Source organism: Nerophis lumbriciformis, linkage group LG13, assembly GCF_033978685.3.
Source record: "Nerophis lumbriciformis linkage group LG13, RoL_Nlum_v2.1, whole genome shotgun sequence".
Classification (NCBI taxonomy): Eukaryota; Metazoa; Chordata; class Actinopteri; order Syngnathiformes; family Syngnathidae; genus Nerophis; species Nerophis lumbriciformis.
Window position 1 is genome coordinate 6424094 of NC_084560.2, and position 136685 is coordinate 6560778.

The 136685-nt window shown below is 40.4% G+C and overlaps 1 protein-coding gene across 2 annotated transcripts; it reads left to right on the plus strand.

Annotated features, from left to right (window-relative positions):
- Positions 1-15229: 15229 nt before the first annotated feature.
- On the plus strand, positions 15230-103714 carry rbms1b (RNA binding motif, single stranded interacting protein 1b). Of its 2 annotated transcripts, none has more exons than XM_061971762.2 (13): positions 15230-15390; positions 39385-39545; positions 52589-52647; positions 60805-60902; positions 75635-75792; positions 79537-79616; positions 81252-81367; positions 86934-86983; positions 101190-101277; positions 102986-103036; positions 103108-103218; positions 103317-103397; positions 103470-103714. In XM_061971762.2, the coding sequence occupies exons 1-13, from the start codon at positions 15340-15342 to the stop codon at positions 103524-103526; spliced, it is 1161 nt and encodes a 386-aa protein (XP_061827746.1). In that variant the 5' UTR covers positions 15230-15339; the 3' UTR covers positions 103527-103714. The 2 variants fall into 2 exon arrangements, with proteins under 2 accessions (XP_061827746.1, XP_061827747.1); XM_061971763.2 differs by having other exon boundaries at positions 60805-60896.
- The last annotated feature ends 32971 nt before the right edge of the window (positions 103715-136685 follow it).

Sequence of the window (136685 nt, forward strand, 5' to 3'; positions counted from 1 at the left end):
AAACGGGCTTCGAGGCCATTTGTAGCTCAAGAAAAATAATCTGCGATAGAAATGTGTTTGGTGTCTGACCTCATCGCTTGAAAACATCAGCAATGCAGAAAGAAACGATCCCCAGGGACAAGTGGTGTTCAGTTCCACAATCAGGCAACAGTGCTGAGTCCAGACCTCAAGTCGGGCCACAGAATGATTCTCCTGGTCGTCAGACATGTGGCAAGCATTTGTGCAGTGAGAAGGTTATTTGTCAGCACTGGGATCATCTGAGGTGAGTGCTCCAGAGCCTTGGCTGATGCTGGATGTGCTGATCACAAGGGGGAGCTTGGCTGGATCTCAGCAGTAAATCTCATGACACTGTCAGCTTCATTCATGCTTCCTCCAAAGAAAACAAACCTTCTGCAGAAATGTGAGATCAGATGGAGGGCAACGCTGAGGACTCTGGCATGCAAGGGTGAGGGGGGGAGATGAAGAGGAATGTGAGGGGACCAGATCACGTTTCAGGAGTCCAGGGAAACGTTTAGGGAGAATCAAGCAACAACTCCTGGCCTGCCATTCCTTGCAGTGTTCCTCCAAACAAAAACAATGCCGTCAGTGCTTGCTCTGTGAGTGCTGTAGTCTTGACTCTGTAGTCTTGACTCTGTTGTCTTGACTCTGTCGTCTTGACTCTGTAGTCTTGACTCTGTCATCTTGACTCTGTCATCTTGACTCTGTCGTCGTGACTCTGTCGTCTTGATTCTGTCGTCTTGACTCTGTAGTCTTGACTTTGTCGTCTTGACTCTGTAGTCTTGACTCTGTCATCTTGACTCTGTCATCTTGACTCTGTCGTCTTGACTCTGTCGTCTTTACTCTGTCGTCGTGATTCTGTCGTCTTGACTCTGTCATCTTGACTCTGTCGTCTTGACTCTGTCGTCTTGACTCTGTCGTCGTGACTCTGTCGTCGTGACTCTGTCGTCGTGACTCTGCCGTCGTGACTCTGTAGTCTTGACTCTGTAGTCTTGACTCTGGAGTCTTGACTCTGGAGTCTTGACTCTGGAGTCTTGACTCTGTCGTCGTGACTCTGGAGTCGTGACTTTGTAATCTTAACTCTGCCGTCCTGACTCTGTCATCTTGACTCTGTCATCTTGACTCTGTCATCATGACTCTGTGGTCTTGACTCTGAAGTCGTGACTCTGGCGTCGTGACTCTGTCGTTTTGACTCTGTCGTCTTGACTCTGTAGTCTTGACTGTGCTGTCCTGACTCTCTCGTCTTCACTCTGTAGTCTTCACTTTGTAGTCTTCACTCTGTAGTCTTGACTCTGTGCTGCACTTTCAGGAATGCAGGCAAACAGGATGTCGTGAAGAGCCATGCCAGTTTCCACGTGAAGGTTAAGCTGCACACTGCAGTCTTCTAGTCAGGACTCTAGAACCTTGGGCCTCCTGCTGGTTCAGGAACAAACGTAGGGTGGGGATGGGTGTGCAAAGAAACAGTTTGCCAGACACATCCATCTCACACTCCCCTTGCAGGAGTCATCTTGTTTCGAACAACGTCAGAAGAATGGAGTCGCTGCCCCCAAAGTTTGTCTTTATTTATATTGGTCATGCTTGGTATGATGGATTTACCCGACTAAGAGCCAGTCTGATGGTTCTTGTTCTACATTTTGGTGGATGTATTTACACTTGATTCTGTCCACTTTTAGCCTTTGCTAAAATATGTAGACTTACTTTTTAGGAATGCACCCGACTCTTATTTGAAAAAACTGGATCGTATATACATCACCGTGCCTTAGGTTTTAGTACTGCTTCATGGCAACCTTGTCCAAAGGCAAACTGTCCATCTTAAATTTTTGCATCCAATCCAGCTCAGTGTTTTTAAAACAAACCTACATAAAATAGTCTTAAGACAACAACAATAATAATTTAAAATTTAAAAACATAATAAAATGTTAAAAAAACATAATGCACAGTAGATCTTTATCAGAGGTAAGCAAGTAATAAAGTGGTGAGTCTTCAGGTAAGTGCAGAGTTTAGGGCAATAACAGCTCTATTATGTTAGATCCACTATGGACTGGACTCTCACAATATTATGTTAGATCCACTATGGACTGGACTCCCACACTATTATGTTAGATCCACTATGGACTGAACTCTCAATTTAATGTTAGATCCACTATGGACTGAACTCTAACACTATTATGTTAGATCCACTATGGACTGGACTCTCACTATTATGTTAGATCCACTATGGACTGGACTCTCACACTATTATTTTAGATCCACTATGGACTGGACTCTCACTATTATGTTAGATCCACTATGGACTGGACTCTCACTATTATGTTAGATCCACTATGGACTGGACTCTAACACTATTATATTAGATCCACTATGGACTGGACTCTCACACTATTATGTTAGATCCACTATGGACTGGACTCTCACTATTATGTTAGATCCACTATGGACTGGACTCTCACTATTATGTTAGATCCACTATGGACTGGACTCTCACACTATTTTGCTAGATCCACTATGGACTGGACTCTCACTATTATGTTAGATCCACTATGTACTGGACTCTCACTATTATGTTAGATCCACTATGGACTGGACTCTCACACTATTATGTTAGATCCACTATGGACTGGACTCTCACACTATTATGTTAGATCCACTATGGACTGGACTCTCACTATTATGTTAGATCCACTATAGACTGAACTCTCACACTATTATGTTAGATCCACTATGGACTGGACTCTCACTATTATGTTAGATCCACTATGGACTGGACTCTCACACTATTATGTTAGATCTACTATGGACTGGACTCTTACTATTATGTTAGATCCACTATGGACTGGACTCTCACACTATTATGTTAGATCCACTATGGACTGGACTCTCACACTATTATGTTAGATCCACTATGAACTGGACTCTCACTATTATGTTAGATCCACTATGGACTGGACTCTCACACTATTATGTTAGATCCACTATGGACTGGACTCTCACAATATTATGCTAGATCTACTCGACGTCCATTGCACCGGTCTCACAGACACTCGTGATTTAGGGCTGTATAAGTAAACATTGATTGATTGATTAATTGATTGATCCCCCCCGAGAGTACAAGTCACAGTGGTGTCTACAGTTTGCGATGAACCTCAAAGAAACATGGTCAACACAGTCTACCATCTGAGGACAGGAACCAGGAGCAGTCATATAAAAATATCACCATAATCTAGCACGGATAAAAATGTGGCAGAGACAAGGTGCTTTTTTACACCACAAGAAAAACACGATTTAAGTTTGTTTCTTCACCGGTTGATCAATTAAGGTTTATAAGTCAGAGAGTCATCAATGAAAATACCAAGGTTTTTTTCGTTCCCTTCAAGAGTGGACACTACCGGGGGAGTTTGAGGCACAAATCAGTTTTGTCAAAGCTTAGACTTAGACTGAGACAAACTTTAATGATCCACGAGGGAAATTATTCCACACTTTCTGCAGGGAGTTAACAGCTTGTTCAACAGATGATCCAGATCAGGGGTGTCAAAGTCAAGGCCCGCGGGCCAGATCTGGCCCGCTAATTAATTATCTATGGCCCCCGGGATGATATTTGATTAGTACGAGAACCGGCCCGCAGGCCACAGCCACCTGCTGCTGTTTTGCACACACCAATACTCCGTCTTGACTCAGTAGTCTTGACTCTGTAATCTTGACTCTGTAGTCTTGACTCTGTCGTTTTGACTCTGTAATCTTGACTCCATAGTCTTGACTCTGTAGTCTTGATTCTGTAGTCTTGACTCTAGTCTTGATTATGTAGTTTTGACTCTGTAGTCATGACTCTGTAGTCTTGATTCTGTAGTCTTCATTCTGTAGTCGTGACTCTGTAGTCTTGACTCTGTAGCTTTGACTCTGTAGTCGTGACTCTGTAGTTGTGACTCTGTAGTCTTGACTCTGTAGTCTTGACTCTATAGTTGTGACTCTGTCGTCTTGAGTCTGTAGTCTTGACTCTGTAGTCTTGACTGTCGTTTTGACTCTGTAATCTTGACTCCATAGTCTTGACTCTGTAGTCTTGATTCTGTAGTCTTGACTCTAGTCTTGATTATGTAGTCTTGACTCTGTAGTCTTGACTCTGTAGTCTTCATTCTGTAGTCTTCATTCTGTAGTCGTGACTATAGTCTTGATTATGTAGTCTTGACTCTATAGTCTTGACTCTGTAGTCTTGATTCTGTAGTCTTCATTCTGTAGTCGTGACTCTGTAGTCTTGACTCTGTAGTCTTGACTCTGTAGTCTTGACTCTGTAGCCTTGACTCTGTAGTCGTGACTCTGTAGTCTTGACTCTGTAGTCTTGACTCTATAGTTGTGACTCTGCCGTCTTGACTCTGTAGTCTTGACTCTGTAGTCTTGACTCTGTCTGTCGTTTTGACTCTGTAATCTTGACTCCATAGTCTTGACTATGTAGTCTTGATTCTGTAGTCTTGACACTAGTCTTGATTATGTAGTCTTGACTCTGTAGTCTTGACTCTGTAGTCTTGATTCTGTAGTCTTGACTCTAGTCTTGATTATGTAGTCTTGACTCTATAGTCTTGACTCTGTAGTCTTGATTCTGTAGTCTTCATTCTGTAGTCGTGACTGTGTAGTCTTGACTCTGTAGTCTTGACTTTGTAGCCTTGACTCTGTCGTCGTGACTCTGTAGTCGTGACTCTGTAGTCTTGACTCTGTAGTCTTGACTCTATAGTTGTGACTCTGTCGTCTTGACTCTGTAGTCTTGACTCTGTAGTGGTGACTCTTTAGTCTTAAGTCTGTAGTCTTGACTCTGTAGTCTTGACTCTGTAGTCTCGTATTTAATACACTGGGTCCTGTTTTCTAAATCAATTGAAAACCGAGCGACCGTATGTTCTGACAGTCCAATGAGAAATGTTTTAAAATAGCGTGGTCTACTGTGTCAAAGGCTTTGGAGAGATCAATAACAGTTTCTCTAATAACTAAAGTTCCTCGGGTGAATAATATTGACTCACTACACCGGTATGTTTTAACGCTTTCATGGCGAGTTTACTGACAGATATAAGTAAGAACTTTGCACTACTTTATATTAGAAATGGCAACAGCGGAGGATGAATGTCCCATAATAAGAAGATAGAGAAAAAGAGGAAGCATATCGACTACGGTGTCGGCACGGACTACAAAGGCGGACAAGTGCAATTTTTTAGGACTTATGCAGAACCCAAATACAGATCAGCAGGTACCAGAAGGTAAGAAAATATGTCAGATAATATGTCTTACCTTATACACACACCATAATAATACTCCTATGTTGAAGCACAGTACAATCCATCAAGCGGCGTGGCTCCATAGCTTACCAAAGTCGTACTTAAAACATTTTGATGGATTTTTCAATGGAACATATGCAATTTTGGTGTTGTTTACTTGAGTCATATTGCAGTCTATGCGTATCTCTTATGTGTGGCTGCCATCTACTGGTCACACTTATCATTTCACCAAGTACCAAATAAAATTGCTTCGAGGTTGGTAAGCACATACTTGCCAACCTTGAGACCTCCGATTTCGGGAGGTGGGGGGCGGGGGCGTGGTGGGGGCTTGGTTAAGAGGGGGGGAGTATATTTACAGCTAGAATTCACTAAGTCAAATATTTCATATATATATATATATATATATATATATATATATATATATATATATATATATATATAAGAAATACTTGACTTTCAGTGAATTGTAGCTATAAATATATATTTATTTTATTATATATATATATATATATATATATATATATATATATATATATATATATATATATATATATATATATATATATATATATATGTCTTAATAAGGTTATCCAAAAAAATAGTGCTCGATACCGTAGTAGAGCGCAATATATGTATGTGTGGGAAAAAAATCACAAGACTACTTCATCTCTACAGGCCTGTTTCATGAGGGATTCCCTCAATCATCAGGAGATTTCACAAATTCCTCAGTCTGATTGACAAACACTTCCCCAAAGGCAACACCCTAAGAAAAGTATTCAACAAGAACAACATTAAATTGAGCTACAGCTGTATGAACAATATACGACAAATTATCTCAAACCACAACAAAACAATTGCAAATGAGCCGTCGGCCCCCGGACAGAGCGACCCCAAAACCAACAAAGGCTGCAACTGCCGCAAGAAACCTGATTGCCCTCTCAACGGGGGGTGCTTACAAACATCAGTTGTTTACCAATCTAAGGTAACACGCAAGGACATTAACACATCCGACACATATGTAGGATTAACCGAGGGAGAGTTTAAAACCAGATGGAACAATCACAAGGCTTCTTTCAGGAACCAAAACCTGCAGAATACCACAGAACTCAGCAAACACATTTGGGACCTCAAAGACAATAATGTTGAATATTCAATAACATGGCAAATTCTTGCATCCAGCACACCTTACAATAGTGGTAATAAAAGATGCAACCTATGCTTGAAAGAGAAACTGTTTATTATATACCGTCCAGACCTGTCATCCCTCAACAAGCGCAGCGAAATTGTATCAGCATGCCGCCACAGACGGAAACACCTCCTAGGTAACACATGAGCCAATCACCACGCACCTACGCCAGCCTGTACCCACTCACTCTGTGCCCTATATAAACCATGGTATGTGAATGCTCCCATTAAAATCTCCTGATGATTGAGGGAATCCCTCATGAAACAGGCCTGTAGAGATGAAGTAGTCTTGTGATTTTTTTTCCCACACATACATATATATATATATATATATATATATATATATATATATATATATATATATATATATATATATATATATAAAGGAGAAATACTTGAATTTCAGTGTTCATTTATTTACACACATACACACACACAACACTCATCTACTCATTGTTGAGTTAAGGGTTGAATTGTCCATCCTTGTTCTATTCTCTGTCACTATTTTTCGAACCATGCTGAACACCCTCTCTGATGATGCATTCTGCTTCGTCTCCTTGTTGAGTGTGCAGTTGTGCACTGCACTCTCTAAAAGCCCTAGATGTTCATATGCATGTACAGTAGATGGCAGTATTGTCCTGTTTAAGAGTGTCACAACATTGCTGTTTACGGCAGACGAATTGCTTTACGGTAGACGAAAACGTGACTGCTGTTGTTGTGTGTTGTTGCCGCGTTGGGAGGACGTTAATGAAACTGCCTAACAATAAACCCACATAAGAAACCAAGAACTCGCCCTCCATCATTCTACAGTTATAACGTGATTGGGCAGGCACGCTGTTTATATCGTGGGAAAGCGGACTCAGGTCCGCATGGAGCTGGAGGGGGCGTGAATTCCGGGAGATTTTCGGGAGAAAATTTGTCCCGGAAGGTTTTCGGGAGAGGCGCTGAATTTCGGGAGTCTCCCGGAAAATCCGGGAGGGTTGGCAAGCATGGGTGAGCACAACCTGATTAAGGTTAAGGTTATAAGGCGCATTGTCGAGTTTTGAGGAAAAAATATTATTTTAAGTGCGCCTTATAGTCCGGAAAATACAGTAAATGACTTCTTAGGCTGGTTCTGCCTTATTTGTCTTCCTTTGTGTGTCGAGGCTCTGGTCGCTACAGTTGAAGGTCACATGACTGTCACGAATGCGCCCTCATCCTTGCGCTCTGCTTGTCGCACCTCGGAACACGGCCACGTGCGTCTCCGCCCTGCAGCAGCCGCCAGCTGCAATCATTCACCGGCATTCTTAAGCCTGCACAAGCTGCCATGCCACGCCGGAATATAAAGTTAAAGTTAAAGTTAAAGTACCAATGATTGTCACACACACACTAGGTGTGGCGAGATTATTCTCTGCATTTGACCCATCACCCTTGATCACCCCCTGGGAGGTGAGGGGAGCAGTGGGCAGCAGCGGTGGCCGCGCCCGGGAATCATTTTGGTGATTTAACCCCCAATTCCAACCCTTGATGCTGAGTGCCAAGCAGGGAGGTAATGGGTCCCATTTTTATAGTCTTTGGTATGACTCGGCCGGGATTTGAACTCACAACCTACCGATCTCAGGGCGGACACTCTAACCACTAGGCCACTGAGTAGGTAACCTTCTGTTGGCGCACCTTCCCTGTGTGCACCCCCGAGTCAAGCTGTGCGTCTTGTGCTCCTGGATCTTCCCCGCCTCCCTCGTGCTTCCCGGTTCTCGACTCCTCGCTTGCCCCCGGACTAGACGATTCGCTCCTGCCTCTAGACCCCGCTTCCGCCCCTGGATCGTGTTCCTTCGATCTCGACAACACTTGGTATTACACACCTCAGCTAACTACACACATAGCCTCACACACATACACTCTTGAGTTTTGACACTCTCCATTTCCTTAGTGTAGTTTATTAGTTAGTATTGTTTATTATTGTTATTATATATATTGACTATATATATAATAAATTATTGGTGTCTGTTGCCGTCATCTCCCTTAGTCTAACCATAACAGTGACATACTTAGAATGTTGGTTCCTAGAGCCAACACAAGTCTGGGTAAAAAAAGAAAAAAAGCCTTCAGATTTGCATGGTCATGGAAGGAAACACAGAAAGATCTGAGGTTACCTGAACTCATCCCTTTGGGGGAATTTCAGGCCATTTTAAAGGAATAAGAAGCTGTTTCTATTAAGTTAAAGTAGCAATGATTGTCACACACACACTAGGTGTGGCAAAATTATTCTCTGCATTTGACCCATCACCCTTGATCACCCCCTGGGAGGTGAGGGGAGCAGTGAGCAGCAGCAGTGGCCACGCCCGGGAATCATTTTTTGGTGATTTAAGTGTTTTTATTGAAAAATTAGATTTGTTTACCAAATGCGTGTTTTTATGTCGTACGTAATTTGTACTTTTAACTACCGCTCCTGTTTATTTTGTTGTTGTTTTATTGATTTGTCAAACCTCTTTTTCGCTTGGCCAGGTCACTCTCACTAGAGAGATTTTTCATCTCAGTGAACTTGAATAAAGGACAAGGAACGTTTTCTCCTCATTTCCAACTAAAGACCGTTTTTAGAAAGAAATGAGTTCCCTTGTAACATTATTTGACCTGGGGAACAAAACTGTCCAAAGAATGTGCTCTGTCGACTGGAACTACAAGATCCTTCCACATGTATCCAATGCAGAATAGCAGACGGAGAAGTACTGCAAGTACACGCAATCTGTGTATCTGCTGAGTATTCATGTATACTTTATTCACATGTACTGAGTATTAGTGGATGCATGTAGTACTTTTAGTAATGATGCCTACTCTGTTTTTGTTTGGGTTACGTCATCACGTCGTGACATTGCTGGTTTTGCAAGCAGAGGAGCATGTTCGGCAGCGCACACACACAGAGTACTTACAAGCAGACACAGTGTGTAGACAGAAAAGGAAGAATAAAGTATAAAAAGTAAAGATAAAGGTGAAGTTATAACACTGAAACACCCTCAGGAAGAGCTGCTACTTCTAAATCACTAATCCTGGCCTCCATGGCGACAAATAAAGTATGTTTCTTGCAAGTACCATTATCACTGGTGGAGGAGGAATAGCTAAACATGCTTCACTACACACCGTAGGAGGATACAATAGCTCACCGGCGTCACAATGTAAACAAATGCCATGAATGGATCTACACCTGACATCCACTGTAATGATACCAAGTACAAGAGCGTATCTAGTGGATACTACTATGATTACATCGATTTTTTTCCTTTTAAAAAAAATCATATTGTGTCATGAAATAAGTCCCTGGACACATGAGAACTTTGAATATGACCAATGTATGATCCTGTAACTACTTGGTATCGGATCGATACCTAAATGTGTGGTATCATCCAAAACTAATGTAAAGTATCAAATAAGAGAAGAATAAGTGATTATTACATTTTAACAGAAGTGTAGATAGAACATGTTAAAATAGAAAATAAGCAGATATTAACAGTAAACGAACAAGTGGATTAATAATCCATTTTTTACAGTTTGTCCCTCATAATGTGTACAAAATAATAGGTGTATAAATGACACAATATGTTACTGCATACGTCAGCAGACTAATTAGGAGTCTTTGTTTGTTTACTTACTACTAAAACTATTTTATTTAAGGACTAAATTACAATAATAAGCATATGTTCAATGTACCCTAAGATTTTTTTGATAAAATAAAGCCAATATTGTGTCCTACGCTGCTCAGCAGTCCTTGAACGCACAGTAAAATCCATGTGCAGGTTCAATGCAATGTACACAATTAGTTGGTCGCAAAATAATTTGTTTATCTGAGTTTAGATTGGGGTTGTGTCCTTACTATATAATCATTAAAAACATACATAATAAAGTACATATATATTATATGATTAATATGTAATGATTAATATATTGAAAATTGTTTTTAATTCAGTGGGACAAGAGGGGAAAAAAGGAGTAGAGCTTGTCTGATCCCACCCCTGTGCCATAAGCAGCAACAAAATAAATAAATACATAATAATAATAATACAAAAATAAAATAAACATAAATATTAATAATATGATTAATATGTCACAATTAATGTATCCCGAGACTTAAATGTTTGAGCTCATCAAACTTATTCCATGATTTGGATTTAGGATTTTTTTGCCGCATGCTTTCCAAAAGTATTTAGAAGATATTAAACAGATGTATTTATTAAAAGTGTACATAAAGTGACTAAGTAGGAGTTAGTTTATATTAGAGGATCATTAATGACTTCTACTTTGCAGATCATTCAAGAAGCGTGGTCGTGTCCGGAACCAATTAACAGCGATAAATGGGCGATGATTATATTTCCTGGGGGGTTTGAAGCGTTGCCTGGCAACGGTCGTGCTGGCTGTTATGTCAAACACAGGCCTGAAAGAACACAATAATAGAACAATAGAAAATAAAATCATAAAAGAATAATAGAACAATAAGATAATGGTATAATAAAATAATACAAGAATAGAATAATAAAATAATAAAACAATATAATAATAACATTATAAAATATTACAACAATAGAATCATAGCATAATAAAATAATAAAACAATAGGATAATAAAATAATAAAACAATATAACAAAATTATAAAATATTTGAACAATAGAATCATAGCATAATAAAACAATAGCACAATAGGATAATAGAATAGAAAATAGAAAACTAAAAAAATAGAATAATAAAATAATAGAACAATATAATAACAGGATAATAAAATAATAGCATAATAAAATAAAATAATAATAGAACAACAGGATAATAAAATTACAACAAAAGAACAATAGAATAGTATACAAATAAAATACTGAAATAATTGTGTATATATATATATATATATATATATATATATATTTTTTTTTGCATATTTTAATACTTTTTTTAATAGACGAAGGATACAAAGAGTTATTTTTTCATTATAAATATACATTGCTTATTTTAATACTGTTTTAATAGAGGAAGAAGACAACAAGTTATTATTTTTATTTTAAATATATGTTGCATATTTTGTTAGTGTTTTAATAGACAGAGGAGACAAAAAGTTATTATTCTTATTTTGAAAATATATATTGCGTGTTTTAATAGTGTTTTAATAGACGGAGGAGACAAAGAGTAATTATTTTATTTTAAATATATATTGCATGTTTAAATAGATGGAGGAGGCAAAAAGTTATTATTTTTAATTTAGATATATATTTCGTATTTTAATAGTCTTTTGATGGATGGAGGAGACAAATAGTTATTATTTTCATTTAAAATATTTATTGATAATTTAATACTGTTTTAATAGACGGGGAATACAAATAGTTATTATTTATATTTTAAATATATATTGCATATTTTAATATTGTTTTAATAGACGAGCAGACAAAGAGTTATTATTTTTATTTTAAATATATATTGCATGTTTTAATACTGTTTTAATAGACATAGGAGACAAAGAGTTACTCTTTTTTTGTAAATATATATTGCATATTTTAATATTGTTTTAACAGATGGAGGAGACAAAGAGTTATTATTCTTATTTTAAATATACATTGTATGTTTTAATAGTGTTTGAATAGACGGAGGAGACAAAGAGTTACTCTTTTTTGTAAATATATATTGCATATTTTAATATTGTTTTAACAGATGGAGGAGACAATGAGTTAATATTTTCATTTTAAATATACATTGCATGTTTTAATAGTGTTTTAAGGACACACAGTTATTATTTTCATTTTAAATATATATTGCATGTTTAAATAGACGGAGGAGGCAAATAATTATTGTTTTTCATTTAAATATATATCGCGTTTTTTCTTTTTTTAATAGACGGAGGAGACAGAGAGTTATTATTTTTAATCTTAAATATATGTTGCATATTTTAATACTGTTTTAATAGCTGGAGAAGACAAAGAGTTTTTATTTTATTTTAAATATATATTGCATGTTTAAATAGACAGAGGAGGCAAAAAGTTATTATTTTTTATTGAAACATATATTTCGTATTTTAATAGTCTTTCAATACATGGAGGAGACAAAGAGTTATTATTTTTATTTTAAATATTTATTGCGAATTTTAATACTGTTTTAATAGACGAGCAGAAAAATAGTTATTATTTTTATTTTAAAGATATATTTCATGTTTTAATAGTGTTTTAATAGACGGAGGAGACGAAGAGTTATTGTTTTATTTTAAATGTATATTGCATGTTTTAATAGTGTTTTAATAGACGGAGGAGACAAAGAGTTATTCTTTTATTTGAAATATACATTGCATGTTTTATTAGTGTTTTAATAGACGGAGGAGACAGAGTTATTCTTTTATTTTAAATATATATTGCATGTTTAAATAGACGGAGGAGGCAAATAATAATTATTTTTAATTTAAATATATATCGCGTTTTTTATTTATTTTTTAATAGACGGAGGAGACAAAGAGTTATTATTTTTAATCTTAAATATATGTTGCGTATTTTAATATTGTTTTAATAGCTGGAGAAGACAAAGAGTTTTTATTTTATTTTAAATATATATTGCATGTTTAAATAGATGGAGGAGGCAAAGAGTTATTATTTTTTATTTAAATATATATTTCGTATTTTAATAATCTTTTAATACATGAAGGAGACAAAGCGCTATTATTCTTATTTTAAATATTTATTGCGAATTTTAATACTGTTTTAATAGAAGAGCAGACAAATAGGTATTATTTTTATTTTAACTATATATTGCATGTTTTAATAGTGTTTTAATAGACGGAGGAGACAAAGAGTTATTATTTTATTTTAAATATATATTGCATGTTTTAATAGTGTTTTAATAGACGGAGGAGACAAATAGTTATTCTTTTATTTTAAATATACTTTGCATGTTTTAATAGTGTTAGACGGAGGAGACAAAATGTTATTCTTTTATTTTAAATATACATTGCATGTTTTAATAGTGTTTTAATAGACGGAGGAGACAAAGAGTTATTATTTTCAATTTTAAATATATGTTGCATATTTTAATATTGTTTTAATAGCTGGAGAAGGCAAAGAGTTTTTATTTTATTTTAAATATATTTTGCATGTTTAAATAGACGGAGGATGCAAAGAGTTATTATTTTTTATTGAAATGTATATTTCGTATTTTAATAGTCTTTTAATACATGGAGGAGACAAAGCGCTATTATTCTTATTTTAAATATTTATTGCAAATTTTAATACTGTTTTAATAGAAGAGCAGACAAATAGGTTTTATTTTTATTTTAAAGATATATTGCATGTTTTAATAGTGTTTTAATAGACGGAGGAGACAAAGAGTTATTATTTTATTTTAAATATATATTGCATGTTTTAATAGTGTTTTAATAAATGGAGGAGACAAAGAGTTATTCTTTTATTTTAAATATATATTGCATGTTTAAATAGACGGAGGAGGCAAAGAATTATTATTTTTAATTTAAATATATATCGCATTTTTTTATTTTTTTTCAATAGACGGAGGAGACAAAGAGTTATTATTTTTAATCTTAAATATATGTTGCGTATTTTAATATTGTTTTAATAGCTGGAGAAGACAAAGAGTTTTTATTTTATTTTAAATATATATTGCATGTTTAAATAGATGGAGGAGGCAAAGAGTTATTATTTTTTATTTAAATATATATTTCGTATTTTAATAGTCTTTTAATACATGGAGGAGACAAAGCGCTATTATTCTTATTTTAAATATTTATTGCGAATTTTAATACTGTTTTAATAGAAGAGCAGACAAATAGGTATTATTTTTATTTTAAAGATATATTGCATGTTTTAATAGTGTTTTAATAGACGGAGGAGACAAAGAGTTATTATTTTATTTTAAATATATATTGCATGTTTTAATAGTGTTTTAATAGATGGAGGAGACAAATAGTTATTCTTTTATTTTAAATATACTTTGCATGTTTTAATAGTGTTAGACGGAGGAGACAAAAAGTTATTCTTTTATTTTAAATATACATTGCATGTTTTAATAGTGTTTTAATAGACGGAGGAGACAAAGAGTTATTATTTTATTTTAAATATATATTGCATGTTTTAATAGTGTTTTAATAGCTGGAGAAGGCAAATAGTTTTTATTTTATTTTAAATATATTTTGCATGTTTAAATAGACGGAGGATGCAAAGAGTTATTATTTTTTATTGAAATGTATATTTCGTATTTTAATAGTCTTTTAATACATGGAGGAGACAAAGCGCTATTATTCTTATTTTAAATATTTATTGCGAATTTTAATACTGTTTTAATAGAAGAGCAGACAAATAGTTATTATTTTTATTTTAAAGATATATTGCATGTTTTAATAGTGTTTTAATAGACGGAGGAGACAAAGAGTTATTGTTTTATTTTAAATATATATTGCATGTTTTAATAGTGTTTTAATAGACGGAGGAGAAAAAGAGTTATTCTTTTATTTTAAATATACATTGCATGTTTTAATAGTGTTTTAATAGACGGAGGAGACAAAGAGTTATGAGGACAAACCAGTCGATGGAATGTTAAGTATGCATCCTGGAACAGTCCAAATAAAACATATTTTTAAAATAACAAAATAGAGTTTGTAAAGACATTTAAATGCGGTGAAATGTTAATAGTACGGCCATAAAGGTGCTAATATGTCAGCGATACAGTAGAATGTGTTTATTAGAGGAGAATGTCGGGACAGGAGCACCCCTCCGCTACATGTGACAATGGTTTAGTCCAACCCTCCACTTCTCACTTCCACTCAGCACGACAACATTCCAGGCTGGCCCGCAGACCAAGTTGGATCCAGGGTGTCGGTGCCGATACCAGCTGTGTGTTTCCACTATGCTTGGAGTTCCATTCACATTTGTCTCATCGTAGCGCCAACTATTCACACCGAAGATGATTTTTTCCAACCCAGGAAACACACTACGGACTCCCTTTCGCAAGCAGGTAACTCCACTCCTCGTCAACTCTTTAAAAGTCCACCGTTCTCCTTACAAACGCCATCTTGTTTGTTTTGGTGAAAGGGTGCGTTCAGGGTAGCGTGTGGCTTTCAGAGGTCGTGCTGCGTGCACGTGTGACGTTCAGGGTCCCGTTTGAGTATTGTACCGAACATGTAAGGTTGCGTTCAGGGTCCTGTTTTAGTATTGTACTGATAATGTAAGGTTGCGTTCAAGGTCCTGTTTGAGTATTGTACTGATAATGTTAGGTTGCGTTCAGGGTCCTGTTTGAGTATTGTACTGATAATGTAAGGTTGTGTTCAGGGTCCTGTTTAAGTATTGTACTGATAATATAAGGTTGCCTTCAAGGTCCTGTTTGAGTATTGTACTGATAATGTTAGGTTGCGTTCAGGGTCCTGTTTGAGTATTGTACTGATAATGTAAGATTGCGTTCAGGGTCCTGTTTAAGTATTGTACTGATAATGTAAGGTTGTGTTCAGGGTCCTGTTTAAGTATTGTACTGATAATATAAGGTTGCATTCAGGGTCTTGATTGAGTATTGTACTGATAATGTAAGGTTGCTTTCAAGGTCCTGTTTTAGTATTGTACTAATAATGTAAGGTTGCGTTCAGGGTCCTGTTTAAGTATTGTACTGATAATGTTAGCTTGCGTTCAGGGTCCTGTTTAAGTATTGTACTGAAAATGTAAGGTTGCGTTCAGGGTCCTGTTTAAGTATTGTACTGATAATGTAAGGTTGCGTTCAGGGTCCTGTTTAAGTATTGTACTGATAATGTTAGGTTGCGTTCAGGGTCCTGTTTGAGTATAGTACTGATAATGTAAGATTGCGTTCAGTGTCCTGTTTAAGTATTGTACTGATAATGTTAGGTTGCGTTCAGGGTCCTGTTTGAGTATAGTACTGATAATGTAAGATTGCGTTCAGGGTCCTGTTTAAGTATTGTACTGAAAATGTAAGGTTACGTTCAGGGTCCTGTTTAAGTATTGTACTGATAATGTAGGGTTGCATTCAGGGTCTTGATTGAGTATTGTACTGATAATGTAAGGTTGCTTTCAGGGTCCTGTTTTAGTATTGTACTAATAATGCAAGGTTGCGTTCAGGGTCCTGTTTAAGTATTGTACTGATAATGTTAGGTTGCGTTCAGCGTCCTGTTTAAGTATTGTACTGATAATGTAAGATTGCGTTCAGGGTCCTGTTTAAGTATTGTACTGATAATGTTAGGTTGCGTTCAGGGTCCTGTTTGAGTATTGTACTGATAATGTTAGGTTGCGTTCAGGGTCCTGTTTGAGTATTGTACTGATAATGTAAGGTTGGGTTCAGGGTCCTGTTTAAGTATTGTACTGAAAATGTAAGGTTGCATTCAGGGTCCTGTTTAAGTATTGTACTGATAATGTAAGGTTACGTTCAGGGTCATGTTTAAGTATTGTACTGATATTGTAAGGTTGCATTCAGGGTCCTGTTTAAGTATTGTACTGATTATGTAAGGTTGCGTTCAGAGTCCTGTTTGAGTATAGTACTGATAATGTAAGATTGCGTTCAGGGTCCTGTTTAAGTATTGTACTGATAATGTAAGGTTGTGTTCAGGGTCCTGTTTAAGTATTGTATTGATAATATAAGGTTGCATTCAGGGTCTTGATTGAGTATTGTACTGATAATGTAAGGTTGCTTTCAAGGTCCTGTTTGAGTATTGTACTGATAATGTTAGGTTGCGTTCAGGGTCCTGTTTGAGTATTGTACTGATAATGTAAGGTTGTGTTCAGGGTCCTGTTTAAGTATTGTACTGATAATATAAGGTTGCCTTCAAGGTCCTGTTTGAGTATTGTACTGATAATGTAAGGTTGCGTTCAGGGTCCTGTTTGAGTATAGTACTGATAATGTAAGATTGCGTTCAGGGTCCTGTTTAAGTATTGTACAGAAAATGTAAGGTTATGTTCAGGGTCCTGTTTAAGTATTGTACTGATAATATAAGGTTGCCTTCAAGGTCCTGTTTGAGTATTGTACTGATAATGTAAGGTTGCGTTCAGGGTCCTGTTTGAGTATAGTACTGATAATGTAAGATTGCGTTCAGGGTCCTGTTTAAGTATTGTACTGAACATGTAAGGTTACGTTCAGGGTCCTGTTTAAGTATTGTACTGATAATGTAAGGTTGCGTTCAGGGTCCTGTTTGAGTATTGTACTGATAATGTAAGGTTGCGTTCAGGGTCCTGTTTGAGTATTGTACTGATAATGTAAGATTGCGTTCAGGGTCCAGTTTAAGTATGGTACTGATAATGTAAGGTTGTGTTCAGGGTCCTGTTTAAGTATTGTACTGATAATGTAAGGTTGCGTTCAAGGTCCTGTTTGAGTATTGTACTGATAATGTTAGGTTGCGTTCAGGGTCCTGTTTGAGTATTGTACTGATAATGTAAGGTTGCGTTCAGGTCCTGTTTAAGTATTGTACTGAATGTAAGGTTGCGTTCAGGGTCCTGTTTAAGTATTGTACTGATAAACTGATAATGCAAGGTTGCGTTCAGGGTCCTGTTTGAGTATTGTACTGATAATGTAAGGTTGCGTTCAGGGTCCTGTTTGAGTATTGTACTGATAATGTAAGATTGCGTTCAGGGTCCAGTTTAAGTATGGTACTGATAATGTAAGGTTGTGTTCAGGGTCCTGTTTAAGTATTGTACTGATAATGTTAGGTTGCGTTCAGGGTCCTGTTTAAGTATTGTACTGAAAATGTAAGGTTGCGTTCAGGGTCCTGTTTGAGTATAGTACTGATAATGTAAGATTGCGTTCAGGGTCCTGTTTAAGTATTGTACTGATAATGTAAGGTTGCGTTCAGGGTCCTGTTTTAGTATTGTACTGATAATGTAAGGTTGCGTTCAAGGTCCTGTTTGAGTATTGTACTGATAATGTTAGGTTGCGTTCAGGGTCCTGTTTGAGTATTGTACTGATAATGTAAGGTTGTGTTCAGGGTCCTGTTTAAGTATTGTACTGATAATATAAGGTTGCCTTCAAGGTCCTGTTTGAGTATTGTACTGATAATGTAAGGTTGCGTTCAGGGTCCTGTTTGAGTATAGTACTGATAATGTAAGATTGCGTTCAGGGTCCTGTTTAAGTATTGTACTGAAAATGTAAGGTTACGTTCAGGGTCCTGTTTAAGTATTGTACTGATAATGTAGGGTTGCATTCAGGGTCTTGATTGAGTATTGTACTGATAATGTAAGGTTGCTTTCAGGGTCCTGTTTTAGTATTGTACTGATAATGTAAGGTTGCGTTCAGGGTCCTGTTTAAGTATTGTACTGATAATGTAAGGTTGCATTCAGAGTCCTGTTTGAGTATTGTACTGAAAATGTAAGGTTGCGTTCAAGGTCCTGTTTAAGTATTGTACTGATAATGTTAGGTTGCGTTCAGGGTCCTGTTTGAGTATTGAACTGATAATGTAAGGTTGCGTTCAGGGTCCTGTTTGAGTATAGTACTTATAATGTAAGATTGCGTTCAGGGTCCTGTTTAAGTATTGTACTGATAATGTTAGGTTGCGTTCAGGGTCCTGTTTAAGTATTGTACTGATAATGTTAGGTTGCGTTCAGGGTCCTGTTTAAGTATTGTACTGAAAATGTAAGGTTGCGTTCAAGGTCCTGTTTAAGTATTGTACTGATAATGTAAGGTTACGTTCAGGGTCCAGTTTAAGTATTGTACTGAACATGTAAAGTTGCGTTCAGGGTCCTGTTTAAGTATTGTACTGAAAATGTAAGGTTGCGTTCAGGGTCCTGTTTAAGTATTGTACTGATAATGTAAGGTTACGTTCAGGGTCCAGTTCAAGTATTGTACTGAACATGTAAGGTTGCATTCAGGGTCCTGTTTAAGTATTGTACTGATAATGTAAGGCTACATTCAGGGTCCAGTTTAAGTATTGTACCGAACATGTAAGGTTGCGTTCAGGGTCCTGTTTTAGTATTGTACTGATAATGTAAGGTTGCGTTCAGGGTCCTGTTTGAGTATTGTACTGATAATGTAAGGTTGCGTTCAGGGTCCTGTTTTAGTATTGTACTGATAATGTAAGGTTGCGTTCAAGGTCCTGTTTGAGTATTGTACTGATAATGTTAGGTTGCGTTCAGGGTCCTGTTTGAGTATTGTACTGATAATGTAAGGTTGTGTTCAGGGTCCTGTTTAAGTATTGTACTGATAATATAAGGTTGCCTTCAAGGTCCTGTTTGAGTATTGTACTGATAATGTAAGGTTGCGTTCAGGGTCCTGTTTGAGTATAGTACTGATAATGTAAGATTGCGTTCAGGGTCCTGTTTAAGTATTGTACTGAAAATGTAAGGTTACGTTCAGGGTCCTGTTTAAGTATTGTACTGATAATGTAGGGTTGCATTCAGGGTCTTGATTGAGTATTGTACTGATAATGTAAGGTTGCTTTCAGGGTCCTGTTTTAGTATTGTACTGATAATGTAAGGTTGCGTTCAGGGTCCTGTTTAAGTATTGTACTGATAATGTAAGGTTGCATTCAGAGTCCTGTTTGAGTATTGTACTGAAAATGTAAGGTTGCGTTCAAGGTCCTGTTTAAGTATTGTACTGATAATGTTAGGTTGCGTTCAGGGTCCTGTTTGAGTATTGAACTGATAATGTAAGGTTGCGTTCAGGGTCCTGTTTGAGTATAGTACTTATAATGTAAGATTGCGTTCAGGGTCCTGTTTAAGTATTGTACTGATAATGTTAGGTTGCGTTCAGGGTCCTGTTTAAGTATTGTACTGATAATGTTAGGTTGCGTTCAGGGTCCTGTTTAAGTATTGTACTGAAAATGTAAGGTTGCGTTCAAGGTCCTGTTTAAGTATTGTACTGATAATGTAAGGTTACGTTCAGGGTCCAGTTTAAGTATTGTACTGAACATGTAAAGTTGCGTTCAGGGTCCTGTTTAAGTATTGTACTGAAAATGTAAGGTTGCGTTCAGGGTCCTGTTTAAGTATTGTACTGATAATGTAAGGTTACGTTCAGGGTCCAGTTCAAGTATTGTACTGAACATGTAAGGTTGCATTCAGGGTCCTGTTTAAGTATTGTACTGATAATGTAAGGCTACATTCAGGGTCCAGTTTAAGTATTGTACCGAACATGTAAGGTTGCGTTCAGGGTCCTGTTTTAGTATTGTACTGATAATGTAAGGTTGCGTTCAGGGTCCTGTTTGAGTATTGTACTGATAATGTTAGGTTGCGTTCAGGGTCCTGTTTGAGTATTGTACTGATAATGTAAGGTTGCGTTCAGGGTCCTGTTTAAGTATTGTACTGAAAATGTAAGGTTGCGTTCAGGGTCCTGTTTAAGTATTGTACTGATAATGTAAGATTGCGTTCAGGGTCCAGTTTAAGTATTGAACTGATAATGTAAGGTTGTGTTCAGGGTCCTGTTTAAATATTGTACTGATAATGTTAGGTTGCGTTCAGGGTCCTGTTTAAGTATTGTACTGATAATGTTAGGTTGCGTTCAGGGTCCTGTTTAAGTATTGTACTGAAAATGTAAGGTTACGTTCAGGGTCCAGTTTAAGTATTGTACTGAACATGTAAAGTTGCGTTCAGGGTCCTGTTTAAGTATTGTACTGAAAATGTAAGGTTGCGTTCAGGGTCCTGTTTAAGTATTGTACTGAACATGTAAGGTTACGTTCAGGGTCCTGTTTAAGTATTGTACTGATAATGTAAGGTTGCATTTAGGGTCCTGTTTAAGTATTGTACTACCGTAATAATGTAAGGTTGCGTTCAAGGTCCTGTTTAAGTATTGTACTGATAATGTTAGGTTGCGTTCAGGGTCCTGTTTGAGTATTGTACTGATAATGTTAGGTTGCGTTCAGGGTCCTGTTTGAGTATAGTACTTATAATGTAAGATTGCATTCAGGGTCCTGTTTAAGTATTGTACTGATAATGTAAGGTTGCGTTCAGGGTCCTGTTTGAGTATTGTACTGATAATGTAAGGTTGCGTTCAGGGTCCTGTTTGAGTATAGTACTGATAATGTAAGATTGCGTTCAGAGTTCTGTTTAAGTATTGTACTGATAATGTAAGGTTACGTTCAGGGTCCAGTTTAAGTATTGTACTGAACATGTAAGGTTGGGTTCAGGGTCCTGTTTAAGTATTGTACTGATAATGTAAGGTTACGTTCAGGGTCCAGTTTAAGTATTGTACTGAACATGTAAGGTTGCGTTCAGGGTCCTGTTTAATTATTGTACTGATAATGTAAGGTTACGTTCAGGGTCCAGTTTAAGTATTGTACTGAACATGTAAGGTTGCGTTCAGGGTCCTGTTTAAGTATTGTACTGATAATGTAAAGTTACGTTCAGGGTCCAGTTTAAGTATTGTACTGAACATGTAAGGTTGCGTTCAGGGTCCTGTTTAAGTATTGTACTGAAAATGTAAGGTTGCGTTCAGGGTCCTGTTTAAGTATTGTACTGATAATGTAAGGTTACGTTCAGAGTCCTGTTTGAGTATTGTACTGATAATGTTAGGTTGCGTTCAGGGTCCTGTTTAAGTATTGTACTGAAAATGTAAGGTTGCGTTCAGGGTCCTGTTTAAGTATTGTACTGATAATGTAAGGTTACGTTCAGGGTCCAGTTTAAGTATTGTACTGAAAATGTAAGGCTACATTCAGGGTCCAGTTTAAGTATTGTACTGAACATGTAAGGTTGCGTTCAGGGTCCTGTTTAAGTATTGTACTGAACATGTAAGGTTGCGTTCAGGGTCCAGTTTAAGTATTGTACTGATAATGTAAGGTTGCGTTCAGGGTCCTGTTTAAGTATTGTACTGATAATGTAAGGTTGCATTCAGGGTCCTGTTTAAGTATTGTACTGATAATGTTAGGTTGCGTTCAGAGTCCTGTTTAAGTATTGTACTGATAATGTAAGGTTGCATTCAGGATCCTGTTTAAGTATTGTACTGATAATGTTAGGTTGCGTTCAGAGTCCTGTTTGAGTATTGTACTGAAAATGTAAGGCTGCGTTCAGGGTCCTACTTTGTTTTTCACAATCTTACTGGGAATAATGGACATGAATACTACAGTATACAATATGTAAAAATACTATACTATACAATATGTGAAAATACTATACTATACAATATGTAAAAATACTATACTATACAATATGTGAAAATACTGCTGTATACAGTATGTGAAAATCCTACAGTATACAGTATGTGAAAATACTACATTATTCAGTATTAAAATACAATATAGCGTATGTAAAATACTACAGTATGAACATATTATAGTATGAAAATACTACAATGTACAGTATGTGAGAATACTACAGTATATATGTTGAAAGTACTACAATACACAGTATGAAAATACTACAATTTACAGTCTGTAAAATACCACAGTACGAACATATTATAGTATGAAAATACTACAATATACAGTATGTGAGAATACTACACTCTACAGTATGAAAGTACTACAATATATAGGATGTATAATACTACAGTATATAGTATGGAAATACTACAATTTACTGTCTGTAGAATACTACAGCATACAGTATGAAAGTACAACATTATACAGTATATAGAATAATACCATATATAGTATGACAATACTACAATACACTGTATGTACAAGACTAAAGTATACAGTATGAAAGTAATACAATATACAGTGTGTAGAATACTACACTATATAGTATGAAATACTACAATATACAGTATGTAGAATACTACAGTATACAGTATGAAAGTAATACAATACACAGTATGAAAATACTACAGTATACAGTATAAAAGTACTACAATATACAGTGTGTAAAATACTACATTATTTAGTATGTAAATACTACAATATACAGTCTGGAAAATACTACAGTATACAGTATGAAAGTACTACAATATACAGTATATATAATACTACATTATATAGTATGAAAATACTACAATATACAGTCTGTAAAATAATACATTATGAAAGTACTACATTATACAGTATGTATAATATTACAGTATATAGTATGAAAATACTACAATATACTGTATGTGGAATACTACAGCATACAGTATGAAAGTACAACAGTATGTAGAATACTACCGTGTATAGTATGAACATACTATAATACACTGTATGTACAATACCAAAATCTACAGTATGAAAGTACTACAATATACATTATGTAGAATACTACAGTATATAGTATGATAATACTACAATCTACTGTATGTAAAATGTATGTATATATATATATGTGTGCGTGGATGTATATTGACAGTGTATGCATGTATGCATATATATATATATATTTGTATGTATGTATGCATGTGTGTGTATATATATATATATATATGTGTGTGTGTGTGTGTGTGTGTGTGTGTGTGTGTGTGTGTGTGTGTGTGTGTGTGTGTGTGTGTGTGTGTGTGTGTGTATTGACAATATCTGCTTGTAAGCATATATGTATGTACATATCAGTGAGGTGCAGTCAGGGGAGGCAGGTGAGGCGTTGCCTCACGTGCCAACATGGAAAGAAAAAGAAATGTAAAAAGAAAGAAAAAAAATTAAATTGTTATATGTATCCAGTGATTATACTATAAAGTTATTTTCCATTTAACTTCACCAGTTTTAGATTATTTTTTATTCAAAATCGCTGAATTTTCACATTTGCCGTTCAAATACTGAGAAGAGACTTGCGGTGAGGCAGCAGCCAGTTGTGCCTCAACATGGATTGCGCAATGACTGGGCTAACTGCTGGCCTGCTGTGCAGTGAGACTGTATTGCTATATGAATTATATTATACATTTCCATAGTTTAGTTAGCTGAGGTATATAATGTACAGTGTATTTTGTCAACAACTGTATGTGTGTAACGTATTTCTTGTGCTGAGCAATCATAAAACGGCTGCGAAGACGCACTGTGTGAGGCTCGCAGTAATCCCGCCTCCTGGTGGTAGAGGGCGCTAGTGATCCCAGAGATCATTCTTGCGACTACTCGGCTGCAGAAGAAGTGACAACAAGCAGCAACAGTTAGCAGCGATCGTTTATTTGGACTTTTAACATGGAGGATTACATATCTAAAATAAAACAGTTTTCTAAACTGAACTTTCAATGGAAGCAGGAGGTAATAATTAAAGGAAGATCTCCATCGAGACAGAGAGACTTTTAAAACTGAAGAAAGATAAGGAAGACTTCTATAAACAAGTTTTCGATGCTTTTGTTCAGAAGGAGTGGCGCATGGACTTCATTTATAAGTAAAGGTAAGACCATAATAACGTTTTTTTCTTAATTAAATGTGCTTTTTTGTGTGCTACAGTTTGTATGTGTAAAGTTAAAGTTAAGTTAAAGTAGCAATGATTGTCACACACACACTAGGTGTGGTGAAATTTGTCCCATCCCCTTGATCACCTCCTGGGAGGTGAGGGGAGCAGTGAGCACCAGCGGCGCCGCGCCCGGGAATCATTTTTGGTGATTTAACCCCCAATTCCAAGCCTTGATGCTGAGTGCCAAGCAGGGAAGAATGCTGGTATGAGCTTTTAAACATAACCCGTTAACTGCTGCCAATCAAATGGTGAATAAGATACTCTTTAGGGTTCATATGTTTGTAAATCTGACTGTGATGAAGTCAGTGCCTCACCAGCCATCAACCTCACCGCACGTCACTGGTACATATATATGTATGTATGTATGTATGTATGTATGTATATTTATATTGACGTATTGATGGCATATTTGTTCATGTTGTTATCTTTCTGCATGGGCGAGGCCGCTACTTTGAGTATTGTACAGTATTGTACAGTACGACAGGCTGAGCTGGTCTGCTGCTGACTGATAAGATGTGGTGACTCTCCTCACACAGCACGCACTAAACAAGATGTGGTGAATGGAAGCAGAATTGTCCTTCACAGAGAAAGAAAGTTTCACTCTTCATTTGGAAGTCAAGTCGATGAACGCTTGTTTGTTAATCCATTCATTTGTTTTTCTTGCTATATTTGTCCTTTTAATGTTCACATGCATGAGACTCACTTTTAATTAATGTGTATATATATATATATATATATATATATTTCATATATATTATAATAGTATATGTTATTATGTATATATATATATATATATATATACATGCATACACTGTCAATATACATATATACACACACATATATACATACATTTTGCATACAGGATATTGTAGTATTTTCATACTACATACTGTAGTATTCTACGTACTGTATATTGCAGTACTTTCATACTGTATACTGTAGTATTTTACATAGTGTATTGTAGTATGTTCATATATACGGTAGTATTCTACATACCGTATAATGTTGTACTTTCATACTGTATGCTGTAGTATTCTACATACAGTACATTGTAGTATTTTCCTACTATATACTGCAGTATTATACATACTGTATATTGTAGTATTTTCATACTAAATAATGCAGTATTTTACATACTAAATAATGCAGTATTTTATGTACTGTATATTGTAGTACTTTCATACTGTATACTGTAGTATTTTACATACAGTATATTGTAGTACTTTAATACTGTGTATTGTAGTACTTCCATATTGTAATATTCTCACATACTGTATATTGTAGTATTTTCATACTATAATATGTTCATACTGTGGTATTTTACAGACTGTATACTGTAGTATTTTCATACTGTGTATGTATGTATATATATATATATATATAGATGTCTTAATAAGGTTATCCAAAAAATAGTGCTCGATACCGTAGTAGAGCGCAATATATGTATGTGTGGGAAAAAAATCACAAGACTATTTCATCTCTACAGGCCTGTTTCATGAGGGGGGTACCCTCAATCATCAGGAGATGATCTCCTGATGATTGAGGGTACCCCCCCTCATGAAACAGGCCTGTAGAGATGAAATAGTCTTGTGATTTTTTTCCCACACATACATATATATATATATATATATATATATATATATATATATATAAAACACTGTCTTAGTTTCATTTGATCGCGAGAACCCAACTTTGAACCCAATGCGACGTCAGCCTAAAATGAACGTGTTATTATTCCATCCATCCGAGGTTGGGTCGCGGGGGCAGCAGCCTAAGCAGGGAAGCCCAGACTTCCCTCTCCCCAGCCACTTCGTCCAGCTCTTCCCGGGGGATCCCGAGGCGTTCCCAAGCCGGCCGGGAGACATAGTTTTCCCAACGTGTCCAGGGTCTTCCCCGTGGCCTCCTACCGGTCGGACGTGCCCGAAACACCTTCCTAGGGAGGCGTTCGGGTGGCATCCTGACCAGATGCCCGAACCACCTCATCTGGCTCCTCTCCATGTGGAGGAGCAGCGGCTTTACTCTGAGCTCCTCCCGGATGACACAGCTTCTCACCCTATCTCTAAGGGAGAGCCCCGCCACCCGGCCGCTTGTACCTGTGATCTTGTCCTTTCGGTCATAACCCAAAGCTCATGACCATAGGTGAGGATGGGAACGTAGATCGACCGGTAAATTGAGACCTTTGCCTTCCGGCTCAGCTCCTTCTTCACCACAACGGATCGATACAGCGTCCGCATTACTGAAGACGCCGCACCGATCCGCCTATCGATCTCACGATCCACTCGTCCCTCACTCGTGAACAAGACTCTGAGGTACTTGAACTCCTCCACTTGGGGCAAGATCTCCTCCCCAACTTGGAGATGGCACTCCGCCCTTTCCCGGGCGAGAACCATGGACTCGGACTTGGAGGTGCTGATTCTCATCCCAGTCGCTTCACACTCGGCTGCGAACCGATCCAGTGAGTGCTGAAGATCCTGGCCAGATGAAGCCATCAGGACCACATCATCTGCAAAAAGCAGAGACCTAATCCTGCAGCCACTAAACCGGATCCCCTCAACGCCTTGACTGCGCCTTAAAATTCTGTCCATAAAAGTTATGAACAAAATGGGTGACAAAGGGCAGCCTTGGCGGAGTCCAACCCTCACTGGAAACGTGTCCGACTTACTGCCGGCAATGCGGACCAAGCTCTGACACTGATCATACAGGGAGCGGACCGCCACAATCAGACAGTCCGATACCCCATACTCTCTGAGCACTCCCCACAGGACTTCCCGAGGGACACGGTCGAATGCCTTCTCCAAGTCCACAAAGCACATGTAGACTGGTTGGGCAAACTCCCATGCACCAAGGTGGTAAATACTGTACAGAGTAGGCTAACCCATATGGTTCCTGTGGATGTGAACACAAGTTGTAATTACTGTAGTGACTAAATAACCTAGTGACTGAAACAGACATAGTGATGTGTAGATACTGTCAATAACTAGATGAGCCATCTGTGGCTGTGAAGTGAACACTAGTAAGGTTGTAAATACTGTAAAGAGTAGACTAACCCATGTGGTTCCTGTGGATGTGAACATAATTACTCTAGTGACTAAATAACATAGTGACTGAAACAGACAAAATAATGTGTAAATAATGTCAATAACTAGATGAGCCATCTGTGGCTGTAAAGTGAACACTAGTAAGGTTGTAAGTACTGTATAGAGTAGGCTAACCCATGTGGTTCCTGTGGATGTGAACACAAGTGGTAATTACTGTAGTGACTAAATAACATGGTGACTGAAACAGACATAGTGATGTGTAAATAATGTCAATAACTAGATGAACCATCTGTGGCTGTGAAATGAACACAAGTAAGGTTGTAAATACTGTATAGAGTAGACTAACCCATGTGGTTCCTGTGGATGTGAACACAAGTTGTAATTACTGTAGTGACTAAATAACATGGTGACTGAAACAGACACAATCATGTGTAAATAATGTCAATAACTAGATGAGCCATCTGTGGCTGTGAAGTGAACACTAGTAAGGTTGTAAATACTGTATAGAGTAGGCTAACCCATGTGGTTCCTGTGGATGTGAACTAGGGCTGCAACAACTAATCGATTAAATCGATTAAAATCGATTATAAAAATAGTTGGCGATTAATTTAGTCATCGATTCGTTGGAGCTATGCGCATGCGCAGAGGCAATTTTTTAATTTAATTTTTAATTTAATTTATTTTTATTTTTTTTATAAACCTTTATTTATAAACTGCAACATGTACAAACAGCTGAGAAACAATAATCAAAATAAGTATGGTGCCAGTATGCTGTTTTTTTCCAATAAAATACTGGAAAGGATAGAAATGTAGTTCGTCTCTTTTATCCGATTATTAATCGATTAATCGAAGTAATAATCGACAGATTAATCGATTATCAAATTAATCGTTAGTTGCAGCCCTAATGTGAACACAAGTTGTAGTATTTGCTTTCCAATTGCTGAAAAACCAGGAGCTTTGCTCTTCTGAGTTCTAATAATAAATTGAGTGATCAGACAAGAGTCAAAGTCTTTTTTGTCCTTTTTGGTTAGAAGACGGAGCGGCTCTTCTGCTTCCGGCTGAAAGCTTAGTCTAAACTGAAGTGCGCAGCAAATTTGTCCAAAAGACAATGCCGTAGCACAAACAATAACACACCTATTCAGTGTCTGCTTGTTTCTTTGTTTATTTTCTTAAAATAATTGTTTTAGTATAAAACTTACAAACATTGCTTGGAGTGATGAATGAAGAATCCTTTGTTAGAAGACGAACCGGCACTTCTACTTCCGGTTGAAAGCTCAGTCTCAACGGAAGGGCTCGTCCAAAAGATGGCGCCATAGCACAAACAATAACACACCTATTTCAGTGTAGTCTCCCTTCTGATATTTTAGGCTTCATAATGCGCCACACATTTTCAATGGGAGACAGGTCTGGACTACAGGCAGGCCAGTCTAGTAGCCGCACTCTTTTACTATGAAGCCACGTTGATGTAACACGTGGCTTGGCATCGTCTTTCTGAAATAAGCAGGGGCGTCCGTGATAGCGTTGCATATGTTGCTCCAAAAGCTGTATGTACCTTTCAGCATTAATGGTGCCTTCACAGATGTGTAAGTTACCCATGTCTTGGGCTTTAATACACCCCCATACCATCACACATGCTACCTTTTACACTTTGACCCGAGAACAATCCGGATGGTTCTTTTCCTCTTTAGTCCGGAGGACACGACGTCCACATTTTCCAAAAAAACAATTTGAAATGTGTACTCGTCAGACCACAGAACATTTTTCCACTTTGCATCAGTCCATCTTAGATGAGCTCGGGCCCAGCGAAGCCGGCAGCGTTTCTGGGTGTTGTTGATAAATGGCTTTGGCTTTGCATAGTAGTGTTTTAACTTGCACTTACAGATGTAGCGACCAACTGTAGTTACTGACAGTGGGTTTCTGAAGTGCTCTTGAGCCCATGTGGTGATATCCTTTACACACCGATGTGGCTTTTTGATGCAGGGATCGAAAGTCACGGGCATTCAATGTTGGTTTTCGGCCTTGCCATGATTTCTCCAGATTCTCTGAACCTTTTGATGATATTACGGCGCGTAGATGGTGAAATCCTCAAATTCCTTGCAATAGCTTGTTATAAAATGTTGTTCTTAAACTTGCTCAGGCATTTGTTGACAAAGTGGTGACCCTCGCTCCGTCCTTGTTTGTGAACGACCGAGCATTTCATGGAAGCTGCTTTTTATACCCAATCATGGCACCCACCTGTTCCCAATTAGCCTGCTCACCTGTGGGATGTTCCAAATAAGTGTCTGATGAGCATTCCTCTACTTTCTCAGTCTTTTTTACGCTTTTTTGGAAACACGTCGCGGGCATCACATTTCAAATGGGCTAATATTTGCAAAAAATAACAACGTTTTCCAGTTCGAACGTTAAATATCTTGTCTTTGCAGTCTATTCAATTGAATATAAGTTGAAAAGGATTTGTTGTCTTCTCTTTTTATTCACCATTTACACAACCTGACAACTTCACCGCTTTTGTACTTGTTTACAAACACTATGAAAAAAAAACCAAAAGTATAGTGGCTATTTGGGTTCAGCCCCGCCCACATGCTGATACTGGGTCACGGCCTCTGCAGTGGACGACACAGCAGCATTTTTTACGCCCACTCGAGCGCTTAAGACCCTGGTTTGAGACCGGCCAGACCATGGCAATAATCAAAAATTGTGAAAATCCCCCAGAGACACGCTGGTTCCAAGCAGAGGCTTGTCATGCGGTCCTGGTCATTAAAACCCGGTCACGATGGCAAGTCTTAAATGTTCCACTTTGTGACTCTCGTCTTACGATTCACCAGTGAAGTTTTGACAATGTTGCTTTAGCACTTGCATCCATTCATGAGTGGACCGATGGGGGGGGGGGGGGGGGGGGCATTAGACCGAGGCGGTACCCTGAAGCCACAAGTGAAGATCCTCCAGACTGGAGTTCAGCCTGGGGTTGCTCAGTCATGTCAGCGCTTCATGCTTGACATTCCTCCACTTCCCTCTCAGCTTGCGCTTCCCGTGGAGCAGGGGCTGCTGGGGGGGATAATCTCTGGCAAACCCCTGAAGGGGAACGCTCTCTTCAGACCTAAACAAGTCACTCTGGAATGTTCCTTCTCGCCTCCTCCTCCAAAAAAACAAGCGTAACACTCAAGATCAAAGATCCGCTTCCGCAATGACTTGCAGCCCTGGAAGAGAGCATGTTCGGCAGCTCATTAATGGCACCGAGGATGTTTTTTATTGATCGCCAGTAGTGACAAGGTTATGACGTTAATGTCAGAGCTTGGACAAACGGAATTGTCAGATTCAAACACCGAACTATCTATTAAACAGGACAAGAAGCAAGGAATCAAACAGAGACAGGATTCAATTTAGCTCATGAGGAGACACAATGTCACCCCACGCTCTGAGAAAAAAGTTCCACGCCTCCCCATTTATTTGGGCATTCCCTGATTGGAGCGGTGTCAGGTTTGCCCCCTCTCTGCTGGTGGATTTCAGGTCCTGATAAAACCCTTCCTGTCACTGTCCGAGATATGAGAAACCGACACCTCTACGGCGCATTCCATCGCACACAGTGGAGATTTACAAGCTTGTCCACCTTTGGCTTGATAAGATCAAAGACAGCTTTGTAAGCACCGGTGGATCGTAACCCGGGCAACCTGAGCTCGTAGAAAACAAATTGTGTGATAACATATTTCTGCTATTATAGTATAGTATGAAAAATAACCCTGGTGGTGTAGTGGTACATAGTTCTGCCAGTATAGTATAGTATGAAACATAACCCAGGTGGTGTAGTGGTACATAGTTCTGCTAGTATAGTATAGTATTAAATATAACCCTGGTGGTGTAGTGGTACATAGTTCTGCCACTATAGTATAGTATGGAACATAGCCCCGGTGGTGTAGTGGTACATAGTTCTGCCAGTATAGTATAGTATGGAACATAACCCTGGTGGTGTAGTAGTACATAGTTCTGCTAATATAGTATAGTATGAAACATAACCCTGGTGGTGTAGTAGTACATAGTTCTGCTAGTATAGTATAGTATTAAATATAACCCTGGTGGTGTAGTGGTACATAGTTCTGCTAGTATAGTATAGTATGGAACATAACCCCGGTGGTGTAGTGGTACATAGTTCTGCTAATATAGTATAGTATGAAACATAACCATGGTGGTATAGTGGTACATAGTTCTGCCAGTATAGTATAGTATGAAACATAACCCTGGTGGTGTAGTAGTACATAATTCTGCCAGTATAGTATAGTATGAAACATAACCCTGGTGGTGTAGTGGTACATAGTTCTGCCAGTATAGTATAGTATGAAACATAACCCTGGTGGTGTAGTAGTACATAATTCTGCCAGTATAGTATAGTATGAAACATAACCCTGGTGGTGTAGTGGTACATAGTTCTGCCAGTATAGTATAGTATGAAACATAACCCTGGTGGTGTAGTGATACATAGTTCTGTCAGTATAGTGTAGTATGGAACATAACCCTGGTGGTTTAGTAGTACATAGTTCTGCCAGTATAGTATAGTATGAAACATAACCCTGGTGGTGTAGTGGTACATAGTTCTGCCAGTATAGTGTAGTATGAAACATAACCCCGGTGGTGTAGTAGTACATAGTTCTGCCAGTATAGTATAGTATGAAACATAACCCTGGTGGTGTAGTAGTACATAGTTCTGCCAGTATAGTATGGAACATAACCCTGGTGGTGTAGTGGTACATAGTTATGCTAGTATAGTATAGTATGAAACATAACCCTGGTGGTGTAGTAGTACATAGTTCTGCCAGTATAGTATAGTATGGAACATAACCCAGGTGGTGTAGTGGTACATAGTTCTGCCAGTATAGTACAGTATGTAACATAACCCTGGTGGTGTAGTGGTACATAGTTCTGCTAGTATAGTATAGTATGAAACATAACCCTGGTGGTGTAGTGGTACATCGTTCTGCCAGTATAGTATGAAACATAACCCTGGTGGTGTAGTGGTACATAGTTCTGCAAGTATAGTATAGTATGAAACATAACCCTGGTGGTGTAGTGGTACATAGTTCTGCCGGTATAGTATAGTATGAAACATAACCCTGGTGGTGTAGTAGTACATAGTTCTGCCAGTATAGTATAGTATGAAACATAACCCTGGTGGTGTAGTGGTACATAGTTCTGCTAGTATAGTATAGTATGAAACATAACCCTGGTGGTGTAGTAGTACATAGTTCTGCCAGTATAGTATAGTATGAAACATAACCCTGGTGGTGTAGTGGTACATAGTTCTGCCAGTATAGTATGAAACATAACCCTGGTGGTGTAGTGGTACATAGTTCTGCCAGTATAGTATAGTATGGAACATAACCCTGGTGGTGTAGTAGTACATAGTTCTGCAAGTATAGTATAGTATGAAACATAACCCTGGTGGTGTAGTAGTACATAGTTCTGCAAGTATAGTATAGTATGAAACACAACCCTGGTGGTGTAGTAGTACATAGTTCTGCTAGTATAGTATAGTATGAAACATAACCCTGGTGGTGTAGTGGTACATAGTTTTGCTAGTATAGTATAGTATGAAACATAACCCTGGTGGTGTAGTGGTACATAGTTCTGCCAGTATAGTATGAAACATAACCCTGGTGGTGTAGTGGTACATAGTTCTGCTAGTATAGTATAGTATGAAACATAACCATGGTGGTATAGTGGTACATAGTTCTGCCAGTATAGTATAGTATGAAACATAACCCTGGTGGTGTAGTAGTACATAATTCTGCCAGTATAGTATAGTATGAAACATAACCCTGGTGGTGTAGTGGTACATAGTTCTGCCAGTATAGTATAGTATGAAACATAACCCTGGTGGTGTAGTAGTACATAATTCTGCCAGTATAGTATAGTATGAAACATAACCCTGGTGGTGTAGTGGTACATAGTTCTGCCAGTATAGTATAGTATGAAACATAACCCTGGTGGTGTAGTGATACATAGTTCTGTCAGTATAGTGTAGTATGGAACATAACCCTGGTGGTTTAGTAGTACATAGTTCTGCCAGTATAGTATAGTATGAAACATAACCCTGGTGGTGTAGTGGTACATAGTTCTGCCAGTATAGTGTAGTATGAAACATAACCCTGGTGGTGTAGTAGTACATAGTTCTGCCAGTATAGTATAGTATGAAACATAACCCTGGTGGTGTAGTAGTACATAGTTCTGCCAGTATAGTATGGAACATAACCCTGGTGGTGTAGTGGTACATAGTTCTGCTAGTATAGTATAGTATGAAACATAACCCTGGTGGTGTAGTAGTACATAGTTCTGCCAGTATAGTATAGTATGGAACATAACCCAGGTGGTGTAGTGGTACATAGTTCTGCCAGTATAGTACAGTATGTAACATAACCCTGGTGGTGTAGTGGTACATAGTTCTGCTAGTATAGTATAGTATGAAACATAACCCTGGTGGTGTAGTGGTACATCGTTCTGCCAGTATAGTATGAAACATAACCCTGGTGGTGTAGTGGTACATAGTTCTGCAAGTATAGTATAGTATGAAACATAACCCTGGTGGTGTAGTGGTACATAGTTCTGCCGGTATAGTATAGTATGAAACATAACCCTGGTGGTGTAGTAGTACATAGTTCTGCCAGTATAGTATAGTATGAAACATAACCCTGGTGGTGTAGTGGTACATAGTTCTGCTAGTATAGTATAGTATGAAACATAACCCTGGTGGTGTAGTAGTACATAGTTCTGCCAGTATAGTATAGTATGAAACATAACCCTGGTGGTGTAGTGGTACATAGTTCTGCCAGTATAGTATGAAACATAACCCTGGTGGTGTAGTGGTACATAGTTCTGCCAGTATAGTATAGTATGGAACATAACCCTGGTGGTGTAGTAGTACATAGTTCTGCAAGTATAGTATAGTATGAAACATAACCCTGGTGGTGTAGTAGTACATAGTTCTGCAAGTATAGTATAGTATGAAACACAACCCTGGTGGTGTAGTAGTACATAGTTCTGCTAGTATAGTATAGTATGAAACATAACCCTGGTGGTGTAGTGGTACATAGTTTTGCTAGTATAGTATAGTATAAAACATAACCCTGGTGGTGTAGTGGTACATAGTTCTGCCAGTATAGTATGAAACATAACCCTGGTGGTGTAGTGGTACATAGTTCTGCTAGTATAGTATAGTATGAAACATAACCCTGGTGGTGTAGTGGTACATAGTTCTGCCAGTATAGTATAGTATGAAACATAACCCTGGTGGTGTAGTGGTACATAGTTCTGCCAGTATAGTATGAAACATAACCCTGGTGGTGTAGTGGTACATAGTTCTGCCAGTATAGTATAGTATAGTAGTATAGTATGAAACATAACCCTGGTGGTGTAGTGATACATAGTTCTGCCAGTATAGTATAGTATGAAACATAACCCTGGTGGTGTAGTAGTACATAGTTCTGCAAGTATAGTATAGTATGAAACATAACCCTGGTGGTGTAGTAGTACATAGTTCTGCCAGTATAGTATAGTATAGTAGTAAAGTATGAAACATAACCCTGGTGGTGTAGTGGTACATAGTTCTGCCAGTATAGTATAGTATGAAACATAACCCTGGTGGTGTAGTAGTACATAGTTCTGCCAGTATAGTATGAAACATAACCCTGGTGGTGTAGTAGTACATAGTTCTGCCAGTATAGTATAGTATAGTATGAAACATAACCCTGGTGGTGTAGTAGTACATAGTTCTGCCAGTATAGTATAGTATGAAACATAACCCTGGTGGTGTAGTAGTACATAATGCTGCCAGTATAGTATAGTATGAAACATAACCCTGGTGGTGTAGTGGTACATAGTTCTGCCAGTATAGTATAGTATGAAACATAACCCTGGTGGTGTAGTAGTACATAGTTCTGCAAGTATAGTATAGGATGAAACATAACCCTGGTGGTGTAGTAGTACATAGTTCTGCCAGTATAGTATAGTATAGTAGTATAGTATGAAACATAACCCTGGTGGTGTAGTAGTACATAGTTCTGCAAGTATAGTATAGTATGAAACATAACCCTGGTGGTGTAGTAGTACATAGTTCTGCAAGTATAGTATAGTATGAAACATAACCCTGGTGGTGTAGTAGTACATAGTTCTGCTAGTATAGTATAGTATGAAACATAACCCTGGTGGTGTAGTGGTACATAGTTCTGCCAGTATAGTATAGTATGAAACATAACCCTGGTGGTGTAGTGGTACATAGTTCTGCCAGTATAGTATAGTATGGAACATAACCCTGGTGGTGTAGTAGTACATCGTTCTGCAAGTATAGTATAGTATGAAACATAACCCTGGTGGTGTAGTAGTACATAGTTCTGCAAGTATAGTATAGTATGAAACATAACCCTGGTGGTGTAGTAGTACATAGTTCTGCTAGTATAGTATAGTATAGTATAGTATGAAACATAACCCTGGTGGTGTAGTAGTACATAATTCTGCCAGTATAGTATAGTATGAAACATAACCCTGGTGGTGTAGTGGTACATAGTTCTGCCAGTATAGTATAGTATGAAACATAACCCTGGTGGTGTAGTGGTACATAGTTCTGCCAGTATAGTATAGTATGAAACATAACCCCGGTGGTGTAGTAGTACATAGTTCTGCCAGTATAGTATAGTATGAAACATAACCCTGGTGGTGTACCTAGTACATAGTTCTGCAAGTATAGTATAGTATGAAACACAACCCTGGTGGTGTAGTAGTACATAGTTCTGCTAGTATAGTATAGTATGAAACATAACCCTGGTGGTGTAGTAGTACATAGTTCTGCTAGTATAGTATAGTATGAAACATAACCCTGGTGGTGTAGTGGTACATAGTTCTGCCAGTATAGTATAGTATGAAACATAACCCTGGTGGTGTAGTGGTACATAGTTCTGCCAGTATAGTATAAAACATAACCCTGGTGGTGTAGTAGTACATAGTTCTGCTAGTATAGTATAGTATGAAACATAACCCTGGTGGTGTAGTAGTACATAGTTCTGCTAGTATAGTATAGTATGAAACATAACCCTGGTGGTGTAGTGGTACATAGTTCTGCCAGTATAGTATAGTATGAAACATAACCCTGGTGGTGTAGTGGTACATAGTTCTGCCAGTATAGTATAAAACATAACCCTGGTGGTGTAGTGGTACATAGTTCTGCCAGTATAGTATAGTATGGAACATAACCCTGGTGGTGTAGTAGTACATATTTCTGCAAGTATAGTATAGTATGAAACATAACCCTGGTGGTGTAGTAGTACATAGTTCTGCAAGTATAGTATAGTATGAAACATAACCCTGGTGGTGTAGTAGTACATAGTTCTGCCAGTATAGTATAGTATAGTAGTATAGTATGAAACATAACCCTGGTGGTGTAGTGATACATAGTTCTGCCAGTATAGTATAGTATGAAACATAACCCTGGTGGTGTAGTAGTACATAGTTCTGCAAGTATAGTATAGTGTGAAACATAACCCTGGTGGTGTAGTAGTACATAGTTCTGCCAGTATAGTATAGTATAGTAGTAAAGTATGAAACATAACCCTGGTGGTGTAGTGGTACATAGTTCTGCCAGTATAGTATAGTATGAAACATAACCCTGGTGGTGTAGTAGTACATAGTTCTGCCAGTATAGTATGAAACATAACCCTGGTGGTGTAGTAGTACATAGTTCTGCCAGTATAGTATAGTATAGTATGAAACATAACCCTGGTGGTGTAGTAGTACATAGTTCTGCCAGTATAGTATAGTATGAAACATAACCCTGGTGGTGTAGTAGTACATAATGCTGCCAGTATAGTATAGTATGAAACATAACCCTGGTGGTGTAGTGGTACATAGTTCTGCCAGTATAGTATAGTATGAAACATAACCCTGGTGGTGTAGTAGTACATAGTTCTGCAAGTATAGTATAGGATGAAACATAACCCTGGTGGTGTAGTAGTACATAGTTCTGCCAGTATAGTATAGTATAGTAGTATAGTATGAAACATAACCCTGGTGGTGTAGTAGTACATAGTTCTGCAAGTATAGTATAGTATGAAACATAACCCTGGTGGTGTAGTAGTACATAGTTCTGCAAGTATAGTATAGTATGAAACATAACCCTGGTGGTGTAGTAGTACATAGTTCTGCTAGTATAGTATAGTATGAAACATAACCCTGGTGGTGTAGTGGTACATAGTTCTGCCAGTATAGTATAGTATGAAACATAACCCTGGTGGTGTAGTGGTACATAGTTCTGCCAGTATAGTATAGTATGGAACATAACCCTGGTGGTGTAGTAGTACATAGTTCTGCAAGTATAGTATAGTATGAAACATAACCCTGGTGGTGTAGTAGTACATAGTTCTGCAAGTATAGTATAGTATGAAACATAACCCTGGTGGTGTAGTAGTACATAGTTCTGCTAGTATAGTATAGTATAGTATAGTATGAAACATAACCCTGGTGGTGTAGTAGTACATAATTCTGCCAGTATAGTATAGTATGAAACATAACCCTGGTGGTGTAGTGGTACATAGTTCTGCCAGTATAGTATAGTATGAAACATAACCCTGGTGGTGTAGTGGTACATAGTTCTGCCAGTATAGTATAGTATGAAACATAACCCCGGTGGTGTAGTAGTACATAGTTCTGCCAGTATAGTATAGTATGAAACATAACCCTGGTGGTGTACCTAGTACATAGTTCTGCAAGTATAGTATAGTATGAAACACAACCCTGGTGGTGTAGTAGTACATAGTTCTGCTAGTATAGTATAGTATGAAACATAACCCTGGTGGTGTAGTAGTACATAGTTCTGCTAGTATAGTATAGTATGAAACATAACCCTGGTGGTGTAGTGGTACATAGTTCTGCCAGTATAGTATAGTATGAAACATAACCCTGGTGGTGTAGTGGTACATAGTTCTGCCAGTATAGTATAAAACATAACCCTGGTGGTGTAGTAGTACATAGTTCTGCTAGTATAGTATAGTATGAAACATAACCCTGGTGGTGTAGTAGTACATAGTTCTGCTAGTATAGTATAGTATGAAACATAACCCTGGTGGTGTAGTGGTACATAGTTCTGCCAGTATAGTATAGTATGAAACATAACCCTGGTGGTGTAGTGGTACATAGTTCTGCCATCATAGTATAGTATGAAACATAACCCTGGTGGTGTAGTAGTACATAGTTCTGCCAGTATAGTATAGTATGAAACATAACCCTGGTGGTGTAGTAGTACATAATTCTGCCAGTATAGTATAGTATGAAACATAACCCTGGTGGTGTAGTGGTACATAGTTCTGCCAGTATAGTATAGTATGAAACATAACCCTGGTGGTGTAGTAGTACATAGTTCTGCAAGTATAGTATAGTATGAAACATAACCCTGGTGGTGTAGTGGTACATAGTTCTGCCAGTCTAGTAGGCAGTTAGCTTAGGTGTAATGCATGTTTAGCCTAGTCCTCCACTGATAATGATACTTGGTAATGATACTGAAAATTGTATCTTATTTCCTGTTAGGGGGAGATTATTACCAAATGAAGTGAGCGGCTCCACACTGTGTATGGAGACACATAATTATTAATGAACACCTTTTTATTTGGCTTAAAAACTTCTAAAAGTGCACATTGATTTTGTTTCCCCTCGTCTCCCCCTTGCAGTCACCTGTCACCCTGCTGTCTCCGCCCATGGCTCCGCCCAGTCCTGGTAGCAGCAGCAGCAGCAGCACCGCCGGCTGGGAGCAGCTGAGCAGGACTAACTTGTACATCCGAGGACTGTCCCCGTCCACCAGCGACCGTGACCTCGCCCATCTGTGCCAGCCGTGAGTCCCGCGCTTCCTCTCGCCATTATCTGATATCCATGTGCTATTGATCGTCTGCCTGCAGCCGTGCAGCCGCTTTGGGGCAGGCCCTGACAAATGTGATGACAAGTCCACTCTTAAAGGGGAGGACAGCAGAAAGCAGCACGCATTAAAAAAACAAAAAATAATTTATTTTTAATTTTTTTAAATACATTTAAATACATGTTTTTTTGCGTAATTAAGCCACACATGACTAGTGACTATTATGAGAGTCCAGTCCATAGTGGATCTAACATGATAGTGAGAGTCCAGTCCTTAGTGGATCTAACATAATAGTGAGAGTCCAGTCCATAGTGGATCTAACATAATAGTGAGAGTCCAGTCCATAGTGGATCTAACATAATAGTGAGAGTCCAGTCCATAGTGGATCTAACATAATAGTGAGAGTACAGTCCATAGTGGATCTAACATAATAGTGAATGTCCAGTCCATAGTGGATCTAACATAATAGTGAGAGTCCAGTCCATAGTGGATCTAACATAATAGTGTGAGAGTCCAGGCCATAGTGGATCTAACATAAGAGTGTGAGGGTTCAGTCCATAGTGGATCTAACATAATAGTAAAAGTCCAGTCCATAGTGGATCTAGCATAATAGTGAGGGTCCAGTCCATAGTGGATCTAACATAATAGTGTGAGAGTCCAGTCCATGGTGGATCTAACATAATAGTGTGAGAGTCCAGTCCATAGTGGATATAACATAATAGTAAAAGTCCAGTCCATAGTGGATCTAACATAATAGTGAGAGTCCAGTCCATAGTGGATCTAACATAATAGTGTGAGAGTCCAGTCCATAGTGGATCTAACATAATAGTGTGAGATTCCAGTCCATAGTGGATCTAACATAATAGTGTGAGGGTCCAGTCCATAGTGGATCTAACATAATAGTTTGAGAGTCCAGTCCATAGTGGATCTAACATAATAGTGAGAGTTCAGTCCATAGTGGATCTAGCATAATAGTGAGAGTCCAGTCCATAGTGGATCTAACATAATAGTGTGAGAGTCCAGTTCATAGTGGATCTAACATAATAGTGAGAGTCCAGTCCATTGTGGATCCAACATAATAGTGAGAGTCCAGTCCATAGTGGATATAACATAATAGTAAAAGTCCAGTCCATAGTGGATCTAACATAATAGTAAAAGTCCAGTCCATAGTGGATCTAACATAATAGTGAGAGTCCAGTCCATAGTGGATCTAACATAATAGTGTGAGAGTCCAGTCCATAGTGGATCTAACATAATAGGGAGAGTCCAGTCCATAGTGGATCTAACATAATAGTATGAGAGTCCAGTCCATAGTGGATCTAACATAATAGTGTGAGAGTCCAGTCCATAGTGGATCTAACATAATAGTGTGAGAGTCCAGTCCATAGTGGATCTAACATAATAGTGAGAGTCAAGGCCATAATGGATCTAACATAATAGTATAAGGGTCCAGTCCATAGTGGGTCTAACATAATAGTGAGAGTCCAGTCCATAGTGGATCTAACATAATAGTGAGAGTCCAGTCCATAGTGGATCTAACATAATAGTGAGAGTCCAGTCCATAGTGGATATAACATAATAGTGAGAGTCCAGTCCATAGTGGATCTAACATAATAGTGTGAGGGTCCAGTCCATAGTGGATCTAACATAATAGTGAGAGTCCAGGCCATAATGGATCTAACATAATAGTGAGAGTCCAGCCCATAGTGGATTTAACATAATAGTGTGAGAGTCCAGGCCATAATGGATCTAACATAATAGTGTGAGGGTCCAGTCCATAGTGGATCTAACATAATAGTGTGAGAGTCCAGTCCATAGTGGATCTAACATAATAGTGAGAGTCCAGGCCATAATGGATCTAACATAATAGTGTGAGGGTCCAGTTCATAGTGGATCAAACATAATAGTGTGAGGGTCCAGTCCATAGTGGATCTAACATAATAGTGTGAGGGTCCAGTCCATTGTGGATCTAACATAATAGTGAGAGTCCAGTCCATAGTGGATCTAACATAATAGTGAATGTCCAGTCCATAGTGGATCTAACATAATAGTGTGAGAGTCCAGTCCATAGTGGATCTAACATAAGAGTGTGAGGGTCCAGTCCATAGTGGATCTAACATAAGAGTGTGAGGGTCCAGTCCATAGTGGATCTATCATAATAGTGAGAGTCCAGTCCATAGTGGATTTAACATAATAGTGTGAGAGTCCAGGCCATAATGGATTTAACATAATAGTGTGAGGGTCCAGTCCATAGTGGATCTAACATAATAGTGTGAGGGTCCAGTCCATAGTGGATCTAACATAATAGTGAGAGTCCAGGCCATAATGGATCTAACATAATAGTGAGAGTCCAGCCCATAGTGGATTTAACATAATAGTGTGAGAGTCCAGGCCATAATGGATCTAACATAATAGTGTGAGGGTCCAGTCCATAGTGGATCTAACATAATAGTGTGAGAGTCCAGTCCATAGTGGATCTAACATAATAGTGAGAGTCCAGGCCATAATGGATCTAACATAATAGTGTGAGGGTCCAGTTCATAGTGGATCTAACATAATAGTGTGAGGGTCCAGTCCATAGTGGATCTAACATAATAGTGTGAGGGTCCAGTCCATTGTGGATCTAACATAATAGTGAGAGTCCAGTCCATAGTGGATCTAACATAATAGTGAATGTCCAGTCCATAGTGGATCTAACATAATAGTGAGAGTCCAGTCCATAGTGGATCTAACATAATAGTGTGAGGGTCCAGTCCATTGTGGATCTAACATAATAGTGAGAGTCCAGTCCATAGTGGATCTAACATAATAGTGAATGTCCAGTCCATAGTGGATCTAACATAATAGTGAGAGTCCAGTCCATAGTGGATTTAACATAATAGTGTGAGAGTCCAGGCCATAATGGATCTAACATAATAGTGTGAGGGTCCAGTCCATAGTGGATCTAACATAATAGTGAGAGTCCAGGCCATAATGGATCTAACATAAGTTCATAGTGGATCTAACATAATAGTGTGAGAGTCCAGTCCATAGTGGATCTAACATAATAGTGAGAGCCCAGTCCATAGTGGATTTAACATAATAGTGTGAGAGTCCAGGCCATAATGGATCTAACATAATAGTGTGAGGGTCCAGTCCATAGTGGATCTAACATAATAGTGAGAGTCCAGTCCATAGTGGATCTAACATAATAGTGAGAGTCCAGTCCATAGTGGATCTAACATAATAGTGAGAGTCCAGTCCATAGTGGATCTAACATAATAGTGAGAGTCCAGTCCATAGTGGATCTAACATAATAGTGTAAGAGTCCAGTCCATAGTGGATCTAACATAATAGTGTGAGAGTCCAGTCCATAGTGGATCTAACATAATAGTGAGAGTCCAGTCCATAGTGGATCTAACATAATAGTGTGAGAGTCCAGTCCATAGTGGATCTAACATAATAGTGGGAGTCCAGTCCATAGTGGATCTAACATAATAGTGTGAGAGTCCAGTCCATAGTGGGTCTAACATAATAGTGAGAGTCCAGTCCATAGTGGATCTAACATAATAGTGAGAGTTCAGTCCATAGTGGATCTAACATAATAGTGAGAGTCCAGTCCATAGTGGATCTAACATAATAGTGAATGTCCAGTCCATAGTGGATCTAACATAATAGTGAGAGTCCAGTCCATAGTGGATTTAACATAATAGTGTGAGAGTCCAGGCCATAATGGATCTAACATAATAGTGTGAGGGTCCAGTCCATAGTGGATCTAACATAATAGTGTGTGGGTCCAGTCCATAGTGGATCTAACATAATAGTGAGAGTCCAGTCCATAGTGGATCTAACATAATAGTGAGAGTCCAGTCCATAGTGGATCTAACATAATAGTGTGAGAGTCCAGTCCATAGTGGATCTAACATAATAGTGTGAGAGTCCAGTCCATAGTGGAACTAACATAATAGTGAGAGTCCAGTCCATAGTGGATCTAACATAATAGTGTGAGAGTCCAGTCCATAGTGGATCTAACATAATAGTAAAAGTCCAGTCCATAGTGGATCTAACATAATAGTGAGAGTCCAGTCCATAGTGGATCTAACATAATAGTGAGAGTCCAGTCCATAGTGGATCTAACATAATAGTGTGAGAGTCCAGGCCATAATGGATCTAACATAATAGTGTGAGGGTCCAGTTCATAGTGGATCTAACATAATAGTGTGAGGGTCCAGTCCATAGTGGATCTAACATAATAGTGTGAGGGTCCAGTCCATAGTGGATCTAACATAATAGTGTGAGAGTCCAGTCCATAGTGGATCTAACATAAGAGTGTGAAAGTCCAGTCCATAGTGGATCTAACATAATAGTGTGAGAGTCCAGTCCATAGTGGATCTAACATAAGAGTGTGAAAGTCCAGTCCATAGTGGATCTAACATAATAGTGTTAGATTCCTGTCCATAGTGGATCTAACATAATAGTGAGAGTCCAGTCCATAGTGGATCTAACATAATGGTGAATGTCCAGTCCATAGTGGATCTAACATAATAGTGAGAGTCCAGTCCATAGTGGATTTAACATAATAGTGTGAGAGTCCAGGCCATAATGGATCTAACATAATAGTGTGAGGGTCCAGTCCATAGTGGATCTAACATAATAGTGTGCGGGTCCAGTCCATAGTGGATCTAACATAATAGTGAGAGTCCAGTCCATAGTGGATCTAACATAATAGTGAGAGTCCAGTCCATAGTGGATCTAACATAATAGTGTGAGAGTCCAGTCCATAGTGGATCTAACATAATAGTGTGAGAGTCCAGTCCATAGTGGAACTAACATAATAGTGAGAGTCCAGTCCATAGTGGATCTAACATAATAGTGTGAGAGTCCAGTCCATAGTGGATCTAACATAATAGTAAAAGTCCAGTCCATAGTGGATCTAACACAATAGTGAGAGTCCAGTCCATAGTGGATCTAACATAATAGTGAGAGTCCAGTCCATAGTGGATCTAACATAATAGTGTGAGAGTCCAGGCCATAGTGGATCTAACATAAGAGTGTGAGGGTTCAGTCCATAGTGGATCTAACATAATAGTGAGAGTTCAGTCCATAGTGGATATAACATAATAGTGTGAGGGTCCAGTCCATAGTGGATCTAACATAATAGTGAGAGTCCAGTCCATTGTGGATCTAACATAATAGTGAGAGTCCAGTCCATAGTGGATCTAACATAATAGTGAATGTCCAGTCCATAGTGGATCTAACATAATAGTGAGAGTCCAGTCCATAGTGGATTTAACATAATAGTGTGAGAGTCCAGGCCATAATGGATCTAACATAACAGTGTGAGGGTCCAGTCCATAGTGGATCTAACATAATAGTGTGAGAGTCCAGTCCATAGTGGATCTAACATAATAGTGAGAGTCCAGTCCATAGTGGATCTAACATAATAGTGAGAGTCCAGTCCATAGTGGATCTAACATAATAGTGAATGTCCAGTCCATAGTGGATCTAACATAATAGTGAGAGTCCAGTCCATAGTGGATTTAACATAATAGTGTGAGAGTCCAGGCCATAATGGATCTAACATAACAGTGTGAGGGTCCAGTCCATAGTGGATCTAACATAATAGTGTGAGAGTCCAGTCCATAGTGGATCTAACATAATAGTGAGAGTCCAGGCCATAATGGATCTAACATAATAGTGTGAGGGTCCAGTTCATAGTGGATCTAACATAATAGTGTGAGAGTCCAGTCCATAGTGGATCTAATATATTAGTGAGAGTCCAGTCCATAGTGGATCTAAAATAATAGTGAGAGTCCAGTCCATAGTGGATCTAACATAATAGTTAGAGTCCAGTCCATAGTGGATCTGACATAATAGTGTGATAGTCCAGTCCATAGTGGATCTAACATAATAGTGAGAGTCCAGTCCATAGTGGATCTAACATAATAGTGTGAGGGTCCAGTCCATAGTGGATCTAACATAATAGTGTGAGGGTCCAGTCCATAGTGGATCTAACATAATAGTGAGAGTCCAGGCCATAATGGATCTAACATAATAGTGTGAGGGTCCAGTCCATAGTGGATCTAACATAATAGTGTGCGGGTCCAGTCCATAGTGGATCTAACATAATAGTGAGAGTCCAGTCCATAGTGGATCTAACATAATAGTGAGAGTCCAGTCCATAGTGGATCTAACATAATAGTGTGAGAGTCCAGTCCATAGTGGATCTAACATAATAGTGAGAGTCCAGTCCATAGTGGATCTAACATAATAGTGAGAGTCCAGTCCATAGTGGATCTAACATAATAGTGAGAGTCCAGTCCATAGTGGATCTAACATAATAGTGTGAGAGTCCAGTCCATAGTGGATCTAACATAATAGTATGAGAGTCCAGTCCATAGTGGATCTAACATAATAGTGAGAGTCCAGTCCATAGTGGATCTAACATAATAGTGAGAGTCCAGTCCATAGTGGATTTAACATAATAGTGTGAGAGTCCAGTCCATAGTGGATCTAACATAATAGTGAGAGTCCAGGCCATAATGGATCTAACATAATAGTGTGAGGGTCCAGTTCATAGTGGATCTAACATAATAGTGTGAGGGTCCAGTCCATAGTGGATCTAACATAATAGTGTGAGAGTCCAGTCCATAGTGGATCTAGCATAATAGTGAATGTCCAGTCCATAGTGGATCTAACATAATAGTGAGAGTCCAGTCCATAGTGGATTTAACATAATAGTGTGAGAGTCCAGGCCATAATGGATCTAACATAATAGTGTGAGGGTCCAGTCCATAGTGGATCTAACATAATAGTGTGAGAGTCCAGTCCATAGTGGATCTAACATAATAGTGAGAGTCCAGTCCATAGTGGATCTAACATAATAGTGTGAGAGTCCAGTCCATAGTGGATCTAACATAATAGTGAGAGTCCAGGCCATAATGGATCTAACATAATAGTGTGAGGGTCCAGTCCATAGTGGATCTAACATAATAGTGTGCGGGTCCAGTCCATAGTGGATCTAACATAATAGTGAGAGTCCAGTCCATAGTGGATCTAACATAATAGTGAGAGTCCAGTCCATAGTGGATCTAACATAATAGTGTGAGAGTCCAGTCCATAGTGGATCTAACATAATAGTGAGAGTCCAGTCCATAGTGGATCTAACATAATAGTGAGAGTCCAGTCCATAGTGGATCTAACATAATAGTGAGAGTCCAGTCCATAGTGGATCTAACATAATAGTGTGAGAGTCCAGTCCATAGTGGATCTAACATAATAGTATGAGAGTCCAGTCCATAGTGGATCTAACATAATAGTGAGAGTCCAGTCCATAGTGGATCTAACATAATAGTGAGAGTCCAGTCCATAGTGGATTTAACATAATAGTGTGAGAGTCCAGTCCATAGTGGATCTAACATAATAGTGAGAGTCCAGGCCATAATGGATCTAACATAATAGTGTGAGGGTCCAGTTCATAGTGGATCTAACATAATAGTGTGAGGGTCCAGTCCATAGTGGATCTAACATAATAGTGTGAGAGTCCAGTCCATAGTGGATCTAGCATAATAGTGAATGTCCAGTCCATAGTGGATCTAACATAATAGTGAGAGTCCAGTCCATAGTGGATTTAACATAATAGTGTGAGAGTCCAGGCCATAATGGATCTAACATAATAGTGTGAGGGTCCAGTCCATAGTGGATCTAACATAATAGTGTGAGAGTCCAGTCCATAGTGGATCTAACATAATAGTGAGAGTCCAGTCCATAGTGGATCTAACATAATAGTGTGAGAGTCCAGTCCATAGTGGATCTAACATAATAGTGAGAGTCCAGTCCATAGTGGATCTAACATAATAGTGTGAGAGTCCAGTCCATAGTGGATCTAACATAATAGTGTGAGGGTCCAGTCCATAGTGGATCTAACAGGGCTGAAGAGTACAGCCCAAACGTGTCTCCTCAATTGAGCCAAATTTAATTCTGTCTCTGTTTAATTCTTTGCTTCTTGTCTTGTTTAATAGATGTCATCAGTGTTTGAACCTGACAGCTCCTATTTATTTTAACTGTTTGTATTTACCTGTGTATTAAATGAATAGTACACATTGTCACCTATAACACAAAGCCGACACTAAGCTTTGTCCTTAAATGTATGTATGTTTGGCATTTTTTACAAAATCCAAATATATCAAAATGGTTCCCACGTACTTTGACTTTTTATTATGCGGCCCTTGTTGGAAAAAGTTGCGACACCTCTGTATTATTATTAACATTTTTGCATGCTTGTCCCCCTCTTATGATTTCTAAAGCAAGTACGTTATCCAACAATTTGTATGTAAAAAATGGAGAATTGTAGGGAATTGTGTAATAATAAGGCGAATACGTATTACAATTCTTCTATATTCACTGTAACATGTGGCCCTCTGAGAGCAGCCAGAACTGCAATGTGGCCCTCAATGAAAACCAGAATGACACCACTGATCATTTGGCCACCTATTGCTGACACAATGTGTTCCTGGTTAGACTCTATCCCACACGACTGCTACCGCAAGTAACTCTCCTGAGTTGTAATAATAAATTGAGTGATCAAACAAGAGTCAAAGTCCATTCATCCAGGCCAGACTTCCCTCTCCCCAGCCACTTCGTCCAGCTCCTACCGGGGGATCCCGAGGCGTTCCCAGGCCAGCAGGGAGACATAGTCTTCCCAACGTGTTTTGGGTCTTCCCCGTGGCCTCCTACCGGTCGGACGTGCCCTAAACACCTCCCTAAGGAGGCGTTCAGGTGGCATCCTGACCAGATGCCTGAACCACCTCATCTGGCTCCTCTCGATGTGGAGGAGCAGCGGCTTTACTTTGAGCTTATCGCCCTATCTCTAAGGGAGAGCCCCGCCACCCGGCGGAGGAAACTCATTTGGGCCGCTTGTACCCGTGATCTTGTCCTTTCGGTCATAACCCAAAGCTCATGACCATCGGTGAGGATGGGAACGTAGATCGACCGGTAAATTGAGAGCTTTGCCTTCCGGCTCAGCTCCTTCTTCACCACAACGGATCGATACAGTGTCGGCATGACTGAAGACGCCGCACCAATCCGCCTGTTGATCTCACAATCCACTCTTCCCTCACTCGTGAACAAGACTCCGAGGTACTTGAACTCCTCCACTTGGGGCAGGGTCTCCTCCCCAACCCGGAGATGGCACTCCACCCTTTTCCGGGCGAGAACCATGGACTCGGACTTGGAGTTGCTGACTCTCATCCCAGTCGCTTCACACTCGGCTGCGAACCGATCCAGTGAGAGCTGAAGATCCTGGCCAGGTGAAGCCATCAGGACCACATCATCTGCAAAAAGCAGAGACCTAATCCTGCAGCCACCAAACCAGATCCCCTCAACGCCTTGACTGCGCCTAGAAATTCTGTCCATAAAAGTTATGAACAGAATGGGTGACAAAGGGCAGCCTTGGCGGAGTCCAACCCTCACTGGAAACGTGTCCGACTTACTGCCGGCAATGCGGACCAAGCTCTGACACTGATCATACAGGGAGCGGACCGCCACAATCTGTCAGTCCGATACCCCATACTCTCTGAGCACTCCCCACAGGACTTCCCGAGGGACACGGTCGAATGCCTTCTCCAAGTCCACAAAGCACATGTAGTCAGTCTTTATAAGTCAATATTTATAAGCAACTATGACCTCATTTTGACATGAAACTCTAATCTGGCTGTGAGCAGGCTACTGTATGAACACAATGGTATTTATATTGATATTAAACGGAGTCACAAAGTTGTACAAATCAATCTTTTCAAACAAGATGGGCCTCTAAACAGGACTGCTGACTCCTGATTGGACAGAGCTGAGGTCCACGGCTCATTTCAATCAGATTTGACCCGCCAAATGTAAAACATGTTCATACTGACCTGGTTCCAGCTCACACGATCGTTGACGGCATGTCCGCAAGGGTCACTGGTTGGCCAACTATTGAGTGTGACACCCTCCGCTACCATTTGGCCCTATGGGGATGAACTCCTCACCCGCGTTTGGAGTCGCGAGGACCACGGCTTGTTTTTTGACTTTGGCCCTTGGAGGCTCAAGGTTTTGGGCAGGCCTGGTTTATGGTGTTCATGGAAGGGTAGGGGGGCAAACAAAGCATCGGGTGTGCCATGGGTGTGACAATGACAACTACCAAACCCAAAAGCAGTGAAGTTGTCACATTGTGTAATTCGTAAATCAAAACAGAATACAATGATTTGCAAATCCATTTCAACTTAAACTCAAAAACAAGATATTTAAGTCTTGGGCACTAATACACCCCCATACCTTCACAGATGCTGGCTTCTACACTTTCACCCTAGAACAGTCCGGGTGGTTCTTTTCCTCTTTGTTCCGGAAGACACGACGTCCACAGTTTCCAAAAACAATTTGAAATGTGGACTCGTCAGAACACTTTTCCACTTTGCATCAGTCCATCTCAGATGAGCTCGGGCCCGGCAAAAGCGTTTCTGGGTGTTGTTGATAAATGACTTTCGCTTTGCATAGTAGTGAAGTGAATTACATTTATATAGCGCTTTTCTCTAGTGACTCAAAGCGCTTTTACATAGTGAAACCCAATGTCTAAGTTACATTTAAACCAGCGTGGGTGGCACTGGGTGCAGGTGGGTAAAGTGTCTTGCCCAAGGACACAACGGCAGTGACTAGGATGTTGGAAGCGGGGATCGAACCTGGAGCCCTCAGGTTGCTGGCACGGCCGCTCTACCAACCGAGCCACACCGCCCCAGTAGAGTAGTAGTAGAGTTCTAACTTGCACTTACAGACGGAGTGACCACCTGTAGTTACTGATAGTGGTTTTCTGAAGTGTTCCTGAGCCCATGTGGTGATATCCTTTACACACTGATGTCGCTTTTTGATGCAGTACAACCTAATGGATCCAAAGTCACGGGCATTCAATGTTGGTTTTCGGCATAACTGCTTACGTGCAGTGATTTATCCGTTTTTTTTTAATGTTTTGATGATATTACAGAGCATAGATGGTGAGTCCCTAAATTCTTTGCAATAGTGCGTTAACAGCAACATTGGATTGTGCCATTGATGTGACAATGACAACTACATATTGGATGTAGAACTGTATTCCTGGGACTAGATTCAGATGTCTGTGACTCCAAAGAGGTTAAGAACCACTGGTCTTGGTTGGAGGTGCTGGTATGCACAGATCTATTGTGGCAACAGTCCAATCTTCTACGGACTGTGACCAGGAATGTAAGCAGAGCAGAGTGTCGGATCACAGACTGGAGCTGGCCCTTGGCTCGGGGCCAACAATGGCCTCACTACTGACCGGCCCTCGGTCCAGGGTGTAGCCTGCCTCTTTCCAGCTGGACTGGCCTCTAGTTTCCCCGCCACCATGAACAAGACGCGTGCTTAGGTTACAGTTTGACGAGAACATATGGCCAACAAGTCCAATGGAGAATATTGCGAGGGTTTTCCGGATGGTAGGGATGGAAATGCCCCCCTTTACCTCAAAGAACTGCTCACCCCCAAATCCTCCACACGACACCTCCGCGGACAAAGCCCTGAACTATGGGAGTCCGAGCTTTCTGCTCCGCCGCTCCCAGTCCGTGGAACGCTCTCCCTGACCACCTGAGGGCACCACAGACCGTGAATGCTTTTAGAAAAGGCTTAAAACCCCTTTTTTTTGAAAACAAGTTTTTTTTTAGATATATGTATGCTAGTTCTAGCTATAAGGCTGTTCTAGTTTTTATTTTACTTGTTGGGGGCAGCTATTTGTGGTTCTAGCGTTGTTGTTTTTTAAATGCACTGTAGCACTTTGAGGTTGTTTGTTTAATGTAAAGTGCTGTTACAAATAAAATCTATTATTATTATTATTATTAGGGCTTTCTGCTCCGCCGCTCCCAGTCCGTACAACGCTCTCCCTGACCACCTGAGGGCACCACAGACTGTGAATGCTTTTAAAAAAAGGCTTAAAAATCCTTCTTTTTAAAAAAGTATTTTTTTTAGATCTACATATGCTAGTGCTAGCTATAAGGCTGTTCTAGTTTTTATTTTACTTGTTGGGGGCAGCTATTTGTGGTTCTAGCGTTGTTGTTTTTTAAATGCACTGTAGCACTTTGAGGTTGTTTGTTCAATGTAAAGTGCTTTTACAAATAAAATCTATTATTATTATTATTATTATTAGGGCTTTCTACTCCGCCGCTCCCAGTCCGTGGAACGCTCTCCCTGACCACCTAAGGGCACCCCAGACTGTGAATGCTTTTAAAAAAGGCTTAAAAAACATTCTCTTTAAAAAAGTCTTTTTTTAGATATATGTATGCTAGTTCTAGCCATAAGGCTGTTCTAGTTTTTATTTTACTTGTTGGGGGCAGCTATTTGTGTTTCTAGCGTTGTTGTTTTTTAAATGCACTGTAGCACTTTGAGGTTGTTTGTTTAATGTAAAGTGCTGTTACAAATCAAATCTATTATTATTATTATTATTATTATTAGAGCTTTCTGTTCCGCCGCTCCCAGTCCGTACAACGCTCTCCCTGACCACCTGAGGGCACCACAGACTGTGAATGCTTTAAAAAAGGCTTAAAAACCCTTCTTTTTTTTTTTAAGTATTTTTTTTAGATATATGTATGCTAGTTCTAGCTATAAGGCTGTTCTAGTTTTTATTTTACTTGTTGGGGGCAGCTATTTGTGGTTCTAGCGTTGTTGTTTTTTAAATGCACTGTAGCACTTTGAGGTTGTTTGTTCAATGTAAAGTGCTTTTACAAATAAAATCTATTATTATTATTATTATTAGGGCTTTCTGCTCCGCCGCTCCCAGTCCGTGGAACGCTCTCCCTGACCACCTGAGGGCACCACAGACTGTGAATGCTTTTAAAAAAGGCTTAAAAACCCTTCTTTTCTTTGTCCAATGTAAAGTGCTTTTACAAATAAAATCTATTATTATTATTATTATTAGGGCTTGTAACTCCTATGTGACATACCAGTGTGCTAATGTCATGGCTGCCTAACCTTCCCTTACCGACCCTCACCTTGTCTTTTTGCTTCTCTCTTAGGTATGGCAAAATTGTATCGACAAAGGCGATCCTGGACAAGGCGACTAACAAATGCAAAGGTGTGTGTGAGAAGTTGTCTGTCGTGAGCATGCTGTCAAAAATGTACAACATTCCACCTTCAACACATTCCTGCCATTCTGGAAATTCAAACTACCTTTTTTCCAAGTTCAAAATAATTCCAGGATTTTCCAGAATTCCTGGTTTTCCAAAGCCCTATTTCCACCCTTTTTTCTGGCGACTACTCCTTCCACATTTTTCAACCTACTTTAACTGTTCCACCGTCAAAACATTCTTCTTAGTTAGGACAAAAAACTAAGTTGTTTTTTGAACTGGAAAAATTCCCGGATTTCCCGAAATTCCGTAATACCATTATCAATTCAATATGTTACTCCTCCAACATTTTTCGACCGATTTGAAAAAATCCAACACCAACCATTTCAACTCATTCAGACCATTCACGTTTACCATTTTCAACAAAAAAAAATCCAGATTTTCCCGAAATTCCCTAATACCATTTACTACTTCAACATTTCTTGCCCGATTTGAACAATTCCAACACCAACCAATTCAGATTGTTCAGGACATGCATGCTCCTAATCATTTTCCAAAAAAATCCCGCTTCCCCCAAAATTCCCAAATTTCCAGGAAGTTCCAATTGAAATGAATGGGAAATGTTTCCAAGTTGCACAATTCCCACATTTTTCAACCTATTCAAACCATTCCAACATTAACACATTCCACTCATCCTGGACATTCAAACTAACACTTTCCCAAGTTCCAAACCAAATTCCGGGCAGCACGGTGGAAGAGGGGTTAGTGCATCTGCCTCACAATACGAAGGTCCTGAGTAGTCCTGGGTTCAATCCCGGGCTCGGGATCTTTCTGTGTGGAGTTTGCATGTTCTCCCCGTGACTGCGTGGGTTCCCTCCGGGTACTCCGGCTTCCTCCCACCTCCAAAGACATGCACCTGGGGATAGGTTGATTGGCAACACTAAATTATCCCTAGTGTGTGAATGTTGTCTGTCTATCTGTGTTGGCCCTGCGATGAGGTGGCGACTTGTCCAGGGTGTACCCGGCCTTCCGCCCGATTGTAGCTGAGATAGGGTCCAGCGACCCCAAAGGGAATAAGCGGTAGAAAATGGATTGATGGCAAACCAAATTCCGGTTTTCCTGGAAATTCAAACTCTTCAACATTCAAACCATTCCAACATTCAAACCGAGTTCAAATTCTTCTTCTTCTTCTTCTTCTTCTTCTTCTTCTTCTTCTTCTTCTTCTTCTTCTTCTTCGACTTCTTTGACTTCTTCTTGTTCGACTTCTTCGTCTTCTTCTTCTTCTTCTTCTTCTTCTTCTACTTCTTCTACTTCTACTTCTTCTTGACTTCTTCTTCTTCGACTTCTTCTTCTACTTCTACTTCTTCTTCTACTTCTTCTACTTCTACTTCTTCTTTGACTTCTTTTTCGACTTCTTCGACTTCTTCTAATTCTACTTCTTCGACTTCTTCTTCTACTTCTTCGACTTCTTCATCGACTTCTTCTTCTTAAACTTCTTCTTCTTTTTCTTCTTCTTCTACTTCTAATTCTACTTCTTCGACTTCTTCGACTTCTTCTTCGACTTCTTCTTCTTAAACTTCTTCTTCTTCTTCTTCTTCTTCTACTTCTTCTACTTCTACTTCTTCTTGACTTCTTCTTCTTCGACTTCTTCTTCTACTTCTACTTCTTCTTCTTCTCCTACTTCTTCTACTTCTACTTCTTCTTCTTCTCCTACTTCTTCTACTTCTACTTCTTCTTCGACTTCTTCTTCTAATTCTACTTCTTTGACTTCTTCTTCTACTTCTTCGACTTCTTCTTCGACTTCTTCTTCTTCAACTTCTTCTTCTTCTTCTTCTTCTACTTCTTCTACTTCTACTTCTTCTTGACTTCTTCTTTGACTTCTTCTTCTACTTCTACTTCTTCTTCTCCTACTTCTTCTACATCTACTTCTTCTTCTCCTACTTCTTCTACTTCTACTTCTTCTACTTCTTCTTCGACTTCTTCTTCTAATTCTACTTCTTCGACTTCTTCTTCTTCTTCTTTTTCTTCTACTTCTACTTCTTTGACTTTTTCTTCGACATCTTCTACTTCTTCTTCTTCGACTTCTTCTTCTTCGTCTTCTTCTTCGACTTCTTCTTCGACTTCTTCTTCGACTTCTACTTCTTCTTCTTCTTCGACTTCTTCTTCTTCTTCTACTTCTTCTTCGACTTTTTCTTCTTCTTCTTCTTTTTCTTCTACTTCTACAGTACTTCTTCGACATCTTCTTCGACTTCTTCTTCGACTTCTTCTTCTAATTTTACTTCTTCTTCTTCGACTTCTTCTTCTTCTTCTTCTTTTTCTTCTACTTCTACAGTACTTCTTCTGCTACTTCTTCGACTTCTTCTTCTTCTTCATCTTCTTCTTCGACCTCTTCTTCTTCTTCGACTTCTTCTTCTTCTACTTCTACTTTTACTTCTACTTCTACTTCTTCTTCTCCAGATTTTGCCGTGTTCTACCCTTCATATTTTTCATCCGATTCAAAGCGTTCCAACTTCAAACTGTTCAGCCTATTCGGGAATCGCGAGCTTTTCCTTGACAAATTCCAAAAATTCCCAGATTTCTCAGAATTCCAGGTTTTCCGGGACATTTTTTCCATTCAAAATGAATTGGCTATTTTTCAAACTTCCACTATTTCCACATTTTTCAACCGATTCAAACCATTCCACCTTCAACACATTCCACCATTCTGGAAAATTCAAACAACCTTTTTTTCCAAGTTCCCAAAAATTCCAGGATTTTCCAGAATTCCTGGTTTTCCTAAGCCCTATTTCCACCCTTTTTTCTGGCAACTACTCCTCCCGCATTTTTCAACCCTTCTACCGTCAAAACATTCCTTGTAATCAGGAAATTTAAAAATTCTCGGTTTTCCTGAAATTCCAGGAATTCCGTAATACCATTTCTAAATTCAACATGTTACTGCTTCAACATTTCTCGACCGATTTGAAAAATTCCAACACCAACCATTTCAACTCATTCAGACCATTCACGTTTACCATTTTCAAAAAAAAAAATCCAGATTTTCCCGAAATTCCCTAATACCATTTACTACTTCAACATTTCTTGCCCGATTTGAACAATTCCAACACCAACCAATTCAGATTGTTCAGGACATTCATGCTCCTAATCATTTTCCAAAAAAATCCCGCTTCCCCCAAAATTCCCAAATTTCCAGGAAGTTCCAATTGAAATGAATGGGAAATGTTTCCAAGTTGCACAATTCCCACATTTTTCAACCTATTCAAACCATTCCAACATTAACACATTCCACTCATCCTGGACATTCAAACTAACACTTTCCCAAGTTCCAAACCAAATTCCGGTTTTCCTGGAAATTCAAACTCTTCAACATTCAAACCTAGTTCTACTTCTTCTTCTTCTTCTTCTTCTTCTTCTTCGACTTCTTTGACTTCTTTTTGTTCGACTTCTTCTTGTTCGACTTCTTCGTCTTCTTCTTCGTCTTCTACTTCTTCTACTTCTACTTCTTCTTGACTTCTTCTTCTTCGACTTCTTCTTCTATTTCTACATCTTCTTCTTCTTCTACTTCTTCTACTTCTACTTCTTCTTCGACTTCTTTTTCTTCGACTTCTTCTAATTCTACTTCTTCTTCGACTTCTTCTTCTTCTTCTACTTCTTCTTTGACTTCTTCTTCGACTTCTTCTTCTTCAACTTCTTCTTCTTCGACTTTTTCTTTGACATCTTCTTCTACTTCTTCTACTACTACTTCTTCTTCTTCGACTTCTTTGACTTCTTCTTGTTCGACTTCTTCTTCTTCGTCTTCTTCTTCGTCTTCTACTTCTTCTACTTCTACTTCTTCTTGACTTCTTCTTCTTCGACTTCTTCTATTTCTACTTCTTCTTCTTCTTCTACTTCTTCGACTTCTTTTTTTCGACTTCTTCTAATTCTACTTCTTCTTTGACTTTTTCTTCTTCTTCTACTTCTTCTTTGACTTCTTCTTTGACTTCTTCTTCGACTTCTTCTTCTTCAACTTCTTCTTCTTCGACTTTTTCTTCGACATCTTCTACTTCTTCTACTACTTCTTCGACTTCTTCTTTTTCTTCGACTTCTTCTAATTCTACTTCTTCTTCGACTTCTTCTTCTTCTTCTACTTCTTCTTTGACTTCTTCTTCGACTTCTTCTTCTTCAACTTCTTCTTCTTCGACTTTTACTTTGACATCTTCTACTTCTTCTACTACTACTTCTTCTTCTTCTTCTTCGACTTCTTCGACTTCTTTGACTTCTTCTTGTTCGACTTCTTCTTCTTCGTCTTCTTCTTCGTCTTCTACTTCTTCTACTTCTACTTCTTCTTGACTTCTTCTTCTTCGACTTCTTCTATTTCTACTTCTTCTTCTTCTACTTCTTCTACATCTACTTCTTCTTCGACTTCTTTTTTTCGACTTCTTCTAATTCTACTTCTTCTTTGACTTTTTCTTCTTCTTCTACTTCTTCTTCGACTTCTTCTTTGACTTCTTCTTCGACTTCTTCTTCAATTTCTTCTTCTTTGACTTTTTCTTCGACATCTTCTTCTACTTCTTCTACTACTTCTTCGACTTCTTCTTTTTCTTTGACTTCTTCTAATTCTACTTCTTCTTCGACTTCTTCTTCTTCTTCTACTTCTTCTTTGACTTCTTCTTCGACTTCTTCTTCTTCAACTTCTTCTTCTTCGACTTTTTCTTTGACATCTTCTTCTACTTCTTCTACTACTTCTTCTTCTTCTTCTTCGACTTCTTTGACTTCTTCTTGTTCGACTTCTTCTTCTTCGTCTTCTACTTCTTCTATTTCTACTTCTTCTTGACTTCTTCTTCTTCGACTTCTTCTATTTCTACTTCTTCTTCTTCTTCTACTTCTTCTACATCTACTTCTTCTTCGACTTCTTTTTTTTGACTTCTTCTAATTCTACTTCTTCTTTGACTTTTTCTTCTTCTTCTACTTCTTCTTCGACTTCTTCTTTGACTTCTTCTTCGACTTCTTCTTCAACTTCTTCTTCTTTGACTTTTTCTTCGACATCTTCTTCTACTTCTTCTGCTACTTCTTCGACTTCTTCTTCTTCTTCATCTTCTTCTTCGACTTCTTCTTCTTCTTCGACTTCTTCTACTTCTACTTCTACTTCTACTTCTACTTCTACTTCTTCTTCTCCAGATTTTGCCGTGTTCTACCCTTCATATTTTTCATCCGATTCAAAGCGTTCCAACTTCAAACTGTTCAGCCTATTCGGGAATCGCAAGCTTTTCCTTGACAAATTCCAAAAATTCCCAGATTTCTCAGAATTCCAGGTTTTCCGGGACATTTTTTCCATTCAAAATGAATTGGCTATTTTTCAAACTTCCACTATTTCCACATTTTTCAACCGATTCAAACCATTCCACCTTCAACACATTCCACCATTCTGGAAAATTCAAACAACCTTTTTTTCCAAGTTCCCAAAAATTCCAGGATTTTCTAGAATTCCTGGTTTTCCTAAGCCCTATTTCCACCCTTTTTTCTGGCAACTACTCCTCCCGCATTTTTCAACCCTTCTACCGTCAAAACATTCCTTGTAATCAGGAAATTTTAAAATTCTCGGTTTTCCTGAAATTCCAGGAATTCCGTAATGCCATTTCTCAATTCAACATGTTACTGCTTCAACATTTCTCGACCGATTTGAAAAATTCCAACACCAACCATTTCAACTCATTCAGACCATTCACGTTTACCATTTTCAAAAAAAAAATCCTGATTTTCCCGAAATTCCCTAATACCATTTACTACTTCAACATTTCTTGCCCGATTTGAACAATTCCAACACCAACCAATTCAGATTGTTCAGGACATTCATGCTCCTAATCATTTTCCAAAAAAATCCCGCTTTTCCCAAAATTCCCAAATTTCCAGGAAGTTCCAATTGAAATGAATGAGAAATGTTTCCAAGTTGCACAATTCCCACATTTTTCAACCTATTCAAACCATTCCAACATTAACACATTCCACTCATCCTGGACATTCAAACTAACACTTTCCCAAGTTCCAAACCAAATTCCGGTTCTCTTCAACATTCAAACCTAGTTCTACTTCTTCTTCGACTTCTTCGACTTCTTTGACTTCTTCTTGTTCGACTTCTTCTTGTTCGACTTCTTCGTCTTCTTCTTCGTCTTCTACTTCTTCTACTTCTACTTCTTCTTGACTTCTTCTTCTTTGACTTCTTCTATTTCTACTTCTTCTTCTTTTTCTACTTCTTCTACTTCTACTTCTTCTTCGACTTCTTTTTCTTCGACTTCTTCTAATTCTACTTCTTCTTCGACTTCTTCTTCTTCTTCTACTTCTTCTTTGACTTCTTCTTCGACTTCTTCTTCTTCAACTTTTTCTTTGACATCTTCTTCTACTTTTTCTACTACTTCTTCTTCTTCTTCGACTTCTTCGACTTCTTTGACTTCTTCTTGTTCGACTTCTTCTTTTTCGGCTTCTTCGTCTTCTTCTTCGTCTTCTACTTCTTCTACTTCTACTTCTTCTTGACTTCTTCTTCTTCGACTTCTTCTATTTCTACTTCTTCTTCTTCTACTTCTTCTACATCTACTTCTTCTTCGACTTCTTTTTCTTCGATTTCTTCTAATTCTACTTCTTCTTTGACTTTTTCTTCTTCTACTTCTTCTTCGAATTCTTCTTTGACTTCTTCTTCGACTTCTTCTTCTTCAACTTCTTCTTCTTCGACTTTTTCTTCGACATCTTCTTCTACTTCTTCTACTACTTCTTCTACTTATTCTTCTTCGACTTCTTCTTCTTCTTCGTCTTCTTCTTTGACTTCTTCTTCTTCTACTTCTACTTCTACTTCTACTTCTTCTTCTCCAGATTTTGCCGTGTTCTACCTTTCATAATTTTCATCCGATTCAAAGCGTTCCAACTTCAAACTGTTTAGCCTATTCGGGAATCGCGGGCTTTCCCTTGACAAATTCCAAATAATCCCAGATTTCTCAGAATTCCAGGTTTTCCGGGACATTTTTTCCATTCAAAATGGATTGGCTATTTTTCAAACTTCCACTATTTCCACATTTTTCAACCGATTCAAACCATTCCACCTTCAACACATTCCACCATTCTGGAAAATTCAAACAACCTTGTTTTCCAAGTTCCCAAAAATTCCAGGATTTTCCAGAATTCCTGGTTTTCCTAAGCCCTATTTCCACCCTTTTTTCTGGCAACTACTCCTCCCGCATTGTTCAACCCTTCTACCGTCAAAACATTCCTCGTAATCAGGACAAAAAAATAAAATTGTTTTTCGAAATTTTAAAATTCCCGGTTTTCCCGAAATTCCAGGAATTCCGTAATACCATTTCTCAATTCAACATGTTACTGCTTCAACATTTCTCGATCGATTTGAAAAATTCCAACACCAACCATTTCAACTCATTCAAACCATTCAAGGTTTTTTTTAAAATCCATTTTCAAAAAAAAATCCAGCTTTTCCCGAAATTCCCACATTTTTGGGAAATTCCCATTTAAATCAGTGGGACATTCTTCAAAGGACCACAACTCCCCCATTTTTCATCTGATTCAAACTGTTCCAACTTTAAAATATTCAGCCTGTTTGGGAATTGTGTGCTCGACTTGAACGATTCAAAAAAAATTCCAGGATTTTAGTTCAACTTCGGCATCGGAGCATTCACACGCAATTGCCTCATCTAGCTACCATGTCTTGTCGCAGGGTCGGAACCATTGAGTTCACTTTGTCTTTGACAAACAGACTACAATCATATTTCAAGATGTTAAATGATTCCAGAGATGATGTACTTAAAAAGGTTGATCTCATCCTGCCTGACTGACTGCCCATACTGGTATAAACGAAACAACTGTTTTTCTTCCTTTGCCACATCTGAAATGTAATGCTAAATGGCTTTTCAGCTTATACATCACTGACTTAGTCACCTTTATTTAGTTAAAGGTGCTAAAAATAGCCTCCGTAGGAGCCCAGGGACTATGGCTTCACCCCTATTGGTACACCACACAACAAAGAGCTGACCTCAGCAAGTAACATCACTCTGGTATCTGCATCCTCAGCCTTTTTGTTTTTTTGTTGCCAACATTCTGCCACGCACATGCATATGTACAGTATCTACACGTACATTGTCGGTACACACTGATGGTCTAGCCTTGTTCTACTGTCCTCCTTGTCTCCTCAGGGTATGGCTTTGTGGACTTTGATAGTCCGGCTGCAGCCCAGAAAGCTGTGACTGCCCTCAAGAGCAGCGGGGTTCAGGCTCAGATGGCCAAGGTGAGAGTTGAGTATCATGTTTGTACTTCATGTACGCGTCTCTCCAAGGACTTTGTACACGAGGAAGTTAAAATGAATACAAATGTTTCCCCTCTGTCTCGCTGCACATGTTATATATATATATATATATATATATATATATATATATATGTATGTGTGGGAAAAAAAATCACAAGACTATTTCATCTCTACAGGCCTGTTTCATGAGGGGGGGTACCCTCAATCTCCTGACGATTGAGGGTACCCCCCCTCATGAAACAGGCCTGTAGAGATGAAATAGTCTTGTGATTTTTTTTCCCACACATACATATATTACGCTCTACTACGGTATCGAGCACTATTTTTTGGATAACCTTATTAAGACATATATATATATATATATATATTATGGCTGCAGCTAACGATTATTTTTCTATCGATTAATCTATAGATTATTTTTTTCGATTAATCGGTTAATCTATAGATTATTTTTTCGATTAATCTATGGATTATTTTTCCTTTTACCGATTATTTTTTTTATTTAAAATGAAGATGAAAAAAATAAATGTAGGCCAGTTTTTTCAAAAGGCATGGCTTTTATTTACAAAAAAAAAAAAAAAAATATATATATATATATATATTATGGCTTCAGCTAACGATTATTTTTCTATCGATTAATCTATAGATTATTTTTTTCGATTAATCGGTTAATCTATAGATTATTTTTTCGATTAATCTATAGATTATTTTTCCTTTTACCGATTTTTTTTAAATTTAAAATGAAGATGAAAAAAATAAATGTAGGCCAGTTTTTTCAAAAGGCATGGCTTTTATTTACAAATATATATATATATATATATATATATATATATATATATATATATATATATATATATATATATATATATATATATATATATATATATATATATTATGGCTTCAGCTAACGATTATTTTTCTATCGATTAATCTATAGATTATTTTTTCGATTAATCGGTTAATCTATAGATTATTTTTTCGATTAATCTATAGATTATTTTTCCTTTTACCGATTTTTTTTATTTTATTTAAAATGAAGATGAAAAAATAAATGTAGGCTAGTTTTTTCAAAAGGCATGGCTTTTATTTACAAAAAAAAAGAAGTATGGCCACTCAGTCGACATTGACAACAACATGACAAAATATTCTGTAACAATGTAAACATTTAAAACTTTTAACATTTAACAAAATTAAAAGTAGCTTATTTGCTTTTTAATGTGCAAATATAAAAGTAAACATCCAGTGCAAATCTTAATATTCTGCAATGGTATAAGCATTTCAAAAGTAAAAGTATTGCTTATTTTGCTTTAAAATGTGCAAAAATAAAGATAAACATCCAATACAAAAAAGTGCGTATTTCCGTGGTATAGTATTCGCATGCCTCGAATTAAACTCGTTTCGCAAAATATTATTTTTATTAGCGCATGTCTAGAATTTCCGCCGGGTCAAACTCGTTTCGCAAAATAATTAGCATATGCCTAGAACTCGTCATGTCACGAGTCATCATTTTCAAAATGGAGGAGGCTGATTTCAACTATTTTAAATTGCATAAAGGGAAGAAGATTAAGCGCTATTCAGTAGGATTTAAGGTCTAAGCTATTGAATATGCTAAAAAGAACAGTAAGCAGCTATGTTTTATTAATATACCGTAGCTGCGTGTGTCAAATATGAGTCATTAAATGACTCCCGCCTCCTGGTGGTAGAGGGCGCTAGTGATCCTTCTTGCGACTACCGGTGCTGCAGAAGAAGACAACAAGCAACAAGAGTGAGCAGCGATCGTTTGCTTGCACTTTTAACATGGAGGATTACATATCTAAAATAAAACAGTTTTCTAAACTGGACTTTCAATCAAAGCAGGAGGTAATAATTAAAGAGACGGAGAGACTTTTAAAACTGAAGAAAGATAAGGAAGACTTCTATAAACAAGTTATCGATGCTTTTGTTCAGAAGCAGCTGCACATGGACTTCATTTATAAGTAAAGGTAAGACCATAATAAAGTTTTTTTTAATTAAATGTGCTTTTCATGATGGTATCCTTACATCGCTCAAATTTATAAGCGCAGGCCTAAATTTACCCCACGCCTTTTGGTAAGCGCAGGAGTGAGAAGAGGTTTTAAATTAATTAGCTCCCCGGAGGCGATTCAAGGAAATAAGGTATGCGACGCGTCGACACACAAAAACGGCGTCGACGTATTTACCTAATCGATGACGTCGACTACGTCGACGCGTTGTTTCAGCCTTAATATATATATATATATATATATATATATATATATATATATATATATATATATATATATATATATATATACAAACCCCGTTTCCATATGAGTTGGGAAATTGTGTTAGATGTAAATATAAACGGAATACAATCCTTTTCAACTCATATTCAGTTGAATATGCTACAAAGACAACATATTTGATGTTCAAACTGATAAACTTTATTTTTTTTTGCAAATAATAATTAACTTAGAATTTCATGGCTGCAACACGTGACAAAGTAGTCGGGAAAGGGCATGTTCACCACTGTGTTACATGGCCTTTCCTTTTAACAACACTCAGTAAACGTTTAGGAACTGAATAGACACATTTTTGAAGCTTCTCAGGTGGAATTCTTTCCCATTCTTGCTTGATGTACAGCTTAAGTTGTTCAACAGTCCGGGGGTCTCCGTTGTGCTATTTTAGGCTTCATAATGCACCACACATTTTCAATGGGAGACAGGTCTGGACTACAGGCAGGCCAGTTTAGTACCCGCACTCTTTTACTATGAAGCCACGTTGATATAACACGTGGCTTGGCATTGTCTTGCTGAAATAAGCAGGGGTGTCCATGGTAACGTTGCTTGGATGGCAACATATGTTGCTCCAAAACCTGTATGTACCTTTCAGCATTAATGGTGCCTTCACAGATGTGTAAGTTACCCATGTCTTGGGCACTAATACACCCCCATACCATCACACATGCTGGCTTTTACACTTTGCGCCTATAACAATCCGGATGGTTCTTTTCCTCTTTGGTCCGGATGACACGACGTCCACATTTTCCAAAAACAATTTGAAATGTGGACTCGTCAGACCACCGAACACTTTTCTACTTTGTATCAGTTCATCTTAGATGAGCTCAGGCCCAGCGAAGCCGACGGCGTTTCTGGGTGTTGTTGATAAACAGTTTTCGCCTTGCATAGGAGAGTTTTAACTTGCACTTACAGATGTAGCGACCAACTGTAGTTACTGACAGTGGGTTTCTGAAGTGTTCCTGAGCCCATGTGGTGATATCCTTTACACACTGATGTCGCTTGTTGATGCAGTACAGCCTGAGGGATGGAAGGTCACGGGCTTAGCTGCTTACGTGCAGTGATTTTTCCAGATTCTCTGAACCCTTTGATGATATTACAGAGCGTAGATGGTGAAATCCCTGAATTCCTTGCAATAGCTGGTTGAGAAAGGTTTTTCTTAAACTGTTCAACAATTTGCTCAGGCATTTGTTGACAAAGTGGTGACCCTCGCCCCATCCTTGTTTGTGAATGACTGAGCATTTCATGGAATCTATTTTTATACCCAAACATGGCACCCACCTGTTCCCAATTAGCCTGTTCACCTGTGGGATGTTCCAAATAAGTCTTTGATGAGCATTCCTCAACTTTATCAGTATTTATTGCCACCTTTCCCAACTTCTTTGTCACGTGTTGCTGGCATCAAATTCTAAAGTTAATGATTATTTGCAAAAAAAACAAAAAGTTTATGAGTTTGAACATCAAATATGTTGTCTTTGTAGCATATTCAACTGATTATGGGTTGAAAATGATTTGCAAATCATTGTATTCCGTTTATATTTACATCTAACACAATTTCCCAACTCATATGGAAACGGGGTTTGTATATATATATATATATATATATATATATATATATATATATATACATTGATCTAAACATACTTCACTACACACCGTAGGAGGATACAATTGCTCACCGCTAACAAAAGCTAGCGCGCCTGAATGTAAACAAATGCCATGGGTGGATCCACACCTGACATCCACTATAATGATATCAAGTGCAAGAGCGTATCTAGTCGATACGACTATGATTACATCAATATTTTTTAGCATCACAAAATATTTTTGTCACGTGTGGGGGGGTCGCAGCTTGCTGCAAGGTTCGTTCCCCCGGGATGCAGACGGACCACTCTGGACAGGACGTGCAGGTAGGAACATGATTTATCCTCCGAAATCGAACAAGTACCAAAAACTGAAAACAAGCCGGAGGAAAAACGTGCCGATCGCACTCGAACCTAAGGCTAACACTTAGCATAGGCTTGAAGACAAGGAATACTCACGTAACTGTAGCATTGTCATGATCCATGTCCCGGATCATGTTTTATGTTCTGTTAGTTTTGGACTTCATTAGTTCTTGTGTTTTGTGCACCCTTGTTTGTTTTAGTTACCATGGTTACTTATTGTTTCCACCTGCCTCTGATTAGTGTTCGCCCGCTCACCTGCTGCCCGAGCACTAATCAGAGGCATTATTTAAACCTGCCTTGCCCTCCAGTCAGGGCTGGAGTATTGTTTGTTGTATGCTGTGGACTCCCTGTTTCATGCAATGCTCTGTTCATGCTTGTTTTCTGGAGATACCATAGTTCATGCTGATGATTTCATGCTTAGCTCATTTTGCTCGTGCCTTGCCATGTACGTTTTGTTTATTTATGCCACAGTTAGCGACTTTTTGTTTCATGTCCATAGTTCAGGCTAAGTGTTAGCTTTTGTTTCCTGCGTTAACCTTGTGCGCCTTTTTGTTTTCACCTTTTTTTTTTAACATTAAAACCATGTTTTCTTGTACACCGCCTGTCATCTCTGCATCTTGGGGTTCGTCACCACCACTTCATGACAAGCATAAGCACACAAAGAAGCCCGGCCGACTGACCGGCAAAGGCAGGCTTAAATAATGCCTCTGATTAGTGCTCGGGAAACAGGTGAGCGTCCCGAACACCAATCAGAGGCAAGTGGAAATAATAGGTAACCATGGTAACTAAAAACAAACTCAAGGGTGCACAAAAACAGGAAAAAAACAAACGGAAAATAACAAAACATGATCCGGGCCACGGATCATGACACTTTTTTCCTTTTTTAAACATTTATATTATGTTTATAAAGTCATGAAATACGTCCCTGGACACATAGACTTAGACGAACTTTAATGAGCCACAAGGGAAATTGTGCCACACAGTAGCTCAGTTACAAAGGATGGAAAGTGTAAGGATGGAAAGGACAATGCAGGTATAAAATAGACTAAAAATGTACCGTAGTAGCAATATAAAATATAACATATATGTAATAATTACATAATATATGCATACCTGCCAACTACTCCGGTTTTCCCGTAATTAGTACGGTTTTCATCAACCTATTCCGGGTTACGGTTGCAGTGATAAAAAATACGGTTTTTCATTAATTATAAAAATATATTTTTTAAAAAGTTTTATTCACGAAATCGCGTAACAACAATGACAATCGACACTGCTTCCCGTAACTTCCTATCGAGCCATTCCGAATGCCATGCGCGAGGCTATTTATAGCACCGCTGCCAAGCACGAGGCACCGGTTGTATGGCGTCACATTAGTGCCAAAAATCCGAGCGCATAAAAACTGTTATCGCGCGCTGATTCTCCACTTCGTGCGCGCGCGCGACACCATTTTGCGCGCGCGTGGTGCCTTTTAGCACGCGCGCGGTGCCTTTCTGCGCGCTCTCTGTGTACTCCTGGCATCTCTCCTCGCGCTGTCATGTTTCTTTTTGGCACTTTGGGGGCGGGTATGCTTAGACGGCCCCTCCTTTCTGATTGGTCAGGCGAAAAACGCTGAAAAATGCTCAGAGCCAATCAGAAGTATAGCAGGGCGGGTCATCGTCAATATGTATCAAGATTTACGGAGGAAGAAGTGGATAAAAAAAATGTCGCGCGCTGATGAAGGTTATTTCATACCACATAAACACAATACAGGGTAATACAAAATGTAGCCCAAATAAATAATAAGACAACAAACACCATAATCACATCTTTCAGCCAGAACTGGTCCACCAGCAATAACATTATTTTATATTTTCACTTCTTCTTGAACATTTGTTTTCTAATTTATGGAATTTCTTTTGATTCAGCCATAAAATTAATGAAATAATCTTTGAATTTTGTTTTTAAAATGTTAAAAATAGCTTTTAATAATGTATTCTGAAACAGTTTAAAATAATCAGAGAACTGACCCTACACAACTATGTTGCACAATTAAGTCATTTTTTTTTTAAAGCAAAAGAGGTAATTTCAACAGGTACAGCATCCTATGTCATATCTACATGTAATAAGATTTGTAACAAGGCAAACCGTTTGTAAATTGGTCGAAAATCGAGCAAGTTATGGTAATTTAATTAGTACATGTACCATTGACATTAATGTAATGATTGAGGCTAGATGTCCGAAGTAAGATGGCTACAACGTTGCTACGCTGGAGAATGATTGGTCATATGAAAAATGCTCACAGCCAATCAGAAAGAAGGGGCCGTCTAAGCATACCCGCCCCCAAAGTGCCAAAAAGAAACATGACAGCGCGAGGAGAGATGCCAGGAGCAGTGTTGGGTTAGTTACTGAAAACCAGTAACTAGTTACAGTTACTAGTTACTTGATTTCAAAAGTAACTCAGTTACTAACTCAGTTACTTACACCAAAAAGTAATGTGTTACTGTGAAAAGTAACTATTTAGATACTTCTTTTTTTCTTCTTTTTTTTTTTAAAGCTCCCATTAATGCCCTTTTAGCCTTCATTTCAGTACTGTTATTGCACTGGAGATTAATACAATCTGTTGATCAACTTGACATGCATTTTTATTTTCCTTTTAACATAATTAATGAAAAACAGTGCAACATAAAAAGGCATTCCTCCTTTCTTTAAACTTGGACCAATGACCATTAATAAAAAAACAAGTTTAAGTGCAACATAAGAAGGCACATCATCTTCCTTGAAACATAGGTAGTGAAATAAAGCCTGACATCTGGAGTGATGCTGCTGTCTTCCACACTTGGAGCCATGGATTGTAGAATCCTTGTTTTCAGTGGCAGGATCATTGACACAGATGGTGAAGTTTCAGTGCTCAGTAGAGATGTAACACTTTTGAGGGGTTTAAGCCCCTGGAGGACCCCGTCTGCCACTCTCACATCATCATCAGACAGGGTGACATTTGTCTTCAGGGTGTTGTGGGTCATTGCAGAGTATATAGCTGCCTGCTGCTCCAACATATCATAAGTGGAGTTCCACCTCGTTGGGACATCATGTATGAGCAGGCAGCTTTAGCATTTCTTGCTTTGTCTTAAGCACATGAGCAGCTGTTGTGCTTGGGTGGAAGTAGGAAACCTTCCTGATCCTCCCAAAGAGGCGCTCCATCCTATTGACTGAGATTCCCTTCCTGGGATGCCAAATTCACTACATGTGCAAAGCACCTATCTGTGGTCCCAGTCCTGCCTCATTCTCTGTAATTATTTGATTTTTGGCATTATCACGTGTGACTGGGATATCTTTATCTTCCATTCCTCCACTGCTTGTGTCAGCACCTGCGCAAGGTGACTCTCGTAGAGGGGGCGTGTCTTCTCATCTCCCAGTCTGCTGTGATGAAGTGAGCGCTTATAGTTCCGCTGGACGTCCACCCGTCTGTCATGAGCGCAACAGATGATGCTCGGGATAGTTCATCCACAACTTTTTTCTTCTCCTGCTCATAAAGATCTGGCACAATCTTATTGCTGAAGTGGGTGCGCGGCGGGATGTCGTAACGTGGTTCAAGCACGTTCAGCATGTGTTTAAAACCCTCGTTTTGCACAACCGAGTCTGCACCTATAAACACACCGATTCAATGGCGCGGGGCGTTCAAGCTCCTCCGTTACTCCGCTCGCCATGACCACGCTGTGTGTTAGAGATGCGCGGATAGGCAAATATTTCATCTGCAACCGCATCAGAAAGTCGTCAACCATCCGCAATCCACCCGATCTAACATTTGATCAGAACTGCATCCGCCCGCTATCCGCCCGGTATATCTAATATAGACGATGCAAGGCATTAGTGAGGCACCTGCCAACTACTCCGGTTTTCCCGTAATTCGTACGGTTTTCATCAACCTATTCCGGGTTACGGGTGCAGTGATAAAAAATACGTTTTTTCTTTAATTTAAAAAAAAAAGGGTGAAAACTACGCGAATTGCACCTTGTGCAGACAAGATTTTTCGATCGGACACGGAGGAATTAGCGATGTAAAAGACCACTTTGGGACAAAAAAACACAAGTCTAATGCCGTTGCTAGCGATACAAGTGGAAAACTTTCAACGTTTTTCGTCGCCCAAACAGATTCTTTGGATGTGATAAATGCCGAAGTTTTATTTACGGAGGCAATAATTGAGCATGGACTTCCAATCGCACTGGCTTATCACATGGGACAGTTACATGTTTGTAATGCAACCTTTAAAAATCATTACGCGGTGATCGCGGTCCCAAAAATAAACTTTTCTTGCATGATAATGTCCAGAAAAATTCGCTTTATATTACTATAGAGTCCTTTTAACGAATGAGTTTGATGGTTTATCACAAACCTTAAATGAAAGAAGTCCTTTCTTCTCCTGCACCTGCATGCACTTTGGCCTTGCTTCCTGTGTGGTGCGCAATCCTGTCGGCTGTATTTCACAGCACGACATACTGTTAAAAGTGTTTATACTATTTATGCTTTCAAGTCCAAGTTGAAGAAATCTTGTTAAATGTTGACAGCATAACTACCAAAATACAGAAGTATGTCCTTAATATTTTTGCAGTGCTATTTCTGTTGAAAAGTTAAAATGATTACATTAGAGATGTGATGTGCCACTTTTCAAAGTGTCTGATGGCTTAAATTAATTTTCATTAATTTTTCATATTTTGAATTCTTTTGAAAGGCTTACAAAAAAACTACATTTGAATTGTAATTCCATGCTATTGACAGGACTATTAATTTTAATGAAGTTAGCTTACCATGTTTACAGTATGATAATTGTGATAGAAATGTGAATTTCGGGGGGTGGCGGGCAGGTATGCTGCTTACCTGCTGCGCTTGACGCCGGCCGCGGCGAAGGCGGACGAGGCGGGGTGTCGGTGCGGTGGGCGCGGTAGTGACCCTGGACATGCGTCGGGCCCTTCTCGCGGATCGCCTCAGCTACGGCTCCCGGTGGGGCCCTCTCGGGGGAAGGGGCCTCGGTCCCGGACACCGGCGAGGCGTCCCTTCTCCGCTCCGTAAAAGTGTCCATCTCTTTTCTTTTTTTTTCTTCTGTTGTGGCATATGCAGCAGGTGCCTGCTCGTTTTTCGTATGTGGGTAACAACATTTAACTATGTGTATATATTTCCGAATTGGTTTAACTGCCACCCGCAAAAAAAAAAAAAAAAAAAAAAAAAAATCTAATTGATCCGCCCGACCTGACCCGCACGCGGATAAAATCTTATTTTTTTAAATTTCATCCGCCCGATCCGCGGATAATCCGCGGACTCCGCGGTTGTGCCCGCAAACCGCGCATCTCTACTGTGTGTGGACTGAACGTGCAAACAACTTTTTTTTTTGTTTCATATATCAAACCGCGGATCACTTGTGTGCCTCCCCTCCCCACACACACACCCACACACACATAGACCGCGCCTCTTTTCTTCTCTCCGGCTTGTGACAGAGGAAGATTCAGAAGAACGACACCGCAGCGCTTCTGTTTCTAGCCGATACTACATCAAAAGTAACGTAAAATAACGCAGTAACGCATCATGTAGTAACGGTAACTAAATTACTGAATATAAAAAATTAGTCCCAACACTGGCCAGGAGTACACAGAGAGCGCGCAGAAAGGCGTCGCGCGCGCGCAGAAAGGCACCACGCGCGCGCAGAAAGGCACCACGCGCGCGCAAAATGGTGTCGCGCGCGCGCACGATAACAGTTTTTATGCGCTCGGATTTTTGGCACTAATGTGACGCCATACAGTTGCCATTGTTTCCAAACGGCGCGAACGATCATGGAATCAGCCGGAGAAAAATCGCAAACGAGTCTTAAACCGAAAAGAAAACTGCAGTCATTCCGTGAAGAATATTCAAAAGCCTATCCGGGAATAATTATCCGTTCCAAAAAGGGTGAAAACTACGCGAATTGCACCTTGTGCAGACAAGATTTTTCGATCGGACACGGAGGAATTAGCGATGTAAAAGACCACGTTGGGACAAAAAAACACAAGTCTAATGCCGTTGCTAGCGATACAAGTGGAAAACTTTCAACGTTTTTCGTCGCCCAAACAGTGATGGTTTTAGCAACATTTTAACCTGTCTGAATGCTAATAATCATTTTGAACCCCCCACCAGGACTTTGTCCTGGATCTACCGGGCCTGCGGCCCCTGGCTACTAGGTTTTTCTGATTTCAAAAGTTGGCAGGTATGACAATGCAGGTATAAAATAGCCTAAAAATGTACCGTAGTAGCAATATAAAATATAACATATATGTAATAATTACATAATATATGTACAGTATATGATATATACTGATATATTATATTATGAGGACTTTGAATGAAACCAATGTATGATCTTGTAACTACTTGGTATCAAATCGATACCTAAATGTGTGGTATCATCCAAAAATAATGTAAAGTATCAAAGAAGAGAAGAATAAGTGATTATTACATTTGAACAGAAGTGTAGATAGAACATGTTAAAACAGAAAGTAAGCAGATATTAACAGTAAATGAACAAGTGGATTAATAAACCATTTTTACAGTTTGTCCATACTTGCCAACCCTCCCGGATTTTCCGGGAGACTCCCGAAATTCAGCGCCTCTCTCGAAAACCTCCCGGGACAAAGTTTCTCCCGAAAATCTCCCGAAATTCAGGCGGACTCAGGTCCATGAGGACCTGAGTCCGCTAACCCACAATATAACCAGCATACCTGCCCAATCACGTTATAACTGTAGAATGATGGAGGGCGAGTTCTTGGTTTCTTATGTGGGTTTATTGTTAGGCAGTTTCATTAACGTCCTCCCAGCGCGGCAACAACACACAACAACAGCAGTCACGTTTTTGTATACCGTAAAGCAGTTCGTCTGCCGTAAACAGCAATGTTGTGACACTCTTAAACAGGACAATACTGCCATCTAGTGCATTTGATGAAAGCACTTTTGTGCGTGCCACACATCAATGCATCATCAGAGAGGGTGTTCAGCATCGTTAGAAAAATAGTGACAAAAAAAAAAAAAAAAAAAAAAAAAAAGAAAAAAAAAAAAAAAAAGAAAAATAGTGACAGAGAATAGAACAAGGATGGACAATTCAACCCTGAACTCAGCAATGAGTAGATGAGTGTTAAATTGTGTGTATATGTGTAAATAAATGAACACTGAAATTCAAGTATTTATTTTATATATATATATATATATATATATATATATATATATATATATATATATATATATATATATATATATATGTCTTATATATGAAATAGTCTTGTGATTTTTTTTCCCCCACACATACATATATATATATATATATATATATATATATATATATATATATATATATATATATAAAATAAAATAAATATATATATATATGTACGTATATATATATATATATATATATATATATATAATAAAATTAATGTATATATATATATATATATATATATATATATATATATGTATGTGTGGGGAAAAAAATCACAAGACTATTTCATCTCTACAGGCCTGTTTCATGAGGGGGTTCCCTCAATCATCAGGAGATCTCCTGATGATTGAGGGAACCCCCTCATGAAACAGGCCTGTAGAGATGAAATAGTCTTGTGATTTTTTTTCCCACACATACATATATTGCGCTCTACTACGGTATGTATATATATATATATATATATATATATATATATATATATATATATATATATATATATATATATATATGTGTATATGTATATGTATACATATATATATATATATATATATATATATATATATATATATATATATATATATGTATATATATATATATGTATATGTATATGTATATGTATACATATATATATATATATATATATATATATATATATATATATATATATATATATATATATATATATATATATATATATATATATATATATATGTGTGGGAAAAAAAATCACAAGACTATTTTCATCTCTACAGGCCTGAAATAGTCTTGTGATTTTTTTTCCCACACATACATATATTGCGCTCTACTACGGTATCGAGCACTATTTTTTTGGATAACCTTATTAAGACATATATATATATATATATATATATATATATATATATATATATATATATATATATATCATATAATAAAATAAAAATATATATACGTATATATGTATATATATATACATATATAGCTAGAATTCACTGAACGTCAAGTATATATATATATATATATATATATATATATATATATATATATATATATATATATATATATATATATATATATATATATGTATGTATACATATAATAAAATAAATATATATATATATATATATATAGCTAGAATTCACTGAACATCAAGTATTTGTTGTATATATATATATATATATATATATATATATATATATATATATATATATATGAAATACTTAGCTGAGATAGGCTCCAGCGCCCCCCGCGACCCCAAAGGGAATAAGCGGTAGAAAATGGATGGATGGACTTGACTTGGTGAATTCTAGCTGTAAATATACTCCTCCCCTTTTAGCCACGCCCCCAACCACGCCCCCTCCCACCCCCCTCCCCCCACCTCCCGAAATCGGAGGTCTCAAGGTTGGCAAGTATGAGTTTGTCCCTCATAATGTGTACAAAATAATAGGTGTATAAATGACACAATATGTTACTGCATACTAATTAGGAGTCTTTGTTTGTTTACTTACTACTAAAAGACAAGTTGTCTATTTTATTTAAGGACTAAACTACAATAATAAACATATGTTTCATGTAACCTAAGATTCTTTTTTTTTTTGTTCAAATAAAGACAATAATGACATTTTTTGCGGTCCCCTTTTATTTAAAAAAGTACGGAAAAGTATCGGAATACATTTTGGTACTGGTACTAAAATATTGGTATGGGGACAACGGCAGTTTGAGTGTTTGTGGACTCCATAAAGAAGTTAGCTGTGTGAGGAGGACGTGTCACACAACTATTTAGTCATGTTGAGGCTGCACAGTAGAAACGTGGAAGAGCTGTATTGACACCTGAGACTTGGTGTCGACACTCTGGGAATGTCAAACAGCACTCGTCCCAATTCGACTAATTAAATATGCAAATGAGGCGGTGTACGTGCTGAAGAGGCACTCGGATCCAAACGTCGTGCAGTTTTGACACGAGCGAAGCAGCGAGATGCTGGGACTCCGCCCCTCTGGTCTCACTCAACCAGTCAAGAACCAGTTTATTGGCTCTTTTCTTGGGCTCCTTCCTTGTTTGAACAGTGAAATGTTGACGTTCTTGCTGGCGTGTCACCGTGGCGACCGTCTGGCGCCGGATGCTATGATGAATATTAATATCGTCTCACCTTTTGTGCTGCTGCGTGAGAAGAGAAATGAGCCTCCAGGACGGCGTGACACTCAATAAGTCTTCATACTCGTGACAATCCTGCGGCTAGAGCGAACCCTAGTTCGTCTCGACTACTGTAACGTATTATTTTCGGGTCTCCCTATGTCTAGCATTAAAAAATTACAGTTGGTACAAAATGCGGCTGCTAGACTTTTGACAAGAACAAGAAAGTTTGATCATATTACGCCTATACTGGCTCACCTGCACTGGCTTCCTGTGCACTTAAGATGTGACTTTAAGGTTTTACTACTTACGTATAAAATACTACACGGTCTAGCTCCGTCCTATCTTGTTGATTGCATTGTACCATATGTCCCGGCAAGAAATCTGCGTTCAAAGAACTCCGGCTTATTAGTGATTCCCAGAGCCCAAAAAAAGTCTGCGGGCTATAGAGCGTTTTCTATTGGGGCTCCAGTACTATGGAATGCCCTCCCGGTAACAATTAGAGATGCTACCTCAGTAGAAGCATTTAAGTCCCATCTTAAAACTCATTTGTATACTCTAGCCTTTAAATAGCCCCCCTGTTAGACCAGTTGATCTGCCGTTTCTTTTCTTTTCTCCTCTGCTCCCCTTTTCCTTGAGGGGGGGGCACAGGTCCGGTGGCCATGGATGAAGTGCTGGCTGTCCAGAGTCGGGACCCGGGGTGGACCGCTCGCCTGTGCATCGGCTGGGAACATCTCTGCGCTGCTGACCCGTCTCCGCTCGGGATGGTGTCCTGCTGGCCCCACTATGGACTGGACTCTTACTATTATGTTGGATCCACTATGGACTGGACTCTCACAATATTATGTCAGACCCACTCGACATCCATTGCTTTCGGTCTCCCCTAGAGGGGGGGGGTTACCCACATATGCGGTCCTCTCCAAGGTTTCTCATAGTCATTCACATCGACGTCCCACTGGGGTGAGTTTTTCCTTGCCCGTATGTGGGCTTTGTACCGAGGATGTCGTTGTGGCTTGTGCAGCCCTTTGAGACACTTGTGATTTAGGGCTATATAAATAAAGATTGATTGATTGATGATTGATTGATTGATAGACCGCTTTGTTGTCTCGCCGGTGGTTTTGAAATGACAGGTGTCACTCTCTGTGCCCCCCCAGCAACAAGAACAAGACCCGACCAACTTGTACATCTCCAACCTGCCTCTGTCCATGGATGAGCAGGAACTGGAGAACATGCTCAAGCACTTCGGCCAGGTCGTCTCCACTCGCGTCCTGAGGGACTCCAGTGGAGCCAGCAGAGGAGTCGGCTTTGCCAGGTCTCACTTTTATGTCTTAGTTACACAGCTCACCTTGTCAGGATTATAATACATATATATGTATATATATATATATATATATACAGGTAAAAGCCAGTAAATTAGAATATTTTGAAAAACTTGATTTATTTCAGTACTTGCATTCAAAAGGTGTAACTTGTACATTATATTTATTCATTGCATACAGACTGATGCATTCAAATGTTTATTTCATTTAATTTTGATGATTTGAAGTGGCAACAAATGAAAATCCAAAATTCCGTGTGTCACAAAATTAGAATATTACTTAAGGCTAATACGAAAAAGGGATTTTTAGAAATGTTGGCCAACTGAAAAGTATGAAAATGAAAAATATGAGCATGTACAATACTCAATACTTGGTTGGAGCTCCTTTTGCCTCAATTACTGCGTTAATGCGGCGTGGCATGGAGTCGATGAGTTTCTGGCACTGCTCAGGTGTTATGAGAGCCCAGGTTGCTCTGATAGTGGCCTTCAACTCTTCTGCGTTTTTGGGTCTGGCATTCTGCATCTTCCTTTTCACAATACCCCACAGATTTTCTATGGGGCTAAGGTCAGGGGAGTTGGCGGGCCAATTTAGAACAGAAATACCATGGTCCGTAAACCAGGCACGGGTAGATTTTGCGCTGTGTGCAGGCGCCAAGTCCTGTTGGAACTTGAAATCTCCATCTCCATAGAGCAGGTCAGCAGCAGGAAGCATGAAGTGCTCTAAAACTTGCTGGTAGACGGCTGCGTTGACCCTGGATCTCAGGAAACAGAGTGGACCGACACCAGCAGATGACATGGCACCCCAAACCATCACTGATGGTGGAAACTTTACACTAGACTTCAGGCAACGTGGATCCTGTGCCTCTCCTGTCTTCCTCCAGATTCTGGGACCTCGATTTCCAAAGGAAATGCAAAATTTGCATGGTTGGGTGATGGTTTGGGGTGCCATGTCATCTGCTGGTGTCGGTCCACTCTGTTTCCTGAGATCCAGGGTCAACGCAGCCGTCTACCAGCAAGTTTTAGAGCACTTCATGCTTCCTGATGCTGACCTGCTCTATGGAGATGGAGATTTCAAGTTCCAACAGGACTTGGCGCCTGCACACAGCGCAAAATCTACCCGTGCCTGGTTTACGGACCATGGTATTTCTGTTCTAAATTGGCCCGCCAACTCCCCTGACCTTAGCCCCATAGAAAATCTGTGGGGTATTGTGAAAAGGAAGATGCAGAATGCCAGACCCAAAAACGCAGAAGAGTTGAAGGCCACTATCAGAGCAACCTGGGCTCTCATAACACCTGAGCAGTGCCAGAAACTCATCGACTCCATGCCACGCCGCATTAACGCAGTAATTGAGGCAAAAGGAGCTCCAACCAAGTATTGAGTATTGTACATGCTCATATTTTTCATTTTCATACTTTTCAGTTGGCCAACATTTCTAAAAATCCCTTTTTTGTATTAGCCTTAAGTAATATTCTAATTTTGTGACACACGGAATTTTGGATTTTCATTTGTTGCCACTTCAAATCATCAAAATTAAATGAAATAAACATTTGAATGCATCAGTCTGTGTGCAATGAATAAATATAATGTACAAGTTACACCTTTTGAATGCAAGTACTGAAATAAATCAAGTTTTTCAAAATATTCTAATTTACTGGCTTTTACCTGTATATATATGTATGTATATATACATATATATACATATGCAGATAAAGATGTCCCACACTAATTGAAACTTTGCACGTTTTATAAATAGCTGCACATTTGCTTCCTAAATGTCAAAAGCTGGAAAAGTTGAAAGGTTCGCAGGATTGAGGACACTGAAGAGATGTTGCCTCGGTTCTGTAGAAGTGAGACACATGGAGATTATAACATCTAAGAGTTTTCATTCACACTGTGAGGGAGGACAACGTGTTCATTGTTTTCCTGCTCACTAATCAGAGGAAGGCCTTTCCAATATTGCAGCTGATTATTGGAACGAGCTTTGAGGACGACTCAGTGGAGTTGTTGCAGACAAACCCTTTTCTGACTTGCTCTGTATAGACACTGAAGGCTTCTTTCATGGACAAAAGCCAAAAGCGGTGAAGTTGTCAGGTTGTGTAAATGGTAAATAAAAAGAGAATACAACAAATCCTTTTCAACTTATATTCAATTGAATAGACTGCAAAGACAAGATATTTCATCTTCACACTGCAAATAATCATGAACTTAGAATTTAATGGCAGCAACACATTGCAAAAAATACATTGTTACCACTGTGTTACATGGCCTTTCCTTTTAACAACACTCAGTAAAGGTTTGGGAACTGAGGAGACACATTTTTGAAGTGGAATTCTTTCCCATTCTTGCTTGATGTACAGCTTGAGTTGTTCAATGGGAGACAGGTCTGGGACTACAGGCAGGCCAGTCTACTGTTTTACTACCTGGCTTGGCATCGTCTTGCTGAAATAAGCAGGGGCGTCCGTGATAACGTTGCATATGTTGCTCCAAAACCTGTATGTACCTTTCAGCATTAATGGTGCCTTCACAGATGTGTAAGTTACCCATGCCTTGGGCACTAATACACCCCCATACCATCACACATGCTGCCTTTTAGAATCAGAATCAGAATCAGAATCAGCTTTATTGTCATTACGCAAGGTAACGAGATTGAGGCCATTCCATACAGTGCGATGTGTGCATGCTTTGACCTTAGAACTGTCCGGATGGTTCTCTTCCTCTTTGTCCACAGTTTCCAAAAAACAATTTGAAATGTGGACTCGTCATGACCACAGAACACTTTTCCACTTTGCATCAGTCCATCTTAGATGAGCTCGGGCCCATTTCGGGTGTTGTTGATAAATGGCTTTGGCTTTGCATAGTAGAGTTTTAACTTGCACTTACAGATGTAGCGACCAACTGTAGTCACTGACAGTGGTTTTCTGAAGTGTTCCTGAGCCCATGTGGTGATATCCTTTACACACTGATGTGGCTTTTTGATGCAGTACCACCTGAGGGATCCAAGGTGCGTAATATCATGGCTTACGTGCAGTGATTTCTCCAGATTCTCTGAACCATTTGATGATATTACGGAGCGTAGATGGTGAAATCCCTAAATTCCTTGCAATAGCTGCTTGAGAAATGTTGTTCTTAAACAATTTGCTCAGGCATTTGTTGACAAAGTGGTGACCCTCGCCCCGTCCTTGTTTGTGAATGACTGAGCATTTCATGGAAGCTGCTTTTATACCCAATCATGGCACCCACCTGTTCCCAATTAGCCCGTTCACCTGTGGGATGTTCCAAATAAGTCCCTGATGAGCATTCCTCAACGTTCTCGGTCTTTTTTGCCACTTGTGCCAGCTTTTTTGAAACCTGTTGCAGGCATCAAATTCCAAATGAGCGAATATTTGCAAAAATAACGTTTTCCAGTTGGAACGTTAAATATCTTGTCTTTGCAGTCGAGTCAATTGAATGTAAGTTCTGTTTTTATTTAGCATTTACACAAGGTGACAACTTCACTGCTTTTGGGGTTTGTATCGAATCATATTTGCATGGCCAACAAAGGCGTGTTTCATCTATAAAAGTGCAGATTAGACTGAAGCACCTTGCCCTGCCAGTCCACACGTGCCGTCATCTCCTGTGTGAATAGTCTTGACAGTGACTGAGTCACTTAATTAGAGTGCAGCGCGGGCTTGCACCAGTCCAGCTTGTTTTCTGCGTACTTAACTTTCTCATCTGCCTCATGTCTCTCGTCACCTCAGGATGGAGTCGACAGAAAAATGCGACGCAGTCATTTCTCACTTCAATGGCAAGTTCATGAAGACGCCCGCAGGTGTGCCAGGTAAGAACCGTACTGCTGGGGAGCACACGCAGACATTAGTCACATGTCATTGTCTCATCACCGAGCTTCAATGATAAAACTGAATGTATTCTCACCTTTATTTTGAAGTTCAAACGAGGACAGGAAGTGGTCAGCCAACTGCTTCCTCTTTCCAAATGCTGGAGAGTCCATACAGTGCATCCAAAAAGTATTCACAGTGTTACCATGTTATTCCAAAATGGAATAAATGCATTTTTGCATTTATGTATGTATATACATACATATATATAATATATGTATGTATATGTACGTATATATGTATGTATATAATTATATATATATATATATATATATATATATATAATTTTAATTTCCCCTCGGGGATTAATAAAGTATTTCTGATTCTGATTCTAATATATATATAATATATGTATGTATATACATACGTGTGTATATATATATATATATATATGTATATACATACGTATATATATATATATATATATACATATATATATATATATATGTATGTATGTATGTATGTATGTATGTATGTATGTATGTATGTATGTATGTATATATATATATATATATATATATATGTATATACATATATATGTATGTATATATATATATATATATGTATACATACATATATATATGTATGTATATATATACATACATATATATGTATATACATATGTATATGCATATATATGTATGTATGTATGTACATATATATGTATGTATGTATATATATGTATGTATATACATATGTATGTATATATGTATATACACATACATACACATATGTATGTATTTATATATGTATATATGTATGTATGTATGTCTGTATGTATATATAATGTATAAATATGTATGTGTATATATAGATATGGATGTATGTATGCATATATATGTATGTATGTATATATATATATATATATATATATATATATGTATGAATGTATGCATATAAATATGTATGTATACACACACACACACACACACACATATATATATATATATATATATATATATATATATGTATGTATATATATATATATATATGTATGAATGTATGCATATAAATATGTATGTGCGTACACACACACACACACATATATATATATATATATATATATATATACATATATACACATACATATATATATATATATATATGTATATACATATACATATATATACACACATATACATATATATACACACATATACATACATGTATATATATATATATATATGTATATATATATATACACATACATGTATACCCTTTTATATACACATATATACATACATATATATATATATATATATATATATATATATATATGTATATATATATTTATGTATATATATATATACATATATACATACATACACATGTATGTGTGTATGTATATATATATATATATATGTATGTATGTATGTATGTATGTATGTATGTATATGATTGTATGTAATTATTCAGCCATGAGAGGTTGTTCTCAGCTCAGTGTGGTCTCCACTCCCAGTCTAAAATGTCTAATTGGATTATGGTACAGAAAGAGTCTGTCCTCTTGAGCCAAGGTGTTGTCCATCCTGTCTGATATAACCTGCTTGTTCTTCTGTCTGTGTGCCGCCTCCTTCTAGCACCTTCTCAACCTTTGCTCTGCAAGTTTGCTGACGGCGGGCAGAAGAAGAGACAAAGCCAGAACAAATTTCTCTCCAGCGGTCGAGGATGGCTCAGAGAAGGAAGTGCCAGACTGGTAAGATGAGCACACCTTTTTGGACCGAGTGAAGGAAGGTGCACACTTTGTTAGACAGAGTGAAGGAAGGTGCACACCTTGTTAGACAGAGTGAAGGAAGGTGTACATCTTGTTAGACAGAGTGAAGGAAGCTGCACACCTTGTAAGACAGAGTGAAGGAAGGTGCACACCTTGTTAGACAGAGTGAAGGAAGGTGCACACCTTGTTAGACAGAGTGAAGGAAGGTGTAGGAAGTAAAAGCCACCTACAAAATTAAGTCCCCTTTTATTGTCATAGATGTTTCTGTATTTGTGTCATTAAAGTGTCAGTGGCTGACACAAGATAGTGTGTACAAATAACATTCAGCCTGCTCTCAGGTCACATGTTAGTACATCCATGTGACAGTCAGGTCATATGTTAGTGCATCCATGTGGCAGTCAGTCCACATGTTAGTACATCCATGTGACAGTCAGGTCATATGTTAGTGCATCCATGTGACAGTCAGGTCGTATGTTAGTACATCCATGTGACAGTCAGGTCGTATGTTAGTGCATCCATGTGGCAGTCAGTCCACATGTTAGTACATCCATGTGACAGTCAGGTCACATGTTAGTACATCCATTTGACAGTCAGGTCACATGTTAGTGCATCCATGTGACAGTCAGGTCATATGTTAGTGCATCCATGTGGCAGTCAGTCCACATGTTAGCACATCCATGTGACAGTCCGTCATTCCTGCTCCACAAGATGGACATACAAAGTAGTCATGTCTCTACAGTTCAAAGATGATAATCTATCTTCTACATCCACAATCTGCATGACATTCTGCAGTCATTCAACTTTTTCTTGTTATTCATGTGGTGGTTATAGTTAATAACTGGCAGGAGGAAGGATGGTATTCACACCTGTTCATGTACTTGCTCATGGGCAATGGTGCCTCCTCTTCAAACATTGCTGGGATCAGTGGAGTGAAACCAGCATTAGGATTTCCAGTGTGTTGTCCCAGTACTGCGACTGTCATCATATCATTTCCTGTTCCTCAGAGTCATGTCTTGTCGCAGCATCTCCTGTGGCTGTGTAGTCCAATTCGTGAGAGACATTCCCGGCCGCAGATGTCACATGTCCAGACCGGTCCCATAGATGTTACCGGTGTCGCATAGCCCTGTTTCTTTCTCTTTGTGCTCTTAGCCTCATGTTGTTGGGCCAGGGTGGTTTCTGACTTGAGCAGCCCGCTGCGGAGTGCCTGCTGCCACTGAAGGTGGTCCTGGGCTGCATCTTCCCAGCTGTCGGGGCTGATGTCAAAAGACTTGAGGTCTTGTTTGAAGACGTCCTTGTAACGCAGCTGGGGACGGCCAATCTGCCTCTTGCCAGTTGTGAGTTCAGCATAGAGGATGTCCTTTGGGATTCGCCCATCGTCCATCCATCAGACATGGCCCAGCCAGCGGAGACGTCGCTGCCTCAGTAGGGAGCACATGCTGAGAAGCTGTGCTCTTTCCAGGACTGATTGGTTTGTGATCCTGTCCCTCCAGGTGATGCCCAGTAGACGCCTAAGGGAGCGAAGATGGAAGATGTTTAGCCGCCGCTCTTGGTGGGAGTATAGAGTCCAGGTTTCACTACCGTACAGTAGAGTGCTGGTGACAGAGGCTCTGCACACCTGCACCTTAGTGTGGATAGTGAGCTTGCTGTTTTCCCATACTCTCACTGTAAACTTCCCAAAAGTTGAGGCAGCTTTTCCGATGCCGCCACTGAGTTCGGCATCGAGTGACAGGTTGTCGGTGATGGTGTAACCGAGGTAGGTGAAGGTGTTTACGACTTCCAGGGTGTAGTTGTTGATGGTGATAGAGGGGGGTGGTTCAGTTACCTGTCCCATCGTCTTGGTTTTGCTCAGACTGATGGTCAGGCTGAAGTCCTGACAGGCTTTGGTGAACAGGTCCATTAGGGTTTGCAGGTGCTCCTGGAAGTGTGCTACCACGGCTGCGTCGTCAGCAAACAGCATGTCCCGGATGACGAGCGGCCTGACCTTTGTTTTGGCTTTCAGACGGGCATGGTTGAATAGTTTACCGTCTGTCCTTGTGTGAAGGTAGACTCCTTCAGTTGCTGTACCAAATGCTTGGCGCAGGAGGAGGGAAAAGAAGATCCCAAACAGGGTGGGCGCCAGCACGCATCCCTGCTTGACACCACAGCAGATTTTGAAGGGGTCTGATGTGGACCCATCGAACTGGATGGTGCCATGCATGTCGGTATGGAAGAACTGGAGAATGCAAAGGAGTTTGGGGGGACAGCCTATTCGTTCAACCAGCTGAAAGAGGCCACTCCTGCTCACAAGGTCGAAAGCTTTCGTTAGGTCAATAAATGCCATGTAGAGTGGTTTTCTCTGCTCTCTACACTTCTGCAGCTGTCTCAGAGAGAAAATCATGTCAGTGGTAGACCTTCCTGCTCTGAACCCTGCCTGAGATTCTGGGTATATTTTCTCAGCGAGAACCTGGAGTCTATTCAGTGGAACTCTGGCAAAGAGTTTACCGGTAGTGCTAAGCAGAGAGATACCACGGTAGTTGTTACAATCACTCCTGTCTCCCTTATTCTTGTACAGTGTTATGATGGTAGCATCCCTCATGTCCTGTGGGACAGCACCTTCACTCCAGCACAGCCAGAGGAGCTTGTGAAGTTTGTTTTCAGGAGCGATTCCGTCACTGCCAGGTGATTTACCGCATGCTAGGTTGTCAATCGCTTTGCTTAGCTCCTCAGTTGTTGGTTCCATGTCCAGTTCTTCCATTACAGGTTGACACTCAACATGGCAGAGGGCTGCATCGGAGACAGTGTTGTCGCTGGCGTAGAGTTCGGCGTAGTGTTCTACCCAGCGGTCGAGTTGTTTAGAGCGGTCAGTGATGATTTCTCCCAGGGCCGATTTCAGCGGAGCAGTTGTGTGGTGTGATGGTCCAAGCGCCTTTTTGATGCCGTTGTACATGCCTTTGATGTTACCAGAGTCAGCGGCTGATTGGATGCTGCTGCAAAGCTGTAGCCAGTAGCTGTTAGCACAGCGACGGGAGGCATTCTGCAGTTTCTTCCTTGATGCCCTGAGAGCATGTAGGGTATTGTCACTCGACGTGCATTTGTAGTTGGTAAGGGCGATACGCTTTTCTTCCAGTATCGGTGCCAATACAGAAGCATTGGCTTCGAACCAGTTCTAGCTCTATTTAACCCATAGATGGGGCAGTGGTTGGCGGACGCCAGGGCGTGTCCACACACTGGTGGGCCTGCACGCCTCGCCTCTGGGGCCCACTGCTGCTCCGAGATCCCCTACAGTTTAGTCTGTGTCCGCAAAGACGCAGTTTACCGTGTGTGGCCACGAGGAGGCACCACAGGAGTCTTGGTGGTGGAGAGGCTTTGTACCAGCAGGAGGAGGCTTACGCACTCGGCTCCTCTTTTCACCCACCCAGGGGCTAGCTGGCGGCGATAGCTGTAAGCAGAGAGTAGCAAGCAGGGGCAGCATTCTGCCACAAATCTAACGCATTGACGCATCACACGCACCCCATATATATATATATATATATATATATATATATATATATATATATATATATATATATATATGTATATATATATATATATATATATATGTATATATGTATGTGTGGGAAAAAAATCACAAGACTACTTCATCTCTACAGGCCTGTTTCATGAGGGGTACCCTCAATCATCAGGAGATTTTAATGGGAGCATTCGCATACCATGGTTTATATAGGGCACAGAGTGGGTGGGTACAGGCTGGCCTAGGGGCGTGGTGATTGGCTCATGTGTTACCTAGGAGGTGTTTCCGTCTATGGCGGTATGCTGTTACAATTTCGCTGCGCTTGTTGAGGGATGACAGGTCTGGACGGTAAATAATAAACAGTTTCTCTTTCAAGCATAGGTTGCATCTTTTATTACCACTATTGTAAGGTGTGCTGGATGCAAGAATTTGCCATGTTATTGAATATTCAACATTATTGTCTTTGAGGTCCCAAATGTGTTTGCTGAGTTCTGTGGTATTTCGCAGGTTTTTGTTCCTGAAAGAAGCCTTGTGATTGTTCCATCTGGTTTTGAATTCTCCCTCGGTTAATCCTACATATGTGTCGGATGTGTTAATGTCCTTGCGTATTACCTTAGATTGGTAGACAACTGATGTTTGTAAGCACCCCCTTCATCACATTGAAGGACCACAAACCCAACTTCGCAAATAACCCAACATGCCGACTAATAAACCCAACTAAATCTGAAATAGGAAAAATCAGCAAAATAATTCTGGACAGAGTCAACACAAAAATCAAGGACAAAATACCACTCAACCAATGGAGAAATACAGCAGCAGTAATCAAATGGTTCAACAACATCCAAAACAAACAACAGCACAACTTTATCTCCTTTGATATCGAGGAATTTTACCCTTCCATCACGCAAGACCTACTGACTCAAGCACTAGACTTCGCCTCAGACTACGACTCAATCACAGGCAACGAAAGAAACATCATCATCCACGCAAAAAACTCCATTCTCATCCACAACAGTACACCATGGCAAAAAAAGAACAATGCAACATTTGACGTCACTATGGGAAGTTTTGACGGAGCAGAAACGTGTGAACTCGTTGGGAGTTTCCTCCTCTCCCAGCTCGCTAGCCTCAATCTGAACCTTGGTATTTACCGTGATGACGGACTGGCAGTGTGTCGCGCCTCGCCAAGGAGCAGCGAGAATACCAAGAAGCGCATATGCCAAATTTTCAAAGAGAACGGCCTACGGATCACGATTGAAGCCAACAAGCAAACCGTCAACTTCCTTGACGTCACTTTCAACCTGAGAAATAACAGCTACCAACCATTCACGAAACCCAACACAACACTCCAATACGTGCACCATGACAGCAACCACCCACCCACCACCACGAAAAGAATACCTACCGGAATCAATAAAAGGCTATCGATGCTGTCATCTAGCAAAGCTGAATTTGACCAAGCAACCCCCCCGTACCAAAAAGCCCTTGATGAAAGCGGATACAATTTCACCCTCACCTATGAACCCACGCCAGGAAACCAGCCAAAAAAGAACAGAAAACGAAACGACATTATCTGGTACAACCCCCCATACAGCAAAAACGTCTCAACGAACATTGGACACAAATTCCTCAATCTGATTGACAAACACTTTCCCAAAGACAACACCCTAAGAAAAGTATTCAACAAGAACAACATTAAATTGAGCTACAGCTACATGAACAATATACGACAAATCATCTCAAACCACAACAAAACACTTGCAAATGAGCCGTCGGCCCCAAGACAGAGCGACTCCAAAACCAACAAAGGCTGTAACTGTCGAAAGAAACCTGATTGCCCTCTCAAAATATGTATGTGTATATATATATATATATATATATATATATATATATATATATATATATATATATATATATATATATATATATATATATATATATATAAAATTGCATGTGAATACAGGAGAGAACACACAAGTTCCTCTAACAAACATGGTTGTGTTGTATTCTCTAGTGTTGTTGTTGCTAAGCTCCACCTGTGTTCTTCTTTTCCACCAGGCTGGAATGGCACTCACGTACAACCCCAGTGCAGCTGCCATGCACAACGGGTAAGTGGCTGCTTCCTCACCCCACGTGCACACCTGGGGCCTGATATACCAACATCCAAACACCACGCAGTAAACAGAGTGTACAAAGTATAACATACCGTGTACTATTAGTGTGTACAATCTATAAAATAGAGTGTACTATTAGTGTGTACAATCTATAAAATAGCATGTACTATTAGTGTGTACAATCTATAAAATAGCGTGCACTATTAGTGTGTACAATCTATAAAATAGCGTGTACTGTTAGTGTGTACAATCTATAAAATAGCGTGTACTATTAGTGTGTACAATCTATAAAATAGCGTGTATTATTAGTGGGTGTGTTTTGTTTTTTTACACTCTGACTCTGTTTTTTCTGACACTGAGAAACTCAATGCATTGTTTGACTCCACCTGTGAGACTGCCTTGAACTCAGTGGCTCCTTTAAAAATGAAAAAGGCCAAAACTAAATCAGAACCCTGGTTTAATGGGAGAACCCGTGCGATCAGACGTGAGTGCCGCCAAGCTGAACGCAGGTGGAAGAAGGACAAGCTTCAGGTGTCACTCCAGATTTGAAAAGACTGTTGGCATGGATATCAGAGCACATTAAAAGAGGCAAAAAGAGAACATTTGGCAAACATTATTGCCTCAAATAGTCTTGACTCTCGTGTTTTATTCAAAACCATTGACTCTGTTCTTAATGCCCCACAGCCTACATGTTTGGAACCCTCCTCTGAATTGTGTAATGCCTTTTTAGAGTATTTTTTTGATAAGATTGCCACAACAAGGGCTCTCATTTTTTTTAACTACTCTGCTGTTTTTAATCAGTTTGAGCAAGTGACTCTGCGGCAGTTACAAGAGTTAACTTATCATATGAAGCCCTCAGGTTTAATCAGTTTGAGCAAGTGACTCTGCGGCAGTTACAAGAGTTAACTTATCATATGAAGCCCTCAGGTTTAATCAGTTTGAGCAAATGACTCTGCGGCAGTTACAAGAGTTAACTAATCATATGAAGCCCTCAGGTTTAATCAGTTTGAGCAAGTGACTCTGCGGCAGTTACAAGAGTTAACTTATCATATGAAGCCCTCAGGTTTAATCAGTTTGAGCAAATGACTCTGCGGCAGTTACAAGAGTTAACTTATCATATGAAGCCCTCAGGTTTAATCAGGTTCAATCAGTTTGAGCAAGTGACTCTGCGGCAGTTACAAGAGTTAACTACCGTATTTTCCGCACCATAAGCCGCCCTGGGTTATAAGCCGCGCCTTCAATGAACGGCATATTTCAAAACTTTGTCCACCTATAAGCCGCCCCGTGTTATAAGCCGCATCTAACTGCGCTAAAGGAATGTCAAAAAAACAGTCAGATAGGTCAGTCAAACTTTAATAATATATTAAAAACCAGCGTGATGTGGGCGCGCATGGAGTCGTATATCAACATGGACGGAGCTGCGTGAAAAAAGCCACCCGGCCTCTTCGCGTAAACTTACCTTAACCACTCGCTCATCTTTTCTTCATCCATCCATCCCTTCGAGTTAGCTTTTATGATGACGCCGGCTGGAAAGGTCTCTTTTGGCAAGGTCTTCCTTTTGAATATCACCATGGGTGGAAGTTTCTGGCCATTAGCATGGCAAGCTAGAACCACAGTGAAGGATGACTTCTCATTCCCTGTGGTGCGAATATTCACCGTACGTGCTCCCGTTGTATCCACAGTGCGGTTCACAGGAATATCAAAAGTCAGTGGAACCTCGTCCATGTTGATAATGTTCTCTGGCCGGATCTTTTTTTCAGCTATCTTGTTTTTACAATATGCACGGAAAGTAGCCAGCTTTTCTTGAAAGTCTTTAGGCAGTTGCTGTGAAATAGTAGTCCGTGTGCGGATGGAGAGATTGCGTCTTTTCATGAACCGGAAACCTGTCGCTTAGTAGGAGCCATTTTGTGGTCTTTACAGATGTAAACACACAAAGGAAATGAAACGTAATATCCGCGCGCTTCTTCTTCTTCTACCGGGGCGGGTGGTTGCTTACAGTAGAAGAAGAAGCGCTTCCTGTTCTATGGGGGCGGGTGCTTACCTTGGCGGTTGCTTGCGTAGAAGAAGAAGCACTTCCTCTTCTACGGGGAAAAAAGATGGCGGCTGTTTACCGTAGTTGCGAGACCGAAACTTTATGAAAATGAATCTTAATATTAATCCATATATAAAGCGCACCGGGTTATAAGCCGCACTGTCAGCTTTTGAGTAAATTTGTGGTTTTTAGGTGCGGCTAATAGTGCGGAAAATACGGTAATCATATGAATCCCTCAGGTTTAATCAGTTTGAGCAAGTGACTCTGCGGCAGTTACAAGAGTTAACTTATCATATGAAGCCCTCAGGTTTAATCAGGTTCAATCAGTTTGAGCAAGTGACTCTGCGGCAGTTACAAGAGTTAACTAATCATATGAAGCCCTCAGGTTTAATCAGTTTGAGCAAGTGACTCTGCGGCAGTTACAAGAGTTAACTTATCATATGAAGCCCTCAGGTTTAATCAGGTTCAATCAGTTTGAGCAAGTGACTCTGCGGCAGTTACAAGAGTTAACTTATCATATGAAGCCCTCAGGTTTAATCAGGTTTAATCAGTTTGAGCAAGTGACTCTGCGGCAGTTACAAGAGTTAACTAATCATATGAAGCCCTCAGGTTTAATCAGTTTGAGCAAATGACTCTGTGGCAGTTACAAGAGTTAACTTATCATATGAAGCCCTCAGGTTTAATCAGGTTCAATCAGTTTGAGCAAGTGACTCTGCGGCAGTTACAAGAGTTAACTAATCATATGAAGCCCTCAGGTTTAATCAGTTTGAGCAAGTGACTCTGCGCCAGTTACAAGAGTTAACTTATCATATGAAGCCCTCAGGTTTAATCAGGTTCAATCAGTTTGAGCAAGTGACTCTGCGGCAGTTACAAGAGTTAACTTATCATATGAAGCCCTCAGGTTTAATCAGGTTTAATCAGTTTGAGCAAGTGACTCTGCGGCAGTTACAAGAGTTAACTAATCAAATGAAGCCCTCAGGTTTAATCAGGTTCAATCAGTTTGAGCAAGTGACTCTGCGGCAGTTACAAGAGTTAACTCATCATATGAAGCCCTCAGGTTATCCCCATGATGCTGTCCCTCCTACCTTTTTTTAAAGAAGTGTTTTCTTGCATAGGGCAGCCTGTTCTTAACATTTTAAATAGCAGTCTGTTTTCTGGTGTAGTTCCTACCAGTTTTAAACACGCCGTGGTTCAACCGCTTTTAAAGAAACCTGGTCTGGACAGTTCAGTTTTAGCCCATTTTAGACCCATTTCTAAGCTGCCTTTCCTCTCAAAGATTTTGGAGAAGATTGTTTTTACCCAGTTAAACACTTTTTTAGAGGACTGTGATATTTTAGAAGTCTTTCAGTCTGGGTTTAAACCCCTCCCTCCATAGTACCGAGTCAGCTTTATTAAGGGTTTTTAATGACATCCTTTGAGCAACAGATTTAGGTGATCATGTGATTTTAGTTTTACTGGATCTAACAGTATTCAGGATTCAGGAGGAACAGTGTGGTTTTCGTCCCGGTCGTGGAACTGTGGACCAGCTCTACACTCTCGGCAGGGTCCTTGAGGGTGCATGGGAGTTTGCCCAACCAGTCTACATGTGTTTTGTGGACTTGGAGAAGGCATTCGACCGTGTCCCTCGGGAATTCCTGTGGGGAGTGCTCAGAGAGTATGGGGTATCGGACTGTCTGATTGTGGCAGTCCGCTCCCTGTATGATCAGTGCCAGAGCTTGGTCCGCATTGCCGGCAGTAAGTCGGACACGTTTCCAGTGAGGGTTGGACTCCGCCAAGGCTGCCCTTTGTCACCCATTCTGTTCATAACTTTTATGGACAGAATTTCTAGGCGCAGTCAAGGCGTTGAGGGGATCTGGTTTGGTGGCTGCAGGATTAGGTCTCTGCTTTTTGCAGATGATGTGGTCCTGATGGCTTCATCTGGCCAGGATCTTCAGCTCTCACTGGATCGGTTCGCAGCCGAGTGTGAAGCGACTGGGATGAGAATCAGCACCTCCAAGTCTGAATCCATGGTTCTCGCCCGGAAAAGGGTGGAGTGCCATCTCCGGGTTGGGGAGGAGATCTTGCCCCAAGTGGAGGAGTTCAAGTACCTCGGAGTCTTGTTCACGAGTGAGGGAAGAGTGGATCGTGAGATCGACAGGCGGATCGATGCGGCGTCTTCAGTAATGCGGACGCTGTATCGATCCGTTGTGGTGAAGAAGGAGCTGAGCCGGAAGGCAAAGATCTCAATTTATCGGTCGATCTACGTTCCCATCCTCACCTATGGTCATGAACTTTGGGTTATGACCGAAAGGACAAGATCACGGGTACAAGCGGCCGAAATTAGTTTCCTCCGCCGGGTGGCGGGGCTCTCCCTTAGAGAAAGGGTGAGAAGCTCTGCCATCCGGGGGGAGCTCAAAGTAAAGCCGCTGCTCCTCCACATCGAGAGGAGCCAGATGAGGTGGTTCGGGCATCTGGTCAGGATGCCACCCGAACGCCTCCCTAGGGAGGTGTTTAGGGCACGTCCGACCGGTAGGAGGCCGCAGGGAAGACCCAGGACACGTTGGGAAGACTATGTCTCCCGGCTGGCCTGGGAACGCCTCGGGGTCCCACAGGAAGAGCTGGACGAAGTGGCTGGGGAGAGGGAAGTCTGGGCTTCCCTGCTTAGGATGCTGCCCCCGCGACCCGACCTCGGATAAGCGGAAGAAGATGGATGGATGGATGGATGGATGGATGGATGGATCTAACAGCAGCATTTGATACGGTGGACCATAATATTTTATTTAGCCGCCTACAGCATCAAGGGGGCATCTGTAGTACTGCTTTGAGTTGGCTGAAGTCACATTTGACTAACAGGACCTTCTCTGTAAATGTTGCTGGATCTGAATCCTCCGTTGCTCCCTTGACATGTGGGGTCCCACAGGGCTCAGTTTTGGGACCACTTCTCTTTTCTATTTATTTACTTCCCCTGGGCTCAATCCTAAGAAAGCATGGTATTTCTTTTCATTGTTATGCCGATGACACACAAATGTATTTTCCGTTATAGAGAAATCATGCCTCTTCAATACAGCCATTACTTGCCTGTCTTGATGATATCAAGGCCTGGATGGCCCTAAACTTCTTAAATTCCAATGACAAGAAGACAGAAGTAATAGTGTTTGGACCTAGTGGTACCTGTGAGCTCCCCCCTGTTGACTTTGGCCCTTTGGCTTTGCACATTAAGACCATGGTCACCAACCTGGGCTTTCGTATTGACTGTGATTTTAAATTGGACCGTCAGATTGGCACAGTGGTGAAAGCCAGCTTTTTTTATTTACGTCAGCTGGCCAAGGTTAAAAACCTTCTTTCTAGGCAACAGTTAAGAGACAGTAATCCATGTCTTTATCACATCTCGGCTGGATTACTGTAACTCTTTGTATTTTGGAATTAGTCAATCCTCCCTCTCACGTCTGCAGCTGCTCCAAAATGCAGCTGCCCGACTTTTAACTAACACAAGAAAAAGAGAGCACATTACTCCTGTTTTAGCCTCTCTCCACTGGCTGCCTGTGTCTTTTAGAGTCCATTCTAAAATGATCTTACTCGTTTTTAAATCCTTACGTGGTTTTGCCCCACCGTACCTCTCTGAGCTGCTCCATCTCTATGCCCCCACCCGATCCCTCAGGTCAGCTGATAGCTGATCCTAGAGGTACCCAAAACAAAGCGCAAGCTCAGAGCCTTCTCTGTTGCGGGTCCCAAACTCTGGAACGATCTCCCTCTCCATGTGAGACAGGCCCCTTTTTTGGCTATTTTTAATTCCCTTCTTAAAACCCATTTTTATTCACTGGCTTTTAACCCAGCATGTTTTTAGCTTTTAACTTTTTGAACTGTTTTTAACTTTTAAAGGGGAACATTATCACAATATCAGAAGGGTTAAAACCATTAAAAATCAGTTCCCAGTGGTTTATTTTATTTTTCGAAGTTTTTTTCAAAATTTTACCCATTACGCAATATCCCTAAAAAAAGCTTCAAAGTGCCTGATTTTAACCATTGTTATATACACCCGTCCATTTTCCTGTGACGTCACATAGTGATGCCAACACAAACAAACATGGCGGGTAGAACAGCAAGGTATAGCGACATTAGCTCGGATTCAGACTCGGATTTCAGCGGCTTAAGCGATTCAACAGATTATGCATGTATTGAAACGGATGGTTGTAGTGTGGAGGCAGGTAGCGAAAACGAAATTGAAGAAGAAACTGAAGCTATTGAGCCATATCGGTTTGAACCGTATGCAAGCGAAACCGACGAAAACGACACGACAGCCAGCGACACGGGAGAAAGCGAGGACGAATTCGGCGATCGCCTTCTAACCAACGATTGGTATGTGTTTGTTTGGCATTAAAGGAAACTAACAACTATGAACTAGGTTTACAGCATGTGAAATACATTTGGCAACCACATGCACTTTGAGAGTGCAGACAGCCCATTTCAGGCGCGCTAAGAACATATATTTTTATTTAACCCATACTTGCCAACCCTCCCGGATTTTCCGGGAGACTCCCGAAATTCAGCGCCTCTCCCGAAAACCTCCCGGGACAAATTTTCTCCCGAAAATCTCCCGAAATTCAGGCGGAACTGGAGGCCACGCCCCCTACAGCTCCATGCGGACCCGAGTGACGTGTTGACAGCCTGTTCTCACGTCTGCTTTCCCACAATGCCTGCCCAATCACGCTATAACTGTAGAATGATGGAGGGCGAGTTCAATCAATCAATCAATCAATGTTTATTTATATAGCCCTAAATCACAAGTGTCTCAAAGGGCTGCACAAGCCACAACGACATCCTCGGTATAGCCCACATAAGGGCAAGGAAAAACTCACCCCAGTGGGACGTCGATGTGAATGACTATGAGAAACCTTGGAGAGGACCGCATATGTGGGTAACCCCCCCCCTCTAGGGAGACCGAATGCAATGGATGTCGAGTGGGTCTAACATAATATTGTGAGAGTCCAGTCCATAGTGGATCCAGCATAACAGTAAGAGTCCAGTCCACAGTGGGGTCAGCAGGAAACCATCCCGAGCGGAGACGGGTCAGCAGCGCAGAGATGTTCCCAACCAATATACAGGCGAGCGGTCCACCCCGGGTCCCGACCCCGGACAGCCAGCACCCCATCCATGGCCACCGGATCTGTGTGTCTTCCCCTCCACAAGGGATAGGGGGCAGCAGAGGAGAAAAGAAAAGAAACGGCAGATCAACTGGTCTAAAAAAAGGGGGGCTATTCAAAGGCTAGAGTATACAAATGAGTTTTAAGATGGGACTTAAATGTTTCTACTGAGGTAGCATCTCTAATTGTTACCGGGAGGGCATTCCATAGTGCTGGAGCCCGAATAGAAAACGCTCTACAGCCCGCAGACTTTTTTTGGGCTCTGGGAATCACTAATAAGCCGGAGTTCTTTGAACGTAGATTTCTTGCCGGGACATATGGTACAATACAATCGGTAAGATAGGCTGGAGCTAGACCGTGTAGTATTTTATACGTAAGTAGTAAAACCTTAAAGTCGCATCTTAAGTGCACAGGAAGCCAGTGCAGGTGAGCCAGTATAGGCGTAATATGATCAAACTTTCTTGTTCTTGTCAAAAGTCTAGCAGCCGCATTTTGTACCAACTGTAATTTTTTAATGCTAGACATAGGGAGACCCGAAAATAATACGTTACAGTAATCGAGACGAGACGTAACGAACGCATGAATAATGATCTCAGCGTCGCTAGTGGACAAAATGGAACGAATTTTAGCGATATTACGGAGATGAAAGAAGGCCGTTTTAGTAACACTCTTAATGTGTGACTCAAAGGAGAGAGTTGGGTCGAAGATAATACCCAGATTCTTTACTGAGTCGCTTTGTGTAATTGTTTGGTTGTCAAATGTTAAGGTGGTATTATCAAATAAATGTCGGTGTTTAGCAGGACCGATAATCAGCATTTCCGTTTTCTTGGCGTTGAGTTGCAAGAAGTTAGCAGACATCCATTGTTTAATTTCATTAAGACACGCCTCCAGCTGACTACAATCCGGCGTGTTGGTCAGCTTTAGGGGCATGTAGAGTTGGGTGTCATCAGCATAGCAATGAAAGCTAACACCGTATTTGCGTATGATGTCGCCTAGCGGCAGCATGTAAATACTAAAGAGTGCAGGGCCAAGAACCGAACCTTGGGGGACTCCGCACGTTACCTTAACATAGTCCGAGGTCACATTGTTATGGGAGACGCATTGCATCCTGTCAGTAAGATAGGAGTTAAACCACGACAAGGCTAATTCTGACATACCAATACGTGTTTTGATACGCTCTAATAAAATATTATGATCGACGGTATCGAAAGCAGCGCTAAGATCAAGAAGCAGCAACATAGATGACGCATCAGAATCCATCGTTAGCAGTAGATCATTAGTCATTTTTGCGAGGGCTGTCTCCGTAGAGTGATTTGCCCTGAAACCGGATTGAAAAGGTTCACAGAGATTGTTAGACACCAAGTGTTCATTTAGCTGCTGTGCGACAATTTTTTCGAGGATTTTCGAGATAAACGGAAGGTGGGACACCGGCCGGTAGTTTACCATGAGGTCAGGATCGAGGTTAGGTCTTTTGAGCAAAGGATGAATAACCGCTTTTTTGAATGCTAGTGGAACAGTGCCAGAGGAGAGTGATAAGTTTATAATATTTAGCACTGATGGACCTAATAATACAAAAAGCTCCTTAATAAGTTTCCCAGGAAATGGGTCAAGTAAACATGTTGTTTGTTTTGTCCCATTGACACATCTTAACAATTCCTCTAATGTTATTTCATCAAAGAGAGAGAAACTATTTTGGAGGGCGGTATCCTTCGTAGATACAGTCGTATCTGTGTTAATAGAACCCAGTTGTAGCTGCGATGCATTGTCTTTAATCTCCTTTCTAATGAGTTCAATTTTCTTATTAAAGAAATTCATAAAATCATCTGCTGAGTGGGTGGAGCTACTGGGAGGAGTCCCTTGTTGGGTTAGCGATGCTACTGTACTAAACAAAAATTTCGGATCATTTTTGTTGAGGTGGATGAGATTTGAGTAATATTTAGCTTTAGCTAGGGTAAGCATGTGTTTATAAGTTGTTAAACTATCACTCCATGCTTGATGGAAAACCTCAAGTTTAGTAGCGCGCCATTTGCGTTCCAGCTTTCTACATGATAATTTATGGGCTCTAGTTTCTTCTGTAAACCATGGGGTGCGCCTTTTAGGGGCTCTTTTAAGCTTTAGCGGTGCTATACTATCAATGGTGTCGCGCAGGGCGTCGTTAAAGTTGTTAGTGAGGTTATCAATAGAGCCGACATAGTTTGGGAATGGTGCCATTACCGAAGGCAGTAGGCCAGCAAGAGTCATCGTTGTGGCAGCATTAATGTTGCGGCTGCTATAGTAGTTATTATTATTAGTTTGTTGACAATGAGTCAGAACTTCGAATTTTATAAGGTAATGATCGGACATTACTTTAGTATACGGGAGTATCGTAACTTTGGAGGTGGTGACACCCCTGACCAGCACTAGATCTATCGTATTTCCGTTGCGATGCGTAGGTTCATTTATTATTTGTGTAAGACCACAGCTATCAATTATAGTCTGGAGCGCCATGCACTGAGGGTCCGATGGGGTATTCATATGGATATTAAAGTCCCCCATTATGATTATATTGTCGGCGTGCGTCACTAAATCAGCAACGAACTCTGAAAATTCACTGATGAAGTCCGAATTGGGTCCTGGGGGGCGGTAGATAACAGCCAGGTGGAGAGGCAGCGGTGTGACAAACCTCATAGTAAGCATCTCAAACGAGTTATATTTATTATTTAGGTTCGGGGTAAGATTAAAGTTTTTATTGTGGATGAGTGCAACTCCCCCACCCCTTTTAATGGGACGGGCAATATGCGCTCCCGCATAGCCAGGAGGAGACGCCTCACCCAGCGCAAAGAAATCGTCTGGTTTGAGCCAGGTCTCGGCGAGACCAATAACGTCAAGATTATTGTCTCTAATGACCTCATTAACTAATAACGTTTTGGAAGATAATGATCTTATGTTTAAGAAGCCCATATTATAGGTAGTGGGCTGTTTTGAGGAGTTTTTGTTGAAATTATCCGTAGTAGCAATATTAATAATGTTGTGTTTATTATGTGTAGTGCAATTTAAATAATTACGACCATATCTAGGAATTGATATGACGGGAATTTTCCGATTGTTTGCTTGATGTTGTGATAAACCGAACGCATCATAACTTGCCACCTCAGTAGAGTGCATGTCTACTTCTGACACAGAAAAAACATTTTTTGAGTTGTGTATTGTTCTAAAATAGTTGCTATGTGTGCAGGTATTATCCAGCCTGGCGCTGGCTAGTTCTATTTTAACTAACTTCTCACCCGGACTAGCGCTTCTTTGAGGATTAGCCTTTCGCTTTGCTGTTAGCCCCGCTCGGCATCCCCGCTTCTGCTTCCGCTCACACCGCTTACGTGTCTTCCGTTGACGGTCCCCGCTGGCACTTAACTCCGCTGCTTTGGAGGCCGCTGGATGTAGCCAGCGAAGAATCCCCATGCTAGCGAGGAGGTCGAAAGTACCCGCATCTTTCAGCCTATAACGGCCCGATCTATCCACATCCAGAATCGTCTGTCGGTCGTATCTGATCACGAAGTGTCCACGCTGTGAGCCAGCCATGAAATAGACAGAATTGACGGATATTTTTGCCAAATCGCTCTACACTTCCAAGAGCGTCTGCAAGCCGCTGCCATCAGGGCGCCGCCATCTTGAGTTCTTGGTTTCTTATGTGGGTTTATTGTTAGGCAGTTTCATTAACGTCCTCCAAGCGCAGTAACAACACACAACAACAGCAGTCAAGTTTTCGTCTACTGTAAAGCAGTTCGTCTGCCGTAAACAGCAATGTTGTGACACTCTTAAACAGGACAATACTGCCATCTACTGTACATGCATACTGTATGTGACCCACCCATAATGTGTCACATTTTTGTGTTGATTTATTTATTTTATTTTGTGGTTTGAATTCGTTTTTGGAGCTGTCATTACACATTTATCAGTATTCACATTGGTCAGTAGGGGGCAGTAGGGCGTTTCTTCCCAATTGAATGCTATCACCTGCAGACCGGAAGTGTCTTGTCATTCTGATGAGAGCGACCAGTCTGTGAACAATTGAAACGTCCAGTGTGCTTTTTCCTCCTGTATAACAGGTTAGTTTTGGTGAATCAACTCACTGAATAATATCCATGTGATCTTTATAAGTTTAAGTACACATTCTGATGGTGGAGCCTAACTCTAAAGTGTTTGTGAGTTGTAGTTTGTATTTGTGAATGAATCCAGCGCACAGCTGCAGTAATCAATACAAAAAGGCGACGTGAGTACGCAATGTTTATATAGGAACTTCTGATCCTAATTCAGACTCCCAAATTAGAGCTCCCGTTTTCTTATTGATTTTATAATGTATATTTGTATAATGTGTGTGTTCTGAAATAGTGACAGAGAATAGAACAAGGATGGACAATTCAACCCTTAACTCAACCATGACTAGAGGAGTGTTATGTGTGTGTATATGTGCAAATAAATGAACACTGAAATTCAAGTATTTCTTTTATTTATTTATTTATATATATGTATATATATATATATATATATATATATATATATATATATATATATATATATATACATATATAATAAAAAATATATAAATAGCTAAAATTCACTGAAAGTCAAGTATTTCTTATATATATATATCTTAACCACGCCCCCAACCACACCCCCGCCCCACCCCCCACCTCTCGAAATCGGAGGTCTCAAGGTTGGCAAGTATGATTTAACCATACCTAAATAGACACAAAATACTGCATTACACAAGACTACCCGAATGTACTCGAATGATTGAAAAAAATAAATGTTTTTAAGCTAAATTATTGGTAAACACAGTTTATGTATAATAATTTACGTAAAACCGCGAGTAATGAATAAAGTTTTCATCAATTAATATATTCTGTAGACATACCCTCATCCGCTCTCTTTTCCTGAAAGCTGATCTGTCCAGTTTTGGAGTTGATGTCAGCAGGCCAGGGAAGCTAGGGTCGATATTCCTCTCTTGATCATCTTCGGCGGCATAAGGGACGGTTTCCATCTCTGTCGTAGCATAGCTTTCGTCGGTAAAGTGTGCGGAACAAACGACTGACCATTTCGTCGGCTTTCCCCACAGCCTCGTATTTTGAACAAATTTCGTCCAATTTCTTGCCACTTTGGCATCTTTGGGCCACTGGTGCAACTTGAATCCGTCCCTGTTCGTGTTGTTACACCCTCCGACAACACACCGACGAACGTGAGAAAATGGCGGATTGCTTCCCGATGTGACGCCAAAATTCACCCATTTAGAGTTCGGAAATCGGTTAAAAAAATACATGGTCTTTTTTCTGCAACATCAAGGTATATTTTGACGCTTCCATAGGTCTGGTGATAATGTTCCCCTTTAAACTGTTTTTATCTAACAAACTGTTCTTAGGGTAATTTATATTTGCTTTTTAAATGTGTATTTTTATTTCTGTTTTAAATGTTATGTTTTAGTCTGTCCTTTGCCTCTATTTCTTTGTGGTGTACAGCCCTTTGTTTTTCAACTGTACTTGTCTTTAAAGGGCTTTATAAATAAAGTTGGTATGGTATGGGAGTTTGCCCAACCAGTCTACATGTGCTTTGTGGACTTGGAGAAGGCATTCGACCGTGTCCCTCGGGAAGTCCTGTGGGGAGTGCTCAGAGAGTATGGGGTATCTGACTGTCTGATTGTGGCAGTCCGCTCCCTGTATGATCAGTGCCAGAGCTTGGTCCGCATTGCCGGTAGTAAGTCGGACACGTTTCCAGTGAGGGTTGGACTCCGCCAAGGCTGCCCTTTGTCACCGATTCTGTTCATAACTTTTATGGACAGAATTTCTAGGTGCAGAGGGGATCCGGTTTGGTGGCTGCAGGATTAGGTCTCTGCTTTTTGCAGATGATGTGGTCCTGATGGCTTCATCTGGCCAGGATCTTCAGCTCTCGCTGGATCGGTTCGCAGCCGAGTGTGAAGCGACTGGGATGAGAATCAGCACCTCCAAGTCCGAGTCCATGGTTCTCGCCCGGAAAAGGGTGGAGTGCCATCTCCGGGTTGGGGAGGAGACACTGCCCCAAGTGGAGGAGTTCAAGTACCTCGGAGTCTTGTTCACGAGTGAGGGAAGAGTGGATCGTGAGATCGACAGGCGGATCGGTGCGGCATCTTCAGTAATGCGGACGCTGTATCGATCCGTTGTGGTGAAGAAGGAGCTGAGCCGGAAGGCAAAGCTCTCAATTTACCGGTCGATCTACGTTCCCATCCTCACCTATGGTCATGAGCATTGGGTTATGACCGAAAGGACAAGATCACGGGTACAAGCGGCCGAAATGAGCTTCCTCCGCCGGGTGGCAGGGCTCTCCCTTAGAGATAGGGTGAGAAGCTCTGTCATCCGGGGGGAGCTCAAAGTAAAGCCGCTGCTCCTCCACATCGAGAGGAGCCAGATGAGGTGGTTCGGGCATCTGGTCAGGATGCCACCTGATCGCCTCCCTCGGGAGGTGTTTAGGGCACGTCCGACCAGTAGGAGGCCACGGGGAAGACCCAGGACACGTTGGGAAGACTATGTCTCCCGGCTGGCATGGGAACGCCTCGGGATCCCCCGGGAGGAGCTGGACGAAGTGGCTGGGGAGAGGGAAGTCTGGGCTTCCCTGCTTAGGCTGCTGCCCCCGCGACCCGACCTCGGATAAGCGGAAGAAGATGGATGGATGGATGGTATGGTATTGTGTTACATGCGATCTACTAAGACAATGGAAAAGTGGCGCAGACCGCCTTATTTAAATGAGGATTTTGCAATAATTGATGTTGTTTTATTAAGGCCTTAAGTCCTCTGGCGGCAATAACATTATGAAAGGATGTTGCTGAATAGACGAGGTGTGTAATAAGCATATTATCTCCTCCCAGTCATGTTGATGATCAGCATATATTTTGCATATTAATGAAGACAGAGACACAAAATGGATTGCACACCTTATTCTGGTCCATAACCGACGCAATCCTCTGCTCACAAGTTTAGTGGATCAGGCCCAGAGTGTCCACCCCTAATGTCCACGTATTGTGATGGTTGTGATGGTGTGCACGCAGGTTCTTCCCAGCAGCGTACAGCATCTCCAACAGGATCATTGCTCACACCTCCATGTCTCCATACATGTCTCCACTCTCTGCATACCAGGTGGGACTCCTTCACACTACATCCATTATCAAATATACTGTACATACATACATACATGTATATACAGGTAAAAGCCAGTAAATTAGAATATTTTGAAAAACTTGATTTATTTCAGTAATTGCATTCAAAAGGTGTAACTTGTACATTATATTTATTCATTGCACACAGACTGATGCATTCAAATGTTTATTTCATTGAATTTTGATGATTTGAAGTGGCAACAAATGAAAATCCAAAATTCCGTGTGTCACAAAATTAGAATATTACTTAAGGCTAATACAAAAAAGGGATTTTTAGAAATGTTGGCCAACTGAAAAGTATGAAAATGAAAAATATGAGCATGTACAATACTCAATACTTGGTTGGAGCTCCTTTTGCCTCAATTACTGCGTTAATGCGGCGTGGCATGGAGTCGATGAGTCTCTGGCACTGCTCAGGTGTTATGAGAGCCCAGGTTGCTCTGATAGTGGCCTTCAACTCTTCTGCGTTTTTGGGTCTGGCATTCTGCATCTTCCTTTTCACAATACCCCACAGATTTTCTATGGGGCTAAGGTCAGGGGAGTTGGCGGGCCAATTTAGAACAGAAATACCATGGTCCGTAAACCAGGCACGGGTAGATTTTGCGCTGTGTGCAGGCGCCAAGTCCTGTTGGAACTTGAAATCTCCATCTCCATAGAGCAGGTCAGCAGCAGGAAGCATGAAGTGCTCTAAAACTTGCTGGTAGACGGCTGCGTTGACCCTGGATCTCAGGAAACCGAGTGGACCGACACCAGCAGATGACATGGCACCCCAAACCATCACCCAACCATGCAAATTTTGCATTTCCTTTGGAAATCGAGGTCCCAGAGTCTGGAGGAAGACAGGAGAGGCACAGGATCCACGTTGCCTGAAGTCTAGTGTAAAGTTTCCACCATCAGTGATGGTTTGGGGTGCCATGTCATCTGCTGGTGTCGGTCCACTCTGTTTCCTGAGATCCAGGGTCAACGCAGCCGTCTACCAGCAAGTTTTAGAGCACTTCATGCTTCCTGCTGCTGACCTGCTCTATGGAGATGGAGATTTCAAGTTCCAACAGGACTTGGCGCCTGCACACAGCGCAAAATCTACCCGTGCCTGGTTTACGGACCATGGTATTTCTGTTCTAAATTGGCCCGCCAACTCCCCTGACCTTAGCCCCATAGAAAATCTGTGGGGTATTGTGAAAAGGAAGATGCAGAATGCCAGACCCAAAAACGCAAAAGAGTTGAAGGCCACTATCAGAGCAACCTGGGCTCTCATTACACACGAGCAGTGCCAGAAACTCATCAACTCCATGCCACGCCGCATTAACGCAGTAATTGAGGCAAAAGGAGCTCCAACCAAGTATTGAGTATTGTACATGCTCATATTTTTCATTTTCTTACTTTTCAGTTGGCCAACATTTCTAAAAATCCCTTTTTTGTATTAGCCTTAAGTAATATTCTAATTTTGTGACACACAGAATTTTGGATTTTCATTTGTTGCCACTTCAAATCATCAAAATTAAATGAAATAAACATTTGAATGCATCAGTCTGTGTGCAATGAATAAATATAATGTACAAGTTACACCTTTTGAATGCAATTACTGAAATAATTCAAGTTTTTCAAAATATTCTAATTTACTGGCTTTTACCTGTGTGTATATATATATATATATTATTGTATATATATATTGTGTTGATGTGTTACAGGTGCAGAACCCATCATGGATGCCTCATCAACATTACCTCTTGCAGCATCCTGTAAGTAGGAAGTAGGAAGGTGTAAAAAAGTGTGAGGTCATGTTAAGTGTGATCCTCTCTGACTCCACCAGGCTGCAGTCATGTCGCCCCCTATGGACCCTCCCTTGTCACTGCAGCACACCTCCATGATGTCACCGCTCACGCAGCACATGAGTCACATGACTTTGGGCACCACTGGAGGGGTGAGTACACCCTGATGTACATGTACATGTACTATATGTTATACATATACTACATGTTGTACACATGTACTCATGAATAATCTTCTTCCCTCGTACAGTTCATGGCGGCCAACACGCCCCTGGCAGGCGCTTACCTGCCTGCGTACTCGCACGTGCACTCGGCGTGCCTACCTGGCCAGGTGAGTCCTCTATGAATGAAAGGTGTCGGGCCCACAGGAGAGAAAGTGGGGTCACCACATTGTCGCTTGCAGGAAAACGGCCTGTCGTCACAGGCGGACACACCTGGCAACCCTTCCCCGTATCCATAGCAACACGGCGTCAACAAGCACCGCAGCGAGGACCCTTCCACGTTTTGACTTTTTGTCAAAACCTTTTCAAAGCCTTTCATCGGGTGTTGGAAATGACTGCGTTTTGAAAAAAAAAAGTTTTTATTTTCATACAAGAAATGTTTATTTTTTACCAAAGATTGTTGCCAAATACAAGAAAGAAACACGCACTGCGACAAATATCTTCTTTTTTTTACAATGTTTTTATGCTTGCTGTGTGGGCGTGGCCATGGCAAAGTGTGTGTGCATGTGTGTGTGTGTGTGTGTGTGTGTGTGTGTGAGGCGACTTCCCATGGTGCTTTAGAAGGGCTGTGTTGTCTGACTCCACTCTGCCTTAACACTTTCACTACACTCTGGGCCTGATCTACTAAGAGTTTGTGTGTACTAAAACACACTTGATAGCACACAAAGCTGATCTACAAGACTTCCCTCTCCCCAGCCACTTCGCTCGGGTGGCATCCTGACCAGATGCCCGAACCACCTCATCTGGCTCCTCTCCATGTGGAGGAGCAGCGGCTTTACTTTGAGCTCCTCCCGGATGGCAGAGCTTCTCACCCTATCTCTAAGGGAGAGACCCGCCACCCGGCGGAGGAAACTCATTTCGGCCGCTTGTACCCGTGATCTTGTCCTTTCGGTCATAACCCAAAGCTCATGACCATAGGTGAGGATGGAAACGTAGATCGACCGGTAAATTGAGAGCTTTGCCTTCCGGCTCAGCTCCTTCTTCACCACAACGGATCGATACAGTGTCCGCATTACAGAAGACGCCGCACCGATCCGCCTGTCGATCTCACCATCCACTCTTCCCTCACTCGTGAACAAGACTCCGAGGTACTTGAACTCCTCCACTTGGGGCAAGATCTCCACCCCAACCCGGAGATGGCACTCCACCCTTTTCCGGGCGAGATCCATGGACTCAGACATGGAGGTGCTGATTCCCATCCCAGTCGCTTCACACTCGGTTGTGAACCGATCCAGTGAGAGCTGAAGATCTTGGCCAGATTAAGCCATCAGGACCACATCATCTGCAAAAAGCAGAGACCTAATCCTGCAGCCACCAAACCAGATACCATAAACGCCCTGACTGCGCCGAGAAATTCTGTCCATAAAAGTTATGAACAGAATCGGTGACAAAGGGCAGCCTTGGCGGAGTCCAACCCTCACTGGAAACGTGTTCGACTTACTGCCGGCAATGCGGACCAAGCTCTGACACTGATCATACAGGGAGCGCACCGCCACAATCAGACAGTCCGATACCCCATACTCTCTGAGCACTCCCCACAGCACTTCCCGGGGTACACGTCCACAAAGCACGTGTAGACTGGTTGGGCAAACTCCCATGCACCCTCAAGGGCCCTGCCGAGAGTATACAGCTGGTCCACAGTTCTACGACCAGGACGAAAACCACACTGTTCCTCCTGAATCCAAGGTTCGACTATCCGGCGTAGCCTCCTCTCCAGTACACCTGAATAGACCTTACCGGGAAGCCTGAGGAGTGTGATCCCACAATAGTGGGAACACACCCTCCGGTTCCCCTTCTTAAAGAGAGGAACCACCCCCCCCGGTCTGCCAATCCAGAGTTATGTCCCCGATGTCCACGCGATGTTGCAGAATCTTGTCAACCAAGACAGCCCCACAGCATCCAGAGCCTTAAGGAACTCCGGGCGGATCTCATCCGCCCCCGGGGCCTTCCCACCGAGGAGCTTTTTAACTACTTCGGCAACCTCAGCCCCAGAAATAGGAGAGCCCACCACAGATGCCCCATTCACTGCTTCTTCATAGGAAGATGTGTTGGTAGGATTGCTGAGGTCTTCGAAGTACTCCCTTCACCGATCCACAACATCCGCAGTCGAGGTCAGCAAAACACCATCACCACCATACACGGTGTTGACAGTGCACTCCTTCCCTTTCCTGAGGCGGCGGATGGTGGTCCAGAATCGCTTCGAAGCCGTCTGGAAGTCATTTTCCATGGCTTCCCTGAACTCCTCCCATGTCCGAGTTTTTGCCTCCGCGACCGCTAAAGCCGCACACTGTTTGGCCTGTCGGTACCTGCTTCCGGAGTCCTATGAGCCAAAAGAGCCCGATAGGACTGTTTCTTCAGCTTGACGGCATCCCTCACCGCTGGGGTCCACTAGCGGGTTCGAGGATTACCGCCACAACAGGCACCAACCACCTTGCGGCCACAGCTCCAATCGGCTGCCTCGAAAATAGAGGTACGGAACATCATCCACTCGGACTCAATGTCCAGCACCTCCCTCGTGACATGTTCAAAGTTCTTCCGGAGGTGAAAATTGAAAGTCTCTCTGACAGGAGACTCTGCTAGACGTTCCCAGCAGACACTCACAATGCGTTTGGGCCTGCCAGGTCTGTCCGGCATCCTCCCCCACCATCGCAGCCAACTCACCACCAGGTGGTGATCGGTAGAAAGCTCCGCCCCTCTCTTCACCCGAGTGTCCACTAGCTCAGGCTCCTACCCCCCCCAGCGAAGTGACGTTCCATGTCTCAAGAGCTAGCTTATGTAGCCGAGGATCGGACCGCCAAGTGCCCTGCCTTCTGCTGCCGCCCCGCTCACATTTCACCCGACCTCTATGGCCCCTGCTATGGGTGGTGAACCCATTGGAGGGGGGACCCACGTTGCCTCTTCGGGTGGTGCCCGTCGGGCTCCATGGAGACAGGCCCGGCCACCAGGCGCTCGCCATCGTGCCCCACCTCCGGGCCTGGCTTCAGAGGGGGGCCCCGGTTACCCGTGTCCGGACGAGGGAAATCTGGGTCCTTTGTTTGTATTTTTCATAGAGGTCTTCGACATGCTCTTTGTCTGATCCCTCACCTAGGACCAGTTTGTCTTGGGAGACCCTTCCAGGGGGCATAAAGCCCCCGGACAACATAGCTCCTAGGATCATTGGGACACGCAAACTCCTCTACCACGATAAGGTGTTTTATACTTTATACACACTAATAGTACATGCTATTTTATGGATTGTACACTCTAATAGTACACACTATTTATAGATTTTACACACTAATAGTACACACTATTTTATACTTTGTACACACTAATAGTACACAGTGTCGTATGATTGTACATACTAATAGTACACAGTGTCGCATGATTGCACAAACTAATAGTACACAGTGTTGTTTGACTGTACACACTAATAGTACACTGTGTCGTATGATTGTACACACTAACAGTACACAGTGTCGTATGATAGTACACAGTGTTGTATGATTGTACACACTAATAGTACACAGTGTTGTATGATTGTTCACACTAATAGTACACAGTGTCGTATGGTTGTACACACTAATAGTACACAGTGTCGTATGGTTGTACACACTAATAGTACACAGTGCCGTATGATTGTACACACTAATAGTACACTGTGTCGTATGATTGTACACACTAATAGTACACTGTGTTGTATGATTGTACACACTAATAGTACACGTTGTCGTATGATTGCACAAACTAATAGTACACAGTGTCGTATAATTGTACACACTAACAGTACACCGTGTCGTATGATATTACACAGTGGTGTATGATTGTACACACTAATAGTACACAGTATCATATGATTGTACACATTAATAGTACATACTGTCGCATGAATGTACACACTAATAGTACACATTGTTGTATGATAGTACACAGTGTTGTATGATTGTACAAACTAATGGTACACACTATTTTAGACTTTGTACAAACTAATAGTACACAGTGTGGTATGATTGTACACACTAATAGTACACAGTGTGGTATGATAGTACACACTAATAGTACACAGTGTTATATGATTGTACACACTAATAGTACACAGTGTTGTATGATTATACACACTATTAGTACACAGTGTTGTATGATTGTACACATTAATAGTACACACTATTTTATACTTTGTACAAACTAATAGTACACAGTGTCGTATGATTGTACACGCTATTAGTACACAGTGTCGTATGATAGTACACGGTGTTGTATGATTGTACACCCCAATAGTACACTGTGTGGTATGATTGTACACACTAATAGCACACGATATTTTATACTTTGTACAAACTAATAGTACACAGTGTCGTATGATAGTACACGGTGTTGTATGATTGTACAAACTAATAGTACACAGTGTTGTATGATTGTACACACTAATAGTACACGGTGTCGTATGATTGTACACAATAATAGAACACAGTGTCGTATGATTGTACACACTAATAGTACACAGTTTGGTATTATTGTACACACCGTTTAGTATTACGGTCTTAGTTGATCAGGCCCTCATGTTTCAATGTTACTTCCCCTCACACCTGTATGAAGTCCCGCCCCCTTCTTGCCCCGCCCCCTTCTTGCCCAAAGGTGTGTTCAAGGTTGTGCTGCACAAAAGTTGTCATGGTAATATTCTAGTAGTGAAGTTAGCATCAAAGTACAATTCATCATCAGCTCCATAAAAACGGTAAAAGTTCCACCAAAACATTTTTGGTCGGGTGGATGTGGACAAGGTGTGTGTGTGTGTGTGTGTGTGTGTGTGTGTGTGTGTGTGTGTGTGTGTGTGTGTGTGTGTGTGTGTGTGTGTGTGTGTGTGTGACATCACACAGGTGTCATGATACGTTTATGTACATTTGTTGCTATTTTGATGACGTTGTGTGTGTTTTTTTTTTTCACTTTTCACTTGCCAAGCTGAGAGTGTGTGTAGTTGTGTAGTTTTGTTGCTGGCAGACAAAATGTTGTCGCTTAGTTGGATCAGCAAAGATGACGATACTGATCTCACAATCAGACTTTGATATCACCGCCTCAGCACTTGTGTGCCTTCTTGCAATACTCACACTTGGCATCATGCATAACACACAACATATACCACACAACATAAAACACATAACATATACCACACAACATATAACACACAACATATGCCACACAACATAAAACACACAACACCTATCATAAAATACACAACATATAACACACAACATATACCACACAACATACAACACATAACATAAACACACAACATATAACACAGAACATATACCACACAACATAAAACACACAACATATAACACACAACAGGCAGCAACACAACACATACAACATAACACGCAAAACACAGCACACAAAACAACACAACATTGAGCACACGACATATAACACACAACATAAAACACACAACATATAACACACAACAGGCAGCAACACAACACATACAACATAACACGCAAAACACAGCACACAAAACAACACAACATTGAGCACACGACATAACACACAACATAAAACACACAACATATACCACACAACATACAACACATAGCATAAAACACACAACATATAACACACAACATATACCACACAACATATAACACATAACAGGCAGCAACACAACACATACAACATGACACGCAAAACACAGCACACAAAACAAAACACAACATTGAACACACAACATATAACACACAACATAAAACACACAACATTGAACACACAACATTGAACAAAACATGAAACACACAACATAAAACACACAACATTGAATACACAACATAAAACGCACAACATTGAATATACAACATTGAACACACGACATAAAACACACAACATTGAACACACGACATAAAACACACACTATTGAATATACAACATTGAACACACGACATACAACACACAACATTGAACACACAACATTGAACATACAACACACAACATTGAACACACAACATACAACACACAACATTGAACACACAACATAGAACACACAACATTGAACACACAACATACAACACACAACATTGAACACACAACATAGAACACACAACATTGAACACACAACATAAAACATACAACACAACATACAACATTGAACATACAACACACAACATTGAACACACAACATTGAACACACAACATAGAACACACAACATTGAACACACAACATAAAACATACAACACAACATACAACATTGAACACACAACATAAAACATACAACATAGAACACACAATATAAAACGTACAACATAGACACAAAACATACAATACAACATAGAACACAATATAAAACATACAACATAGAACAGACAACATTGAACGCACAACATATAACACACAACATAGAACACACAACATTGAACACACAACATAAAACATACAACACAACATACAACATTGAACATACAACACACAACATTGAACACACAACATTGAACACACAACATATAACACACAACATAGAACACACAACATTGAACACACAACATAAAACATACAACACAACATACAACATTGAACATACAACACACAACATTGAACACACAACATAGAACACACAACATTGAACACACAACATAAAACATACAACACAACATACAACATTGAACACACAACATAAAACACAACATAGAACACACAATATAAAACGTACAACATAGACACAAAACATACAATACAACATAGAACACAATATAAAACATACAACATAGAACAGACAACATTGAACGCACAACATAAAACATACAACACAACATACAAAATAGAACACACAATATAAAACATACAACCTAGAACACACAATATAAAACATACAACATAGAACACGCAATATAAAACATACAACATAGAACACACAACATAAAACATACAACACAACATACAACATAGAACACACAATATAAAACATACAACAAAGAACACACAACATAAAACATACAACATAGAACACACAATATAAAACATACAACATTGAACACACAACATACAACATTGTACACAACATTAAACACACAACATAGAACACACAACCTCACAATGCAGTGTGGGTGCAACAACAAAGAAGATAAAAAGAAAGTTAGATGAACTAAAAGTTGTTTTTCTCACAACTTGGATCTACCTCAGTCTCTACTTCCTCACTTCTAGTCCTGGTTAGTCTGACCCTGGTCAGTCTAACCCAATTTCATCTAACCCAAATTCATCTAACCCAGGTTAATTTAACCCAAATGAGTCTCACCCAGGTTAGTCTAGGCCAGGTTAGTCTAGGCCAGGTTAGTCTGGACCAGACCAGTGTCCTGCATCAGGTTTCTTCACACGTGTTGTTGGCGTTGAATGCAGTTTTTGAGAGGAGGTTTAGGAAGAGTCCGGGTGTTGTCAACAAAAAGGTGTTGACTGATGAGATGAGAGTTGACAAAGTGTTAGTTGTGTGGAGAACAAGCAAGTGTTGTGTGGAGAAAAGTGCTCCTTGAAACAATTCTGGGGGTTTTAATTTATCAACTTTTGTGTACACAACTTCAGGAAAAAGTTGTGATGTTTTGTATTTTTGTTTTGTACCACACACCTGCCTCTGGCAACTTGTACTGTGTGTGTGTACACACACAGTACACACTGTGTACTGTGTGTGTATACAGTGTGTACAGTGTATATACAGTGTGTGTACAGTGTGTGTATACAATATGTGTACACAGTGTGTGTGTGTAGAGTTGAAAGCTTCCATGTGTGTGTTTAAGTTCCATGTGTGTGTGTGTGTGTGTGTGTGTGTGTGTTTAAGGCCAAACTTGTGTCCCTCTTGGTTGCTGCCTCAGGTTTTTTTTTTTTTTTTTTTTTCATTGATTTGATTATTTTTAATAATAAAATATTTTTCAAATGTTATTCTTGTGTTGTTAGTGACTGACCTGCTACATCTTTCATTGATACTTTCATTTACTTTTTTACACTTCTTTTACTTACTGGACCCAGCAGTGCCACCGTTAATTAGAGTGGAGACAAACACAAGGCCAGGTCTGGCCTGCCAATTCATTTTATATGACCTGCCACTTCATTTTATATGACCCACCACTTCATTTTATATAACCTGCCACTTCATTTTATATCACCTGCCACTTCATTTTATATGACCTGTCACTTCATTTTATATGACCTGCCACTTCATTTTATATGACCTGCCACTTCATTTTATATGACCCGCCACTTCATTTTATATGACCTGTCACTTCATTTTATATGACCTGCCACTTCATTTTATATGACCTGTCACTTCATTTTATATGACCTGCCACTTCATTTTATATGACCTGCCACTTCATTTAATATCACCCTCCACATCATTTTATATGACCTGCCAAATCATTTTATATGACCCGCCACTTCATTTTATATGACCCTCCAATTCATTTTATATGACCTGCCACTTCATTTTATATGACCTGCCACTTCATTTTATATGACCTGCCATTTCATTTTATATGACCTGCCACTTCATTTTATATGACCCTCCAATTCATTTTATATGACCCGCCACTTCATTTTATATGACCTGCCACTTCATTTTATATGACCTGTCACTTCATTTTATATCACCCGCCACATCATTTTATATGACCTGCCAAATCATTTTATATGACCCGCCACTTCATTTTATATGACCCTCCAATTCATTTTATATGACCTGCCAAATCATTTTATATGACCTGCCACATCATTTTATATGACCTGCCACATCATTTTATATGACCTGTCACATCATTTTATATGACCTGTCAATTCATTTTATATGACCTGCCAAATCATTTTATATGACCCTCCAATTCATTTTATATGACCCGCCACTTCATTTTATATGACCTGCCACTTCATTTTATATGACCTGTCACTTCATTTTATATGACCTGCCACTTCATTTTATATGACCCACCACTTCATTTTATATGACCTGCAACTTCATTTTATATGACCTGCTACTTCATTTTATATGACCTGCCACTTCATTTTATATGACCTGTCACTTCATTTTATATCACCTGCCACTTCATTTTATATGACCTGCCACTTCATTTTATATGACCTGTCACTTCATTTTATATGACCTGCCAAATCATTTTATATGACCCTCCAATTCATTTTATATGACCTGCCAAGTCATTTTATATGACCTGCCAAGTCATTTTATATGACCTGCCACTTCATTTTATATGACCTGTCACATCATTTTATATGACCTGTCAATTCATTTTATATGACCTGCCACTTCATTTTATATGACCTGCCACCTCATTTTATATGATCTGCCACATCATTTTAAATGGGCAGCCAAAATATTTTATATGACCTGCCACTTCATTTTATATGACCTGCCACCTCATTTTATATGATCTGCCACTTCATTTTAAATGGGCAGCCAAAATATTTTATATGACCTGCCACATCATTTTATATGACCTGCCACTTCATTTTATATGACCTGTCACTTCATTTTATATGACCTGCCACTTCATTTTATATGACCTGCCACTTCATTTTATATGACCTGTCACTTCATTTTATATGACCTGCCACTTCATTTTATATGACCCACCACTTCATTTTATATGACCTGCAACTTCATTTTATATGACCTGCTACTTCATTTTATATGACCTGCCACTTCATTTTATATGACCTGTCACTTCATTTTATATCACCTGCCACTTCATTTTATATGACCTGCCACTTCATTTTATATGACCTGTCACTTCATTTTATATGACCTGCCAAATCATTTTATATGACCCTCCAATTCATTTTATATGACCTGCCAAGTCATTTTATATGACCTGCCACATCATTTTATATGACCTGCCACTTCATTTTATATGACCTGTCACATCATTTTATATGACCTGTCAATTCATTTTATATGACCTGCCACTTCATTTTATATGACCTGCCACCTCATTTTATATGACCCTCCAATTCATTTTATATGACCTGCCAAGTCATTTTATATGACCTGCCACTTCATTTTATATGACCTGTCACATCATTTTATATGACCTGTCAATTCATTTTATATGACCTGCCACTTCATTTTATATGACCTGCCACCTCATTTTATATGATCTGCCACATCATTTTAAATGGGCAGCCAAAATATTTTATATGACCTGCAACTTCATTTTATATGACCTGCCACCTCATTTTATATGATCTGCCACTTCATTTTAAATGGGCAGCCAAAATATTTTATATGACCTGCCACATCATTTTATATGACCTGCCACTTCATTTTATATGACCTGTCACTTCATTTTATATGACCTGCCACTTCATTTTATATGACCTGCCACTTCATTTTATATGACCTGTCACTTCATTTTATATGACCTGCCACTTCATTTTATATGACCTGTCACATCATTTTATATGACCTGTCAATTCATTTTATATGACCTGCTACTTCATTTTATATGACCTGCCACCTCATTTTATATGATCTGCCACATCATTTTAAATGGGCAGCCAAAATATTTTATATGACCTGCCACTTCATTTTATATGACCTGCCACCTCATTTTATATGATCTGCCACTTCATTTTAAATGGGCAGCCAAAATATTTTATATGACCTGCCACATCATTTTATATGACCTGCCACTTCATTTTATATGACCTGTCACTTCATTTTATATGACCTGCCACTTCATTTTATATGACCTGCCACTTCATTTTATATGACCTGTCACTTCATTTTATATGACCTGCCACTTCATTTTATATGACCCACCACTTCATTTTATATGACCTGCAACTTCATTTTATATGACCTGCTACTTCATTTTATATGACCTGCCACTTCATTTTATATGACCTGTCACTTCATTTTATATCACCTGCCACTTCATTTTATATGACCTGCCACTTCATTTTATATGACCTGTCACTTCATTTTATATGACCTGCCAAATCATTTTATATGACCCTCCAATTCATTTTATATGACCTGCCAAGTCATTTTATATGACCTGCCACATCATTTTATATGACCTGCCACTTCATTTTATATGACCTGTCACATCATTTTATATGACCTGTCAATTCATTTTATATGACCTGCCACTTCATTTTATATGACCTGCCACCTCATTTTATATGACCCTCCAATTCATTTTATATGACCTGCCAAGTCATTTTATATGACCTGCCACTTCATTTTATATGACCTGTCACATCATTTTATATGACCTGTCAATTCATTTTATATGACCTGCCACTTCATTTTATATGACCTGCCACCTCATTTTATATGATCTGCCACATCATTTTAAATGGGCAGCCAAAATATTTTATATGACCTGCCACTTCATTTTATATGACCTGCCACCTCATTTTATATGATCTGCCACTTCATTTTAAATGGGCAGCCAAAATATTTTATATGACCTGCCACATCATTTTATATGACCTGCCACTTCATTTTATATGACCTGTCACTTCATTTTATATGACCTGCCACTTCATTTTATATGACCTGCCACTTCATTTTATATGACCTGTCACTTCATTTTATATGACCTGCCACTTCATTTTATATGACCCACCACTTCATTTTATATGACCTGCAACTTCATTTTATATGACCTGCTACTTCATTTTATATGACCTGCCACTTCATTTTATATGACCTGTCACTTCATTTTATATCACCTGCCACTTCATTTTATATGACCTGCCACTTCATTTTATATGACCTGTCACTTCATTTTATATGACCTGCCAAATCATTTTATATGACCCTCCAATTCATTTTATATGACCTGCCAAGTCATTTTATATGACCTGCCACATCATTTTATATGACCTGCCACTTCATTTTATATGACCTGTCACATCATTTTATATGACCTGTCAATTCATTTTATATGACCTGCCACTTCATTTTATATGACCTGCCACCTCATTTTATATGATCTGCCACATCATTTTAAATGGGCAGCCAAAATATTTTATATGACCTGCCACTTCATTTTATATGACCTGCCACCTCATTTTATATGATCTGCCACTTCATTTTAAATGGGCAGCCAAAATATTTTATATGACCTGCCACATCATTTTATATGACCCGCCACTTCATTTTACATGACCCGCCACAAAATTTTATATGGGCAGCCACATTTTTATATGACCCACCACATCATTTTATATTACCTACCACATGTGAATAATGCTGTATAATAGAATGTATTTATATTATTCACATGTGAATAATGCTATATAATAGAATGTATTTATATTATTCACATGTGAATAATGCTGTATAATAGAATGTATTTATATTATTCACATGTGAATAATGCTGTATAATAGAATGTATTTATGTTATTCACATGTGAATAATGCTATATAATAGAATGTATTTATATTATTCACATGTGAATAATGCTGTATAATAGAATGTATTTATATTATTCACATGTGAATAATGATGTATAATAGACTGTATTTATATTATTCACATGTGAATAATGCTGTATAATAGACTGTATTTATGTTATTCACATGTGAATAATGCTGTATAATAGAATGTATTTATGTTATTCACATGTGAATAATGCTATATAATAGAATGTATTTATATTATTCACATGTGAATATTGCTGTATGATAGACTGTATTAGAGGTTAATGGAGTCTCGGCTTGAAAATAAACTTTATTCCCTCGGAGTTTGTGAGGCCAATGAAGTATGATTCTTTCTGATAATGTATGTGAAATCAATGTTTTCTTTTATTTGATGTCAGACTAATTGTAAGTTCTGTTTTTCTTCTTTATTAGTTCTGACGGCGTTATTTTGGCATTGTTGTTGACGAGAAGAAGCGTGGCTGAAATAAATGTCTGTGTGAGAAAAACAGACAACTTGAGCCTTGATTAAGACCTCGGAGGGAGTAACACGTTCGACACTTAATACATGACAACAAAGTGTAGTTGAAAGGGACCTGCTTTTCTGTAAGATAAGAATATAGTATATGAGTATATGAGCAAAAATCATGTCTTGATAGGACCCGGGATAGCTCAATGGTCAACATTGTGGGCTCCCAATACAGGGGTACTGGGTTTGAATCCCAATTGGTTTAATATGTAACTTAGGTTCAATATTTTGTTCCACCTCAATCATAGTTTACTGCGACAGGTGTCATGATTACATTAGTGAATGAGCCAGACTACACTTACAACGAGACCGAGGACAGACAGCTCAATACTTAAGATTGCTACCTCTCAGTCAGTAAAACTGGTTTCAAATCTAACTATCCATCCATGTTCTACCGCTTGTCCCTTTTGGGGTCGCGGGGGGTGCTGGAGCCTATCTAAGCTGCATTTGGGCGGAAGGCGCACCCTGAACAAGTCCATAACTTGGAATAGCTAGTTTTTTGTTTCACCTATCATAGTTAAATGATTGCATTTGTATATTAAGAAAAATCGTGTCAGAAAGAAAACCCAGGATAGCTCAATGGTTAAAACTGCTGCCTCTCAAGCAGTACTACTAGGTTCAAATCCATTACTTAGAAAATCTAGTTTTCTGTTTCACCTCTATCATAGTTTAATGATTGCATTTGTTTATGAGCAAAAATCACATCTTCCTTGGATCCAGGATAGCTTATTTGTTAAGACTGCTTCCTCTCACTCTGTATTACTGAATTCAAATCCATAACTTGGAAGGTCTTGTTTTTTGTTTCACCTCTTATCATTGTTAAATGATTGCATTTGTAAATGAGCGAAAATCATGTCTTGATGGAACCTAGGACACCTCAATGGTCAACACTGTGGGCTCCCAATACAGGGTTTCTGGGTTTGAATCCCAATTGGTTTGATATGTAACTTAGGTTCAAAATGTTGTACCACCTCAATCATAGTTTACGGCGACAGATGTCACGATTCCATTAGTGAATGAGCTAGACTACACTTACAAAAGGATTTAGGATAGCTTAATGGTTAAGACTGCTGCCTCTCAGTCAGTAAAACTGGGTTCAAATCCATAACTTGGAATAAGTAGCTTTTTGTTTCACCTATCATATTTTAATGATTGTATTTGTATATGAGCGAAAATCATGTGATGATTAGATTCAGGATAGCTCAATTGTTAAGACTGCTGCCTTTTGCTCTGTATACAGGTAAAAGCCAGTAAATTAGAATATTTTGAAAAACTTGATTTATTTCAGTAATTGCATTCAAAAGGTGTAACTTGTACATTATATTTATTCATTGCACACAGACTGATGCATTCAAATGTTTATTTCATTTAATTTTGATGATTTGAAGTGGCAACAAATGAAAATCCAAAATTCCGTGTGTCACAAAATTAGAATATTACTTAAGGCTAATACAAAAAAGGGATTTTTAGAAATGTTGGCCAACTGAAAAGTATGAAAATGAAAAATATGAGCATGTACAATACTCAATACTTGGTTGGAGCTCCTTTTGCCTCAATTACTGCGTTAATGCGGCGTGGCATGGAGTCGATGAGTTTCTGGCACTGCTCAGGTGTTATGAGAGCCCAGGTTGCTCTGATAGTGGCCTTCAACTCTTCTGCGTTTTTGGGTCTGGCATTCTGCATCCTCCTTTTCACAATACCCCACAGATTTTCTATGGGGCTAAGGTCAGGGGAGTTGGCGGGCCAATTTAGAACAGAAATACCATGGTCCGTAAACCAGGCACGGGTAGATGTTGTGCTGTGTGCAGGCGCCAAGTCCTGTTGGAACTTGAAATCTCCATCTCCATAGAGCAGGTCAGCAGCAGGAAGCATGAAGTGCTCTAAAACCTGCTGGTAGACGGCTGCGTTGACCCTGGATCTCAGGAAACAGAGTGGACCGACACCAGCTGGACTGCTGCTGAGTGGTCCAAAGTCATGTTTTCTGACGAAAGCAAATTTTGCATTTCCTTTGGAAATCGAGGTCCCAGAGTCTGGAGGAAGACAGGAGAGGCACAGGATCCACATTGCCTGAAGTCTAGTGTAAAGTTTCCACCATCAGTGATGGTTTGGGGTGCCATGTCATCTGCTGGTGTCGGTCCACTCTGTTTCCTGAGATCCAGGGTCAACGCAGCCGTCTACCAGCAAGTTTTAGAGCACTTCATGCTTCCTGCTGCTGACCTGCTCTATGGAGATGGAGATTTCAAGTTCCAACAGGACTTGGCGCCTGCACACAGCGCAAAATCTACCCGTGCCTGGTTTACGGACCATGGTATTTCTGTTCTAAATTGGCCCGCCAACTCCCCTGACCTTAGCCCCATAGAAAATCTGTGGGGTATTGTGAAAAGGAAGATGCAGAATGCCAGACCCAAAAACGCAGAAGAGTTGAAGGCCACTATCAGAGCAACCTGGGCTCTCATAACACCTGAGCAGTGCCAGAAACTCATCGACTCCATGCCACGCCACATTAACGCAGTAATTGAGGCAAAAGGAGCTCCAACCAAGTATTGAGTATTGTACATGCTCATATTTTTCATTTTCATACTTTTCAGTTGGCCAACATTTCTAAAAATCCCTTTTTTGTATTAGCCTTAAGTAATATTCTAATTTTGTGACACACGGAATTTTGGATTTTCATTTGTTGCCACTTCAAATCATCAAAATTAAATGAAATAAACATTTGAATACATCAGTCTGTGTGCAATGAATAAATATAATGTACAAGTTACACCTTTTGAATGCAATTACTGAAATAAATCAAGTTTTTCAAAATATTCTAATTTACTGGCTTTTACCTGTGTATATATATATATATATATATATATATATATATGTATATATATATATATATATATATATATATATATATATATATATGTATGTATGTATGTATGTATGTATGTATACATATATATGTTTATATACATATATATGTATATATATATACATATACACACATATATATACATTTACACACATATATATATATATATATATATATATATATATATATATATATATATATATACACACATACATATATATCACATACAGAGTAAACACGCTGCAGGACTGTTTGTATCGCTCATGCTATCACACACACGTAAACACACTGCAGGACTGCTTGTATCGCACATGATATCTCACACAAGTAAACATCCTGCAAGACTCTTTGTATCGCACATGACATACACACAAGTAAACATGCTGCAGGATTGCTTGTATCGCACATGATATCACACAAGTAAACGCGCTGCAGGACTGCTGGTATCGCACATGATATCACACACAAGTAAACACGCTGCAGGACTGCTTGTATCACACATGATATCACACATAATATCACAAAAGTAAACACGCTGCAGGACTGCTTGTTTCGCACATGATACCAAACACAAGTAAACATGCTGCAAGACTGTTTGTATCGCACATGATATCACACACAAGTAAACATGCTGCAGGACTGCTTGTATCGCACATTATAGCACACATGTAAACACGATGCAGAACTTCGTGTATCGCACATGGTATCACACAAGTAAACGCGCTGCAAGACTGTTAGTATCACACATGATATCACACACAAGTAAACACGCTGCAGGACTGCTTGTATCACACATGATATCAAAGAAGTAAACACGCTGCAAGACTGCATGTATCGTACATGATACCAAACACAAGTAAATATGCTGCAAGACTGATTGTATCGCACATGATATCACACACAAGTAAACATGCTGCAGGATTGCTTGTATATCACACTATATCACACAAGTAAACACGATGCAGAACTGTGTGTATTAAACATGATATCAAACAAGCAAACACGCTGCAGGACTGCTTGTATCGCACATGATATCACACATAATATCACAAAAGTAAACACGCTGCAGGACTGCTTGTTTCGCACATGATACCAAACACAAGTAAACATGCTGCAAGACTGTTCGTATCGCACATGATATCACACACAAGTAAACATACTGCAGGACTGTTTGTATCGCTCATGCTATCACACACACGTAAACACACTGCAGGACTGCTTGTATCGCACATGATATCTCACACAAGTAAACATCCTGCAAGACTCTTTGTATCGCACATGACATACACACAAGTAAACATGCTGCATTATTGCTTGTATCGCACATGATATCACACAAGTAAACGCGCTGCAGGACTGCTGGTATCGCACATGATATCACACACAAGTAAACACGCTGCAGGACTGCTTGTATCACACATGATATCACACATAATATCACAAAAGTAAACACGCTGCAGGACTGCTTGTTTCGCACATGATACCAAACACAAGTAAACATGCTGCAAGACTGTTTGTATCGCACATGATATCACACACAAGTAAACATGCTGCAGGACTGCTTGTATCGCACATTATAGCACACATGTAAACACGATGCAGAACTTCGTGTATCGCACATGGTATCACACAAGTAAACGCGCTGCAAGACTGTTAGTATCACACATGATATCACACACAAGTAAACACGCTGCAGGACTGCTTGTATCACACATGATATCAAAGAAGTAAACACGCTGCAAGACTGCATGTATCGTACATGATACCAAACACAAGTAAATATGCTGCAAGACTGATTGTATCGCACATGATATCACACACAAGTAAACATGCTGCAGGATTGCTTGTATATCACACTATATCACACAAGTAAACACGATGCAGAACTGTGTGTATTAAACATGATATCAAACAAGCAAACACGCTGCAGGACTGCTTGTATCGCACATGATATCACACATATTATCACAAAAGTAAACACGCTGCAGGACTGCTTGTTTCGCACATGATACCAAACACAAGTAAACATGCTGCAAGACTGTTTGTATCGCACATGATATCACACACAAGTAAACATGCTGCAGGACTGTTTGTATCGCTCATGCTATCACACACACGTAAACACACTGCAGGACTGCTTGTATCGCACATGATATCTCACACAAGTAAACATCCTGCAAGACTCTTTGTATCGCACATGACATACACACAAGTAAACATGCTGCAGGATTGCTTGTATCGCACATGATATCACACAAGTAAACGCGCTGCAGGACTGCTGGTATCGCACATGATATCACACACAAGTAAACACGCTGCAGGACTGCTTGTATCACACATGATATCACACATAATATCACAAAAGTAAACACGCTGCAGGACTGCTTGTTTCGCACATGATACCAAACACAAGTAAACATGCTGCAAGACTGTTTGTATCGCACATGATATCACACACAAGTAAACATGCTGCAGGACTGCTTGTATCGCACATTATAGCACACATGTAAACACGATGCAGAACTTCGTGTATCGCACATGGTATCACACAAGTAAACGCGCTGCAAGACTGTTAGTATCACACATGATATCACACACAAGTAAACACGCTGCAGGACTGCTTGTATCACACATGATATCAAAGAAGTAAACACGCTGCAAGACTGCATGTATCGTACATGATACCAAACACAAGTAAATATGCTGCAAGACTGATTGTATCGCACATGATATCACACACAAGTAAACATGCTGCAGGATTGCTTGTATATCACACTATATCACACAAGTAAACACGATGCAGAACTGTGTGTATTAAACATGATATCAAACAAGCAAACACGCTGCAGGACTGCTTGTATCGCACATGATATCACACATAATATCACAAAAGTAAACACGCTGCAGGACTGCTTGTTTCGCACATGATACCAAACACAAGTAAACATGCTGCAAGACTGTTCGTATCGCACATGATATCACACACAAGTAAACATACTGCAGGACTGTTTGTATCGCTCATGCTATCACACACACGTAAACACACTGCAGGACTGCTTGTATCGCACATGATATCTCACACAAGTAAACATCCTGCAAGACTCTTTGTATCGCACATGACATACACACAAGTAAACATGCTGCATTATTGCTTGTATCGCACATGATATCACACAAGTAAACGCGCTGCAGGACTGCTGGTATCGCACATGATATCACACACAAGTAAACACGCTGCAGGACTGCTTGTATCACACATGATATCACACATAATATCACAAAAGTAAACACGCTGCAGGACTGCTTGTTTCGCACATGATACCAAACACAAGTAAACATGCTGCAAGACTGTTTGTATCGCACATGATATCACACACAAGTAAACATGCTGCAGGACTGCTTGTATCGCACATTATAGCACACATGTAAACACGATGCAGAACTTCGTGTATCGCACATGGTATCACACAAGTAAACGCGCTGCAAGACTGTTAGTATCACACATGATATCACACACAAGTAAACACGCTGCAGGACTGCTTGTATCACACATGATATCAAAGAAGTAAACACGCTGCAAGACTGCATGTATCGTACATGATACCAAACACAAGTAAATATGCTGCAAGACTGATTGTATCGCACATGATATCACACACAAGTAAACATGCTGCAGGATTGCTTGTATATCACACTATATCACACAAGTAAACACGATGCAGAACTGTGTGTATTAAACATGATATCAAACAAGCAAACACGCTGCAGGACTGCTTGTATCGCACATGATATCACACATATTATCACAAAAGTAAACACGCTGCAGGACTGCTTGTTTCGCACATGATACCAAACACAAGTAAACATGCTGCAAGACTGTTTGTATCGCACATGATATCACACACAAGTAAACATGCTGCAGGACTGTTTGTATCGCTCATGCTATCACACACACGTAAACACACTGCAGGACTGCTTGTATCGCACATGATATCTCACACAAGTAAACATCCTGCAAGACTCTTTGTATCGCACATGACATACACACAAGTAAACATGCTGCAGGATTGCTTGTATCGCACATGATATCACACAAGTAAACGCGCTGCAGGACTGCTGGTATCGCACATGATATCACACACAAGTAAACACGCTGCAGGACTGCTTGTATCACACATGATATCACACATAATATCACAAAAGTAAACACGCTGCAGGACTGCTTGTTTCGCACATGATACCAAACACAAGTAAACATGCTGCAAGACTGTTTGTATCGCACATGATATCACACACAAGTAAACATGCTGCAGGACTGCTTGTATCGCACATTATAGCACACATGTAAACACGATGCAGAACTTCGTGTATCGCACATGGTATCACACAAGTAAACGCGCTGCAAGACTGTTAGTATCACACATGATATCACACACAAGTAAACACGCTGCAGGACTGCTTGTATCACACATGATATCAAAGAAGTAAACACGCTGCAAGACTGCATGTATCGTACATGATACCAAACACAAGTAAATATGCTGCAAGACTGATTGTATCGCACATGATATCACACACAAGTAAACATGCTGCAGGATTGCTTGTATATCACACTATATCACACAAGTAAACACGATGCAGAACTGTGTGTATTAAACATGATATCAAACAAGCAAACACGCTGCAGGACTGCTTGTATCGCACATGATATCACACATAATATCACAAAAGTAAACACGCTTCAGGACTGCTTGTTTCGCACATGATACCAAACACAAGTAAACATGCTGCAAGACCGTTTGTATCGCACATGATATCACACACAAGTAAACATGCTGCAGGACTGTTTGTATCGCTCATGCTATCACACACACGTAAACACACTGCAGGACTGCTTGTATCGCACATGATATCTCACACAAGTAAACATCCTGCAAGACTCTTTGTATCGCACATGACATACACACAAGTAAACATGCTGCATGATTGCTTGTATCGCACATGATATCACACAAGTAAACGCGCTGCAGGACTGCTGGTATCGCACATGATATCACACACAAGTAAACACGCTGCAGGACTGCTTGTATCACACATGATATCACACATAATATCACAAAAGTAAACACGCTGCAGGACTGCTTGTTTCGCACATGATACCAAACACAAGTAAACATGCTGCAAGACTGTTTGTATCGCACATGATATCACACACAAGTAAACATGCTGCAGGACTGCTTGTATCGCACATTATAGCACACATGTAAACACGATGCAGAACTTCGTGTATCGCACATGGTATCACACAAGTAAACGCGCTGCAAGACTGTTAGTATCACACATGATATCACACACAAGTAAACACGCTGCAGGACTGCTTGTATCACACATGATATCAAAGAAGTAAACACGCTGCAAGACTGCATGTATCGTACATGATACCAAACACAAGTAAACATGCTGCAAGACTGTTTGTATCGCACATGATATCACACACAAGTAAACATGCTGCAGGACTGCTTGTATCGCACATTATAGCACACATGTAAACATGATGCAGAACTTCGTGTATCGCACATGGTATCACACAAGTAAACGCGCTGCAAGACTGTTAGTATCACACATGATATCACACACAAGTAAACACGCTGCAGGACTGCTTGTATCACACATGATATCAAAGAAGTAAACACGCTGCAAGACTGCATGTATCGTACATGATACCAAACACAAGTAAATATGCTGCAAGACTGATTGTATCGCACATGATATCACACACAAGTAAACATGCTGCAGGACTGCTTGTATCGCACATTATAGCACACATGTAAACACGATGCAGAACTTTGTGTATCGCACATGGTATCACACAAGTAAACGCGCTGCAAGACTGTTAGTATCACACATGATATCACACACAAGTAAACACACTGCAGGACTGCTTGTATCGCACATGGTATCACACAAGTAAACACGCTGCAGGACTGCTTGTATCGCACATGATACCAAACACAAGTAAACATGCTGCAAGACTGCTTGTATCGCACATGATATCACACACAAGTAAACATGCTTCAGGACTGCTTGTATCGCACATGATAACACACAAGTAAACACGCTGCAGGACTGCTTGTATCACACATGATATCACACACAAGTAAACACGCTGCAGGACTGCTTGTATCGCACATGACAAAGCGAAAGGCTAATCCTCAAAGAAGCGCTAGTCCGGGTGAGAAGTTTGTTAAAATAGAACTAGCCAGCGCCAGGCTGGATAATACCTGCACACATAGCAACTATTTTAGAACAATACACAACTCAAAAAATGTTTTTTCTGTGTCAGAAGTAGACATGCACTCTACTGAAGTGGCAAGTTATGATGCGTTCGGTTTATCACAACATCAAGCAAACAATCGGAAAATTCCCGTCATATCAATTCCTAGATATGGTCGAAATTATTTAAAGTGCACTACGCGTAATAAACACAACATTATTAATATTGCTACTACGGATAATTTCAACAAAAACTCCTCAAAACAGCCCACTACCTATAATATGGGCTTCTTAAACATAAGATCATTATCTTCCAAAACGTTATTAGTTAATGAGGTCATTAGAGACAATAATCTTGACGTCATTGGTCTCGCCGAGACCTGGCTCAAACCAGACGATTTCTTTGCGCTGGGTGAGGCGTCTCCTCCTGGCTATGCGGGAGCGCATATTGCCCGTCCCATTAAAAGGGGTGGGGGAGTTGCACTCATACACAATAAAAACTTTAATCTTACCCCGAACCTAAATAATAAATATAACTCGTTTGAGGTGCTTACTATGAGGTTTGTCACACCGCTGCCTCTCCACCTGGCTGTTATCTACCGCCCCCCAGGACCCAATTCGGACTTCATCAGTGAATTTTCAGAGTTCGTTGCTGATTTAGTGACGCACGCCGACAATATAATCATAATGGGGGACTTTAATATCCATATGAATACCCCATCGGACCCTCAGTGCATGGCGCTCCAGACTATAATTGATAGCTGTGGTCTTACACAAATAATAAATGAACCTACGCATCGCAACGGTAATACGATAGATCTAGTGCTGGTCAGGGGTGTCACCACCTCCAAACTTACGATACTCCCGTGTACTAAAGTAATGTCCGATCATTACCTTATAAAATTTGAAGTCCTGACTCATTGTCAACAAACTAATAATAATAACTACTATAGCAGCCGCAACATTAATGCTGCCACAACGATGACTCTTGCTGGCCTACTGCCTTCGGTAATGGCACCATTCCCAAATTATGTCGGCTCTATTGATAACCTCACTAACAACTTTAACGACGCCCTGCGCGACACCATTGATAGTATAGCACCGCTAAAGCTTAAAAGAGCCCCTAAAAGGCGCACCCCATGGTTTACAGAAGAAACTAGAGCCCATAAATTATCATGTAGAAAGCTGGAACGCAAATGGCGCGCTACTAAACTTGAGGTTTTCCATCAAGCATGGAGTGATAGTTTAATAACTTATAAACACATGCTTACCCTAGCTAAAGCTAAATATTACTCAAATCTCATCCACCTCAACAAAAATGATCCGAAATTTTTGTTTAGTACAGTAGCATCGCTAACCCAACAAAGGACTCCTCCCAGTAGCTCCACCCACTCAGCAGATGATTTTATGAATTTCTTTAATAAGAAAATTGAACTCATTAGAAAGGAGATTAAAGACAATGCATCGCAGCTACAACTGGGTTCTATGAACACAGATACGACTGTATCTACGAAGGATACCGCCCTCCAAAATAGTTTCTCTCTCTTTGATGAAATAACATTAGAGGAATTGTTAAGATGTGTCAATGGGACAAAACAAACAACATGTTTACTTGACCCATTTCCTGGGAAACTTATTAAGGAGCTTTTTGTATTATTAGTTCCATCAGTGCTAAATATTATAAACTTATCACTTTCCTCTGGCACTGTTCCACTAGCATTCAAAAAAGCGGTTATTCATCCTTTGCTCAAAAGACCTAACCTCGATCCTGACCTCATGGTAAACTACCGGCCGGTGTCCCACCTTCCGTTTATCTCGAAAATCCTCGAAAAAATTGTCGCACAGCAGCTAAATGAACACTTAGTGTCTAACAATCTCTGTGAACCTTTTCAATCCGGTTTCAGGGCAAATCACTCTACGGAGACAGCCCTCGCAAAAATGACTAATGATCTACTGCTAACGATGGATTCTGATGCGTCATCTATGTTGCTGCTTCTTGATCTTAGCGCTGCTTTCGATACCGTCGATCATAACATTTTATTAGAGCGTATCAAAACACGTATTGGTATGTCAGACTTAGCCTTGTCATGGTTTAACTCTTATCTTACTGACAGGATGCAGTGCGTCTCCCATAACAATGTGACCTCGGACTATGTTAAGGTAACGTGCGGAGTCCCCCAAGGTTCGGTTCTTGGCCCTGCACTCTTTAGTATTTACATGTTGCCGCTAGGCGACATCATACGCAAATACGGTGTTAGCTTTCATTGCTATGCTGATGACACCCAACTCTACATGCCCCTAAAGCTGACCAACACGCCGGATTGTAGTCAGCTGGAGGCGTGTCTTAATGAAATTAAACAATGGATGTCCGCTAACTTCTTGCAACTCAACACTAAGAAAACGGAAATCCTGATTATCGGTCCTGCTAAACACCGACATTTATTTGATAATACCACCTTAACATTTGACAACCAAACAATTACACAAAGCGACTCAGTAAAGAATCTGGGTATTATCTTCGACCCAACTCTCTCCTTTGAGTCACACATTAAGAGTGTTACTAAAACGGCCTTCTTTCATTTCCGTAATATCGCTAAAATTCGTTCCATTTTGTCCACTAGCGACGCTGAGATCATTATTCATGCGTTCGTTACGTCTCGTCTCGATTACTGTAACGTATTATTTTCGGGTCTCCCTATGTCTAGCATTAAAAGATTACAGTTGGTACAAAATGCGGCTGCTAGACTTTTGACAAGAACAAGAAAGTTTGATCATATTACGCCTATACTGGCTCACCTGCACTGGCTTCCTGTGCACTTAAGATGTGACTTCAAGGTTTCACTACTGAGGTATAAAATACTACACGGTCTAGCTCCATCCTATCTTGCCGATTGTATTGTACCATATGTCCCGGCAAGAAATCTGCGTTCAAAGAACTCCGGCTTATTAGTGATTCCCAGAGCCCAAAAAAAGTCTGCGGGCTGTAGAGCGTTTTCTATTCGGGCTCCAGCACTATGGAATGCCCTCCCGGTAACAGTTAGAGATGCTACCTCAGTAGAAACATTTAAGTCCCATCTCAAAACTCATTTGTATACTCTAGCCTTTGAATAGCCCCCCTTTTTTTAGACCAGTTGATCTGCCGTTTCTTTTCTTTTCTCCTCTGCTCCCCCCTATCCCTTGTGGAAGGGGAGACACACAGATCCGGTGGCCATGGATGGGGTGCTGGCTGTCCGGGGTCGGGACCCGGGGTGGACCGCTCGCCTGTATATCGGTTGGGAACATCTCTGCGCTGCTGACCCGTCTCCGCTCGGGATGGTTTCCTGCTGACCCCACTGTGGACTGGACTCTTACTGTTATGCTGGATCCACTATGGACTGGACTCTCACAATATTATGTTAGACCCACTCGACATCCATTGCATTCGGTCTCCCTAGAGGGGGGGGGGGGGGTTACCCACATATGCGGTCCTCTCCAAGGTTTCTCATAGTCATTCACATCGACGTCCCACTGGGGTGAGTTTTTCCTTGCCCTTATGTGGGCTGTACCGAGGATGTCGTTGTGGCTTGTGCAGCCCTTTGAGACACTTGTGATTTAGGGCTATATAAATAAACATTGATTGATTGACATTTATTATAGCACACAAGTAAACACGATGCAGAACTGCTTGTATTGCACATGATATCACACACAAGTAAACAATGAAGGACTGCTTGCATCGATTGCACATGATATCACACACAAGTAAACACGCTGCAGGACTGCTTGTATCACACATGATATCAAAGAAGTAAACACGCTGCAGGACCGCACACACGCAAACACGCTGCGTATTGCACATGATCTCTCACACTAGTAAAACACGCTGCAGGACTGCTTGTATCGCACATGATATCGCACACAAGTAAACACTGCAGGACTGCTTGTATCGCACATGATATCACACGCAAGTAAACACTCTGCCGGATTGCTTGTATCGCACATGATATCACAAACAAGTAAACAGTCTGCAGGACTGCTTCTATTGCACATGATATCACCGAGTAAAAGCAGCACTTGTGTTTTGAAAAGTGTTTCTGCTTCCATCGAGTGGTGATTGTTGGTCATTACACCTAAAACTCCTCTTGTAAATGTGATACATACATTCATGCAGGATTTATGGTAAACATATCAGCACATATATCATCTGGTGACATGTCAATCCTCACTTATGAGGAGGAATAACATTTATTTATCTAATACGTCTATTTCACTCTCATCTTGCATTTATTTACTCTTCTTTTTGTAGTCTAATTAGACTACTGCATACAAGAGACCAGCAGGTGGCAGCACTACACACAAGAGACCAGCAGGTGGCAGCACTACATACAAGAGACCAGCAGGTGGCAGCACTACACACAAGAGACCAGCAGGTGGCAGCACTGCATACAAAAGACCAGCAGGTGGCAGCACTGCATAAAAAAGACCAGCAGGTGGCAGCACTACATACACGAGACCAGCAGGTGGCAGCACTACATACAAGAGACCAGCAGGTGGCAGCACTACATACAAGAGACCAGCAGGTGGCAGCACTACTACATACAAGAGACCAGCAGGTGGCAGCACTACATACAATTAGTGGTGTGCCATCAGGGCCAGTAAGAACTTCTCTGCTGGCCTATCATAACCAGAAATTATGATCATAATTAAAAATACAATTATTTTTAAATTTACTTTCCCTTTTTATCTAAAAGTATTCATATCCTCTTCATATCATATTATGTTACTTCCAATGCTGTTGTTTTTTCAGGTTCTAGTTTTTATCCAATCAGAATTCAGCTAGCTTATGTTGCCATGCTGTACCAAATCTGCCCGGGTTCTTCAGAATCAACCATGTATGTGCACTGTAAGTGTCCGGACACATACAGTTGATAGATAATTGCGACAGCAAATCAGATCACCAGTTGTTGTCAGTAAGGTCTTCTAGCTGGCCTCACGGTGAACGTGACATTTACGCGTCCTTTGATTGGATACTCACTTGTCACTCCCAAGTGAGTATCCAATCAGAAGTTGCACTTTACGAAAGCAGGAAGTGTTGCCCCACAAAGAAGGAGAGCAAAAATGTTGATTAGGTGGCAGATATATATTTGCAAGGCCATTTTCAAGACGGATATTTAAAGAGAAACTACATCTTGTGAGACAATGTCCGCCAGCCCATGGAGGTAACTGAACTAACCCAGGGATGAAATGGGGAAATGCCTGCCACTTCCACTCGAATCAACCGACTTTGAGCGGTACCACTGGCTTGTATGGTATCGGGTGGGTGATACCAATTGTGAGTTCAAATATTTTATTTCTCGATTTTGTCAACTTTAATATGTTTTTTTTTTACAATTATTGTAATTTTGACAGTACCACATAAGGTATGTTTTAATTGCTGATGCTGGTTTTGTCAGGACTAGGACTATGGTGTGGTTTGTTTTCTAGTGGTGCAAAGCGACTTGACTGGACACGACGTGAAGGTAATGACATCTTTATTTGAACACTAACAAAAGGAATAAACAAAAGGCGCGCACAAAGGCGGATGTAGAAACTTAGCTAATGAAAACAAAATACTAGCAAAAAGGCATAACTATGGACATAAAACAAAACTTGCAAACTATGGCATGAATAAAGAAAACTTACTTGGAACGAGAAAAGAGCATGAAAAAGAGCAGCATGGATCATCAGCATGAATAACAAGGGTGTGTAGAGGGTGATGTCGCCAGATAGACTGCCTGGCAACTGGAAGCTTAAATAATACCGACATGATTAGTGAAAACAGGTGCGTGACTCAAAATGTGAAACAGGTGAAACTAATGGTTGCTATGGTGACAAAACAAGGGAGTGAAAGAGCAGGAACTAAGTGTCCAAAACCCAAACAGAACATAACTTAAACAAAACATGATCACAGACATGACAGGTTTTATTTTTAAATGCGCCGGAAAATAACCCGTTTCAAAGCTCAGTAATGTGCAAGTGTGTTTTTGTATAGTAATCATGAGAATCAGCACCTCCAAGTCCAAGTCCATGGTTCTCGCACGAAAAAAGGGTTGAGTGCCATCTCCGGGTTGGGGAAGAAAACGTGCTCCAAGTGGAGGAGTTCAAGTACCTCGGAGTCTTGTTCATGAGTGAGGGAAGAGTGGATCGTGAGATCGACAGGCGGATCGGTGCGGCGTCTTCAGTAATGCGGACGCTTTATCGATCCGTTGTGGTGAAGAAGGAGCTGAGCCGGAAGGCAAAGCTCTTAATTTACCGGTCGATCTACGTTCCCATCCTCACCTATGGTCATGAGCTTTGGGTTATGACTGAAAGGACAGGATCACGGGTACAAGCGGCCGAAATGAGTTTCCCCGGCCGGATGGCGGGTCTCTCCCTTAGAGATAGGGTGAGAAGATATGTCATCCAGGAGGAGCTCAAAGTAAAGCCGCTGCTCCTCCACATGGAGAGGAGCCAGATGAGGTTTGATTGATTGATTGAGACTTTTATTAGTAGGTTGCACAGTGAAGTACATATTCCGTACAATTGACCACTAAATGGTACCACCTGAATAAGTTTTACAACTTGTTTAAGTTGTCCAAAAGATGTGGCGTCAGAAGTGGTTCGGGCATCTGGTCAGGATGCCACCCGAACACCTAAACAGGTGTTTAGGGCATGTCCGACCGGCAGGAGGCCACGGGGAAGACTCAGGACACTTTGGGAAGACTATGTGTCCCGGCTGGCCTGGGAACGCCTCGGGATCCCCCGGGAGGAGCTGGACCAAGTGGCTGGGGAGAGGGAATTCTGGAGTTTTCTGTTTAGGCTGCTGTCCCCGCGACCCGACATTAGACAAGCGGAAGAAGATGGATGGATGGATGGAGAGGTAATCATTGAAGTGGGACATCACCCAAGGCCTAGGTGGTTAAAGCACAGCCTGCCACTGCTATATTTATTTGTAAAACAAGGGGGGTGAGGCCAAAGAAAATGAGCACCTTGTATTAAAGAGTGCACAATTACTATTTTCCTCTGGCAAAATTGGCCAAATATGAGATTTAACTGACTCTTTTAAAATAAAATAAATAATTTAAAATAAGCTACAGTAATTAAAATATTTTCATGTTATTTTCTTTCTACAGAAAAGCGACATGGACGTGGAAGAAAAATATTATGATTTCAAACTTTTTTCAATGATGGAGGCAAGGCACAGCTTTTGTTTTGATGTTTAAAATGTCACGGCCCGGGCGCACTCCAATGTGCATTCATCTGTGCGCTGCACTGAGCGCACCTCCAAGCGTGCAGCACTTCTGCAGCAGCGGCGCCGGTGCAGAGCTGCAATCAATCAGCACTCTACATATCTGTCACTGATGAGCTCCCTGGGCTTCTTAAGCCAGAGCAGACCTGCGTTCCGGGCCAGAACGTAGTTTCCTGTTTCGTACAGTAAGCCAACTCGTGTCAAGCTCTGTGCTCTCTCTCTCTCTCTCTCTCTCTCTCTCTCTCTCTTTCTCTCTCTCTCTCTCTCTCTCTCTCTCTCTCTCTGTGTTTTCGCCTCCTCTGTGTTTCATTTGTCTCATGTTCCCCGTGTCGTTCCAGCAGCATTCCTCCATTGCCCTGACGACGAGATGTGTGTCTCGTCTCCCCGTATTCCCTCTGGTTCCCCTGGCTGCCTCTTTGGATCTCGACCTCCCGCCTGGTAACAGACTTTGACGCCTCGCTCTTGCCCCAGACCTCCTGCCTCTCTCTGGATCTCAGAGCTTGCCATGCCCCCTTGGACTTCCGCTTCTCGCTCAACACTCCTGGTAACACTCATCAAATAATCACTACACATAGTCACACACATACACATTTTGGATTAGTTTCACACTCCATACTATTGTAAATATTAATAAATATAGATAAAACTATGTCCCTGCATTCTGTGCCGTCTTCTTCCCCCCGTACCATAACGTAAAACTTTGAAATGAAGCTTTTTGCATGAATGGATTGACAATCAATGATATTTGCCACAGCTGTGAGAGGCGGAGTGTTTGCAGTGCACTTTATTTGCACTTTGACTGACTCGTGATGATCGGTGATACAGCCTGCAGTCTGAGCAAATTTCTCTGTTTTAAGGACTTCATTTTTTTTTTCTCTCCACACCTTTTTAACCCCCGTGTCCTACCAAATCTGACTGTGGGAGAGCAGATTCCTACCTTGTGAAAATGTTTCACTTGTGACCACCGCATTTGTTTTTTTTTGCTTAAATCTGACGCTTTAGTTACGCTCCAAACTGTTCCCACAAGGCTGGGAGCATGGAATTGTCCGAAATGTTTTGGTATCCTGGAGCATTCAAAGTTCCTTTCACTGGAACTAAGGGACCAAGCCCAACTCCTGAAAAGCAACCCCACACCATAATTCCTCCTCCACCAAATTTCACAGTCGGCACAATGCAGTCCAAAATGTACCGTTCTAGAAAAAAAAGACAGCGACAGGTGAGTGGATGGCCCAGGTGAGTCTTGTTATCTAATCACCTGTCACCTTTATTAGCAGCAGGCGGAACGAGACACGGGGTTGGAGTTGGAGGTGCCGATGAGCGGACGCAGGAGGAAAAGACATTGTGCTGGAAAGCAGAAGCCTATTGATATTTATGAAAATAAAACAGTGTTATACCCTGAATTCCGGACTCTCCTGGCAGTGTGTGGTGGTCCGAAGAACCCACTAGAGGGCAACCTCTACACTACCATTCTCAGTTACGGTTTTGTTATGATCTTTGTACCCCCACTTCTATCTGGGTATTCAAACAGTACCATGAGTCAGAGTAGCCTTGTTGTAAAGCCTAATATTTGTTTTATTGTTTACACTGTATAAATGTGGTGGATAAAATTTAACTTTAAAGTGCCAGAGATAAGATAATATAGGATTTGTTAGGAATGAACAACTTCATTTTTTATCTTATCCAAGGTCGGGGCGCGGGGGCAGCAGCCTAAGCAGAGAAGCACAGACTTCCCTCTCCTCAGCCACTTCTTCCAGCTCCTCCCGGACGAAGGAACGTGGGAGGTCCTGCGCGCCATGGAAGCTGAGACGCTCCGCTATTCCCCCACGGAGCGCAAGGAACTCATGTGGGGTCCGACCGGCAAACTGGTGCCGATCAGCTCCGTTTGGCCCGGGGACATTGGCGCGTCATCCCAGCCACGGAAGCGCCGCCAAAGGAGAGGGACGTCAGGTAGAACTTCCGCGAGCCAGCAGGTCGCGCCGCTCCCACAAGCCCCGCCCCCTCCGGGCGGAACCAAGCACAGTCTGCCCGGCTTCTTCAGGATGACATCACAGCCCAGGATTTTTTTTTCAACTCTTTTTCTTTTGAACACCCGCCTCCAACAAAAGACTCTAATGCCATGACTTTGATAAAACATTATCAAAACATGTTTTTAGAAATCAGGTCTAATCAGTCCAAGCCACGTCCCAAATTTCATGCCCCGCCCCCCAAGACTCAAGTCCTGCCCCCGTCACAATTTTTTTATTTTTTTCCGCCCACACAACCCCAGGTGCGGGATAAAAAAACCCATTGTGGACAACTTAAAGGAGAAGTTTCAGCCCCCATCCAGACCTCCCTCCGCCCACCCCTAGAGAGAGTTCCAGACCGCAGGGAGCGCGTCTGGTATCTGCCCCTTGAGGGGGGGGCTGGGGTCGGGAGCTGTGTTGGTGGGGTGGCTCGGCATCACCATGCCAAGCCACAGCCTCCAGCACGGCCGCCACCACCAGTCTTCCGACCTGCCAAGCCACAGCCTCCAGCACGGCCACCACCACCGGTCTTTCACCATGCCAAGCCGCAACCCCCAGCTAGGCCACCTCCACCTGCACCAAGGCTAGCACCAGTAGCTGCACCACGGCTAGCACCAATGCTAGCACCAGAGCCAAGGCTAGCCCCTGTCGCAGCACCACGGCTAGCACCTGTCGCAGCTCCACGGCTAGCACCTGTCGCCGCACCAAGGCTAGCACCAGCTCCACAACGCCAAGACCAAGACCCTCCACGCCAAGTCCAAGACCCTCCACGCCAAGTCCAAGACCCTCCACGCCAAGTCCAAGACCAAGACCCTCCACGCCAAGTCCAAGACCAAGACCCTCCACGCTAAATCCAAGACCAAGACACTCCACGCCAAGTCCAAGACCAAGACCCACCACGCCAAGTCCAAGACCAAGACCCACCACGCCAAGTGCCGCCAGTCGCAGCTCCACGACGCCAAGTGCCGCCAGTCGCAGCTCCACGACGCCAAGTTCCGCCAGTCGCAGCTCCACGACGCCAAGTGCCGCCAGTCGCAGCTCCACGACGGCAAGTGCCGCCATGCCAAGAGCAAGACCCGCCATGCCAAGAGCAAGACCCGCCATACCAAGAGCAAGACCCGCCATGCCAAGAGCAAGACCCGCCATGCCAAGACCAAGACCCACGCCTAGGCCAAGACCAAGACGCGCCACACCGAGCTTCACCGCCTGACGTGCCACGCCGAGCTTCGCTGACTGCATCATCTGCTGCTTCCACGCCTGCCACGATGACGACGCGCCTTCCTTCTCGTCGGCCACGGATATGGCCACTACCTGGTCGCCCGCCACGCCAAGTGCGCCCATCTCCCAGTCGGCCACGAATGTGGCCATTCCCTGGGCGCCCGCCTCGACTGCTGCAGCGGCGTTCCACTCGCCGCCGCCACCTAACTCTGCCCCGGTGGATACGGGGATACGTGGTCTGGCGACCCACCGCCATGTCCCCCTCCCGCCCTCCCATGACTCTTGTTAATTTTTTTATGGACATCTGGTATCTGTCCTTAAGGGAGGGGCTCTGTCATGTCTGTGTAATCATGTTTTGTTTTAAGTCATGTTTAGTTTCTGGCTTTTCACTCCCTTGTCTTGTTTGCATGATTACCCATTAGTTTCACCTGTTCCACGTTTGGACTCATTGTGCACTCTTGTTTGTCACCATAGCAACCATTAGTTTTCACCTGTCACGTCACGCACCTGTTTCACGTTTTGAGTCACGCACCTGTTTTCGTTAATCATGTCTGTGTTATTTAAGCTTTTCATTTTCTGTTGTTCGTCCTGACGACATCCCCGCATTCTTACCCCTGTCACACTCTATGTACCTCTGCGGACTTCATGCCATGTCAAGTAAGTTTTGTTTCGATTCATGCCACAGTTAGTGTTTTGTTTAATTGTTCATAGTTTCTGCCAATGTGCAAGTTTTGTGTTTATAGTCTAGTTTTGTACCTCCGCCCCTGTGCGCGCCTTTTGTTTGATCCTTTCTTTGTAGTTATAGTGTTAAATAAATCATGTATTTACCTTCACGCCATGACCAGTCCAATTCACTTGCACCTCGGGGAGAACAAACC

What these genes read in the sequence shown, in the direction of transcription:
- rbms1b (XM_061971762.2), top strand. Translation starts at nt 15,340, where the DNA reads ATGATTTTTTCCAACCCAGGAAACACACTACGGACTCCCTTTCGCAAG. An exon ending in GACGCCCGCAGGTGTGCCAG is followed by an intron (nt 79,617 to 81,251) that starts GTAAGAACCGTA and finishes GCCTCCTTCTAG; the next exon opens with CACCTTCTCAACCTTTGCTC. An exon ending in CGGCGTGCCTACCTGGCCAG is followed by an intron (nt 103,398 to 103,469) that starts GTGAGTCCTCTA and finishes TGTCGCTTGCAG; the next exon opens with GAAAACGGCCTGTCGTCACA.